This window comes from Drosophila bipectinata, chromosome XR, assembly GCF_030179905.1.
Source record: "Drosophila bipectinata strain 14024-0381.07 chromosome XR, DbipHiC1v2, whole genome shotgun sequence".
Lineage (NCBI taxonomy): Eukaryota > Metazoa > Arthropoda > Insecta > Diptera > Drosophilidae > Drosophila > Drosophila bipectinata.
The window spans coordinates 23,515,083-23,658,376 of NC_091735.1; the positions used below are offsets into that span (position 1 = coordinate 23,515,083).

Consider the following 143,294-nt stretch of genomic DNA (forward strand, 5'->3'; position numbering starts at 1 on the left):
TTCGTTCGCGCTCAGGCTCGGTGGCAAACAATTTAATTAAAATATGTCAGGCTCCTCCACCCTCGCAGGACGACACCCACCCACCAACAAAAACCCACCCAAAATAACCATCCCGAACAAAACAACAATTGTCGCTGGGATAAAATGGCAAATTGAAACATTTTGCAGCCGTGACAGAAAACGGGTGACAATTTTGCAAGCTGGACAGAAGGACGAGAAGAAGCCTCCTTTTGGGTGATGGTGGTGTTGCCATAAAACTTTGCCAGCCACTTGCTCTACATTTCAGTAGAAATGCCATCCTCCCCGTAGCCCTTGCTTTTTCGCTTTGTTTTTGCGTTTTTAATTTTGCTTTGTGACAATCGCTCGCTGTTACTTCTCTGGCTCCTGGCTTTGGCTCTGGCTATGGCTCACCATACTGCTACGGATCTTCTTTATTTTTTCGCAATTGTCAACTGCCTGTCGCACCATCCCATCCGCCATAGCACCCCTCACCTCGTTCAAGGAGCCACCCCGTTTTTGGGCCACCACCCACCGGGTTGTCGTCATTTGTGCAATCTTTTCTTTTTACTTCGCGTCGCCATTTGATAAGTTTGACAGCGGCTACTTCGAGGCCCCACTTTGCCGGGGCTTTACCTACCCACCTCGCCACTCTCTTCCCATTCTGTCCACCATAGCAGGCACTGAGAGAAAATATTTATACATCAATTTAACGATGGGCTAGAATTAGACTATTTAGAACTACTACCCACTATGGGAATAATTTATTATTAATTAATTTAATTAAATAAATTTATTTTTTCTTTTATTTATTTAATTTATTTATTTTATTTTTTATTGTTGTCTATTTTTAAGCTCTCATTTTCATAACTTTTTTGGAAAAAACAAACATTTATAAATATAAACAATTTTCTATCCTCTCAAAATCCAAAAATATTAGCTTCAAAAAATCTTTAAAAAAAATCCCTCAACAACGAAATCCTAAATAAATTCCAACCAATAATTAGGGTCAATTTTTTTAAGTGCATTTCTCACTTCACTCTCCTCCACTCTATCTACGGTGTATTGTTGTGCAAATAAGCAGCGCTCAGGCGTCAAACTGAAAATAAATGAGCCAAAAGTGGTAAGCAGCTAAGGGCCAAACGAAAGTGGGCTAAAAACCAGGGATGCAAAGGGAGAGGTGGGCGGTGAAAGTGCCAAGCAAAAAAGTGGGCATTGTAGATGATATTCTTGTTGCTGAAGTGAAAACAAATTAACTATCTCACGCTGAGTTTTTGTTGCCAGCCAGGGGAGGGGAAGGGTGGCGCCTCAGAAAGAAACAGAAAGGACTCGAGACAAGGACGAGAAGGGGCCAGGGGGTTGGGGCAGGGAAGACAAAGACGCAATCGCTAGGCTCAGGCAAACACTCGCCAAAATGGCTCCAAGGATTGTCCAAGTTGACAGCTCTGTTGATTCAGCATTATGGTATGCCCAGTTGGTGCAAAAAAATCCAGGAGCCCAGGAGCCAGTAGCCAGGATAAATGAAATGTAAGGATTATGATGAGGCGGCTCATGGCCAGGAACTTTAATTGTTCTGACACCTAACATCTGAGGTTGGGAATTATATTTTATTTGTATATAGATATTAATAGCTGGGATGTTCAGTAGGAATAGAAACTTATGTTTTTATTGATGGCTTTGATTTTAATTTCTTAAAGAGGGGGCTCTTCTTTCTTTGATATTTTTATATACCTTTCATTTAATTGATTTCTTTGTTAGTTTGCTTTTGTATTTCATAAAAAATTCAAGAAATCTTTATAATTCTTTGTTTAAGAGCACTAACATCTATTGAATTTATTTTTAAATAATTTTTAAACGTTTCTTAGTTTTTATACATCGTCTGTTTTTCTTCAAGTCTTTTTTAGATTTTTCTGTGTTTTTTTAAGTCTTATTTATTTTAATTAGGCTTCTAACTAAATTAAAAGAAAATACTTTTAAATAAACTAAAAAATTACTTTATTATTATTCAAATATAAAAAAATATAAATAAATATAAAATTTAATATAAATGTACAACTGTTTATCTTATATACTTTTGTTTATTCTTTATGTATTGGATATTTCTTTTTTTTATATCAAAAGTAGACGTTTTGGTTCAACAAAAAATACTTTAGTGGTGAAAAAAATATAATAAAAATGTGTAGCATTTGATAAAATAAAAATATATAATATTAAATATATATTTAAGGTCCCAATTTATTGAATTTTTATAAAAAATATGCTTTTTTCTTTTATAAAAAAGATTTATTTTGTTCTAAAACCATCCTAAGTACTTTTAAGGTGCATTTTTTTAAGTAACTGTTTAAAGTATCTTTTTATTTAATGAACCTAAATTTCTTTGTTTCTTCCCTATATTTTTTTATTTGTTTTCCAATTGCTTTGTTTGTTTCTCCTCTTTTTTTTTTTATTTGTTTTATTTTTTTCATTTTTTCTAGAGTGGACCTACTACTACACCTGTTGATTAGCTGCAAATGAGATTTGGCAAACAAAGAATTGAGGGCCCCGAGCCAGATCATGATGATGATTGAGGGGAAGATGTGAGAAAACGGAAGAGAAAAACGGAAAAGCGGAAAAAGGATAGGGAAAGCGGAGAAGGAAATGGCAGTGGAAAGTGAAAAACGGAGGCTGACGCTGAGAAGTGGCGTTTTATGTGAACAATTTTATGCTAATGCCTTGCCATGGAATTAGCAAACAAATCCACGCACAACTTTAAGCCAGTTGCCACACACACACACATTTTCCGGAGGCGGGAGGTGAAGAGGACAGAACTACGGGGGGATATATACTAAGATACGCACAAATAGAAAATATGCAAGATAGACAGAGGGAAATATTAGGGATTTAAAAACAAAATTAAGAAGCTTAAATTTAAAAAAATAAAAATTTATAAAAAAAAATTATAAATATTAAGTAAAGAAATCTTAGAAAAGACAGAACAACAAAAGTAATCAAAAAATTGTTTTAAAAATATCGAAAAAGAAATAAATTTAAATAAATTTTAAAAAGTTTTTAAAAAATATTTAAAATAATTTAATTAAATAAAAAATTTTATCTTAAACCCCCTTTAATTTTCTCTCAGTGCAATCACTCTACAAAGGACGACAAACCAACGACTATCCTTAAAACCCCTGGCTTTGACAAAAACTGAGGGGCAGAGGGCCTTCAAAAGTGGGTGTTGGATGGTTGGCCAGAAGAGGAAGAGGGCAGAGGGTACTAGAGAGTTGGCCACGGGGGAAGGAAAGACCAGAGGGAAGCTGCCCGAAAAGACAAAGTCGAGTCGCTAAGCCAGTTCCCACCAGTAACAATAACTTAACAGCCAGCCCAGCAAGGAAAAGCTGCTGACGAGCCAGACCTTCCCCCACACCTTCCCTTATGGTGTGTGGCCGGGCCACGCCTCCTACCGAGTACCCTCCCCCCCCAAACTGGAATGTTACATTTCAATTGAAAGGATTTACATTTTGTTGTTATGTTTTCAGCATTTTTGTTTTACAGATAAGGTCGCTTGTTCCTCCAGACAGCCAAGACAAGTCATAATTGTGTGGTGTGTGTGCTATTTCTGTTCGGCTCCCTCTATATATAGAAGCACATAGAAAGAGGACATGGCAGGATATGGATTGAATCCGAAATCCGGCAGGGTGTGAGTGGCTTGTCAACGAGTTGCTTTTGGCTTATGGTGTGCGGTTAGTCACTCCGTTGATAGTTGGCGGCAGTAAAATTATTCTAAAGGCTATTTTTATAACGTTTATTAAAAATCTGTAAAAAATTAGTTTATTTTTTTTTTTAATTGAAAAAGATTTTAAATATAAGCTTTATAAGTAAACTTTAAGAAGAATCGCCTGTCAAAGATATGGTATTCAAAGGGTGTATGTATGTCCTCCATGGGGTTTTGCCTTATAGGGCCCACGGTGATGGCTATATCTTCCCCAATTCTTATCCGATTCTCAAGCGGAGTACCTTAAATGATTTCTGTATCGATTTGCCACCATTCTGCATCAAAATCCTGAGACAAAATATTTTTTAGATTTTTTGTCCATTTTCCTGATGGGATCCCTTGAAAATGGGGTTTTGCCCTATGGGGCTAACGGTGATGGCTATATCTTCCCCAATTCTTGTTCGATTCTCAAGCGGAGTACCTTAAACGATTTCTGTATTGATTTGCCACCATTCTGCATCAAAATCCTGAGACAAAATATTTTTTAGATTTTTTGTCCATTTTCCTGATGGGATCCCTTGAAAATGTGGTTTTTTCCTATAGGGCCCACGGTGATCGCTATATCTTCCCCAATTCTCAACCGATTCTCAAGCGGAGTACCTTAAACGATTTCTTGACCGATTCTGCACCATTTAACGGTGGGGCTAACGGTGATGGCTATATCTTCCCCAATTCTTGTTCGATTCTCAAGCGGAGTACCTTAAACGATTTCTGTATCGATTTGCCACCATTCTGCATTAAAATCCTGAGACAAAATATTTTTTAGATTTTTTGTCCATTTTCCTGATGGGATCCCTTGAAAATGTGGTTTTTTCCTATAGGGCCCACGGTGATGGCTATATCTTCCCCAATTCTCAACCGATTCTCAAGCGGAGTACCTTAAACGATTTCTGTATCGATTTGCCACCATTCTGCATCAAAATCCTGAGACAAAATATTTTTTAGATTTTTTGTCCATTTTCCTGATGGGATCCCTTGAAAATGTGTTTTTTTCCTATAGGGCCCACGGTGATGGCTATATCTTCCCCAATTCTCAACCGATTCTCAAGCGGAGTACCTTAAACGATTTCTGTATCGATTTGCCACCATTCTGCATCAAAATCCTGAGACAAAATATTTTTTAGATTTTTTGTCCATTTTCCTGATGGGATCCCTTCAAAATGGGGTTTTGCCCTACAGGGCCCATGGTGATGGCTATATCTTCCCCAATTCTTATCCGATTCTCAAGCGGAGTACCTTAAACGATTTCTGTATCGATTTGCCACCATTCTGCATCAAAATCCTGAGTCAAAATATTTTTTAGATTTTTTGTCCATTTTCCTGATGGGATCCCTTCAAAATGGGGTTTTGCCCTACAGGGCCCTTGACTCCTTCTTTAAAAAATCCCAAAAAAAATATTTTTTTTCAATATTTTGATGCAGATGATGAAGAATGGCTCCACAATTCGTTTGGGATATCCAACTTAAGAATCGCTTAAAAATCGGCCAAGATATATAACTATTTCCCGAAAGCCTTTAAAATGCCCAAGTCTTAAAGTGACTTTGTGTTTGGCTTTCTACCAAAACGTGTTTATTTTTATTTTTTGCCGGCTTCCCTCCACGGTCGGCTGTCATTTGCACTTTATTCGGAATTGGGAATGATGCCGTCGAATTCGTAGCAATTTTTGTGACAGCTTCCACGCTCCGATGGCCATTAATTTGGCTCAAAACTGAATTCGAGTCGAAAAGCCCAGCCCAGCCATCCCGGCCCCGACCTGGCCCGGAGTGATTCACTTTGCTCACTTATTTATGCAGTTGCCTGTCTAATGGCATTTTAATTGTCTCATGTGAGTTCTCTCATCATCATCGTCATTATCATGATGATTATTATTATGAAGCGCCACCTAGCGGCAAAGAGAGAAGAGAGCTCACAAAACTCCCACAAGTTCGAAACCAGAAGTTTTTATTTCGAAAATAAACTCATTTTAAATACTTTTGCCAACAATTTGCCATAATTTGGCTCATTTCCTACAACACACGACGTTTCCAGCTTTGTCACTTTGGCGGTTGCAGAGGGCTAAGGGATGAGTAAGGGGAGGGGTAGTGGGGTAAAAACTTTGGCGTGTGCCTTGGGGTGAGGGGTGTCAGTGTAGCAAGTTGCTCTGCCAAGCTCCCGTTCTTAATTTTCTGTTGCTTGCACATTTTGGCATTGTGTGTTAAGTTCTTAAGCGCTGCCAAAAACTTGAGCCTTCCGCCGAGGCGGCAACCCTAAGGCGGCAACCCCAAAAATGCAGCCGCCTCCCCTATGAGTTGCACACCCCCTTCTCCTTTTGCGGGGAGTCACACACATAAAATAGTTAAAATGTGACAGTTGTTGAAAATGTTGGGGAAAAGACTGCAAAGTTACTCTTTATTTCTTGCGTTTTTTTATTTCTTTAAAAATTCTAACAAATAAAATATTTTTTACCTGCTCTTGGTTACATGATATGTTAATATTATATGGATTATTTTTTACATTTATTTAAGAAGCAATACGTTGCCGAAAGCCCATAGCTAGTACTGCTTTCCTTATTATTTATTTTTATTTATTTTAATCATAATACTTATGCTTAGTACTAAAAATAAATACTTTTTTTTAATTATTTATGGAATATTAATATTGAAGCCCTTTTTTACTCAATTTTTTTTGACTATATGATACCCAATACTTCTTTAATCTTCTTTCGCTTTAATCTTTTATCATAAAATAGATATGCTCTAGACCCTTTATTTATTTTAAAATAAACCTACCATAAGGTCAAATGAAAAGGTCTTTCTTAATCAAATTAAAACAACTCCTCACAAGAATACAATTTAATCTCTTAACTTTATTTGTTTTCGCTCTAAATAAATAGTTTATTATAAACACAAAAACAAATAAAAGGAAATCCCAGTTGAAGAAACAAAACTGCCAATGCATTGGCCTTTTATTTACTTTCAATTAGAAACTCTGATGAAATAAAGCCACCAATTCCAGGGTATGTCCTTACCAACAAGGTGAGAGGTGAATGGTTTTTTGGGGTTATTTTTTTTTTGGGTGGTGCAGTGGCTCTACTTTATTACAGGTCCGAAGGAACAGGAGGACATCTCATTCTTGTCTTTTTTTTATTTTTTGCCTGTTTGCATAATTTTCCAAAGAAGAGAAGCAACAAATAAGGGGAGGTGGAGGGGTGGTGGATAGTGTTAAGAAAGTCTGGCTTATATAGGAGGAAGATGGAGGGGGAAGGAGTAAAGTATTATATTGAACCATCTATCCGGCAGACACAATTCCGGCACAAGGGTTCACTTTCGGAAGAAGTTAGAGGATCCGGGCGACCAAAGTTGAAAGGCAAAAAGGCAGGAAATAGTGACGCAGAGGGAGTGATAAAGGGGGCAGAGGGTAGCCTAGTGAAAGGTTACACACAATGGACTCCCTTATGTCTTCAAAAATTACATTTTAAGTTCTGAAATTACAATACAAAATTGAAATATCTTATTTCAGTGTTGCAGTTGGAAGTAATTTTTCATGCGTATAAAAATGAAGGTACAGAGGGGTTACAGGGGGGGTGTTGAATGGGGGCTACAGTGAAGCCACATCATGGATGAAAAGTGGTGTGAGTATTGTGGCAAGAACTGGAAAAGAGACAGTGGCAGCTAACGAGCCGCATGGCAGACAAAACTTTACAAAATTTATCAACGAGTGTGTGTCTGTGTGTGTGTGTGTGTATCTTTCTTGGTGAGTATCTGGCAGTATGTGTATCTGTATCTTTTGCATTTATGAAAATGTAATAATAACAAAAGACGCAATGCAGACGCGGCAAAAGTAAACTGAAAACAAAACGCCAACCCAACAACAAGCTTCCAAAGAACAAGAAGAAACTCAACCGAAAGGAAACATATGTGTATGTTTCACTATGTCTGTGTGTGTGCGTGGCAACCCTAGACAACCCTAGACAAACATATGGCTCACTGAATGCACAATGTATCTGCATCCGCATCCGCATCTGCATCTGCAACTGCCAGTGTAGCTCGGTAGCTGTTGTTGTTGTATCTGTGAGTCTGGCAGTCAGGCAGGCAGACAGCGAAGGAAACTTTTTCGGGCCAACCATATTTGCAACTTAAAAAATTTGTCAAAACAAATTATCATAAAATGCTCATCATCCAGTTGAATATCAAATTTTTTAGCGAAAATTTGCAAAAGTAATTCCAAGAGGTTTACAAAGATAAAAATATGTGTACATATAACTGGAAAGTCTTTTGAGAAAGTATGGTTTTGAAGGAAGAAAATTTTGAGAACTTTACTATTTGAAGCTTGGAAAAATATTAAAGGGCTTAAAGAATTAGAGATATATAACAACTGTTAAATATTTATTTAATTAATATTAAGTTAATAGGAGAAATAAATAATATATGTTTTTATGGAGTATTTTATAGGTATTTATGTGTCTGTTTTTTTTTTTTAATAAATATTGATCTTGATTGATCTTTTATAAGTTTTTTATGAAGCATATTTTAGCTACATTTAATAGCATTTTTTTAAGTTAATTTTATATAATAATTTATAGTATATTTCAAAGTATTCTAATATTTCAAACAGTATATTTTATTGTATGTTTTATACTCCATTTTTTAGCCTATAACTATCTTAAAGTATATTTTTTACGTATACTATAGTATTTTTTTTATAAAAGTTTTGATTTATTTTATTCAAAGCTCTCCTAAAACCTTAAACCCTCAAACCTTAACTTTTAAATTTAAAACCTTACAACCCTATTATCCCACTTGCCAGCTACCCCTATTAGAAAACCCCTCCAAACACTTAACCCCCAACACATTTGTAAGATCTCCCTCTAAAGTCAAGAGTCTAAACTGAATATTCACTTGGCGAAATTCCTGTACTTTATGGCATCAGAATCGGAATGTAATTAAGAACTTGCCCTGGAAAAGCCAACCGAAATCAAATAAACTAGTTTAAGAAGTTTTTGTTCACCTACTCTACTCTATACACACATATATGTATATATATATAGAGCCTTGCTTCCAGCTCCTCTTAAGCAAATGAAACTCCAATTAGCAGCACAAATCAAAGTCAGACAGTTTCGTTTTTGGAGGACAAGTGGCATCAAAAAAGAAAATTTTTACCAGAAGAGCAGAAAAGTTAAAGCCGCGTGTCCAGAAAAGTTGTGGGCATTAAATTGATAAAAAAAAAAAAAAACCAAATTTGTAACTAGCAAGGGCAGAGTATAGGGGGTGGTGTAATGGTTGAGAGTTTGCTGCGATATTTTGCCTTTGATAGAAAAACAATTTTTCTACTCCATTTCACGCGTTCAAGGCAGGAACCATAAAAGCTGACCAGTGAAAGAGTCGGCAAGTGAGGGGGAAAATCACTTAGAAAGAGACAGAAAATACAAGAGTCATACAGAGAGGGGGGTGAGAGGTGAGGAGGTACATAGGTCCAATCGAACATCCAACAGAATCGTCAGCGTAAAGATGCCGCCAGACCGATAAACGCTAGAAATGAAATAACAATAAAAACCAATTTTTTATATCGAACTGAAGTTGATATACCTATCTCTCTTTCACTATCATATACCTCACTCTTTCTCACTTTTGGCGAAAGTTTCTACTACGCGTGTTTATTTTTTTTGTAGTTCCTAGCCCCCCCATTGACCCAATTTTGTTTATTTTTTGTTGGCCTTGTTTATCGTTTACCCTTCAATAGCTACTATTTCTTTTGCAGTGTATACTAAATGTACTTAAAAAATAAAAAGAAGGAATCAAATTTGTAAACAAAACACCTAATCATTAGCCCGACAATGATTTGGATTTTTCAAGACATTTATTTTGTTTGTTTAGAAACTCAATTAATTCACAAAGGGAACCATCTGGCTATCCGAAAGATACAACATCTACAAGTTCATTAGTTCGAACCTGATTTTTGCCTAATTTTATGCCACACGGGTGGTTTTTTTTTTGTTTAAAGAATAAATAAAAAAATTCTCTACTCTTCCCTCCAAAAAGAAAAAAAACATCTAAAAACTTTGGTCAATAAAGAGAATCAAGCCAAGACTGGTTTCCCATTTTTGTTTGTCTGTTTGCTGACCAAATGTGGATGCTGTTTATATTTTTTTTTATTTATTTTTTTACTATTTCTTCTCTTTAAGGCGGGAGGCACATGCCTCCCATTTGATTTCCGACTGACCTACAGCCCGTGCATTGACGTCGAACGTTTTGAACTTCAAAAACTTGACCCTGAACGGAGTCATAAAGATCCACCACAAAATCTACGGAAATCAGAAATCTTTAGCTTCCAAGATGATTCCAAATAATGTCCACTCGAGACTCGAGTTAAGGTCGTATGGCGGGAGTTACCCAGAATTATTAGCATCAATTAGGGGACTTTTGTTGGAGGAATAGTAGTACAAAAAATATAGACAAAGTCATTGTATTAATAAAGACAAACAATAAAATATATGTATTGGATTAGTTAGTCATGGTGGGATTTTAATTCTATTTAAAAAATTATACTCACACTTATAATTTCCAAAAAAGTCTATTATAATATTAATGCCTAACTCCTTCCAAAAATGAAAATCGAAATTAATTTAAACTTTTCAAGTTTCTTATCTGGCTTTCTCTTCTTAAATCTTTCGAAATTGAAATTCAAATTCGAGTTTATTTTTCAAAGCCTTTCTCTCCGTGCTAAAAATCCCCGAAAGAAACAAAGCCCTAACCTCTAAAAAACCGAAACAAAAGTAAAAGAAATTTTATATATTAGCTATTCAAACTTGTGATTGGAACAGGAAAGAAAATCAACAAAAAAACACCATCATCGATAAGTGATCCACCAAATGGTCATTTTTTTTCTGTCTATTCCAAACGAGTTAAACGAGAATTTTTTTTCGACTCTGTCGATATCGAACAATAGGCATATTGACGGCTGGACGTCAAGTCGGGCGTTAATTATTGATTAGTTTAAAGCCCGATTACCAAACCGGCAGCGGGTTTAGAACGCCACGGAACGTCCGACGCCGAACAACTTTGTTACCGCTCTCCCAGAACGCGAATAAAATCCCCAAAAAAAACATATACTCACATCAAGAGAGGTACACGGAGAAAAAGAGTTATAGTCTAGACTCTAGAGTGTTTCTATATGAAAAATGTGTTTGTTTTTTTATGGTGTCTAAGATATAATTAAAGGATGGAAGAAAAAGCTATTAATGGTGTTAGATGATTAAGAAAACTAAGTAGGTTTTGAATACTACTAGTTCAGTGAATGGCTTAAAATAATTGAAATAAATTAAATAAATGTTTATAAAAGGAATTTATGACATATTAGATAATTATTTTTTAATTCTTATTGAAAACTTTGAAAAGGAAATATTAAAATAAGAAAAAAGAATATAATCATAAAAGCTTAATAAGAAGAACATATCTGATTCTTTATTCCTTTTCTAAATTCTTTTCTATATTCTAAATTCTTTATATGCTAGATTCTTTATCTAAATTTATATTTATAAAATAAAACTATTTTATGAATTACTGTTTTTTTTTTGTCAAATTTAATTTAATTTAGAAGCAATACAATTTAAAGTAAATATCAAATAAAAAAAACGTGTCCATTTAACTTCCTGCGTAATTTATATTTTATTTAAAAGAAAAAAATGCTTTGGAAAGTATCTTCTTAAAATTCAAAATTACATTCAAATATTTTTACATAGTTAATACTTAGCTTTTTAAATTTTTTAAATTTCATTCATTTTAAAACCCTAAAAAAGAAGTTTGAAAAGTATAATGCATTCTACCTTATGTTTTTTTTTTTTATAATATTCTTTTTTGTGTTAAAAAAATCTGTTTTTGTTAAAATAAATAATTTTTTTTTAATTTGTGTTTTACAAAATAAATAAAACCTTAAGCTTTTAGCGACAAATAAAAGAAAAAATAGCAAATAATTTCTTTTGAAACTAAATCTTCAAAACCAAGCCCTACCGAGTGAGAAAATCCTAGAAATCACCAACTATTTTTTTTTTTCTGTGTAACATGATAGAGAAGAACTGGAGGAACAACAACCGCAGCAGCAGCAGCAGCAACACCAGCACCAGCAGCAGCAGCAGCAGCAGAAGCAGCAACAACGACACCGCAAAAATACACGACCGGAGAGACAATAAAAGTCGGCCAGCGGCCAAAAACGCGCTCATTGCGTGCGCTGTTTTCGCAACGGCAACGGAAAATTAGCCCCGGAGAAAGAAAGAGAAAGGGAATAAAAAGAGAGTGAGAGAGAGATAGATAGGTAGTAGACTGTACGGCAACAGAATACGGATTGCGGAATATACACGGAAGAGGAGTCAGGATGCGACACGCATTTGTTGGATTAATTGTGTGCTGGCTGGCAGTTTGTCAACCGCAAGGTAAATATTTTTGGAATACGGCCCATATAGACGGTATAATGACAGGATACAGGCTGTACGTTGTACAGCCTACGCCTTCGACACCGCCCCCGCTTCCAAAACCACTCACTCCCCCCATTCCCCAACCCATTCTGATACACGCACAACACATTGACATGCTCGGGGCTTTGTTATTACAGCAATAATTGCAAAATTATCGCTGGATTTTGCGCCTACGTGCGATGCATTGTCAACTCTGGAACAAAAAACAACAAAAACATCCCAAAAAGTGTTCAGTGTATGAGAGAGTGAGTGAGATAGAAAGCAGGCAGAGTGAAATGGGGCTACAAAAGGCTTTTTTGAAAAAATACAATATAAGGATATTCATATTTTAAATTAATTTTTTTATAATGATTCTTCTTTTTCAATTCCTTTAAAAAAAATTAATTTAAATACCTGTTCTTATAAGAACCTGTTGGATATCTAATTAATCTAAAAACTCCTCCCAAAACCCACTCTATAGCCCATCTCACAGTTCTGAAGCTGAAAACCAGCCTCTTTTTTTTATCTCTTTCTTTTTTGTGTGTTTTTGTGCTTAAAAAAATGTGTTAAAAAAGAATAACAAATAAACTCGAAATATAATACAAATACGATAAACAACGCGTGTGAAACAAGTTTTGTTTAAAGGCTATAATCTATTCTATTCTTTTTTTCTTTTTTTTTTTTTATTAATTTTTGCTGCTAAAGCCACAAAACTTTCCGCTTATTTGAGTTTTTATACTAAAATGCTAAGAAGTTGGAAAAAAAAATTAGATACAAAAAAAATAAATTTCAAAAGAAAAAAAATAAAAAAAGAACTAACGAAATTAAAATTTATTTAAGGTTTAAAGTATGAATATTGCAAGAAAAGAAAGTACTTCAAAATATCACTCATACGCAATGTCTGACGCAGTTCTGGTTAAGAATAAGCTATGGCTTTTTGTCATTTCTTCAAAATGATCACAAAATTACCACAATTTGTATAATACTATAATTTTATTTAATTTTTGTGTTCAATTTTCTTTAAAAACAATTATTTTACTTAAGAACCACATGGCGTATACGTAATATAATGATGAAATTATCCTACATCTAATTTTTATTAATTTTTTCCTAAATATTATTATTTTAATAATTTTATTGATAAATTTCAGCTGAGGCGCAGTTTGGAGGCTTCGGATTCCAGCCGCAGTTCCAGCAGCCCTTCCAGCAGCCCTTCCAGCAACAGGTATACTACCGACCCCAAACCCAATACCAGCCAGCGGTGGCTTATCGCCAGCAGCAACCTGTGGCGTATCAGCAACCACTGGCTTACCAGCAACCTATAGCTTACCAGCAACCCATAGCTTATCAGCAACCCGTGGTTTACCAACAGCAACCCCAGCGTCGCCAGGGATCCGTCTCCAAGGCCAACACGAATGCCTACGAACGGCAGGTGGACTTTGGCAACAACCTGGAGTACACCCAGGGTCTATCCAACTCCCGGGCGGTGACCAAACAGAACGGCAATCGTGTGGTGACCAACAGTCAGGCCCAGACCCGTGACGTTGATCTTGGTGGCCTCCAGTTGGGCAACACCCTCACCCGCACTAGGACGAATGCCAACGGAGCTGTTTCTCAGGGTATCGCCGATCAGTTTAGGATCGGAAATGTTGGCCTGGGCGCTTCTCTGTCGCCCCAGAATCTGCAGAACGGCTTTGGTCTGCAGCGCGGTGCCGATGGCGATCTGCGACTGGGTCTCGGTTTCCTCAACCTCGACCTGGACAGGAATGTCCAGAACTCGAACACCCTGTCGCAGGCCCAGGTGAATGCCCAGGGCAAGGGTGCCAAGGCGGGATCCTCAAGCAACAGCCAGTCGAACACCCAGCAATACGGCGGAGTCACCGTCACGGACACGCGCTCCAACTCGAATGCCTTCGGCAAGGCACGCCGCGGCCAGACCTCGGCCAGCACCGGCGGCTTCGGCGGCACTGCAGCCACCAATGGCCAGAGCTTCGGGGGACCCTTCCAGCGGGTGGTGCGTCAGCAGCCGGTGGCTCGCAGGCGACCCAAGCGGCGGGCACAGTTCGTGCCGTTCGGCTATCCGGGCAGGCCCTTCGCCCCTGGACCCTTCGCCCCCCGACCCCTAGAATGGGACAGACCTCGCCGGCAGTTCGGCGGTTTCGGAGGCTTCGGAGGAGGACCTGGATTTGGTGGTAAGTTTTTAATACTAAATTAAAGAGAACTATTTGGAATTATTTAGTATTTTCTTAGTATATTTTTATTGTAGTATTTTGTAGTATTATTGTAGTAATTTTTAGGAACATAGGCCCCTCTCATATTATCTTGAGAGAACATTTAAAACTTAAAAAATATATAAAAATAGAAATAATAATAAAATAAATAATAATTTATAATATTGATTCAGACTTACCCAAGAATAATATTGACGTTTGAGCCTTGTTGAGAAAAACAAAATTGTCCTTTTCAAAGAAGAATCTTTTTATACTTTATTATTTAACTTCTTACTTTTTCGTAAACAAAAATTCCGACAGAGGGCTATAATAGAAGCCTTGAATTCTTTATTTTAACACATTTAATACATGAATAAAATAATAACAATTTTACACCGAACTAAAGTAAAAACAAAAAACAGACGGAAGGCTATCCAGGGTGCCTTGTCTTATTTCTGTTTTTATTTTTTCTTACATTTTTTTTCACATTAAACCAAAAAAAATTAAAAAAATAAATAGACTGTAGGCTATCCAGGGTGCCTTGTCTTGACATATAATTTTTTTTTATTTTTCTTATTTTATTCATAAATACAAAAAAAAAATAAGGTAAAAAGAACTCCGACTGCAGGCTATCCAGGGCGCCTTGTCTTAATTCTTATATACCTTTATTTTTATTTTATTTTTTATTTTGACGGAAGGCTATCCACAGTGCCTTTTTTTATTTATTTATTTATATTGAATTATTACGGTTACCGATGTACCCCCACTACCTATTTTATTTTATTTTATTTGGTATGTAACTATTCATTTTAATTTTAATTTCTATCCATCTTTCTCATATCCTACCCTTTTATTTCCCAATTCCTCCCCACTTTTTCCCCCTTTTTCCACCCCATTTTCACCCCTGCCTCCCCCAGTTTCCCCCTAAAACTTTCTTCCTGATCTTTTATCTTTGTATTCTAATTTTTTTCTTCCATAACATCGATTTCCGTTTCATGCACTGAAAAAGAAGAAAATAAATTTCAATTAGGTTATATTAGTTTTTCAATATCTATAGAATTTTAAAAACATTTTTTAAAAAATATTAAAAGCCCTATAAAAAGCATAGATAACAAATTAGAGTCGAAATTTGTAAGACACTATGATATCCGGTACTATTAAAAATCCTCGTTTGCCGAATAAATCTTTAGAAATGCTACTTTGATATTTAAAATGCTTTAAGGATTTTTTATTAGTACCGGGTATTAAAATAAATATTATTTGTAAAAACAATTTAAAAAACAATAATAATTATAGAAGCAATGGCTGATATTTTCTCTGAAAAGTAAAAAAATAATTTTAATTTTAAGATTAGCGTTAAGTAGATTTTTTTTTTTAATTATACAATAATTTTTCGAACAATACCTTATATTTTAAAATTGTTAAAAAAATTTTTAAAAATATTAAAATGACATTATTTTTTAGGACCGGGATTCGGTGAACCTGAGTACGGCCCTGAAAACCCCGAATACTTCGGAGGTGGCCCAGGCTTCGAGAACTTCCAGCAACAGCAGCCGGGCCGGAAGAAGGGCCACAAGAACCAGCAGCAGGCCCATGGTAATGCCCATGCCCAGGGTGGACCCGGATTCAACCAGCAGGCCTCGACCAATAACCATGCCGGCAACGGCGACACCGGCAGCAGCAGCATCAGCTCGAACCTGGCCCAAGACGGTACCAGCGGACAGGTGAGCTCGGCGAACACGAACACCCACCAGGGCCAGACGGCCAACGGTGGCTACGAGAGCAACCAGAACTCCCAGAGCCAGGCTCTGAACTTCAAGCCCGGCCAGCAGCAGGCCTCCAGCGCCAATGCCAATACCCAGCACACCCAGCAGGGCAACACGGACACCTACTCCTCGAACAGTGGCTCCACCTCGACGAACAATAACCAGTTCGGATCATCGACCAACACGGCCAATACCAACTCGCAGGTGGTCAGGGACGGAAACCGTCAGGACGCCACCAGTGATGCCAACAGCCAGAGCATCTACCAGGGCAACAACGGCCAGGGCGATGCCACGGCCCAAACGAACGCCCAGACGAGCTCCCAGCAGGGACCCGGCGGTTTCGTGACGAACTCCGCCTCCAGCAGCGCCACAGCCACCGCCCAAAATGGTCAGTCCGCCAACGCCAATGCTGATGCCAATGCTGGCGGCGGCGGCTTCGGCCAATTCGGTGGCCAGGGCGGTGCCGGCGCCAGTGCCAATGGCGGTGGCTTTGGAGGCTTCGGTGGCGGCGGTAATGCCAATGCCAACAGTGGTGCGGGCGGTGCGGGCGCCAATGCCGGCGCTAATGGGGGTGGTTTTGGAGGCTTCGGCGGCGGCGGTAACGCGAATGCCAACAGTAATGCCGGTGGCTTCGGCAACTACGGCGGCTTTGGATTCTTCGGACGTTAGTAGTCACGAGGTCACTCCACCCACACCACCACCGTCAGTCACACACCTTACCACCTACTCAAAAATTTTTTTTATGTCACCCACTTGAGCACAAGAATAAAAGGCATTTTGTTAATTTAAAAAATAAATTGAAGCACTTATTGGTAATAATATTAAGTTATTACTCACTTGGCACGGGTTTCACAATATTTTATATTTTAGATTAAGGTTTAATGTTTATAATTTAAAGATTTTAAATTTGGATATATTTTTCTTAAATAATTTCTTAAACTTTAAAATTTTTTTAAATTTTTGTTTCACTTTTTTTCAAAACGTCAATAATTATTTTTCACAGTGTATGAAAAATTTACGTAAAACATTTAACACTTAGTTAAAAAAAAAAAAATTTTATTTTTTTCCTTCTTATACATAATATTTTGTTTTTTTTAAATTTTTTTAATGTTTAATCAATTTTTTTTAAACAATTTTTTACTTAATATTTACAAAAATTTTTTTATTTACTACTTTTTTTTAAAATATTTTCCTAAATTTGCTTTTTTTCTTAAATTTCTACATTTTTTTTAAAGTTTGTCATTTTTTTTCCATATAAAATTTTTTAAAATCATTTTTAATTTTTTATATTTTTAAAACCAGAAGCACTTAATTTTGATTAAATTTTTAATTTTATTCTCAATTATTATATTTCGATGTTGTTTAAATTTTTTATTTTTTTCAGTGTCGTATATCCCAAAAATTTATGTTGCCTGCTTTTAGGCTTTTCTGTAAAACGCTTTTAGTTTTTTTTTTTCTCAAACTTTTCTTTAACCCTTAGATCGCCACCGTGCCCAGCAGCAGGTGAGACTGCAGCGCTGGAAGCCACGCCCACCAAATAGCACGTCCACCGCCCCCACCGCAACGACAAGGACTTCGATAAACGATAACTTTGAATATGTCTATTTTAATCGATCATCGAATTTGGAAGATTTTCAAACAACCCCAAGGGAGGAGATTGGAGGGGCATCAGGATCTACGTCCTTTAACAACTCGGTAGATGCCTTTGGTCCTTATGACGTCACCCAGCGACAGGGCAGGACCTTCGGCTTGATCTACGACTGGATCAGTGGACTCTTCAACTCCTGTGTCTCGCCCTGCACCTTGGAGGCCTTTCAAAAGCAAACATGCTGCGAAACGTACGTGGTCGATCCTTCGTATCCTGTACCACCGCCCCCGCCTCCTCCGCCGCCGCCACAGACGTGTTGTGCTGGGGCTGGGCGGCCGCCCTACCTGCCACCCCGCCCACTGCCACCGCCACCGCCGCCGGCTTATCCGCCACCCGCCTACCCTTCCGCCTATCCGAGCTATCCGGTGAACAACAAGACGCCCGTTGTGGTGGTGGCCACGCCCATCAACTGTTGCACGGTCTGCACTTACTCCTACTATGGTCCGCCGCCGTGTGGGCGCTTCTACAACAACAACAACAGTGGGGATAATAAAAAAGTCACCATATACGTGCCACCGCCGTACTATGGTTAAAGAAATAAAAATATTTTACTTTAAAAATTAAATAAAAAAAAATAGAGTTTAAAAAAAAGGAAACGGATTTTTTTTTAATTTAAAAAATTAAAATTATTTTAAGTTTTTTTTTATAATAAAAAAGTTTTTTTTTTAGTTTAAATATTTTTTTCTTTGATAGCTTATTAAATATTATTTTTTTTAATATACTTTAAAATAAATTTTATTGTTAAAATAGAGTTTTTTAACTAATTTCTTAAATTTTCTTTAAGAGTTTTTATATTTTAATATTTGTCGTAGTGTATGAAATGATATTTTTTTAAAAATATTGCTAATAGTTATTTAGTTGTTTTTAAAAAAAATAAAAAAAAAATAATAAAAAATTGTTAGTAGTTATACCTATTGTTTTCAAATTCTAATTGGGAAAAAATTACTAGAAAAATTTAAAAAAAAATGTAATTTGATTTATATTTTTAAAAGTATTTTTAATAAAATTTACATTATAGCTTCTTATTATTTATTATTATTATTATTTTTTCGATTTTTTATTAATAAATATAAATTTATTATTATTCTCTTTCGTATTTCATTTTATCTTTATTTTAATTTGTTTAATTTACATTTAAGAATATATTTTGTATAGGTCTAGTTTAAAAAAAAAGGCAATGTCCACTGTAAGACTTCAAAAACAATCATATTTCATACGCTGCTACTGTACTTTTCAACATCCACACTTCCATGGCTATTCGTAGGCACCAACGCCAAATATCTTTCGTCGCGAAAAGCGATGGAATGAAAGATGCAACAAAATCAGAAGTACAGCCATCGGGAGCAGAAAACTAAGCGTTCTGCCACCTCCTTCGATCTTGCTTGCCATCTTGCCTCCCACCGCTTTTCGCTGCCACTTCGCTGCCGCACAAAATGGCCGGCGATTTTGACGCCCGATATGGATATGGAATTATATATTAAAAGCCTAACAACGAGGTATTCTTTTAATTAATTATAGTCTTAGTATTTTAGTAGTTTAGTCTTAGTTTTATATATAAATTTAAAGTTCTATGTACTTACGATTAAAAGTATATTTGAATGTAATTGGGAAACTCCTTTATTCAAATTTTCTTAACGCGCCGCTTATATACCCGACGCGGTTTATATATTTCCTAAAAAAATCACTTTATTTCACTTACTTTCAGCACAATATTTAATAATTACACAATAATATCTTAATTTCAAGCACTGATTATTACAAAAATATTAGAAAAAGACTAAAAATTGGGACTAAAAAGCGGGACGACTTACGGGCACGGAGGATCAATAGGAACTGATCGACAGGCGGCTAGAGTCAGAGTACAGTGAGTGGGCGAACTGAGGAAGAGGCTGATAAAGAGAGCGAACGAAAGGATCTGGAGGAGAGCGCACTCTCTTAGAAGGACAACTGCTTGTTTTCCTAAACAACTATTTTCAAGCAGTGTTTTTATTATTCTAGTATTTTAAACTCAAAAGTATTTAATTATTAAAATTAAAAAAAAAAAAATAGAAATAATTTAAAAATAAATTGGTATTTTTTTTAAGGTTCTATATACATTTAGACCATAATTATAAATAAAACCCCTCAAATAACTTGGAAACTAACCCAAAAATCACTAAACAATGGCCACTTTCTTAAGAATGGATGAAGTCAACAGTTTTATTTTTTTTTTATATATAGATAAATAGGCCAAAGTTGAAAAGTTTGGAGCAGCAGGAAAGTTTTTGGGGGGCAGTAGTGGTAATATGTAGTATGGCCACTGTATGTGGAATAATGTCCTTTTGTTTGTTTGTTCTTCGCCTGGCTAATTCCGAAAAAGCTTGCATAATCTACAAAATAGATAGGGGAGCATGGTGCTGAGAGGCCTAGATAGAGGGCAGGCAGGCAGGGGGGCGTGGCACCTCGGGGGAGGCCTGTCAAAACTGCGGCAAATAAGACACACGACAAAGCAAAAGTGCGGGGCCTGAGATCCAGGAAGGGGGGAGGGGGTCTAGGTAGTTGCACTAGAAAAGAAATATAGTTGTGGATACTCTTATTGAAAAAAAGTTGTTAGGCTTATTGTTTAACATGAATATTAATAAAAACAATGTATATATATATATTTTTAATGATTTAATTAAATTATGGAAATTAAATCTATATCTTTTCCAGAATTACACCAAAAATGAAGAAGATATTCTGGCTAATACAATCATTTTTTTCTAAAAATGTTACTAAAAAGGCTTATTTTTCTTATCCATAATTAAGTTTACTCCAAGCTTTTTGTTTCATAAAATTGTACTTGAAATTACATCAAAAAAATTTATTAAAATATAATCTCCAAATATTAAACTATTTGTTTTTTGCAGGATTCTTGTAATTTATTATTTTCTTTCTTAAAATTTAATAAAAACAAAATTTTAATACAAAAATATACCTTAGAAACACTCCTAATTCAAGGTCTTATTTTGTAAGAAAAACTTCTACAAATTAAAAATATTAAAAGAGTATTAAACAGACAACTTTCGTCAGAAACTGCAGCAGGTTAACGTGCCCCATCTTTGGTCGCTTTTGTTGTGCGGCTGCTTTTCTTTTGGGAAACTCTAGTGCCGTTGACTTTTGCGCCTAAGCCAAATTTGTGGCATGTGTTTTGTTTGTTGGCTAGAAATTTGTTGGCAGGCTGCCACACACGACAACCCAGAGAAGGATCCCGGGGACAACAGCCACTGAGACTGAAACTGAAACTGAGACTGAGGCACAGGCAGGACATGTCACGTCAGCGGCACAAAGCCCGGACACAAAGGCCTGATAACTGCAGTCGCCTGATAAGCAGGCAATCCCCTAACCTACCAGCCTACCAATCCAAAAAACAGGACCAGGACACCCACTTCAAAGGCACTTGAAGAAAATATTGACAAGAATTTATAGAAAATTTAAAGCACTATTGGAAATTAGACCCTTTTTGGAATAAAAACTAAAGAAAATAAAAAAAATATTAGCTTGTCTTGTAATCCCTCAGAATTATAACTATCGACTCTTTAGGTGTATTTTGAAATTTTTAAGCACAAGTTCCTCTTCAAAAAAATCTGTTTTTCAACTTAAAAAATATTCTTTGATTTGAAAATGTGTTTCTGACGTTTTTAAAAACTTTTTCAAACAATTTAAATTTAAATAAATATAAATAATAATAAGAGTATAAGAATATGATATTTTTCAATATTTTTATTCGTCTTCCTTGCTAAAATTTTCTTTCAGAAAAGCTCATATTTCGAAAACCATTCCTTTTTTTTAATTTTTCAAAAGAAAGTAGTATATTTTCGAGGTTTCAAAAAATGATTTCAAAACTCAAAATACTTTCCAAACCACTAAAAGTTATCCCACAAAACACAAAATATATTTATCAAAAAGAATAAATATTTCTTACAGTGCATTTTAGCTTTGAAAACTGCACCACCACCCCATTAGCCCCACCCGGAAGCAAATGTCGTCTCCTTTGTCATTTCGCTCATAACGTTAATTTATATTCAGTTCAGTCTAAAGTAAAAAAAAAAAAATAAATACATAGCACGAGAGGGGGTGGGAGGAGGTACAGTGAAGCCCGTGTGTGACAGCCATCTAAGTAGGTTGAAAGGGTTGAAGTGTGTAGAGGATGAGAAGAGAAGGATTCCGAAGGGGACTTAGTTGTAGAAGTGCTGGCGACGCCTCTTGGCGGGCGTGGCGGCCACAAAACGACGTCCGGCAACGGAACCGGAACCGGACACGGAAACGGAACCATCGTTGGCCGAGTACAGAAGCAAGGGGATCTCCTCCACGCTAGTCTGCTGCTGCTGAGCCGAGTTCCTCACTCCAGAGCGGAGCAACTCATCGGCGGAGAGGCGACGCAGACCGGGTCCGGCAGCGGGGGCAGCAGCAACAGGGGCAGCGGCAGCAACGGGGGCGGGAGCTCCACCATCCAGCAGCTGATCCTCATCGTTCTCCGGCTGGTCGAGGACAATATCCTCGGGCTGGGCCACAGCAATGGTATTGCCGACAGGAGCACCGCCCTCGGCCTCGTTGTCGGCCGCCGAAATGGAGCTGCTCTGGAGGAGAGCCTCGATGTTCTCCAGGTTGGAGAGTCCATTAATCTGCAGCTGATCGTGCAGCTCGGTGGGAATGGCTATGGCCTGGACATCCTTGTGGCCGGAAATGCCGTTCGGGGTGGGAATGAACTGGACATTCTCGGGAATCTGATCCGTGGGATAGACGGGCACCAGCTCGGCCTCATTTTCGTTGCTGGACTTCAGGAGGATGAGGGAGATGGGCACGATCTTCTTGAACTTCAGCAGGACCAGCTTCTTGATGGCCACGGCACCGGGGAAGACACGTCCCTGGGGTCCGGAATGGGGCTTGGCGATGAGGGCGCGCTCCTGGAAGTGTCCGCGCTGGTGGTAACGGTGTCCAGACACGTGGCGGGCTAGAAAATTGAAAAAGGGGGTTATAGTTAATGAAGGAATATTATCGAAAAATAGGTATAGATCTTTAAAATTCATTATATCGATTTTAATCGATATTTTGGGTTAAAAATTTTGAGTGGAATATAGTTTTTAGAGGAATATTATCGAATAATAGGGATAGATCTCTTAAAAGGATATATATCTATTTCTTATTGATTTTTCTTTAATATATTAAACAATTATATTACTGGCCTAATGTTTTAGCAGTTCTTTGCGCAGCAGTCTTAAAAAATTGATATTTAATAGTATTATTTCTTTAAAAAAGTACTAATATCGATTCTTATCGATTTCTTCAATATTTCTTAATAAAAATTTTGTTTAATGTATTTTTCTACTACTCTAATATTTTATTTGATATCAATATTTAAAGAATCCTTTATTAAAAAACTGAAAACTAACAAATATCTTTCATAAATCCTTAATCGATTCTTTACGATTATAAACCAATTAATCGAAACATAGATAAAAAATCAAAAAAATCTATCTTAATGATTGATTAAATAAAATCCTTTGATTTATTAAACAAGAAAACAATAATCATTTGTAGAAATTAGAAAAAACGCGATATAAAAAAAAAAAACAAAACAAAAATTAGTAAAAAGATTAGTAAAGAAAAGATAATGGGAGGAGACGATGCCCCGGAGATAGGGCCACAACGATTCTCGATACGAAACTCACCTTCGCTAATGGCCAAAACGGCCAGGCCAATGGCCAAAAGGGCGACCAACTTAATTGCCATAATGATTATAGATTTTAGAACTGAGGACTTGAAACTTCTTGGGACCGGAACCTGGGCAACCTGGTGGGCTCTGGTGTGTCGCTGGGCGAGTGACTCTATTAAATGGTTCAACAAGTATCCGGCAAAGACATTTTATACATGGCAGGAGGAATGCCAGAGACACATAAAAATCACCACAAAAACAAGAAAAATATACAAAAGAAATTGGCAAGCGGGTCAGAACACGAGACAATACCAAATGAGATTGGATTTTCGAAAGGGGCAAGATGAAAAAAAAAAAATTTGAAAAATATAAGAAGAATGGTTTTAGAGACCCTGTCTGCAGGCCGATTGGCAAATTATTAAACTATGCAAATGTCGAAATGGTCGGGCCAGTTCAGTCGCCAACTGATTTATGCACAAATTTCAAATGGGCGAAAACCAGAAAGTCACAAAACCCCAAAAAGTGGTAGAGAAAATCCATAAACCAAGCCAAGAACGTTGACTTTTTTTCTCCTTTTCTTGGTAACCAATTTCCAATTCCATTTCCAGTTGCATCTCGCACGAAAGTTTGTGATGCTCTTCCAACGGGTGTTCTGGTTATCATATTAGGGTAAAGTCTAAATCTTAAAGATATAACAAGATTTTTTAACTATAGCATACAGATAGGGATAGTAAGGTTTACAAAAGGTTGGGAAGCCGTTTGTCCGCGTGTCCGTTAATTTTTTTCTAGACGATCCTGTTCCATCGGTTTATAAAATATTATATTGAAATTTGGTATACGGACTTATATGCATATATGCATTATATATATCAAATAAAACTAGTCAATTATAGAGACTATATCCTTAACATCCCATTTATATGAATATCTTTGTTTAATCCACAAGAGCATTCAAACTTCATCTTAATACAAAATATGCTTTCCTTTCTAGTTCTGAGCTAATTTGCTTTTTGCCTACAACAACAAAAATATATATAAAAAAAATCAAAGTTAAAAAAATTTGCATTTTGGGTCGTTGTTTGGATATTTCTCGAGCAAATTTTTGAGGTCAAAAGTGAGATTTTCAATAAGCCAGACAGACATTTGTCAATGTCGAAAGTGTGCGAGTTTCCACTGTGCTTCCCCCAACATGTCAAAGTTCACATACAAATATATACCACTTTATGGATAAATATACAGATATATATAGATGGCATGTGTTCCCAATTTTATTCAACCGACATTTAAATCAATCAAAGACATTGACTTTATAGTGCGAAATTTATTCTGTCCTCACAAAGCGTTCTCTGTTTTTTTCCTCTTGGCTTTAAAGATTAAATGCTTAACCCATTGGATACCAAAAAAAAAAAAGAGGCAAAAGGGGCTTTGTAATTTTTAAGCTACGAATGTATCTTTCTTTGTCAGCCCACGACGATAATCTTTTGTTTGGCATTTATTATTGTTTATAAACAAAGCTAATGGTTCTTTTCTGAGGGAAAATAAAGATTATTGATTTTATGTGATTTATTAAAAATAAAAAGAAGCATAAAGGGAGGCGCTCATAAAATCGTTGATTGATTTTGAACAATATAAGCCATTATAGATATTTCTATGGATTATAAAACAAAAAAAATAATGGTATTTGAGTTCATAATAAATATTTAAAACTGACTTTTATTGAATGTTTGAATGTTTTGTTTTTAAAGTTTAAACTAATCTTAAATACAAAGAATACTTCTCAAACTACAAATATATAAAAATATAATAAGAAATCTTGGAGACAATACAAAAAAAAGTATACATATATAAAATGTATTTCATAAAACAGGGATAAGTCCTAAAATTGTATTTAATATTTTTAGTTTAAATTACAGGTTCAATAAAAGGCGCTTCCGCATTTTGTACGGCTCAAATCAGGGAAGTAAATCTAGAGAAAGAGTAAAGCTCCACATAATAATTTCTTATTTCTAACATAATACTAAAGTTTGCAGAAAACTGTATACTAAAATATATTTATATATATTTATGTATATATATTTTCTAATTAGTTCCTAAAATGTGAATGAAAAACTAACAGAAAATCCTAAAAAAAAATACTCTAAACTTAATTCAACACTTTAAAATATAAATATTTATAAGTCTTAGAATAAAACTCGTATATTTTAGAAACTTAGTTTATAAAAATATAATATTATAATATTGGGTAATACATATTTTTTAAGCTTTCCATAAACCTAAAAATATTTTTAAAAAATAAGCATATATTCAATAAACTTAAGACTTCTATGTGTATAAATTTTGTGGAAATTAATATAACTTAAACACCTTAATTTATTTTCTTTTTATAATCTTTAATAAATAAAAAACAAACCTAGTTATGCATCCCTGAATAGCTTTATAATTTCGAAACGTACGTTTATTTGATTTTTAACGATTCTCTGGTATGGTTTTTAAAACTTTCCTATGGCTAATCAAAGACAAAACGATTCTGTCTACCGTGTGGAGTGTGGTTGCTGATCGGCGTCCCCCGGGGAGAATATTAATTAAATGCTGTAATTACACCTCTTATATATCTTTACAGCTAGAACAGTGGTTCGATCGATTTTTAAATTTGGCTTTATTTTTTTTCTCTTTTTTTGCAGACCACAGGTGGTGTGATTAATTTATGTGCTATATTTTCTTTTTTTTGTCCATTCTGGTTTGTATTTGAGCTACTTTTTAATTTTATATTTTTTGCGTGGCCGCCCTTTTGATGGTTTATCTAATTTATGTTATTGCTGTGGCAATTATTTAAATTTCCCACAGCTACCGTGTTGGCATTTCTGTAATGACAAGCTGGGCAGGGAATATAAAAAAAAAAAATTTGATACCCGGAAAAAAAAGAAACCGCATCTCTTCAGGGCGTTATTTTGTGTCGTTATTTTTTTTTTGGCGGCCCATTATGGGCGACATAAACAAATGTTTTAATAACCAAATTATGCGAAGAGCAAAGCAGACCGCCTGCTAAAAAATAAAACCAAAAAAAAATCACAAGAAAGGAAAGCTCACTTTTAAATGAGACGATGTTTAAATACTCTTGGAGGTTATATATTTAAATCATCGTTTAATGAGGTGCTTATTTTAATGAAGAATTTATTTTTATTAAATAGGATATAGTTTTTCACTTCTTAAATAAATCTTTGAGATAATTTTTCCCTATAATCTGCTTTTAACTCCAAAAAAGACCCAATTTATAGTATTACCCATTATTCATTTATATGACAGCTATGGGATATAGCTGTCTTCCGGTCCTTATTATTTATAAATATATACTGAAATCCAAAAACCATAATACCTTTAAGAAAGTGTATTAAAAAATCATAAAGAGAAAAGAACGCAATGTATTCATTAGCTTTTCGGGAGGACTGGACACCAAAAATAGAAAAAAATGCGAAAAAGATCCACGCCGAGTATCTCATGCTAATGGAAATGCATAAAAAAAGCATAAATACTCATTAGCCACCTGGATGTGTGTGTGTGTGTTGTTTTTTTTTTATCTATGTATTTATGTGTGTCTGCGAAGAAAGTTCGAAGGCCCTCGGAGGTCAAAACATCATCTCATTTTACCTGGGAATGTTGGGGTCACACTATTGGAAAGTTAATAGGGAAAGTTCTATTTACTATTTTTGGAACAATATCTCAGAAATAATCCCTCAGAAATTGGCACACTGATCCACATTCCGCCAAAAAGAAATCTAATCAATGGACCAGCGGGAAATTATTCGGAATTTTGTGCCAACAAAAAAAAATATCGGAAATCTAATTTATTTCTAGGAAAATTGTGGGGGCTCTTCGAGATGAATCAATCGATTGGGGTTATCTTTTAGTTTAATGATCTCAATGGGGTATATCATTCCGTCATGAGTCACTAGAGAATCTTACAGGAAATTAATGTTAAAGTTTAATTCAAAGAGTATTTTTTATGCTATTTTTAATGAGTAAAATAATTAGTACTAATAAATTTTATAATAATTTTATAATAATAATTTTAGTTAAAAATAGTCAGTGTTACAAATATGAGAAGAAAATAAGCTTTCAAAAATCACATTCCGCTTTATCTTTTAATTTTATTTATCTTTATCTTTTAAAACTTAATATTGAGGTGGTTGATTTAATTAAAGAATAACTTAAGATTAAGCTGTAAAACTATCACACAAATATTTTAAAAAAGAACACATTTTAAATCTTAAATATTCTTAGGCCAGAATTCGACAATTTTTCGAAGATTTTTAAGAAATTCTTCTTAAAAAAATGAAGAAAAAATTCCAAAACTTATGTTAGTTAATGTAAAAAGAACATAATAATTTTTTTTTTATAAATATAACGTCATTGTACAGGAAAAAAAATCTTAAACTATGATTAGTTTGAATATTTGAATAAACTCTTATAATCCTAATCGTATTCAACTAGAAATAGTTCTTTTTCCAGTTTTCAAAAACCCCAAAAACACGAAAATGAAACCCTAAAAGATATTAAAAATTAATTAAATATAATTATAATAATAAACTTCGTTAAAAGCTTCGTTCTTTTTAACAAAAAATGGCTATTAAATATTTTAAAAAGCAATAAGAATTTGAATATTTTTTGTTTTGTAAATAAAAGTAAGCTCCAAGGCATCAAGTTTTAAAAAATGTATCTAAATTGAAACCTAAATCCTCTTTAGGCATTATACAAAATTTTAACTGCTTCGCGGCTTATAAAAACCGCAATTTAAAAATCTTTAAAAATTCATCTGAGTATTACAAGGCCATAAAAAAAGAAATGGGTCTACCATTTAAGTTCAGGTCATAACTTTAGACAAAAATTCTTTAAATCCACGCCCGAACTAGTTTTCGAAAAAAAACCGAATTTCTAGCGCCAAAAAAGCGTGGCTCCAACGACCCGACGACCCGAAAACTTGGCCAATTGATTTACGGTCAGAACAGCAAGAGAGTTTGGCCAAAAAAAGAAGAAAGACAAAGAGAGGTAGAGCTGGGCGAAGCTTTCGGAGACTCTTTCTTCTCTCGGGCTAGAAGAATTCGTACTCTTTTCGAACGAATTGGGGGCCCATAGAGATGGCCAGTAGCGTTTTGGCCAAAACCGTTTTGTAGAAGGCACATAAAAAGCTTGGGACTCGGCGCTCGCTTAAACAGTTTGGCAACAGAAACGTTTGTCTGTAGACCGACTACTACGAACTAGGTCTAAATACACGCAAAAAAAAAATTTATTAAATTATAAACCACAAATAGAAAAAGATAGTTTACTCAAAACCATGACCAAGTTCGTGGTGGCTGTGAGCCTGGTGGCCCTATTTCTATGCCAGGTCCAGGCCGTGACCGAGGCTCCCGAATTGGAACAATCCACGGAATCCCCCATCGCGGATATGGCCCTCATTGGTAGGATTTCACATCAAAGAAACAAGTTCTTAACCCAACAAACCCCTTGAATAATATTATTCCTTCTTTTTTCTGTTCTTTTTTTTTTCATGTGAACCGTGTACTTGATTTTTTTTTTAAATATTTTTTTATTGTGTACTGTGCTGGATGTGTGTGCGTTTGTGTGTGTGTGTGTCTAAATAGGTGATTCGGTAATGGCACCCAAAACTCCTACGGAGAAGCCCCCAGTGGCACCGGCCATGGCGGAGAAATCCGCACCGGTGGAGGCCCTGGAGAAGTCAGCTCAAGCCGTTCCGGCCGTTCAGCCACATACGGTGGCCGATTTTATTATTCATCCACTGATCGCCTTCAAGCCCCGCCAGGCCTCCCTCGATGAGATCCAGGGTAAGCAGGCACAGGCACCCGCCACTGGAGCACCCGCCACGTCCGGCACCTGGCTGTTCGGCATGAATCCTGCCCAGCAATTGGGTTCGTCCTTCTCGACGCTGGCTGGTTCGGTTTCCGGCTGGTTCAACGATCGTCTGGCTGCCGCTGGACAGCAAATTCCCCAGAGCTTCGTAGAGACTCCGGTGAGGGAGTCCTCCACAAGCTCCACCACCAGCACCACAACCACTCAGCGTCCCGACATTGTGGTGCGAGTCCAGCAAAGGCCACAGAGGAATGGCAACAGGAAGGGCAATGGAAATGGAAACGGCAACCTCAACAATAACTTCAATGGAAACGGAAACGGAAATGGTAACCGTCGTCGCCAGCGTCCCAACCGTTACAACAACCGATTGGACTCTCTGGAGGATGAGTACTACGATGAGGAGGATGACTACTTCCAGGGCAACCGTTTCGACGAAGAGTTCGATGACGAGGACGAGGATGATCTCTCCCTTGAACAGTTTGAGGATGAGGACTCCTTGGAGGCTGTCCGTCCCCAAAAGAAGCGCAAGCAGTCCCAGGTCCAAGTTCAGAACCAGAGGCGTAAGTTCGGCCAACAGAACCAGGAGGCACCGATCAGCCAGAAGCGTCGTCCCGCCACCCAGAACAAGAAGACCCAGAAGACCACCCAGCAGAAGAAGCAGCCCGTCCAGGTGGCCGAAGACTCCGAGGATGAGGAGGAGCTGGACGACGATGAGAACATCAACAACGACGACGATGTCGAGGATGAGGAAGAAATTGTCGATGATGACAGCCAGGAGCAGGACTTTGCCCCGGAGCCGTCGGTCTTTGGTTCCTCGTCGACGTCCACACGCCGCAGCCAGAACCAGCCCAACTTCATCCAGCGCGGCCAGCAGAGCATCATCAGCCAGATCCGTCAGTTCACCCGCGGCCAGACCCCCGGCGAGCTGGGCAACACCTTTCGTCGCAGCCAGGTTGGCGGCGGAAACTCCGGCAAGACCCGCGGCCGTCCTCAGCAGGCCACTCTCGTCGTGAACCGCAACGGCCAGACCGTTTATGTGGCCCCCGAGCTGGCCAATGGGTATCCTTATGCCTACCAGGGCAAGAAGCAGAGGGTTCCCGTCTCCGGATCCTTCCCCCAGCCACCTCTGACCGTGCCCATTCGCCGTCAGGGACGCCCCACCCAGTACATCACCATTCCGTGGAGTCAGTTGGGTCTCTCGCCCCCCGAGACCCAGTCGGTCGTCTCCCTCGCCGAAGGAATTCAGGCTCAGCCCCTGATCCTCAACATTCCCCAGAGCGCCATTAACCCAGTGAGGACCGGATCCACCACCAATGGCCAGAAGAAGAAGAAGCGTCCTCAGCTGACCGCCGCCGCTGTGCCCCTCTTGGCCGATGCCTCCCTGATGGACATCTTCCAGCCCCCCCAGATCCCACCATCCCGCACCGGATCCACCTCCACCGCCGCCATCAAGCCCATCACCGCCCAGCCCGTCCTGATCGCCGCCAAGCCCGTCAAGGCCGGCGGTTCGGGTCTGCTGCCCACCAGGATTCGCCCCGGAACCATTGTCGAGAAGGCTCCCGCCATGGAGACTGTCGAGAAGATGCCCGTCATGGAAGTGGCCGAGATGAAGCCCGAACAGGAGATGCTTATGGCCTCCACGGAGGCGACTCCCCAGCAGGCAGCCAACGGAGAGCAGCAGGAGTTCATTATTGTGGGAGAGGACGATGAGCCCGGTCTGTCCCGGCATGTCCAGCCAGCCTATGGTGATGCTCGCTATGTGTCCTACGGAGACTTCCATCCCTACTTTGATCTGCTCTCCCAAAACAGGAGGTTTGCTTTGAGGAAGAGCGGTAGGTCGCTGGAGAGTCCCGAGGAGGCACAGAAGGAGGAGGTTGAGAAGAAGGAGGTCCAGAAGGAGGAGGTTGAGAAGAAGGAGGTCCAGAATGAGGAGGTTGAGAAGAAGGAGGTCCAGAAGGTGGAGGTTCCCAAAGAGGAGGTTGAAAAGAAGGAGGAAACCCTGAAGGAGGAGGTCCCCAAAGAGGAGGTTGGCAAGAAAGAAGCCCCCAAGAAGGAGGTTGCCCAGGAGGAATCCAAAAAAGAAGAACTCCCCAAGGAGGTCGAGACCCCCAAAGAGGATCAGCCCCAGTCTAAGCTTCTGTAAAAACCACAAAATAATAATACGAAACCCAAAACGAAAAAAAACTGATTACTGAAATATTCCGATAAACAAAAAAAAATAATCAAAAAAAAAAAAACAACCAAACCAAAAACCAATGATTTTCAATATCTCCCCCCCCACCCCAAAAAAGTGACGAAAAAACAAAACCACAAAAGAAATAAATTTTTTTTACCTTTTTTTTTGCGTGTGTTAATGCCTAAACCAAAAGTATGAATTGAAAAGCCAGAAAACCTATCCAAGAGAGTCGAAAAAAATACCAGTTGGTAGTCTGGCCAGTTGAAAGTTCAAGCCGAGCTCGCGGTGGCAGAGCATTGACCCTTGAAACCAGAAAGATGGCTTACTAATGAGGCTCGTGCTTCTTGACCGATTTAAATTATGTATCTATCATCTTTTGAATTTTTTTTCCATAAATTGATTTTTTCTTTTTTTTTTTGTAGACTTTCTGGGGTCAAGCTTAATTTATTCTTTCAAAGAAAAAAAATGGAAGCTGCGTATAGAATTTTATGATAATTAATCGACATTACGGTTAGACTTTTGACCGATTAACGGCATTTGGTGTATTAACAGTTGATTGACCGTTAGATCAACTTAAATAATTTATCGGAAAACAACTCTGATTTGTGAGTGACATAGTTGTGAGCTTTTGAAGGTGTTTCATAGTCCTGAAATGATATAAGTTTCATAGCAAAGAGTTTCTTTTTTTTAGATTTTTCTTAAAAGTTTTTATTTTTTGTTTAATAATTTAAAGCTAAGGATTTTTAAGAGCTTTCAAATAGCTTCTGGGAGTATTAGAAGAATTATATGAAATACCTAAACAATTAATTTTTTTTTTTGTAAAGCTTCTAAGGAATATAAAGTTTTTTTGTAGTTTAGGGTTTTTTAAAAGCTGGGATTTTTCAGAAGCTTTTTTATGGAACTTTTTTGGTTTTAAATAGTAAAAAAAAGCTTAGAATATGTAGAATTTTTTACAAAATCATTATAAGGCTTCACTCCACAAGTACCGGGTATAATTATACATATGTATGTACATAGAAACTTAGATGTACCAGGTATTAATATAATTCCCATATTTAAAGTATTTTTTTAGAAAAAAATTTTAGAAATAACGATCTCTCAAAGGCTTTATCAATCTTTCATACTTTATTTTTTGGTTTAGGCATCAAATACACAAAGAAAAATATAAAAGAATTCTCTTCCAGCTTTTACAGAAGACGTGATGATGAGCCGCCTGGGGGAAACGTTTATCAAATCAACCGGAACGATTGAAAATCAAACAAAAGATAAATCTACGTACGGCCAACACAATTATGGCCAAGTTGGTTCAAATTTGCATAATCATGCCAAGAGACCAAAGCAAATTGTTAAGAAAAAAATAACGCCATAATATTCAATGGGACATTATTAGGCCAACATGCGAGCACTTCAAGTGGCTCAGAAAAAAAAAAAAAAGAATACCCGTTGACAACATTATTTTCGGTCAGATTCGTTAATTATTCTTGGCTTGGAAAGTCAGAGAAAAAAATTCTAACAACGGGGTGAATGTTCCAGCAAGAGGTCTATGGTATGTTGGGAAGACAATGGCATCAAAATTCTATGATTTCGAGACATGTGTAGAGGTCACCACCTGCTAAATTAGTTGCTTTTCTATCTCTATACGTTATATACCTTTTTAAACCAATAATTAATGTCCAAGAAAAAAAAAAAAAAGCCAATGAACTTTCAACTCGATTTCGCAGATGCCCTGCCCAAAATGGAAAAAAAAGAAGCTCCATAATTCGTGGCTCAAATCAATTTATTAGACATCTGCCAAAAAAAAATAAATAGCTGGACAGCAGCTTTCTTTATGCCGTTTTGCATTTGTTGACCCCTTTGAACTTGGAATTCTTATGGAAATTAGCCAGCAAAAATATTAGAGGTTTCTTTTTAAGCTTTTCTTCACCTTTTCGGTTGCCAAGCGGATTTTTGTAAGCAAATTTCTTTTTTTTTCTGATCAAATCATAAAATAAATATTTAAAATTTATAAACTTGACCCAAGTGCGATTTCTTTTTTTGGGGAGAAAAGGGGTTTCAAGATTTTTAAGAAAATTTAAATGAAAGTTGAAATTTTTCGTAAAAAAAATGTATAAATACAAATTGCCTTTGACCTATTTTTTTTTTTTGTAAATCTATTTAGCAATTTAACAACTTTATTTCTTGGGAATAAAATTCATCGTAATTTCCAGTTCAATATGGTTTCGTCATCCTTTGGTTTATAGTCATTTTATAGGCATTTTATAACCTTTATCATTCACTATGAATATTTATAATATCAGTAGTCGATTCCATGAATATGATATGAAAATACTACACAAATTCCTTGTTCGCCTGATATTCTAAAAATATATGTGACATCGGTCGAGCGCCCCTTTGAAGAAATCAGAAGCCGACTGTGGAGTTCTTGGTTCGCGATGACTTTTGACTCTTTTTTTTTTTTCATTTTTGAATTAAAAAAGGTTGCGAAAGAATAAGCTGGAAATTAAAGAGCTATAAATTGATTGCAAGAATGAGGTAGGAATGTTTAGTTTGTAAAAATGAAAAAGATACCTTTCAGTTAACTTTTCGAAAATTATGAAAAGGACTGAATGCTTTTTAAAATTTAAATTAAATATTATGAAGTGATTACTTATTTTTGTTTTTAGTACTTTATATAAAAATACTATACATACATATAGAAATACTGTATAACATAACCCATATTTTGGAAAATTAATTATGTATTTACTTTAAACTTTGTTTAAATTCAATAAAAAAAAAATCAAATTCTTAAGCCTAATCATACAAGAAATCAATTTTTTTTATGTATTTCGTGCAATAAAAGTATTAAAAAACGTAAAATAAAATATTTTACAATATTCTTTTAGGAATTAAAGCCATTTAAATAGGATTTCTTAGCCAAAGATAAAATTTTCTTTGAAAACCATTTAAAATCGAATTTGTTTTTAATAATCTTAAATAATTACCTTTAAAATCTTCTAAATTTCAATCCTTTGTCGGAGACTTTTTGGGGACACTTCCTCCTTAGGTACTACATTCGTAAAAGATTTCAAATTAATTATTCTAATTATTTAGAACAATCATAAAATCATAAGAAAGGATATTTATGGATTTCATAGTTGAGGTATTCTTATTAAATACATAAATAAATATTTTTTTTTCTATACCATTTACTAAAAAGTTAAATCATAATCTGCTAGGACTTGAAAAGGACTCGATATTGCAGACCTATTATTCCTTAGTTGTTGACCAAGATAATGTTTTAAGGGTATTTTGTTCGGACTACAAAAATGGGTTTTATTGCTTAATTTTAAGAGATAACCTTCTTCATCTTTTGATACTATAATTTCTATTTGAAACCTTTTATCTTTTAGCTTTGATCCTCTATTCTAATCTTTCTTTCTGATTCTCCTCCTGAGAGCTGTAGGATATGTAGAAAGTGGGCTTTACATAGGAATCCAAACAGCATAGAGCAAAATATCAAAATAAATAAAAGTATACACCTTTAGTCGATTTACCTAATAAAAAAATACATCAAATATACAAACTATTCTAGTATATAGTCCTCTATAGAACTCTACCTAAATCTAAACCAAATCCCTACAAAAAAATGGTTAACGAGACGAAGGTGGAAGCGCACTTTGTAAACGAGTTCGTGTGGCCGTTTTTTGTGCCCCTCATGACGACGGTTAGCTGCACGATAGCCCTCGAGTTGCTGGCCCATTTTCTGATGTCTCTGGTCACTATTGTGGTGGTGAAGAAGTGCCTCCGCCTGGATCTGATCGGGACGGCCGATCATGCCTGTCACTGCACTCTCGGGCTGTTCCTGTGCGTGGGCGAGGCCCTTCTGATGACGGACGCCTGGTGGCTGCCGCGGATCTTCACCCACCAAAGCCTTGTCCGCATTCACATGGGCCTGGGAATGTTGTGTCTCTGGCCCGGCTTCATCGGCATCCTGACGAAATGCATCAGCAAGGCCCGTATCAATGCCATGGAGGAGGATCATTATAAATCGCATTGCACCTCCAAGCACAGTTTGTGCGGCCTTCTCGGTTACTTTCTGCTGTTGGGCGCTCTGGGTACGGGCCTGGGGCTGGTCTTGTACTCCATAAGGGCCCTTCATTTGACCCATCGGCTGATGGGCCTATTTGGATTCGTCACCGTCGCCTGCAGCGTCTGGTTTTCGTTCAATACGGGATTTGCCAGACGGGAGTGGTCCTCGCGGATGGTCGTTTGCCTGAAAATGGCGGTCCTGAGCGGCACCTTCGCGGCCTGCAGTTCCGAGATGTGGATTATTGCCGGAGAGACATTCCGGCTGCTGCCACCTTCGTTCACTAAGGCGGTCGATCTTTCAATTTCTGAGGAACATTGGGGTCCTGTTAAGGATTAGTAGACATTAGATTTCTAGTAAATGGTTTTAAATTACAATTTATGATATTTGGAAGCTTAAAATTAAAAACTTAGCTTATTTTATAAAATAAAATAATAAATAATATTACTAATAATAGCTTCTCGAAAACAAGTAATTTTTTTAAAATATATTTGTGTACATTTCTATAAATATATAAAATAAAATAAAATATATAAGCTTTTTTATTTTTTTGGCGATCATTTAATAAAACATATTTCTTTTTATTTTAGAACCAAAAACCATTTATAGTCTTTTATAGAAAATTGATGTCTTTAGGCCAAAAATCATAAAAAGAAATATGCTTTCGCTTAGAAAACAAATTTAAAGTGATTTTTCTTAGAAACTAGTTAGTCAGAAACCCGGAGAAAGGCTTTAATCTGACTTTAATTGATTAAAAAAATTCCCTAAAAAGATGGTTCTTTTTTTTCTAAAAAATTGATAAATAAACTAGAACGAGTTTTAGAAGCTATATTTTGAAAGAGATTATAAAGAGAAAAGGAGAGAAGGAGAAAGAATAAAGAAATTAAATAGAATAATAGATAGACTTCTGCCTAAAAAAGAAAAGAAAAATAATATTATCAGAATGTACGGAATGTATATGTATATACACATGTATACAAAATATCTAGAAATTACAAATAAGACTTACTAAAGGATAAAGGATATTACAATACGATACGACATTATTAGTACTAAAATGTAGTATTATCTAGAATTGATTTTAGTTATTGATAGATAATATTTTATTTATTTCTTTTATAAAGTTTTCAACGATGGGATACTAAAACAACTACCACAAGCCATCTCTCTGAAAAGAGAAACTAAAAACTACTAGCTATTACAGCAAGGGTTTAAAGCTCGTTATTATTTGCGAAATTTCAAAATATCATGTCTTGGCATATCGTATGTTAATTTTTTTAAATTGATTTTTAAAATAGAGATTTATATACCACTATATTTTAAAATAATATATTATAATACAAACAATTATTATACCTTAATGCGCTATAGTTTCATTACTTTTCTAATAAACTTTTGCCGATACACGTCGATATGTAGTTCCCAATGTAATGGTATGATGTATTTACTTTTAAAAATTTCAAGATAGATTTATGTAGAATGGAGAGAGATAATCATTGGATGAGGAAAGTGCCTTCCTTGGTGTTAAATAGAGTGGCTACCTTCAAATATAGCATATGGCCTATTTAAATAATGAATAGAATATCTTCTACACAAAAGATATAGAAACCACAAAGCTACTGTATCTTACTCATAACTGTACTAACAATTTTTTTTAAATTTAATTTCAAACCTAAAGACTCCCATTAAAAAGATAGTCTACTTCCCCTGTCCCAAAGTCCAAATTAAAAACAATTTCGGACCTCCGCCAATTGGATAATGTTTTAATTTTGGAGGCTTTAAAGGTAATTGGACCTGAAGTGCCTGAGATCTGAGACCACAGAGCCTCCCCAGACTCCAGAGAACATTGACCAAGCCAGAGAATAGAAAAAAAAACCTTGTAATAATAAATAATTTGGTTTTGTGGTGGCTTTTGGTCAAAGAAAATATGGATTTGGATTTGGAATTCTTTTTCGCCAATAAATCAGACGAGAAGTGTGCGTTACCTGTTTTTCATAACTCTGGGCTGTTGGACTTGTGGGGATTGTGGATTGAAGGGCTATCAATCAGAAGACGAGGCCCCCCTCCATACCCCACCGAAAAAAAGCTAAAACCATTTTTGTATATTATTCGATGGCCTGGGATAAAATTCAACCACTTCGCATGCGTCGTTGACTCGGAAAGCAGTCCGGCAGTCCACCAGCCAGGCAGGCAGGCCGGCCGGCAGGTCGGTCGGCAGGGTCCATGACTTTGCGGGCCGAACTTCTTCAGAAGAATTCTTCTGCGGGTGCCAAAGGTGCGTGTCTCTGATTGTTTTGTCATTAGCATGACCGTTGAGAAATCTTAGACGTCTATATATATATATGTATATATATTTTTGCTGATTAATTCAAGAGTTCAGGTCACTGAACCACCTGAACCTCTAGAACATTTTGCGAGACCTTCTTTTTAGAATATATCTACTTTTTTTTTTTTTGGTTTTTGTATTTTTGTGTTGTCTTCTGTTTGTGGTAAAAATTTCGCCACTTGAAAATTATGCCGACATCGACCGCAATTATGGACATCGTTAGCTCTCTCTTTTCTATTTCTTTTTTTTGATTTTTTTAAGAAATTCTGAGTAGAACTTTTTCGCATAAAAACCTAATGCCAGCTCTGAAAATCGTACAGTTCGCTGGAACTTTTCTTACAATTAGGATCGCATTGATATAATATTTTTTTACTTTATCAATTGCACACCCAAAAAAAAATATTATATTTGAAAAAAATAATTAAAATACTAAAATAAAAAATATTCTCCCAAAAGATGTCGAACCTGGGAGCTGTCTTGTTTGTGGGCTGCCTGCTGATGGCCATGGCCCTCGCCGAGCCACGCCTTCAGAGGCAACAGCAGCAGCAACGCCTTCAGCGTAAAATCAATTCCGCCGGACAGCAGCATCCGTACTTGTTCCTAACCGTGCCCAAGGGACGTGCCAATGCCGGTGCTGTTGTTAAAGGATTCGAAATTGTCGAGGAGGAGGACTCCCAGGAACTGGATCATCTGATCGATAATGATAACGATGATGACGACAACCAGGACGATGACGCTGACGAGGAGGAGGACGAACTGGAACATCAGTTGGGTCTGAAATTTGCCCGCAATAACTTTGCATTCCGCAACCAAAAGAAGAATCTCGACTCTCTGGAGGAGGACGACGACGACGATGATGATCAGGTTGAGGTGCAGGAATCCTTTTTGAGGAACGCTAAGCCCCAGGCTGTCGGCCAGGGTGCCCAGCAAATGGTGGTGGCTAGGGATCAGGCTGGTGCCATTATGGTGCCCGATGGCATTATCGAGATCGAGGGACAGAGCGTCCTCGACGAGAAGACCGGAAAGGCGGCGCTTTTGGTGCCTCGGGCCGCTCTGGACGCCATTCCTGATGGCGCTGTTGTGGCCCTGATGGAGCGCTCTGCCAACTCGGCTGGCATTTCCGGCGACGAGATCGAGGAGGAGCGCGCCAACCGCGTTGTCGTCCGCCGCAGGAAGAACAGCGGCCGCCGCAACATCCGCCGCCGGGGCACCAACGTCCAGCGACGTCGCCGTCGCCCCTCCTCCCAGCGTCGCCGTCGCGGCGGCAACCGTCGTCGCAACGTCCGTGTCGTCCGCCCCAACAACCGGAGGCGTGGCAACCAGCGTCGACGCGGCCAGGTCGTCTACCAGGGCTAAAGGTCACCCACCCATCCCCTCAGATTCTATATAGTATTATAGTTAAGCACCAGCGATCCAGGACACGAACTATGCAAACTATTGACAAACGATTCGAATTCAAATAAATGTGATATAAAAAAAAATTATATTTCTTGGTTTGTTAATGGGAGGACATTCTTTATAAACAGGGCTCTCCATTACGATGAGAATTGGGAAAGAAATAGCCATCCCCAGAAAGATATAGCCATCTCTCTGAGCCCTATATAGCAAAACCCCATTTTCAGGGGATCCGTCAGGAAAAATGGACAAAAAATCTAAAAAATATTTTGTATCAGGATTTTGATGCAGAATGGTAGCAAATCGATGTACAAATCGATAAAGGTACTCCGCTTGAGAATCGGATAAGAATTGGGGAAGATATAGCCATCCCCGTGGGCCCTATAGGGCGAAACCCCTTTTTTTAAGGGGTCCCATCAGGAAAAATGGACAAAAAATCTAAAAAATATTTTGTCTCAGGATTTTGATGCAGAATGGTGGAGAATCGGTCCAGAAATCGTTTAAGGTACTCCGCTTGAGAATCGAATAAGAATTGGGGAAGATATAGCCATCTCTCTCAGCCCTAGAGGGCAAAACCCCATTTTCAAGAGATCCCATCAGGAAAATGGACAAAAAATCTAAAAAATATTTTGTCTCAGGATTTTGATGCAGAATGGTGGAGAATCGATCCAGAAATCGTTTAAGGTACTTCGCTTGAGAATCTGATGAGAATTGGGGAAGATATAGCCATCACCGTGGGCCCTACAGGGGAAAACCGCACTTCCAAGGGGTCCCATCAGGAAAAATGGACAAAAAACCTAAAAAATATTTTGTCTCGGGATTTTGATGCAGAATGGTGGAGAATCGATCCAGAAATCGTTTAAAATACTCCGCTTGAGAATCGGATATGAATTGGGGAAGATATAGCTATCACCGTGGGCCCCATAGGGCGAAACCCCTTTTCCAAGGGGTCCCATCAGGAAAAATGGACAAAAAATCTAAAAAATATTTTGTCTCAGGATTTTGATGCAGAATGGTAGCAAATCGATGTACAAATCGATAAAGGTACTCCGCTTGAGAATCGGATAAGAATTGGGGAAGATATAGCCATCCCCGTGGGCTCTATAGGGCGAAACCCCTTTTTCAAGGGGTCCCATCAGGAAAATGGACAAAAAATCTAAAAAATATTTTGTATCAGGATTTTGATGTAGAATGGTGGAGAATCGATCCAGGAATCGTTAAAGGTACTCCGCTTGAGAATCGGGTGAGAATTGGGGAAGATATAGCCATCACCGTGGGCCCTACATGGAAAAACCGCATTTCCAAGGGTTTCCGCATTTTCTCATCAGGAAAAATGGAGAAAAATCAAAAAAATATTTTGTTTCGGGATTTTGATGCAAAATGGTGGAGAATCGATCCAGATATCGTTTGAGGTACTCCGCTTGAGAATCGGATGAGAATTGGAGAAGTTATGGCCATTGCGGTGGGCTCTATAGGGCGAAACCCCATTTTCAGGGGATGTGCCAGGAAAAATTTACCAAAAACTGAATCTGAAACCTATCTTAACGTTTTAATTAGATTCTTTTTTATAATTAGATTCTTTAAAATAAAATAAAACTTCTATTTAAATTTTAATATAAATGTCCACCATTTAAGTGTTGTAATCACTTTAATTAAGGTAATATTAATAATAATTTTCATGACATTTTTTCACACATTTTTAATGTTTTTTTTTTTGTGATTCCTGTATCTAATGATATTAAGCCCTTAAAGCCAATTTTTTTTTCTTTAGTTCTTGACCATAAACCTAATGGCTTTTTAAAATTAGCCATATACCAGATTTCTTTTTTTTTTTTCTTTTCGTTTTTCTTACATCCTCTTACATTGTAAAATCTGTAAGGTTCTAATTTGGGTTCTAATCACACCAAAATATAACTGACGGGCCAGAACTTCTGTTTTTTCAGGCCGAAGAAACCAAAAGGTCAATTTGCAGTCTCTTGCTGTTTTCATATTTTGGCAAAAAAAAAAAATGAGGGGATTTGACGTTAATCAATCATCGGCTAGTCAGAGTGATGGAAAGAAGAATGTTTTTGGCGAAAGAGTGGGGAAAATTAGCATAAAATTCGTACGCCTCTCAACCGACGACCCGGTTCACTTTGACCCCCGGCGAACTTGGCTAATAGAGTTGGCTTCGCAAAATGAAAAAAAAAATTAAAAGAACAATTTTTGGTGGAAATCTGGGAGGAGGGTGAATGGAGGGGCCCCAGGAGGATGACAGCCATCGATCAGCTGGCCAAGTCATTCAATCTTGGCTATAAAATCCCAAGTTCAGCCATCAGTTGTCAGTCAGTTGCGAGTTCGAACTCGAAGGCAACAAGTAATAGAACCAGGAGTCCATTTATTTAAAAAAAAAAGGATCACATCTACACTGAGCGAAATCGTGTCAGCGAATCGTCAGCAGTATGAATTGCCTGCTTCAGTTGTGTTTGGTTGTGGCGCTTTGCGCTTTATTGACCCCCTCTGCCATTTCTGGTAAGTCCTCTTAACGGTTTTTGTTGTTTTTTTTTTTTCAAAAATTTCAAAAGAAACTTTTGAATTAAAGTGAAAAAAGTGAAAAAATTTAAAAAATATTAACACTCTTTAGAGTAAACGCTTTAAAGTAAATCTTAGAAATAATTAACTGTTTTTTTAAAAAATAACTGAAAATGCAAAAAAATTAACAGATTCTTTTAAAAAATAAAAGTAATAAAATATATTCCAACTTGAACTTTTTTTAAGTGTACATAAAAAAGAACCATCCCAAAAAAATTATTTTAAAAGTATTTTCAAATTCCGAAGTTGGCAAAAAAAAATATACTGGATATGGGTCAGAAGTATTTATACCCGGTACTCGTACACTTCAAAAAAAATATTTCTTAAGTTTGAAAAGTTCTTATATATGCTTTTAAGGAAGTATAACGATTTTGACAAATATTTTTTACCAAATTAAAAATATTGCATATTGTAGACAATAATGTTAAAAAGATATTTCGAAAAACTATGGAATACAAGGATATATAATAGAATATTTTATTAAAGCATTTTAAAGGATTACTTTAAGACATTTTCAAAACTAAAAATTCCGCAAAATATAATCATAAAACCTTAAACTTAAAAGTACTCCCAAATACATCAAATTTCTTATAAAAAAATCCATAAAAAATTTAAAAGTATAGATAACTATTTGAAAAACTATTTTAATGATCTAATTTTACTAATTTTAGTGATCATTATAGTACCTTCCCTGTATGCAATTTTAATAATTTCTTAATTTATTTTTTAATTCACAGGTGAACGTCGTAATGGCTACCGTCTTGGTCAGCGTCTATCGGATCCTCAGGCGGAGGCCCGCTTCACCTCCTCGATCGCCAACAAGCTTTCCTCGCTGAAGGGCTCTACCACCACAACCACCGTCGCCAGCCCTACCGGCACTACCAGCCCATCCTCCTCCACGCCAACTACGGAGACTGTAACGACCTCCCCCACAGCGCCCACCACCTCCACGGGCACCTCGACCTCGACCACCACACCCACGACCACCTCCGGCACCGGCACCCGTCGTTTCTTCCCTGATGGCGAACTCAACGATGACGAGGAGGAGGACCTCGGTCTGCCACGCTCCTTTGCCGAGGAGGAGGACGAGGACGACGAGGAGAACCTGTTGGACGAGGAAGACAGGGAGGATGACGACGATGATGGCTTCTACATGGTCTCGCCGGCTGGCGGAAATGGAGGCGGAAACGGCAACGGCAACAGCGTCCAGGCCGCGGAACAGTCCTCGGGAGTGGTCCGTCCGTCGGACAATCAGTGGCGTCAGTTCCAGGTGGAGCAGCGCAACCGCCGACGCATCCAGCGGCTGCAGCGCGAACATAACCAGCGCATTCGCGCCCTGCTGCGCCGCCAGCGCCGCTCCGAGAAGCGCAGCCAGCAGCGACTGCGCCGCGTCCGCCAGCAGAACCGACGCCGCCGCTCGCAGCGCCAGCGCCGCAACCGCAATCGCAACCGCGCCCAACGTCAACGTCATCGTCGCAACAAGGCCGGCATGCGTCGCCGCCAGCAGAGCCAGCGTCAGCGCCGTCACCGTCAGCAGCAGCGTCGCCGTCTGATGCGTCTTCTGCGTCGTCGTCGTCGTAACCGTCGCGGTCGCAGCCTGGAGTAAGGACCTGCCCCCCCGCCCCCGCAAACCCTTGGACGTACTTCTTCCAAGCGATACGATCCGATACACTGAAATAAAATGAATTTTGTATGCAAAACAACAAAAAAATATACGAGTCTTTTTTTTTACTTTTTTTCTAGGGGGGTTTTTCAGGTGAATTTTTTTTAATTTAAAAAAAAACTCTCTTTAAAAGCTTAAAGTTTTAGTTGAAAAAAAATGTTAAATTGAAAAAAAAAATTGAAGTTTAGCTTCCAATCAATGCTGATAAATATTTTAAAAAATTGAAAAGTAGACTAACAAAACACTAAGATATTTTAAAAATTGAATAGAATTTAACAACATAAATATTTAAGTGTATAAAGTGTTAAATTAAACCACTTAAACTCTTCTTAGACTGCCTATAAAGTGAAGGTAGAACAAGTTAAAAGCTTAAAGTGTTTATATATTTTAAAAATCTTATAAAAACATAATAAAAAATATTTTAAAAATAATTAAAAAATTATTTAAAAAGGAAACGTATTTAAAAAAAAAATTAAAAAAGTTGCAAAAATTATTAGGTTGAAGTTTTAATCTCTTAATTTACAAATAAATCTCTAAACTAACTTTTCTTGAAATGAGATAGGCAGGCAGTAAAGCAGTTATTTTTTTATGGCAATCTAGACCCTATTTAAAATATAGGAAATATTTTTTTTTTATAAAAAAACGAATATTCCATCAAATAAAAGAAGGTATTTTTTTTTTAATTTTTTACCCAAAAGTTAAAAGTTAAATCAAAATAATAAAATTATAAGAATAAAGATAGTAAAATATTAGCTTAAATATCTTACATCATTCGTATTTTGTTTATTAATATTAGTAAGTCTGAAAGATCCAAAGAAATAGCTTTCTTAAACTTAAAACTAAAAACAATTTACTTTAAAAATAGGTAAATAAATTTTAAAAATACTTTTAAGTCAAGATTTTATTACATCTTTGAATCAATTTTAAGCTCTCAGCTCTGAAGAACTTGTGATCTCGCAGAAATCTGCGACTTAAAGAAGAATTCTCCCGCGTGGGGTCAAGACCTGTCCAGTTCAATGACATCTCTCTCTCTCGCAGCTCCACTTTCGCCCTTCGATTTGGAAGAATTTCTTCGTCGCCAAGACCATTGCCGAAGAATCGCCAAATATGAATATGCAAAATAGAGTGTCTCCAGCGAATATGCAAATTATTTTGGTTTGATCTTTCGGGGTTACGGGTCATGTTGGGATTATTTATGGCATTATGCAAAAAAGTTTACAATTTCAGGCCCTTTCAGCTGTTGTTCTCTCACTCTGGCCAATGGCAAAAGGATAGCCATCTCTTTCTGTAGGCCTTAACAAAGTTGGGAGGCCCTTTGGAGCTCTTGTAACTTTTGTAACATATAAATATCGAGGGTCGAGGCCTAAGAAGTCAGTCACATCGGCCCAGCCATCCAAGCCTAGTTACAAAGCCACTTCAGCCAAAAGGATATTACGAATATATTTCAAAAGATTCAAAAAAATATATTTGAAAAATGCATCTGATGAAGGGATTACTTGTGATTGCCTGCCTGGCTGTGTTTGCCAATGGTATTATAATTGAGTTATAATTTTAAGAATTATATAATAATTATTATATCATTTTCGTAGCCAAGCCCCAGAACTTCCAGGTCTTTGGCCGTCAGCGGGATGAGCCCGTCGCCCAGGGACGCCTCAGCTCCACTCAGCTCACCGATCTGATCAACAGCCTGAAGGGCAGCAGCAGCAGCACCACCGCCGCCCCCACCACAACCACCACCGTTCCCACCACCACCACCGTCACGACCTCTCCCACCGCTCCCACCACCTCCACCGGCACCTCGACCTCGACCACCACCCCCACCACCACCGGCTCGGGAAGCGGCACCTCCCGCGGCTTCAACGACGACGATGTTGAGGACGACGACGACGAGCAGGAGCACCAGGTGGCCGCCAACTTCCAGGAGGACGACGATGATCAGGAGCAGGATGTGCAGGAAGCCGTCTACCAGCAGGCCGCCCGCTCCCAGTCCAACCGCCGCCGTCAGCTGGTGAAGGCTCGCCGTCAGCGCCAGCGCATGCAGCAGCGATTCCGTCGCCGCCAGCAACAGCAGAAGCGTCGCCGCCAGCAGCAGCAGCAGAAGCGCCGCCAGCAGCAGAAGCGTCGCCAGCAGCAGCGCCGCCGCCGCCAGCAGCAGCAGAAGCGTCGCCAGCGCCGCAACCGTCGCCAGAACATGCGCCTTGTCCGCCGTTTCCGCCAGGCCACGCCCAACAGGAACCGCTCCATCCGCATTGCCGCCTAAGAAGGACTCGAGGATAACCTCGCAGAGGATCGAATCAGGACCATATACTCGAATGAATAATAAACATATTTAAAAAAAAAATTATTTTAAAAGTTTTAATTGAGGGAGGAAAAGTAGGGGAGGGGGAAGTTTTAGATTAAAAATTAGAAAATTTTAAAAATAAAAATTAAAGACCCAAGACAACTTAAACCTTGACCTTGGATTGAGTTTCCTTTAAGATCGCGTTGAAATATTATTTAAAATAATATTTGATATTTAATCATATAATTAATTTTTCTGGATTTTTCCAAGTTTTCCCAAGTTGAGTGCTTACACTTTTTTAAATTACATCAAGAATAGACTAATAATAGAGTAATATGGTGTTTTTTTAAAAAAAGGTATTCATATAACCAGCATTTAGCTGAAAATTATATTAAACCAAAGTTTTTGATCATATTGTATTTCATAAATAATAGGTAAAACATACACATACGAGGACTTTTAGGAGGATCGAAGACTAAAGATAATAAAATTATAATAATCGATAAAATCTAGAAATTAAATCCGAAAATATTACACGCAATATTTTATTTTTTCTTCTTACCTGTTTTTATTGTTTCTTGTATGCAAGAAATACAATTACCTACTAGTTTCTTTTATTTAATAATTGGTATTTTAAAGTTTTTGAAAAAAATTACTTAGTTATTAGTTTTAAACAAAAGATTTGGGTTTTAAAGATTTTATTAATTTGTATGTACTTAGTATTTTAAAATGTACACGAAAATTTTATTTTATGCTAATAATTTTATATATGTATATTAAATTATACTAATATATTATACTAATTATAATAAAAACCCTAAAAACCAGGCCGCTTAGTTTTTATTCAGTTTTGGCGACACTTGGCGACCTGAACTTTGGCAGCGATATCGTTTTGGGTCACCAACAGTTCAACGATCGCTGAATAGCTTTTGCCAAAATTTATGGAAAAATCTGTGCAATAAAATAAAAAATTTGTTGCAATTTTGCTGCTTTGTAAGAATATGGAAATTTTAATGAGAATTATATAGAGATAAGAATCGGATTATAAAAGTCGGACTATGATAATATGGTTAACGTTGGGTATATAACCCCAATCGATGGCAAGATCACAGTTCCCCGGCGATCTTCCCTCCAGACAGTGCCTCTTAGGTCGAGGCCTAAGAAGTCAGTCACATCGGCCCAGCCATCAAAGAGTTACAGAGTTTCTTTAGCCAAAAGGATATAACGAATAAATTTGAAAAATGCATCTGATGAAGGGATTACTTGCGATTGCCTGCCTGGCTGTGTTTGTCAATGGTATAATTGTTATAATAGAGTTATAATTTCAAGAATAATATAATAATTATTATATTATTTTTGTAGCCAAAACCCAGAACTTCCAGGTCCTAGGCCGCCAGCGGGAAGAGTCCGGCTCCCATGTACGACTCAGCTCCGCGCAAATCAGCGATCTTATTAACAGCCTTCAGGGCAGGACAAGGAGCACCCCCACCGCAACTGCCACCGACGTTCCCTCCACCACCACCACGAGTACTCCCGTCGGTCGCACCACCTACACGGGCACCCCGATCTCGACCACCACCCCCTCAGCCACAAGCGAGAGATACCGCAACAAGAACATCAACGACGATCTTGAGGAGGACGACGATGATGAGGAGCAGGATGTGCAGGAAGCCGTCTACCAGCTGGCCGCCCACTCGCAGTCCAGCCGCCGCCGTCAGTTGGCGAAGGCCCGCGGTCAGCGCCAGAGCATGCAGCAGCGATTCCGTCGCCGCCAGCCACAGCAGAAGCGTCGCCGCCAACAGAAGCAGCAGAAGCGCCGCCAGCAGCAGAAGCGTTCCCAGCAGCAGAAGCTTCGCCAGCGCCGCAACCGCCGCCAAAACATGAGCCCTGTCCGCCGTTCACAAGCCACGCCGAACAGGAACCGATCCATCCGCATTGGCGGAGGAAGAACCTAAGAAGGAATCGAGGATTACCTCGCAGAAAATATAACCAGGAACATATACTCTAATAAATAAATTGAAAATTTAATAAAAAAAATTACTTCAACATGTTTTAATAAAGGGAAAGGGGAATCTTTTTAAATTTGGATTTAAAAAGATTTACATATTAGAAAATTTTTTAAAATAAAAATTAAACCTAAGGCCCAAGAAGACTTGAAATTCCACCTTGGCTTGAGTTTCTTTTTAGATCAGAGCCATTAAATACAATTATATTATATATTGGTTTGAAATATTATATAATTTAGTATTTAATATTAAAACATTCATAATTTCATAATAAATTTTTTTTCAGGATATGTAATTCGAAGCTGTTTTCGTTTTTTTAAAGACACAAAAAATAGTCTTCCAAACATATAATTATTTTTGTCTTTCAGAATTTGGAAATGGCTTGTGCATCAATTATATCAGGAAAAAAAAAATTAAATTAATCTGTGGATTATATAAAATTGTATTTTATAATTAATAAGCAAAGAGCACATACACATATTTTGTAGTTAAACAGAAACGAGGTTTGGTAGTTCCAAACGAGGAATAAAGATATTAAAACGATCAGAATCTATAAATTTCTAGTGGCATGATCCAACAACTTTGTTTATTACAGCAAATGATAAATGTAAGAAACTGATTGAAAAAAATTTTTTTCCTATAATTATCATCAAAATAATTGATTGCAAATTTTAATTTTTTGAGTTATCGATAGTTATTGAAGATTGAAGATTAAGTTATTGAATATCGTAATATAAATAATAGACAAATACAACATATGATACCTATTAATCTTATGTTTAACCAATTGCTTTAAACCAATAAATATTTACTTAAATACAAAGAATATAAATTATTTTTGAAAATAGAATGATAATTATCAATAACAGCTATGGGTTTTAGTCCTAAGACTACAGGTTATCTAAAACATGAAAATACGATTAGGCCACACATATTATAATTTGTTTTATTTATTTTTTCTTTATAATATATTTTAAAAATTCCCTTTTAAACTTATTTATGACAATTACGTTTTTATATTCCTATAAACATTCAATATAATAAAAGATTATTTATTATATTTATCGATAATTACCTGGGATTATGATCTATTTTGATTATTAGGATTATAAAGCAATGATATTATAGTTTGACTAAAACCTATCAAAAACAAAGTGGAAAAATGCCTTTTCTTCCTTGTTTTAAAATTATATTTTATTATTTATTAAAATGCGGAATTAAAAACATTACAAAGACCCGAATCAAAAGTAGTAAACCTACATAGTTTTCAAGAAAAGAGATTATTTTCAGATTAAAAATGTGTTAATAAATAATTTAATTAAAATTAGACTTTCTCAAAATCCTTTTTTCACAAAGATCAAAGTAATAACTGTTTACTTGCTTATATTATTTCCATTATTCAATAAATACTTTATTAAATTAAATATTTTAATTAAAAAGCTGATAAAAAATTGAAATTTTTTGTAGTTTCTTTTTAAATTTTTGGATAAGATTAAGAGATTAACATGTTTAAAAATAATTCAATGGAACTAAAGTTTATATTTAGTATCACTAAATATAAACCTATGACTATTCAACAAGTGAAACTAATTAATAAAAAAATAAAAACCTAATAGTCAGGCCGCTTAGTTTTCATTCAGTTTTGGCGACACTTGGCGACCTGTCGAACTTTGGCAGCGATATCGTTTTGGGTCAAAACTAGTTCAACGATCGCCGAATAGCGTTTGTCGAAAATTTATGCAAAAATTTTTTGCAAAAAAAAAAGATAAAGAAAAATTGGCAAATTTGTTGCTATTTTACGTATTTTGTTTGGTTCTTTTTTTTTCGTTTGGCAAAAAATATGGAAATGTTAATGAGAATTATTAGCAAAGAATCGGACTATGATAGTATGGTGGAGTCGTAACTGGAGCGTTGGGTATATAACCCCGGTTCGCCGATGGCAAGATCACAGTTCACCGGCGATCTTCCCTCCAGGCAGCGCACAGTGCCTTCGCATAGCCTTCGAATTAATTCGATTGAATATCACATCCAGTATCCAGCATCCAGCTAGATAATAGTATCTTTCTTCCTGGAAATCCATTTTCCTTAAAAGAAAAACGACGATGAAGTTCATATACGGCGCCCTGCTCGTCCTGGGCTTAGCGATTTTTGTTCAGGCCTCTGGTGAGTTTCCATTTAAAAAAAGGTGTTTTATTTTTTTAAATATACAATAATTTGTAAAATAAAAATTTTCCAAATAATAATTAATACCTTAAAAGCTAGGCTCTTTCAATGAAATATTAAAATGATATACACGATAAATGAATATTAAAAATATTAAAAATATCAAATAGTACATAACTTTAATACTTTCGAAATATTTTCATATTTTCCATATTCAAATATTTATTTTAAAGAAATTTTAGTACTTTTCTAACTAAAAATATATTTAAAAAAATTTTAAAATATTTTATATAACTTTTTGAATAAATATTATTATCTTCTCCTTCTAGGGGCCCGCTCCAGGGACAATGACAAGAACTCGGCCGCCGAAGAAACCCCCCAGCAGACAAAGCTGCGTCTTTTACGCCAGCCCGTCCAGATTGAGGCCCGGAACCTTCAGCAGCTTTTGGCCCTGAAGCAGTCCCCCTGCCCGCCTCCCGACTCCCCAACGGGAACCACCACAGCCCCCACCACAGACACGACAACAGTTACCACCTCTCCTACGGGGCCGACAACCGCCACTGGCACCACCACCACTACCACCACCCCAACCACCCCCACAGGTACTACGACTTCGAAACGTTCAGGAAGTCGCCATTTAAATGACTTGGACGAGGACCTTGAGAACGAAGAGGAGGAGCAGGTGCAGGAGAAGTACTTCCACGACGAGAACGAGGATAACGATGTGGAGCAGAACGACGACGATGATGATGAGGACAACAGCTATGGTCTGGTGCTGGGATCGAAGCGTTCCGAATCCTCTGGCCTTCGTCGCGGTAGCTCCAGCTCCAGCCGCAATCCCGACAATCTCTCCAACAGCGAACTGATGCGCGAATGGGAGCTGCGCCGGCAGAAGGACATCAACGATCGTCTGCGCCAGCAGCTGAAGGCCACCCGCCGCCGCAAGAACGTCAACCGTCGCCGTGCCGCCAACAAGCGTCGCCAGCAACGCCGCCGCCTGCAGGCCAAGCGTCGTCGTGCCAACCGCCGCAGCACTGCCGCCCGCCGTCGCTCCAACCAGCGTCATCGCAACCAGCGTCGCCGTCTGCGCCGCAACAGCCGCATCAACCGTCTGCGTCAGCGTCGCCGTCTCAACCGTCGTCGCAACTAGGCCTTCGATCCTTTGAACTTTGACCTGTAATGGCTAAAAAAAAACGATAATAAAGCAAATATATATATAAAAAAAAAAAACTACTTGGTATTTTTTGTCTCATACGGGGGTAATTTTAACTTCTCTAGTCAAGTAACTAACTAAGTTAAAAATTTTACTGGAATATACATACCATGTTAAAAATATGGTAGATATATAAAACTGCTTTACTTTTCTAACCTAAAAGCTTAGAAACCATCATTTTGTATTTTAACTTGTTTTTAATTCCCTTATACTATACCTATAAAATATATATTTTTATTTCCCTTTTTTTTATTAATAATTCCTAATATAATTTCCTAATATAATTATAATATAAATTTATTTTCCGCCAGCCCTAGGAAAAATACCAAAAAACACTGCTTACAAAAAAAAACAAGCAGTTTTCCTTATTGAGAGAAGAACTATCAGCTGCAACTGCGCTCTCCAGCTCTCTCTCACTCGCTGCCTCTGCCACTCGCTGCTTCGTTCTCAAGTTTTCCCAGTTACTTCTTCTTCATTTTCATTTACAAGCGTTTCAAGTCAAGAGTGTTTCGAATATTTCTTAAATAATTCCTTGAATAAAATATGGAAGTAATTGCATTATTAAATACATAACAACTGGAGGATTCTACGTCTGTGAGAGCCGTGGCATCGCTCAACAAAATACATAAATAGAAAAGCCAGAAATTATCTTCATTTTCTCTCCAAGGTCAGGTAAGTATGAAACTAGTATCGTAAATCAGTAGAATTAACTATTTTAATGGAAATCAGTAGTTAATCTTCGAAATATGGAGGATCTCTTCACTGGATCTTAACTTTCCAGGTTCTCTCTTGTGTGTGTGTGTATTGATGTGAGTTCCATGCCCCAAAACGACGCAATTGTGGAATACAGTTAGAACGGAATACGTTTTCTCAAATGGAATAAGGTGGGAGGCAAGGAAGCAAAAAGATGCAACATATACGCGAAGAATACAAAATGGATCCGTAAGCTACACTGAAAACTATGCCATGAAATAAAATTTAATATTTTTCAGATTTTTTGAATTTTTGGAATATTTGCTTTCAAATACGGATGATGATATAAATATAGATCAACTAAGATACTACATAGATACAAGGATGAACTAAATATGGTCTAATATTTTAAAAATTTATGGCATTTAAGAAGGACATACATATAAGGAGGAAAAATATATAATTACTTATGCATATAAATATTTAAAACTTGAAGTATCGAAGGATCATCGAAGGAAGTTCAGTTGCATGTGAGTTTGATTTTTAAAATATTTTTAAAAAGATTTTAATTGTTTTCCTTAAATACCCATGATCTTCAAAGCATTTTAGTCGGAATATGCCGACTATACTCCATAGCCCCTCTCTATAGAGCTAGGGAAATTGCCATGAAAATTATTAATATAATATCATTTATATATATGTATAATTTTAAATTTTAGTCGGAAAAAGCAGGCTATACCCCATAGAACTTCCTCATAAAATCAATGGAATAACAGTTTCTAAAGTTTTTATACATAGTTTTGGGGAAAATAGTTATACATTTTAGTCAAATAAGGAAAATAAGATCCTCTTCATGGAACTAAAAGATATAAGACTAGTAAAGAAGGTATAACTAGTATAGATAGTAGACTACTATAGAAGGTTATACAAGTCTTATATTTATTGGGGATTGGCCGATACCCCATAGTAACCTTTCTATATGATAAGCTGATTTATTATTTCGAATATTAAATTTTAAAATATAAATATCCATCTTAAAACACCTATCTTAAAACCATTACCATTACTATCTAACGTTCTTTTTAAGTCTCATTGAAGTATTTATAGTTGAAGGGTTTAAACTCAATACTTACTTAAAAATTATTTAAAAAAAAAAGCATATACTTAAAATACATATATAATAAATATATATAATATATGCTTATGTATGTTTCTTTTCCCACCTGAACTGTTGCTTCTCTTACCTGTTTTTGGGTCACTTTCGCAGGAGAGCCGTAGGCCCATCACCTTCGACCCTCTGGGTTCAATTAGAAATCACTTTGAATGCCACACACCAGTACACCAGTGAGGTATTTTCACTTTTTTTTTTTTTTAACCAAATACACTTAGAAAGCCAACAAAATCGGAGAAAAAAAAATCGTTACGCTTGGGGAAGAAAACCGAAAAAAGCCAGAAGAAATCTCCGAAATCGATGATCGGCAGAACAAAGTTTTGGACGATGACTATGAAAGAATAGTAGTATTATTTGAATATAGCTGCAAGCGATATTTGCCACCGAAACTCAATTGAATTTCAATTGCTTTTGGCTTTGGCTTCAGACTCATAAGACTGTGTACATAGTATAATTTTTGTTCATCTCTCTCTCTCTTTCCCATCTCAGTATATATAGTTCTATATATATATTTTGTTGGTATATTTTCACCGATTTACCGTTTGTAAAGGTCTTTTGGATATACCCTAAGGGTTTATGCCCCGTTGGGACTATAAAAACCCTCGCACTTTGCCGATAATGTATCAAAGCCTGATTGTCCAGTCAACGGCAAGCATCCTTAAAAAAATATATATTAATTTTTTATTATATATTTTTTTTACTCTATCCGGTTAAAAGTTCTCTCTTAAAGTAGAGTAGTTTATCCGGTAAAAGAAGAGAGATCCTTCCAAAAATGAAATTATTTGCAATTATTTTTGTGACCGCCTGTCTTCTGGTGACAATCATCGATGCAGCTCCGGAAAAGACGCGTATTGGCCAGAAATCTCGTGCCAAGAACCAGGATGCTCTGGTCGATGTTGTCGCCAAACAGGATCAGGATGTGAAAGTTGGAAATAGCCAGAGTGTTGGAGCTGCCGGAGCTGGTGCTGGTGTCAAGGATCCATCCAGTGGCCGACTCTTCCTCAAGAAATTCCTCACCTTCAAGAATCTGTTCAGTAGCAATAATCAGCCCGTGATTCCGATCATTATTACGGGAGCTGGTACGGGAACCACGACAGGAACCGCAAGCCCCACCAGCCCCACGGTGACTGTGACCTCGACGGGCACCATTCCCACGGCCACCGGTACGATCACCACCTCACCCACTTCGCCGACATCACCCACTACGGCCTCCAGCCGTCAGCAGCAGTCGTATGGAAATGATGATGACAACCAGGATGCCGATCAGGAGCAACAGGAACAGGCTGTACAGCAGCCGGCTGCCGCCTATCCCTCCGATCTGATGGACGAACAAGCACTGCAGGCCGCTCTGGCCGCCGGTGCTCAAGAATACGAAGTAGTGACCGGGGAAGAGGTCCAGGGCACAGGACCGGTGAACGGAGCTGGCGAGAGCAAGGCCACCAGCAGCCATATCAACCTGCGCCGCAAGGGTGCACGCCGTGGTCAGGTGATCAGTGTGAGGATTCCGCCCAGGTATCGTCGCTACTTCAAGAACGGCCAGAAGGTGATGCTCAACACCGGCAGCCGTCCCGGTGGCAACAAGAGGCGTGTGGTGCGCAAGCGCGTTCCAGCCAAGAAGCTCAACAATCGTCGTCGCGGCGGCAACAAGAAGAATCGCAAGAATCGCAACAAGAACAGGCGTACCCGCATCATTCCCGCCTAAAGGCCAAGAAATCGACCAGGAATCCTCAAGGATTCGCACGGGCTTCCTTAGGGTATCCTATCCTTCAGCAACGACCGCTTTCTAGCAGAAGTAATATATTTTTTTTTTCTAATTTATTGTAGCTTAACTTGAAATTGCAAAACGAATAAATGAAGTCTTTTGAAAACTAAATTAAAAATGGGCTTTTTTTAATTTTATTTTTACAAATAAAAAATATGAACAAAGATAAAAAGTTAGATTTAGGGCCAGAAAAATTAAAGTGGCATTTAAATCTAAAAAGTGTACACATGTACAATTATTTTTATTTTATATTTAAAATTAGTTTTATTCATTTTTTTCTTCAATAAAATTCGAACTCGAGTTTCCAAATTTTAGAAAAAAGTGAAAACTTACTAGAAAAAGTAGGAAAAAAAATTGAAAACTTATTCTTTATAGTCTTTCCAAAATATCAAAACTCCTTTTGAAAAAAAATAATTAATTTTCCTTTAAAAAAAGTTAAGAGTTTCTATTTAACGTTGGATCTTGGATTTAATCTCTTAACAAAAAAAGAGTATATTTTTTAAATTTTAAAATAAAATAAAATTATAAGTAGCATTCCTACTCATAAAAAAACCCAAAACCCTCAGAAAAAATGTCAAAAAACTTCAAAAACCAACAAAAAACTTTAAAAAAAAAATTGAAAAAAAAAAAGTACCCCATCGAGATCATTGATCCCCACATCGTAATGTGAGAATAGAATCAATGGAGTATCCATACCCATGTACATATACATATATTCATGTGTTTTTTTCAAAGTACGCACTTGACCCAATTTTTAAGTATTAAAGCCAAAAAAGATGGATTGAATCGTGACGGAATGATGCTGCAAAATTTTACTCTCCGGGTCCCGGAGTATTTAAGCCCGATGGTGGCCCGAGGCAGAAGTCAGAAGACAATAAGATGGAGGGCCTGCCATTGTTAATGCTGATCGTTTACTCGATTCTGGCCTATACCACGCCGCACACTTGGGCCAGAAGCTGCAGTCGTCCAGCCGTTGGGTTAAAGTCCAACAATATCGCTGATATCGAAGAAACCCAAATCGATCTCAGTCAGTTAAGTGAAAAGCAATTGAAACAATTGGTCCAACAACTGGCCAAGTTTCAGACCCAAAAGGATATAGAAGAGGATGATGAGGATGGCGAGGAGGAAGAACAGTCTTTGGAGGAGGATTACGAGGATCACAGAGGTAGCAGTCGTCCTTGGAACAAGGTCCAGAGGATTATACGAAGACAGTTGGTGAAAATACCAAAAAGATATTTGAAGAAGCTACTGCGGCAGTTCGGTTTGGCAAGATCGAGTGGAGTTGGAATTGGTAGTGTTCGGAGTGGAGGTAATTTGAGGATACCATTGGAGGAGTATTATCTTATACCATTGGAGTAAAAAATATAAAATTTTGTTTAAATAATTTTTAGGGAATATATGTAATTTATTGTAAAGGGTGTAGGTTTTGGTATAAAATTAATTTGAATAAAATAATGTATTTTATAATAAAAAGACTCCTTTAAGGAAAACGCTCTTCCAATAAAAAAAAAAATAAAATTAGGTAAAATAAAATTAAGCCTAAATATAATTATAGCCACTTTTTTTTTTTTTTTACTCTGGTAGTCTAGTGTACAAAAACAGCTCTTCAATTCTTTTTTTTTTTACTTAAATTTCACTATTTTACTTAATTCTAAATCTATTATTTTTGTAAATCTTCAAAAATATCTTTAAATATATATTAAAACACAGAAGAAAACCGGAAAAATCTGAAATTTTTGTAGCCTAATTTTAGGCACAATTGCAAATTCTAAACAAAGCTTTTAAAATTTTATCTTTATTTTTGCTTTATATGAGTTCTAGTCTAGTTCAGAAAAACAAAATCTATTATCTATAGTTATAGTTATCCAAATCTATAGTTATCTATTTAATATTTTTAACACTTTCATTTGAAAATACAAATATTAAGATAAATGAAATATTACTTCCCCAAGTGATACAGACTAACTAACAAATTTAGTGAAAAAAATATTTCTAAAGCTTTTAAACATTTTTATGGAGGAAGGGAGTGACTCCTATTGATTTTATCATTATTTTCATATTCTTATTTTTCCTATAGAAGTACAAATATTCTAATAAATATAACTTTCCATAAAAATACAAAAAAAGGTAAAATCTATTTTAAAAATACATATATCTAAAGCATCAAGATGCTAGGGATCTAGTGATCAGCTCTGTATATTTGTATATAAAAATGTATCCCCATAAAAATTATTTCCCAAAATAATACTGAAAATGGTAAACATTTTTCAAAAAATATTAGTTAAGCTTTTGAATAATTTTTATAAAAAGAGAAACTTCGAACCGATCATGCCACAAAAGCTTTCGATTATGTTTATCTGGCGGATTGAGCTTTCGAACAGCTGTTTCTTATTTTTTAGCGATAGCTTCTAATGATTATATTGTGTCACACGTCGAAAAATAAGCATTAGAACGAATCAGTTAGTTGGGTGGATTAGTTTGCAAAAGAAGCATGTCGACGGGAATACTTGCCGGGAAAGTGGCTCTCGTAACGGGTAAGTGTATTGATATTTACACTTCAACACAAAACAGATATCAGCTTCGAGTATTAAATTACAATTTAATCTGAAAAAAACAGGTGCTGGATCTGGAATTGGGCGTGCCACTTGCCGACTTTTGGCCCGTGATGGTGCAAAAGTGATAGCCGCCGATTGCAATATCCAGGCTGCCCAGGAAACGGCCAAGGAGTTGGGTGCCGAAAACTCGGCCGCCTTAGAAGTGAACGTCGCCTCGTCCCAGAGCGTCCAATCAGCTGTGGCCGAGGCCCTGAAGAAATTCCAACAGGCCCCCAGCATTGTGGTTAACTCGGCTGGCATAACCCGGGATGGTTATCTCTTGAAAATGCCTGAAAAGGACTATGACGATGTGTACAGTGTGAATTTGAAGGGAACGTTTCTGATAACCCAGTACTTTGCCAAGGCCATGATTGAACAGAATGTGAAAAACGGTAGCATCGTTAATCTATCGAGTATTGTGGCCAAAATGAATAATATTGGCCAGGCCAATTATGCGGCCACCAAGGCGGGTGTGATCTCCTTCACCGAAGTCGCCTCCAAAGAGTTTGGCAAGTTTGGTATTCGTGTCAATTGCATCCTCCCGGGATATATCGATACACCGATGGTGGCCGTGGTGCCGGCGGCCATCAAGGAGCAGGTCATGCAAAAGTGTCCTTTGGGCAGGCTGGGTCAGCCGGAGGAAATAGCCGAGGTCATTGCCTTTTTGGCTTCTTCCAAGTCCTCGTACATTAATGGTGCTGCCATCGATGTCACCGGGGGACTAACATAAGAAGTTCCTATCCCCCTTTTTTTTTTTGGGAAAATTTACCTTTTTTTTTTTGTAGCCAGGACATTGCATTTATTCGTGAAACTATCCTGTGAAAATATGTATATTTTTTTGTATAAATAATAAATATTTTATAAATGACTAATTAAAAGCTGATTTTTTATTCTTAATCTTAAGATTTTATAGAAATTTTATAAATTGTATTTCTATATATTCCTAATACCTATATATTTTTTATATTTATTATATAATATATATTTATTATTTATTATTTTAAGTTAAGATTTTTAACTAATACCAGTACGATCGTGTGGCGCCATCTAGCTAAGACTAATGCGACCAACACAGATCTTCTTCACATATTTGCCTATCGATAACCATATACTTGCTAGTCTTTAATCCAATAATTTAAATGGTGATTTTGAAATGAATTTTTTAATTTTGTCACCATTATTTCTATATTTATTTATTATTATTGATATTTTCTTATTTTTATATATATATATTTGATGGGCAGCACTGGCATGTTGTATATGCAGCCCAAAACTATGCTGCAAAAAATTAAAAAAAAAAATTTTATAAAAAATTTGTCGACCCAGGTCGGAGGCCATATCTTCGCCGATTTCCATACGATCTTCAAAAGGAATGTCTCAAAGGATTCGTCGAACGATTCTCTACTAATCTGCATCAAAATCCTGGAACAAAATATTTTTTCGATTTTTTGTCAAATTTTCTGGGGGCTCCCCTTCGAATTTTAAAGAATCCACGGAAAGCCCCTTAGGGCACCGGTCGGAGGCCATATCTTGGCCGATTTTCATCCGATACTCAAAAGGGATACCTTTAGGGATTCGTGGAAGGATTCTCTACTAATCTGCATCAAAATCCTGGAACAAGTATTTTTCTCGATTTTCTGTCAAATTTTCTGGGGGGTCTCCTTCGAATTTTAAAGAATCCACGGAAAGCCCCTTAAGGCACCGGTCGGAGGCCATATCTTGGACGGTTTCCATCCGATCCTCAAAAGGGATACCTTAATGGATTCGTAGGACGATTCTTTACTAATCTGCATCAAAATCTGAGAACGAAATATTTTTTCGATTTTTTGTCAAATTTTCTAGGGGATCTCCTTCGAATTTTGAAAAATGCACTAAATCCCTATAGGACACCGGTCAGAGGCTATAACTTCGCTGATTTCCATCCGATCCTCAAGAGGGATACCTTAATGGATTCGTAGGACGATTCTCTACTAATCTGCATCAAAATCTTAGAACGAAATATTTTTTCGATTTTTTGTCAAATTTTCTAGGGGGTCTCCTTCAAATTTTGAAGAATCTATGGAAAGCCCCATACGCCCCAGGTCGGAGGCCATATCTTGGCCGATTTCCATCCGATCGTCAAAAGGGATACCTTAATGGATTCGTAGGACGATTTTCTACTAATCTGCATCAAAATCTGAGAACGAAATATTTTTTCGATTTTTTGTCAAATTTTCTTTGGCGATCTTTCCAAAATCCTGAAATATGTATGGGATTACCGCGAGGGCCTTGTCATTTTCAATTTTCGTTCGATTCTAGAGCGGGTTATCTTATTGTAAAACGTTAGTAAGTTTATTTTTAACTAATTAATTATATATATAATTAAGTTTAATGGATATATATGTTTTTTTTTAGTTTTTGTTGTAATGCCTTTGAGCTGAAATCAGTTTCCTCCTTGAAAACGTCCACTTGGAAGTCCTCGCACCACTTTCAATGGCAAGCATTCAGCCACAAAAGGCCATCGAAGTGGGAAAATGGAATGTGTGACACGGCTTGTTGTGGTCACGGGTGGGGTGATTGGGTGACTTGGTCGCTGGATGGGTGGATGGGTGGGTGTGTGGTTGGTGCCCAATGTGGGTAAAATCATTGAAAGGCAGGGGTCAGGGGCCCTGGATCGGGCCCAGAGCCACCGAAATGTACAATATTAATATATTTCACAATTCCCCAGCTGCTAATTAACTCAGAAACAAACACACACTCGCACACATGTGTGTGTATATTTATATAGAAAGAGGGAGATATATGCATGTCAACCCGACCCACATATGTTTGAGTGGTGGGTCAAAAGGGTCCTGTGGCCGTGCGTGCAATTTAAATAATGAAGACATTTTATTAATTCAAGAAATTCAACTCGCCACGCACACACACACTAATACACTAAAACCCAAACACACACACACAGACATGGAGGAGCAATTACAGTGGCAACCCGACATTAAGCAACCACCCCAACCACCATCCCAACAAAACCGAAAAACCACCCATCCCCACCCAAAAACAATCCACCAAAAAGACTCGCACAAAAACTTGCCAAGCATTTTGGGGTTAGGGTCAGGAGCGGTATGAAAGACACCCCCCAACCCCATCCATCCGACCACCCACTCTACTCTATTCTTTGCACCACCAGCTGTTAGCTGGTGCGTTTCCCATTTCCTCGTTGCCCATTTTCCTCAGTTTCCTGGCTTGGTTTTTAGTGCATAGTGAAAAACAAAACATTTGCTAATCATATGAAGCTACCCTAAGCCGGCTCTTTGTATCAACACTGAGAGAAAGGGGGACTTAAAAGGTTAAAAATATGATTTTTTGAAAATAGTTTGTTAATTATATATTTAAGTGATTTTTATAAATTTTACCTTTAAAGAAATTCAGTTTAAATTTAAATATAGATGAAAATTTTATGAAAACTTATAAATTGTGGTATTAAAACTACAGTGACGAATGTAAAGCAAAGTTTAAAAAAATCTTAAAAGTAAAAAAATATATTTATCTAGAAATTGGTTAATTTGTTGAATATGGAAGTGCTTTTAATAATCCGAAACGTGCGGGAAAATTAGTTGGTATTTTAATTGTAAATTATAATTATACATTATTTGATAAACGTTAAAGTTTCAGTGACGGATGTAATTCTAATTCTATTTTGTATATTAAAATATAAGATATAGTTTTCTGTAAAGTATGTGTTTAATTTTAAAATTATTAGTAGCATTTTAAGTTTTAAAAGACTCCAATAGACTAAATAAAAGCATTTTGATTAGATAAAATAGCACTGACTAATAAACATTAAAATCGACAAAGATTTTATGGATTTGGGAACGAAAAAAAAAATTGTTTAGCCTAAAAGCTGCAAGCCTACAATTTATAGGGAAAAAACAATATAAAACTCAACAAATTTCTTTGAACTATCAAAATTTATTTTGTTTTAGTGACGAAAAAAATTTAAAGAGATAATTGGTTACCTTTTTCAATAATTTACAAACTTTAAAAATCCACTAAGTCATATAAAGCCTTTAAATTCTTTAAAAAAAGCTTCCAAAATTGTAAGAAAGAAGCCTTTTCTCAAAAAAAATATAAAAACTATAGAGAATTTGTTGCAGTGTAAGCATCCACCTTTCAGCAATTAACAACGCAGTGCGACACAGGCGGCGACGACAAGCCAACACTTGAGCCATAAAGCAGCCCAACACGACCCCCGTAACGACCCCGAAGAACCCGAGAACCCATCCACCCCACTCTCTCCCACTCCCCCCAAAAAAAGAAGAAGAAATCCGGAAGCAGAAAGGGCTCAGGGAAGTGGACGGACGCCACAGCCTTTTCAGAGAGCGACCAGCGCTTTGGCACTTCCCATATCTCATGTTAATGAAATCGTAACTCTTCGTGCGCCTCGTGTCCGTTTTTTGTGTTCTGTCCTCCTGTCCTGCTCCTGGTCCTGGTCCTGGTCCTGCTCCTGGTTCTGTGTACTATGTGTCCTTTCATTCCACCAAACAAAATAATAAAAATACAAGAAACAAAAAAAAAAAGGAAAAGGCACACTGGGAACCCCCAAAAAGGAGCCGAAAGGATGTTGGATCACATAGTCGAGTGATTAACGCTCTGGGAGAACTCCGCACGACTTCACGGACAATGGGAATTGGAATTTGAGAGGAGGACCTGACCTGCTCAGGATGTGAAGAAAAAGAATAAATAAAATAAGTCCAAAGCTAGAGACTAAAATATAGAAGAAGATTAAAAAAGAAACCACTAGTCATCGATTAACTAAAATAGAGTTGCAAAAGTTAAGAAAACTTAATCAGAAAATATTTAGAAAATAAATAAGTACATTATCTTATAGAAAATTTTAAAAAATGTGTATAATTTTAATAGATTTTTGGAAGAGCTTATTTTTAAGATTTATTGTAAAATAATTAGCTATAATTTTGGAAAATTAAGTAAAATTTTTGATAATATTTTACTATTTTGATGTTTTGGGATATCTTATCTTCTGTAAAGTACCTATACCCGGTACTCTTATATTATCAATAATTATTCCCTCTTTTTTTTTTGAAAGATTTCAAACATTTATATGTTTTAATCATAGCTCTAAGACCTAACTTATTCTTTTTAATGAACATATTTATTGAAATCTAAGCAAAATATTCTTTAAGACAATGAAAGTTACTGAAAAAAAAATATAACAATACCGGGTATCAAATTATTTATCAGTACCTCTTTTCTTACTTTAGTTTCTTCTACTTCATAATAGTACCGGGTATCATAGTATTATTTAGTACCTTTCTTCTTACTTTAGTTTCTTTCAGATACTCATAAATTTAAGAGCTTGATACTTAAATTTATGTTAAAACCTTTAAAAAACCAGAAAATATTATAGAGGATAAATATTTTAACTACAAATAATTAAATATATATAATTTTTTTTTATTTCGTCCTAATTTTTTTTTAAATTTCTTTAAAGTTCTCCAAATGAACTCTGTCTAGTAATATAGAGGGAAAAAAATGCTAATTAATACAGTCAACCGCAATTGCAACTTCCTTCTGGCCAAGTGCACGTATGTTTAAGCCACCATTCACCCAGTCCCCCTTTTTGGTAGTCATACCCCCTTCGGGCATCCTGGAGTCACGTGTGACAGCGAGGGTCGTTCGGTGACAAAGGGCAACTAATTTAGTTTAATGGGCGTCGTGCGCGACTTTGTTGCCCACCAGCCGCAGAATTTCTTGCGGCCAACACTTGTCCCTTTTCCCCCGCCCCCCTGGGTTGGCCTTCAGGCAAGGGGGGTGTGTTGCTATGTGGGTGGTGGGGTTATGGGTGGGTGAGGGTGCTGGTACTGGTGCTGGTCCACCCTTACGCATTCTCATTAAGCATTTTTAGTCGAGCTTAGCGAGCCGTTTGTTTGCACTGTCAACTCTCCAACTTCGGTTCGAAGCACTGAAAGAAAAATGCTTAAACTTGAAAGCATTGTTAATAAAAATAATAATATATTAAAGATAAAGTCTTTATTTAAAACCAGACTATTTTACATCAAAATAAATAATAACTATTATAACTATTGAATTAAATACCTATTTTATATAATAATGTACATATTTATAATATAAGAAATTAGTATTTTGATTCTTTATTTAAAAACACATTTTTATTTTTTTTAATACAATTAATTTGCAAAAAAAAAAAATAAAAAAATGCAAATTCATAATAGTAATTTTTTTTGTTTTTATTAATTTTAGTTCTAACAACTGTTTTAATTTATTGATCATAATTTAGAACTTAGAAATATTAGTTTTTAATCATCAAAAGTTCTAAAATTATATTTTAAATCATAATACCGAGAATTTAAGGTTTTGTTTTTATTGAAAGTTCTAACTATTTTGAGTTTGAAATTTATTAAATTATTTTTAAAAAGTTTTTATTTTTACTTTATCATTCAATGATAAATCAATGATAAAAGTCTTTATAATTTTTATATATTCGTAGTTGTTCAAATTTAGATATTTTTAAGGACTATAAATTATATTAATTCAATTCTCTATATTTATTAACTTCTTTTTTTTTTTTTCATTAAAAAAAATATATATTTTTGGAGCAAAATTGTAAAAATTTGAAAAGACTTGCAATTTTTTATACATTTTAACGAATTGTTTAAAAATAATCACCTTCTATTTAATTAAAAAAACTGCTCAAATTACATCCCCTTTATTTTTTTTCAGTGTAAAACCGTGACAACTCCGGTAGCGACTTGCCATAAATTAACACACACGAGTGGTGGTGGTGATGGTGGAGGTGTAGGTGGAGCGGGGGGTCGTTCTACCGTGCGGTGGTGGTGCAAGTCGAGTGGCGAATAGCGGTACTTTGGTGGGGCGGGGGTGGGGTGCTGGCCAACTGGAACTCAGAACTGGAAACATTTTCATTTCACTTTTGTTTGTTTGATTTTTGGCTTTTTGCAGTTGGCTGACAGTTGTTCCGGTTTTCCTTTTTTGGTCTCTGGTCTATGGTGCTGGTCCTGGTCCTGTCCCTGGTCCTTGTTCCAGGACTCGGCAAGCAGGTCCTGGTCAAATTAAAAATGTTTTTGCCCGCTTATTTGTATTTGTCTTTCGACTTTGATGTCAAAAAAGAAAACTCTTGTTTTTTTTTATTTTTCAATACATTTTTATTAATTTTTTTTGTTGTTTGTTTTTTGTGTTTAACTTTGTGTGTGTGTGTATGTGTTTTTGTTTGTTTTTTGCATTTAATTGCTCAAACTATTAAAAATATCCACAGCTAATAAATATAGCGAAAAAAAAACAAAAAAAAATAATAATAATTAAGAGAGAAATACATTTAAAAGTAGAATTTACACACACAATTTTGTTGTTTTTTTTTTCTTAAAAGATGTATGTTTGTTTATCAAAATATAATGCTTAATTCTATGAAAAAAAATGCATGTATACATATATATGTATATATATTTATTTTTAATTTTTTTTTTCTGGTATATAACTAAAGCTATTTCTATATATTAATTAAATATGTATGCGTATCTTTAGTTAGGCTACCAACTAGGATAATTAGACCGTTATACACTTAGAAGTACACTTAGCACAATTGAACTGACGAATTGAATACAATTTTTTTCCCATTTCTTTAAGCAGAATATTCGATTTTTAATTAAAATTCCCCCAAAAGAGCATATGTATGTAGGTTCTCTTAAGCGCCAAAGAAACACCTGAAAGAGCATTTGCCAAAAATATGCTCTCCCACCGCCCGCTGCACGTGCGCTGCTTGCACTTTTTTTGCACTCTCTCTCCCCCACACTCTGTCGCCTACGCTTGCCCGGATCGGTTCAGTTTTTTTCAACCCTTGCCGTCCGCCGTTTACCGTTTGTTTTGTTAATCAGTGATTAAAATCAAGTTTTAAAGTTAGTTTTGATTAAAAATAGTGGTGTTTAAGTTTGAAATTTAGTGAAATATGCTTATAGAAGTGTTTGTGTGTGTTTGTGGTGAAAAAAAAATGAAAAAGTTGGCAAAAAAAGTGAAAAATCTTTCAGAAATAGAAGCATCTTCTTCTTAATTAGTTAATATTATTAATTTATTGTTTAAATCGTGTTTTATTAAGTTAATTCATGACGGTTTCGCGTACCGCGTGTTCGTTCGCGTACCCAAGCGTAGGCGGCGCAAAGAACAGTTAGAATTTGCTTCCAAGAGCGAAAGGTAGTGGGAGGTCAGAATGCGTGGAGCAAGGAGAGCATAAAACGGCACTGCTCCTCCCTTTCCATTGATGCTTGGCCCTCTACATGACATGTAAAAAACGTGTACTTGGCATGTAAGTTACATTGTTTTTTACACTCTTGGGATTAGGTTTTTAAAAAAATTAAATCAAATATATCTGCCAGGACATTTAATATATATGTATGTACTTCTTATTTCATAATTCTTTTTTTCTGGCATATGGGCGTTTTGAGATGTGTGGGCGTGTCATAAGTTAAGGCGACTGTCAAATTCTAGCTTCTATTTTTAATATTTTTGTTTTTTTGTTTAACTCTCTATTAAAATTAGCTTCAGCTTTAAATTAGCTTATATAATTACTAATTAATAAAAAAAAAAAAATTTAAGAGAAATCGATTAATTTTTTTTTTTTTTTGGCGATTTCTCGACTTAAATACTATCAGGTACTTTGGCATATTTTCGTTTTTTTTTTCTTCTCTTATTTTTTTTTTGCTTAAAATTAATAAAAATCATTCAACTGAATGTCTTTACGGCTGTATACATATAAATATATGATTTTTTTTTTTAACATTTAGCAAATATACTATATATCCATGTATACATAATTGAATTTTTTGTTGTTTATTTTTCTTTATTTTTTTTGATGGTTTTTATGGTTAAAGTTTAAAGGGAAAAATAAAGAAAAAGTTGATTACTGAGTAAGCAAAAAAGTATTGCATGAAAGAATGCATGAAAATACTGATTACAAAGTAAGCAGCTTAAAATTTTTAAGTTTTTAAAAGAAAAAAAAATGCAAGAAAATTCTGAAAATTGAAATATTAAAAGAATATTATTTTTCTCTAAAAACTCTCCATAAAAACTCTCTTTTTCTTATTTTTTTTTAAGGCGGTTCTCTTAACAAGCAGCAAACTGTCTAATATTTTTGTTGTTTTTTTTTTTTTAATTGTTTTGTTGTAAATACTTAACACTCATTCTTTGAAGCTTAGTCTCTTTTTCTAAAAACTCGTAATTAGCCTAAAAAAAAAATATATCTAAATCTAAAGACTGACGATGAAAAATTTAAAAATAAATCGTTGCTAAGTTTTTTTTTCTTAAAACTAATTTTTTTTTAAATTTATTTTTTTTTAATCAGATGTGTGAGCTAAAATCCTAAACTTAAGCAATTCTATCTTCGATTTTTTGGTAGCAGAAAGAAGTGTTTTATTTTTTTAAGTGTATTTTTGCACCAACCCCCAGCCTTCAAGTGATATCCAAGCCTTCGAGTCCTTTGAGATCAGTCTTAGAGTGGCTTTTTTTTTTTTTTTTAGAAACTCCCAAGGGGGTGGTGCAAATAGGAGCGGGGGTGGGGGGGTGGTTTAAACGGCAGTGGGTGGTGGCAACAGGGAGGAGTTGGATGACCTCAGATATGGATTACCATAGATGGCGCTATAGCGGGGATCCACACTCAGAGCCATGGAACTGGGCACCACGACATGGGTGGTGGTGGCGGTGGTGCTCTGATTGCTGCAACTGCCATTCGGCGAGGAGCTAACCACCGAGGCGGTGGTGGACTGGAGGCTGGGCAGGCCGTTCTCCTGCCGGATCTCCCGCGAGCCGATGATGCTGCCGGTTAAACTGCCGCCACTGCTGTTCGTGAGGAAGGTCATCGGCAAGGTCTGGGTGTGGTGCTGATGTTGTTGCTGTTGCTGTTGTTGTTGCACCACCAACTGGTTCTGGTGGTTGTTCTGCAGGATGGTGGAGCTGCCATTGGATTTCGTCGAGCAGGTCGTCAAGTATTGGGGTGGGGGACTGTAGTGGGTGCTATAGTCCCCATAGGGCACATATCCCCCCGATATGTCCACCTTCAAGTCACTGTAGTTGGAGGTCCGATCGCCGGGCTCCAGCTTGCAGCTGACGCCTCCGTTCTTGGTGATCTGGTGCTCGCTGATGACGTCGGCAGGTGGCAGCTTGGTGCGCTTCTTGCAGCGGATGTAGACCACGATGAGGATGGTGAGGACGAGGAGCAGAGCCACCACCGAAACGCCGCCCACGATGGTCATTAGCAGGGAGACGCTCTCTGGAAGAATTGAGAAAAATTGCAGGAAGAATAGGGTTATTAAGGGAAGTTTTTAAAAAAATAATCAAGGAAATTGGTGTTTTTTAGTGAAAAAAATTATCAAAAAAAAGTTTAGAGAAAATTTTTCGAGAATTTCTTGAAAGAAATTGAAAAAATGGGGTTATTGGGGAAAGTCTTAGGAAAAAGAATCAATAAAATCAGTTAAAGTTAGTAGTTATAGGTATAATACAGTTAAAAAATGTGTTATAATACATTTCAGCAAGTTCTATAGAGAATTTCTGGATAGAGATTGGAAGTTTGGGGTTTTCAAGAGAATTTTTCGAGGAATAATCTGAACCATCAGTAGTGCCGGGTATTGTATAGTCAAAAAATGTATCTAACATATTTTTAGGAAAATTTATCGAGAATTTAAAGATATAGTAAGGAAGATTGGGGTTAATAGGAGAAGTATTTTAAAAATTATTGGTAGAATCAGTTAAAATCGTAGTACCGGGTCTAATACAGTTAAAAAATCTATTATAACAAATTTAAAAAAAAATTCATTGAGAAGTTCTAGATAGAACTTGAATGATTGGGGTTATATAGCGAAGTCTTTGAGATATATTAGGGAAAATCATTAAAAATCAGTAGAAACGGGCACTATAGAGTGAAAAAATATATCAGAAAAAATTTTTACAAGATTAATAGAGGATTACTATATAAAGATTAAATAATTGCGGTTATTAGGACAAGTCTTTGATCAATAATCAGTAAAATCAGTAGTACCAAGTATTATATAGTGAAAAAATATACCAAAAAAAAATTTAAGCAAGATTTATAGAGAATTTCTAGATATAGGATGGTCCTAAAAGAGTTTTAAGATTCATATCTTATAGGAATATCATATATTTGATATTTATATCCTATCCTTTCTAAAAAAAATAATAAAAAATATATATAAAAAATAGTTGAAGACTCACTTTTAGCTTGAAGTTGAATTTCCGCCACATCGTTGCCATAGTCATTGACCACTGTACAGTTGTACTTGCCATAGTGGTACGCCTGACTGTCCCTGATGATGAGAGTGCTCTTGACACCCCCCGGCACAGCATCCACCAGTATGGAATAGTCATGACCCGATTCTGAGCTTATCTCCTGACCATTAAATGTCCACGAGACATGCCTAGCTCTGGGCACACTGCTAGCGAAACACTCGATCCTGGCGGTATCCCCCACCAGACCGTACTGGGATCTGGATGAACTGATGGCGGGAGAGCCCTTCAGATAGACATAGGCATCGGCTGATATTTCGGCATAACCGGCCACATTGGCTTTGCAATAATAGCGGCCAGCTGTCTCGTTGCTGACACTGAAGGTGAGATTGGTGCTGGTGCCGACGACCCGGTCACTGGGATGTTGGATCCAAACGATCTCGGCGGGGGGATTGCTGTCCACCTCACAGTTGAGGGAGACGACAGAGCCGACATCGGCTTCCATGGACTGAGGACGTTGCCGGAAACTGGGGGCATCTAGAAAGTGGGGTGGGGGTTTTTGGGAAGAGAAAATAATAATTGTATTAAATAATATAATGGTAGGTTACTTTTTTTTTATTATTATTTATTTTATTTATTTAAAAATTTAATATTCTTGAAACTCACAGCTTATATCCAAAGTCTCGCTATCCTCGCTCTTGCCCACGGAATTCTGTACCTCGCACTTGACAATGGCATCATGGAATTTTCGCGTTACATTGCGTATCACCTGTGGTACAGATACAAAGATACTCAGATACAGATACAAATAGAGGTAAGATAAATAGAAATATAGAGATAATTGTGGGAACGCTTGGCCTTTCCGGTGGCCAAGCTAACTGGTTCCCAATAATTGCAAACATTATACAACATCCCAGTAGTAATAGTTGCTCTAATTATGCGCCAAGTTGGAATGTGGACCAGTTTTCCAAGATAGAGTAGAGAGTATAGTGGAGGGGGGGTACTCACCATTTCAGTCTTTTGGCCGCCATTGATCGGTTCGTCGTTGATGAACCAACGGTAACGTACATCACCGGGATTCGCATCTGCCCGGCACTCTAAACGCACCTGCGAATGCTCCACAATCCGAGATCCCCCCATGGTGGTGGAGGAGGATGTGGTACTGGTACTGGTACTGGTGGAAGAGACACCTGCTCCTCCGGGATGCAAGCCAATAACATTAACCTTTACCTTGGGGGCATATTTAACCTAAAAATAAAATAGAAAAAATATTTAAAAAATATATTTCCAAGATAGATCCTTAAAAAAAGGTCCTTAGAAGGTCCTTAAGTTCTTAACCCTTAAAAATGCATAATTCTTAGACCCCCTTTGGGGGAATGCATTCCTTTTTCCCTCCTAAGGGATTTGTCCTTGTCCTGTTCCTCATCGAAACTAAGCCAATGACAGGTCCTTGGTTGTAGGTCCTTGGTCCTTGGGTTCTTCTCTCTTCACTTTCACACCAAAACCAAAAAAAATAAAAAAACCAACTTCAGCCGGGCCTTCCTTTATGTCGAAGCTTGAATTAGCCCGTCAGTGTCATGCCATGTCCGGCACAAAAGTCCATTCACTAAAATCCCTGCCCTGCCCATCGTCCCTGGGCAGCGCCACTGGGACGCCAGCGCCACTCTTCACCCCCCCCTTATCCCTCAATGGACTTCCGCATCACGTAAAATTGATAGTAGGCTCTCTCTTTCATGCATACGTTAGATAAGGCAGCCGCAGGACAAGCCATGCACTCAAAGAAATTTATATCTATTTTTTCTTAAAGGGGGATATTTTTTAGGAAAACAATTTAAGCTTTCCATGTTGAGGTTCTAGTTCGATCTAGAGCTAATATATATATTTTTTTAAGAAAATTTTTATTTTTTCTAACTATAATTTAGATGCAATGAAATCACAAGAATAAACTTTAAAAATAAAAAAAAAATCCAAGTATGAGTTTAAGTTTAAAATTTATGAAAAATTCCAATTTTTTTGTTTCTTAGATTTGTATTTTATTTATTTTTATTTAATTTTTTTTATTTACTTTTTTTCATAATTTTTAAACATATATTTTTTTTTTTTAATTAAATTTTTTTTAACAATTTTTTTTATTTTTTTTTAATTTTAGTTCTTTTATTTAATTTTTTTTTTATATTTATTGTTTTATAGTTCTTTTATTTAATTTTATTTATGGTTGTTTTTTTATATTTATTTATTTTTTTCTATAAAGGCATAAGTAATATAATTTTTCTCAGTGTGACAATGCAGAATGCGCATTGATAGAAAGAAGAAAGGGTTAGCCATAGCCCTAGGGGGTAGGCTCTAGCTAGGCTTCCCCTCCCCTCTGAACTACATACATATGAACTATAAAAGGGGGGGCCAACACTCACCTCGACACGTATTTTCACAGAGCGGTAAGTGCGGTCCGCCGTATTCTGTGCCTGGCACGTAAAGTTGGTGTTGTGATGCTCCTTTTTGGGGGTCAACCGTAGAACGGACTTGGCCGTATAGCGACGCAGATCCGGAAGCGGAATCACCGTATACTCAATGTTATCCGTGAGAACGTTGCCGAGGCCATCAATCCAGGTAATCTGATGGATGAGAGATGGTTGAGAGTTGAGTGAGGGGGAGTTAGTGGGGGGGCTTTAGTATGCAGAGTATGAGATGTCTGGTTACGGCGGATTGCGGTTCATTGTTTGTTCGATTAGCCGGGCTAACAGGCTAACTGGTTTTTGGCCAACAGACTGGCGGGGATTTTTCCAAAAAAAAAAGGAGTATTCTTTCGAAAAAGTATATTTTTTTTTGAGGAGATACAAGAGAAGTACACTGCGAAGAATTTTTTTAAAGGTTCTCTATGAAAAATAGTACTTTTTCAAAGAAGTAAACTTCAAATATATTTTTTTTTAATTTTAAATATATTTTTTTAAGTGTAGTTTATGTAAACTCACCTCGGCAGCTGGCTTTCCGCCCACCGAAACACATTCGATCTCCACTTTCCGATCCTCCGTAGCATAAATGACATCTCCCTGGGTGATTTTCGGTGCTTCCGGCGGAACTAGAACCGTTAGAACGGCAAAGGTCGAACGGATGGGTGGCTGACCCTCTGGTCCGGGACTGACCTGGCACTGGTACCGGGCATCATCGTCCAACATCACCGGATAGATGTCCAGCGAGTAGTCGCCCTCCTCATCGCTGCCCACCATGGCGTATCGTTCGAAACCGCTCAGATCCCGGGAGGTGCCCAGTCCGAAGTCGTCCTTGGTCCACTGGAGGGTGCCCTGTTTGTTGATCACCCGGCAGGGTAGTGTGACCCTGGCACCGACCACGGCGGTCTGGTCCTGGGGCTGCATGGCGAACCTCTGGTTTTGGTAGCTGGTGTAGGGTGAGGTCTTGGCGAAGCTGACAACTGTGGCCAGCAGCAGAAGCTGTGGCAACACTTCCCCCAAACCCATCATAATGGATCTGCAAAAAAAAAGAAGAAATATTTTAAAGTTAATGCTTAAAAGCCAATGAAGCTAAAAAAAAATAAAAAAAAATTAGCGGAACAACCCTGATTAGATATCTTGGTTTTCGATTTTTTCGAAAACCTTGAGCAGGCGCCAAAAATATACAAAGACATCACCAAAAAAATTGTCTTTTCTTTATGCTCACATATGTTTCTATTTATTTATTTATTTGTTTCTTGTTTCTTCTGTCTGTCTGTCTTTTTTTATATTTTTTTTTATACCCTTTTGTTAAGCTTTGTTGCATTATTATTTTTTTTTTTTTGTATCGTTTTGTTGAACAAATTTTATTTGTAAGGAGGGTTTGGCTGCAAAGGCAACAATTGTATTTAGCTTCAGGGTCTTATTACTTATTATTGTTCGTATTATTGTATGTTTTTTGTATTTTGCTGTTAGCGCGCTTGTCTTGTTTTATTTTTTTTCTTGTGTTTTTTTATTCGCATTTTTTTTACGGTTTTATTCATGTTTTTCCAAGTGCAGACAGTCCCAAAAAAAATGAGAAAAAAGAGTACGTGAGCTTTAAAAATGAGTTATATTAAAATTAGTCAAAGGGGGAGAGCCACAAAATAAAGCCAAAAATATTTTTAAAAAAATTTAAAAGGCTTGAAAAATATAAGCAAGAAAATGCATTAAAAAAATTGCATAAAAAACGTTTAAAAAAAATCTCATATCTTATTACATAGTTTCTTTAATATACCCCCTTATCACCTTTTTTTTTTTTTTAGAATTTCCTTAATAAATTCTCTTCTCTAAGTACCTAAGCTACCTCTTTCGATTTTTCTTATTTTCTTCGGATTTTCCACCTCGTTTTACAGGTGCCTTGTGTCTTGGAATTTTCTCACGCATTTTTTTTTTTCTCCTCCTCTCTATAATAGTATAGTACTCTACAAAGTTTAGGGTTTTCTTTGGGTTTTCAAGACAGACTTCCGTCTGTCTAATTTCGTTTTCTTGTATTTCTAGTTACTTGTCGCTATTATTTGTTTTTATTGCATTTATACGGAAATTGGCGCCTTTCTCATACACACACACACTTGGAACCCCAAAATGATATAATATAATAGTAGAGAAGAAGAAATCCATAAAAGAAAAAAAATGAAATGAAAATAACCCCAAAAAGATGCAAACGGAGGCAAAAGATTAGCGAGCTTCCGTTGAAAACGAAAAAAAAAAACCGGAAGGGTCGAAAATTACTCAAAATTAGTGTTGAAATCTCTGGGAGTCTGTGGGAGAAACGAAAAATCTGAAAAATCTCGAAATCTTTAAATAAAATCATAGGTTACTTCCATTCCAACTTCCAATCTCAAAGACGATAATTTGAAATGCTGCGTTTGCCAAGCCAATTAAAACCGATTTTTGGACACGCTCATCGACCAAAAAAAAAAGGGTTTCCTCTTTATGGTCCATAAAGATTGGGTTTCAACAGTTTTTAGTATTTTTGTTTTTTTTTTAGAAGTGTTGATTACTTTTACCTATCAATAGCAGAACTTTTTGGGTTTAATGGGGTTTTGGGCATAGGATTTATGGTGGAACTTGATTTTATGACTAAAGTCAGAGAGAAGAGGGCTGATTAATTGGATTAGATACAAATGGATTTGAGTATTGGACATATTTAAGTTTTCGAACTTCATTTAAAGGTGATTAGAAAAGAAAAAGTGAAAAAAGGGAAGAGAAATGGTTGTAAGGAGGGGTTTGAAATAGTAGTTTTTTGTTGGGAAGTGAATATTAAATAAATATATATAAAAAAATATAAGAAAAAAATTAGAGAAAAAAAATAGTTTTAGGAGTTTTGAACTCAAGGATCTTTGGAGGATCTTTAAGTCTTTTTTCTTTTAAAAAAAAAGTTTAAAAAAAAAGGTAATTAAAGGGTTTCAAATAGTATTTGTTGTTAGGATATAAATATTTAATTATTGTATGAAAATATATAAATTAAAAAGAGAAAAAAAAACAAATATTAATTTTTTCCTTGTTTCCTTCGGAGTTTCGAACTCGAAGCTGTAGGCTCAAAAAATGCTAAAAATACTTATTCTTTCTAAAAAAAAAACCTCCTTTCTTTTTGGTTTCTTTTTTTTTTTTTTCTTTTTTATTTAATTTATTATCTCTCCCCTTATTACCTTGTCAGTGTCTGCCTATCGAGGACATGTCTGTCATATATGGAAATTTGTGGGAGAAGAAGTTGGCTTACTTTTTTTTTCCTTTTTTTTTTTGAACAATACAAATCACTTCACTCATTGGCCATGTCCAAGACTTAACAGTAGCAGCTGCAACTTTGGCTAGAAAGTCAAGTTGGGGCCCTCTCTCTCCTACTCTCCTATTCTCTGGCTATTTTCTGTTTCCTTCTTGGCCGGAAAAACTAAAGCTCAAGTTGCCCCACCTGCCCCAAAAACGAAGAAAGAAAAAAAACTTTTTCGCAAAGCCAGAGTGTTCAATATAAATTTTTCAAAGTTATTTGTACCAGGTGGGCCTTTCTTTATTGATTTATGAGAGCCACTTCAACGTGCTTAGAAGGAGCTAAAAGGCACTGAGAAAAATCAGTAGTAGACTTGAAGACTTTGAAAATTAATTTTAAAAGAAATGCTTTAAGTTGATAAAGTTTCTTCTATTTTTTTTTTAATTTTTTAATTTTTTTTTTGTGTATAAAAGGGGAGTGGCTGGGTAGGCAGTTAAACTGTAAATGACAAAAGTCTCGTCTTGCGAAGGAAGCCGCACATCCGCTGCAGCTTGCATCTAATAACCGAAGCGAACCAAACACTGGCCCGGCCCGGCGATAATAATGCGATCGGGGGAAACTGGTTTACCTTTATAGAGTAGAAGTACACTGGCCAGCAGGTAAATAATTAATGCTGTCAGTGATGAGAATTGATTTTGAAAGAAGGAGATACTATAAAAAATAAAAGAAACTACTAGTTTTCTTATATTTTAAAAACTATACTATGCTCTCAAAAGATATAGATAGTTTTTAGATATATAGATATATGTACATATTCTCTTTACTTCTCAAACTATACGATCAAAGGTTATAGATAGTTTTAATCGATATTATAGTAGATTTATTATATGAAGATATACAGATATCTTTAAGATTTAGGATCTATTATAGAAAAGTGCATAAAAATCTCTGATATTTTATTGAATTTTAGGCCTTTCTTTTTTAAATCCTTTATGAAAAACAATATTTTTTTTATTAGATTTAATTATTTTATTCATTTTTTATTTTCTTTATTTATTTTAATTTTTAAATCTGTTTCCCTTTTCGTGACACGAGCTTTTTTTTTGTGGCAATGAAGACAACTTGATCTCGGGCGTTGCCTTAGCACCTGTTTCCCCGATTCCAGTTGCACTATAAATATCACAACAGATGCTCGGTTTGTGGCATTAAAGGATGCTGCTCGATGTGGCATATTGGATGCTGGGGATAAATGCAGCTGCATCTTGTGGTCAACAAAACAGGGGCGTAGGCCAAGAAGAGGAAGGAGGGGGCCTCTCTTAAAGAAAAAAATAAAAGGCAGCTGCAGAAAGGAAGCCCGTTGGCTGGGGGAAGTGACTGCCAACTACCAACTTTGCAACTTGCAACTGACTGACAAAACAGGCCACAATATCCCCTTCGATAGAAAGCCCCCCAACCATACTCCTCTACCCTACCTCTACCCTTCCTGCCCCAATGATACCCCAATATGTAGTAACCCCTGTATCGAATGGATTGGTTTGGAGTCGAGTGTGTTCAGAGAGTGCCCCAAGACGAGATTTATGTGTGATAAGCGTCGCCTGAAAATAATTACTGCATCTGAGTATCTGAGTATCGTGGTATGGGTGTATCTGAGGAGTATCTTTGTATCTGAGAGTATAAAAATTGAAAACTGGAGCGGAAAACGTTAGCAGCGGAAATGTTTTGCTGACATGGATTGGCAGCATGGGGTTAAGAGATGAGAAGAGGATCAAGTAGAGGGTTAAGATTGAGAAGACTTCCATATCCTTTAGAAAAAACTATCAGGATATAAAATAAAAATCAAATAAAATCCCTCGAATCACCCAAAACTTTCACTTTAAGTGAAAAAGGTGTCCCCGTTGATCTGGAAGTTTTTTTCTGAAGAAAAACAAGTCGGGACTGGGAAAAACTCAACTTGAACTGTCAGTTAAAGTGTCGAGACTGTACTTGAAAGCCGCACTGAGGCCATCTCTCTCGCACACTTACACACACTCCTTACACACTCATATGGAAGTGCCCTTAGGGACCGGTTAACCCTTTACCAAAAATCCAAAAAAATAAAGAGAAAGTCGTAAGAAGAAAAAAAAAAGCTTTGGCCAAAAAGGATGGCTACTTAAAGGACTTTTGCTGACAAAATGGAAAAGGCAACAAACAGAAAGAGACAGAGAGAGAGAGAGGGAGAGTGAGATGGGTAGCTGAAAAAAAGGCCTAAAGGATATTGGTCGAAGGTCCAGAGTTCAGCAAAGATTAGGACAATTAAAAAAAGGGAATGCTTAACAATTAAAATCAATTTGTGCGTGTGTCCTGTTTCCTCTCAGTCTTCCTCTCTCTTTCTCTCATACTATAGCCATCTCTTTCGAAATCCTGTTGACAATTTGTTTGCTCGAACAAATCAAGTAAAAGCAGCAACGGCTAAGTGGCAAAAGGAGCCGAAACCCAGGACCAAAGTCAAAGTCAAAAGGATGAGGTCTGGCCTGGCTATTCAATTTGCTATTCTCTTCTCTCTCTTTCTAGTCCTTTGTCTGACCATCTCTGATTAGGAGACAAATGTGTGTCCTGGGGACACAAAAAGAAATCCCAAAATGGAGCACCAGAGCACCATCTCTCTCCGGGTCCCATTTCCAGTGTCAATAAAAAAAAAGGCAACGGACAAAAAATAAACTTAAATCGCCTATTAATGGCCCACACAAACACACACACACACATTCACATTTAAGGACTCTTATGGCCAGTTCCCGTATCGGCCAAGTCAGCAAAAGTTAAGGGAACAGTTAACTGAAAGCCAAAAGGGTCATCTTTCATTCTTAAAAAGGGAGATTTGATAATTATCGAAATGGTTAGGAATTGGATTTGGAAGAAAAGTAAAGGTGGAACAGTTTTTCAAAAAGGGTTTCTGATTTAATAAAGGGTATTGGGAATCTTGTAATGAGGTGGTTTTATAATAAATATCGACTTTATCGATATATTATCGATTATTTAGATTAATTTTTATAGAAAACAACCTAAAAACTGGCAAAGAAATTTAATTTCTTATGAACAGAGTTTTAGGAGTTTCTTGACAACTTTATTTATTTATTATAAAATAGATAAAACCTCGTATTTTTATTAAAATAATCGAACTTTTATCGGAATATTATTAAAAATTTTAAAGAAATTTTCTTTTAAAAAATTAGAAGATGTTATACTCTTCTGATACTTATTTTCTACAAACTGGGAGGCCTTAGAGATAAACACAAAAAAACATTCTCATTAATATTCATTAAACTTATAGCTTAATTAAAGCTACAGAGTTTTTTTCTTATAAGAATCGTTTATAAAAAAAAAAACGAGCCCCGACACACTCTAATGAAATAAAGCCTCTCTCTCTCCTTTGGGATTTCATAACTTTAATCGAATCAGGCATGGCTCGGAACTCAACAAGTCCGGCTTTAATATGAATATAAAGCAAAACTGCAAGCTCTGCCCGGGCCGAAAGAACGTAGAACGGGTTAAGTTATTCATCAATTCTGCAGGCTCCGAAAGCAAACTTGTTAGCCGTGTATAATCACAGAGCATCTGGGATCGATATCTACCTCTCATTAGCATAATTCTAACATAATTCCTGACATGGGCCGTTCGGGCATAAAATTATGAAACGAAATCATCCAGAGACTCTAGATAACTTTTTAAAATAATAAGAGAAGAAGTATACAAAGTATATATGTAGATATAGATATATATATGTATATATAGCAGATCGAATGAAAGTTGCTTGGCCACATCGAAGCAGAATTTCAATCAGTAAATTGAACACCTGAAACTTAACTGATTTCGTGGTTGGTTTTTTTTTGGTAGAAGACCATCAGCGGCAGCAAAACAAGTTAAAGTCGAGCAGCAGGAAATTAAGCCAGGCCGACAAAAAAAAAAAAATAAGAAAAAGAAAAAGAAACACAAGACAGTGCAACAATGACAAGACGATGGGGAGCCCAAAAATCGAAAAAAAAAAAACAAAATAAAATTTCGATTGGAAGATCGAGAGACCAGAGACCAGCTAGCTTCTCCACTTTACGTTTTAGCATTTTTTTCAAATTCATGTTTATGGTTTTGTATTACAAGCTCGATCGACGACGACGATGGCGACCAGGTTAGGCTGGTGGGGGATTTGGCTTTGTGGTGTATAACTTTAAGCCTTATTAACATATTTTATGCTCCATTCGAGTTCCATTCGAGCCAAGTTCGCCCACACACCGACATTTCTTGTCTGTCTCCTCTTTTATTATTATTTTTTTCGTGTGGGCCGGCCACATTGACATAGATCGATCCAATCCCCACAGAAAACCCACAAAACCCCCGAAGTCTATTGCGAGAGAGAAATATGATTTCGAAAGAGTATACTTGACCAACTTCTCTATATTTATTTTCAAAACTCTACAAATTGAATTTATATATTAACCTCAAATTTCTATTTTTAGTTATTTTTTGTAAGTACTTTCAACTGTACTAACTAATCAGGAAAACACGACCAAGCCTCTAAGTTTCCCATAGAGTGGTGTTTTCATTTCGAATTATCATCCACAATGACAATTGGCTGCCCAAAAAGGGCTCCCTTTAGGCCTGACAGCTGTCACTGGTTACCTCTACCTCTACCTGAACCTCAACCTGAACCCCCAAAAAACACACAATCTCCACTGGCTACCTTTCAGACCTCAGCCCTCAGACCTCAGCTTATATTCTTTTGTCCGAATTGTCAGTTTATATATTCCCCCATTTCCTTCTCCCCATGCGGCTAATTGAGTTATATCCCACTGCAGTCGATTGCAGCAGGTCCCCCCCTTGACAAACAAAAAATAAATAAATCGGAATAATAAAAGAAAAAACGAAAAAGGAGAAGAAACCTATTTTAAATCGCCAGAAGAGAAGAGACTCCACAATTCAATAAATGAAATCGGGAGACCTTTCCCAGACAGGTTTTTATTTGTTTTTATACCCTTGCAGAGGGTATTATAATTTTGTCCAAAAGTGTGCAACGCAGTGAAGGAGACATCTCCGACCCTATAAAGTATATATATTCTTGATCAGGATCACCTCCTGAGTTGATATGAGCATGTCCGTCTGTCCGTCTGTCTGTCTGTCTGTCCGTTTCTACGCGAACTAGTCTCTCAGTTTTGAAGCTATCGTCTTGAAACTTTGCACACACCCTTCTTTCTTTTGCACGCAGTATATAAGTCGGAACGGCCCGGATCGGCCGACTATATCCTATAGCTGCCATATAACTGATTGATCGGAAATGGTATAACTTTGACGTTTTTAAAGTTAGAGAGTTCAAATTTGACATGAGAGCATTTTTTGGCAAAACATTACGACATGCCAAATTTCATAAGGATCGGCCGACTATATCCTATAGCTGCCATATAACTGAACGATCGGAAATGACCCAACTTTCGTGTTTTTGAAGATAGAAAGGTGGAATTTAGTACAGATTCTATTTTTGGTCAGTTGATCCAACCTACTAAATTTCATAAGGATCGGCCGACTATATCCTATAGCTGCCATATAACTGAACGATCGGAAATTACCCAACTTTTGTGTTTTTGAAGATAGAAGTTTGGGATATTTTTAGGTTTGGTTTTTGTATTATATTAAATTGGGTTATATTATCATATTTTCATAAGGATCGGCCAACTATATCCGATGTTTGCGATATATATCCGGTTTTAACTGCAAGGGTATATAAACTTCGGCTCCGCCCGAAGTTAGCTTTCCTTTCTTGTTTTTTTTTGAAACTGCACTGAAAACGTGTTAGAAAAGAGCAATAATACACAGAGAGAAATATTTAAAAAAGACATTTTAAACCCCCCAAAACTAATAAAATAGTTAAAGAGACTTATTTAGTCTTGTTCTAAAAAAAAAAATTATTATATAATATAGTTTAGTCTAGTCTGGATTATAGTTTCTTCTAGTTACTTAACATACTCAAGATACAAAAAAAAAACTCACTTTCGAAATACACTTTGCAGATACTTTGCTTTTCAAAGCCCACTCCCAAGATTTTCTTTCTTTTTTTTTTTTTGGACTTGGCTTTTTCCATTTTGATTGCCTTTGTGGTCTCGACCGTTACACGGGTGGGTGTTATATCTCAGTATCTCATGTATCTTTGTATCTTTGTATCCATCCGAGTGCGGTCACAATACAATAAAAAAAAAAAAAAAACTAGAAACAACAACCACCTGGCGACACCTTCACCTTCCTCTAACTAAATCCGATTATAACTAATTATTATGGACTCTCCGACCGAACCCGAGACGATGGCAAATAGATAAAATAAAGGCTAAGAGGGCAACCCACCAGGGTTGTCGTGTAGCCAAGGGCTTGGCGTGGGCCATTCTTTGAGGCTTGAGGTTGAGATTTCTAATCAAATTTTTAATCTTTTTTTTTTTTGAAAATATTTTTAAAAACTTACCTTAAAAACCCTTTTATTAGAAAGTGAGCTGTAGCTTCTCCTCTTCGAGTGTCTTTTTCTGATTTTCCCTCTTGGCCCTTAGATCTGAAAAAAAAAAAAAATAAAAAATGTAAAAATAAAGCCAGACAAGTCAGGATTATTAATTGAATTCTATGTTCCTGTGATGTTCCATTTGTTTATTATTTTGTCGTAGTTGCCTTTGGGTTATGTACTATATGTATTAATTGTTTTCGCTAATGCTTCTTGTGTTTTCAATACCCTAACCCAAAGGGGTATATATCTTTAAGTAAGGATTTTGAAAGATATATATAGTGTTCTTGTGAAATATTTAAGATTTTGGAGAATACTTTTTCTCCTAGTATTATTTAGTATTTACTAGTCTTGTAGGGTATCTAATATTCGTTTTATTTCTTTTATTTATTTTATTATTATTATTATTCTCCTTTTTGTTTACCGGCTCTGGCTCTGGTTCTGGCCATGTTCGTCTTCATCTTGGTAATAAACACGCACAGGCCGTGTTCGCCGGAGACGGGCTTCCGCATTCATTGCTCTTTTTATAGGGCACAAAATGTTTATTAGACATTATGTGCCCGCAGACCCCCCCTTTTTTTTTGAGAGAGAGAGAGAGCCTGATATCCTGGCGAACAGGGAAACTTACAAGTAATCACGCATATTTCGCATAAAAACTCAACCATCGACATTTTTATGCAAGTTCCTTTATGAAGGAGCTACTAGTCCTTTTTCTAGTTCATTTCCTATTATGATCTAATTTTTTTCGCTTTTTTCTTTTTTTTTTGGTAATTGTTGCAATGAAAATTTATTAAACATAAATATTTCAAGGGTCCAGTAATTTATTAATGATTGAAGTTTTGAAGAAAGTTTGGAAAAAGGGAAACTGATGGAGAGGGGTTTAGAGGGAGGTTATGATAAATGTAGGGATGTGTGGTATGGGTAATAAAGTTTATATATTTATTTAGAGATATTAAAAATATTTAATATGATATAGAGATATATGTTTCTGAAGTAAAGGAAAAAAAAAGTGCCCTATTAGTGCTGGTAAAACACACAGGTTCTTCTAACATTAAAATAATATAATAAAAGAAGAGAATCGCAGAAGCCCTTCATGGTGGATTTTGTGCATCCATAACCACAGCAAGTGAAGAAGTCTTGGATTTGGAAAAAGATAAATTATAAAAAAAAGTATAATATTAAAATAAAAATACTTAAAGTGGCAGGACAAGAGTAAGACCTTTCTAGATCACAAAAAAAAAACACAAATCAAACAAAGAATATTGTAGAGAATATATTATAGAATATATATAGAATAATATATTAAATGATAGAGAGGATATTATAGAGAATTATAGAATATTATTAAAAGAATATTATATTTCATTATAGAGAGTATATCTTAAGAATAATATTATTTTTAATTGAATAGACAAAACTCTTTCTAAAAACAAACTCCAATAACCTTAAAAACAAATCTTGTTATTTTTGTCGATTAAATTAATTTCCCGATTGAAAGCCTATTAGTTTAGATCAGAAATTGTTTCTCTAATGGCCTTGTCTGAGAAATCATATATATATGTTTTTATTCAGCCGAACATGGCATGCAAAGTGAAGCCAAAAAACAAATTGAAAAATTGATGCCTGCATTAGAGGGAATAGGAGGTTAGTTGTCCTAGCCCCCCTCTCAAAAGGGAGGGTTGTAAATGTAACCGCAGTTGGTTTGTATTGGGGTACACACCCTCCCCCCCTATATTTTTTTATAGCCAGCTAGGCTCCCCCCCCCCGAATGCAGTTTTTGATAAAGCGGCGGACATGATTCATGTAAGGTTCTGGGTTGGCTATGCTCTCGATTATATCCTTGCATGCCTAAGGTCCTGCACAACGAGAGAGGGGTGGTGGAGGGGGAGAGGAGGTCTAGGTAGATATACAAATACACAGACAAGACATGCAACACACACACAAAATACAAATAAAATACACGGAAAAGGTACAAAACGTGTGTGGCACGAAAGCCGAATCAGGCGATTGTCTCTGCTTTTTTTTTTTTTTATTTATTCCTTTTTTGGTTAAGGAGTGAGGGGTTTGTGGGGGTGGATAGGTGGTGGATAGGTGGTGCTTTTTCTTTTTTTTTTTTTTGTTGAACGCACTCTTCAGGACAATAACAGGACAGCTGGAACGGAGCTCTGAATGTGGCAACAAGCGTTAAGTGGTTGCCTGTTTGTCGCTCGTGTACTTGGAAATGTTTTACAAATTCAGCAGCAGCGTGGATATAAAAAAAAAAGAATTGAAAATACAAAAAAAAGGGGGGGCTATACTATGGTAAGCCACCCCCCTGGGCGTTTGTCATGTCAGCTGTTTTCCTCGAAAGTCAGCTGCTAATTTAATGACGACGAAAAAAAAAAGAAATAGAAAGAAATCCACAGCGGGGGTGTCCCTGTCAGATGGATGGATGACTCATAGCTTAGAAGGGGGTGGCAGGATAACAAAATCGAAACTTAAACTAGAACAGCCTGCTGAGCAGACGAGGGGGAGGAGGAGGAGTATGCTTTGATATCCAAAATACCCAAAAAAAAAAGTAAGGGTGGTTGCATAATGAGTCATAGGCCAGATGAATTATTTATTAGAGAAGCTCAGTCCAAGCTCAGGGACTACAAAATTTATGTTTTAGTGTCAAGTAGAGGTGTACTTAAAGAAGGGCTTAACTATAAATATTAATTTTTTTTTTTTTTAGGATTCAACCATCAAGAACCTTAAACATTCTCCCATATCTAGCCACCACACAAACCACAAATATTCCATATGGCCTATGAGACTTTATCTAAATGCCATTTTATTTCAGACTCTCAGGGTTCTTAACTTGTTCTTGTTCCTGTTTATCTAGCAGATACATCTCTCTTCTCCCCCCGACCCATCCTCAAAGTGGGGGAAAATTCTGCGGTCAGAAAAGTTGTCAGTTGATAAAAATGCCAGAGCCCAGAGCCCAGAGCCCAGAGCCCTGAGACCAGAGCCTGAGCCAAAGTCAACGATAGCCCGAAATCCACTTTGGCTAAATGTAAATATTAAATTTGCGCATAAAAATAATACGAGAGCAGGATACCGACTACTGTTGAAACTAAAGTGAATCCACAAAGGTCCTGGCAAAAAAAAGGCAAGACATGAGCTCGTCGAGCCATAAAAAGCTGACTGCGGCAGGACCATGAAGTGCTAGTCAAGGTCCCGGACTCGAATTCGCAATTGACGCGCCACGTTCCTGAAACTCTAAGATACATATACCCAGCCAAAGATACAGATAGAAAAGGAAGCTGTAGCTGGGAAGAGAGTGAGGGAACTCCATAATAATTTTATGCGCTTCCAAAAAACTTCCGTTCAGTCATTGCGTTGTGTTTCCGCCCAAAAAAAAATAAAAAGTTACTTTACTTTTAGAGACAAGATCGTGATTAAGTCAGAAAGAAGTGTCAGAGGGGTATATGTCAGAAAGTTTATTATTTAAATTATGAATAAATGATAGGAATATCATTTATTTTGGAATTAAATTTGAGAGTAAAATGGCTTGAATTTAATTCAAAAACTTAAAAAAGAGTCTAAGAATCAAGAGCTTACAACACGCTCTCATCTCTAAACGGTTTCTCCTCCTATTTTTTTTTATTTTCTAAGCTGTCCCTCGTCTTGGCCAAATTGCCATAGAAATTTTGTAGGCTCTATTTTTTTTAAAGATTTTTTTTTATTTTTTTTCTTGCAAGTGGCAAGATTTTCCTTTATGGTTCCTGTGTTTGCTGGGCTGCCTTGGCTTGATTTTTCGACTTCCGCGGGTGGTATGGGTGTCTGAATGAATGAATGAATGAACCACCCAACCAGCCAGCCAAGGGGTGAGTGGGTGAGTGAATGAATGAATGAATGAATGAATGAATGTTCAACTGTCACTTCCGTCAGACGGGCCAAACGGAGTTTGGGGAAACCCACACACATTGGGTGGGTGGATAGATGGTTGGGTGGCTTAGCGACAACGCGTCAACATTGTTGCTCTGCAAAAAAAAAAGGGGAGAAAATCACTAGAAGGGAGCCTCGCTCCCCTGCCTCGGAAAAGCGTTTGGAAAAGCGAGGGCCAAACGAGTAATGACATATTCAAACGCAGCGCGAACTTGACGACGCCCCAAAGGAGTGAAGATGTTACACACCAGAAAAAAAAAAACAGAAAAAATAAGGGGGGAAAGCTGCTGAACAGAAGAAGAAGCGTTGCCAGACATTTCTGACAAAGCTGGCGACAAGGACGTACACTTGTAATAACACGAAAAGGATATTGTAAAACATTTTCATAAGTTCTCCCAATTTCCAAGCTCGTTTTTGCTTTTTTTCTTGTGTCCTTTAGAGCTAAAAAGTATGCAGCTTGTGTTCAATTGCTGATGAAAGAAATTGGGTTTTTTTCTTTATTATGGGAGAAAGAAAGAAAGAAAGTGTTTAAGATATTTTAGAGAAGGAACTATATAGGTCTTTAGTTGGGTTTATGATATAAAGGGATTTTAGAAATTTATTTTAGAGATTTATTAAGAAAATTAATTGAATTTTGGAAGAAATCTTAAGATTTTGATAAGAGGTAAGGGCTTAGATGGATAAGGCTTAGGAACTCTATTCAGAAGCTCAGCTAATATCATACTCATATACTCATCATCATATATGATATAATATTATACTATATTACAAGACCTACGATGGTATACAATGCATATTATATTATATCTTAAGCCTAAAGAACGTATGGAATTAAAGATATTTTATACCATATGTTATCATTTTGTACAATATTATACTATAATCTTTATAAGATTATATAAGATTTCTTCTAATATTATACTATAATCTCTAAGATATAATATTATTTTTCCAGTTCTTTGTGGGCTATTTAGGGTTCAGACTTATAGGAATTTGTTATCATCACAAGATAAAACATAATATTATATCATAAGCCTTGAGGTACTGTAATAGATGATATATATTATATCAGAATAATTATATCATATAATATTATATCCTAATCCTTAAGAAACTCTGAAAAGAACCTTTTAATTTTCCATAATTTTCAAATTATTTTGAACCTCAGATCTAAACCCTTAAGATTTCTTAATTAATTGAATCAATTACTTGGAAGAATAAAGTCATATCCTTTTCTGCTAATCTCATCCCTTGGAAAAAGTACCCCCCTTTTGTAGATTTATATTCTCCTTCTATATCTTCTTGGATTTCTTTTCTAGAGAATTGAATTCCGTGTGGGCCATATGGCGTAAATTTTTGACTTGGACTTTTTTTTGTTTGGCATTTTCGAGTGACTATTGTGTGCGGCATTCAATGTCCGACAATAAGGAAATTTTATGCCCATTTTTAGTTGGCTTTTAGCCCCATCCCTCAACCCCACCCCCCGGGGACTGCAACCTCTTCCGTTCTTCCGCTCTTCCGTTTTAGACTAATTTGATGTTTGTCCCCATTTCTTGATTTTTTTTTTTCAGATTCTGATTCTGATGCTGATTGCCAGAGCCAACCCCCGAAAAAGTCAATCCACACATGGCCTGGCCCCTTCTCCCCCCCCCCCCCCCCCCCCCTTATTTTGGGTATATACCCGCCCCTGACATACCCTCTTCAAGGCGATGGCACACTTCCATTTTGGCTCTTACACTCGTTCTCTCTCTCTCATTTCGGGATTCAACTTTTCCCATCAATGACTATTAATTGGCATTTTCAATGGGTGGTGGTGGGTGGAGGCCAGGGCACTTGCATTAAGGCGGCATCGGAGGCGCCATTAAAGCTCATCAAAAATGCAGGCTAAAGTGGAGCATAGATCTTTGAAAGGAGAGGGGGGCCAGTGGGGGACCAAGTGCACTTTTAAAATGCCGCCGCCTCTCATAGATTTTCATTTTCCAAGCCACCCACTGCCGCCCACCCTCCAGAGTCTTTTTGGGGTCACCATACCCATACTGTCCTCCTCCTCCTCCTACCTAATGATGATGGCTTGACAAATATTTATTGCTTAAGCATTTGAGTGCAAATATTTTAATTAGTCTGGCGACAAGACAACAAGCCCCACCACCACCACCATCACCACCACAACAATATCTTCACAACGGAGGCGGAAGACGGAATCTTTTAGCTTTATAGGAGGGATGGATGGATATAGACCAGATGATTGGAGCTTGAAGCTTGGAACTTGTGGAGCTCTACTGATGAGCCTTAATGAACTGCAAAGCGGCTTTCAATTGTCTTCAATTAACCAAATTAACCAAGGGATAAATTGTTTGCCTTTTCAATGCCCTTACCACTCACTCGTATATATCTTTTTTTATTAGCATTTTATTTCTCGAATGAGATGGGAAATTAGATGCAAGATGCAAACAAGTTGGATGAACAAATTATGAGGTTTTTGGATTAAAACTTTGAGATGTGTGTAGTTGGAGGTTTTAAGATGTTCTACTAGAATAACAGGCTAGTTTCTTAAGGGTTATAGGTTCTATAGGGTTTTTAATATACCTATTATGATCTTAAGTTCTTGAAACAGAACCCTGGAAGAGCTTGTTAAGTTATATAGGTTCTATTATAACTATAATACGCCTCTTATGATCTGAAGTATTTCAAGGTTTCAAGACCCCAACTCCTTTCAACCCTAACTCCTTTTGAATAAAAATTTCTAAACATCCTTCAAATAGAAAGCAAGCCAATAAATACCTTGACAACTCATTAAATCTAAAAAACAGAAATAAAAAAAAAAAAACAGCCTTAAGAAAAATATGAAAGGAAGGCCCCCCCACAACAGGCACAAAACTGTCAAAAGTCTGACAGCTCGACTCTCAAGGTGAGTCGAGACCGAGTCTCACAAAGCACTCATAGCACTCATAGGGGGGTTAAGGGTGGCGGTGCTGCTATATACCCCCGACAACCCCAAAAAGGGGTTAAACAGACTGCAGAACATAATTTGTGGCATGCAAAGAACTAACAAAGGGGGGGTCGAAAAAATTGAAAAAAAGGAAAAACTAGTTTCGACATGCTGACGAGGACGCGTCAAAACGATCCAACAAATCGATATACAAAAAAAAAATATATATATATACAGAAACTGCAACTTGCGACATGAGCATGTTGCACTTCCTGCCACACCTACTGCCCTGGTGGCTCTCAAGACTCCTGGTTTTCGGTCGTCCCTTTTTTCTTTCCAGCCTGTCGATTGTTTCGAGACGTTTTTAGCAATTTGCAATGCCAGCAAATTGGGCCAAATTATAAAATCAAAAAAAAAATCATACATACACACACTCTCAAGAGGAGGGAGTAGGCTAAGTAAAAAGTTAGCAAGCACTGGCAGAAATTGGGGGAAGATATTAAAGAAAGGTATGGAAATATTTCCAAAAAAAAATTATACTTGGTTTGAGGCTTGGAAAATATTTATAAAAAGGTCTTTAATACTTTAAAAGGTCTTAGGAATAATAAAGATACTCGGTACTTTATATCCAGTAGAGTAGAGTTCAATAATATAGATACCCGGTACTTCATACCCAATAGAGTTCATAGCTATACTTTGTTTTTATCGGATTTAATTATTAAAATACCTTTGAAAAAACCTTCCTATAAGGGGAAGTAAGGAACTAGCCTAATGTTATTCGACTCTAAAAGGTCTTAGAAATAACATAGATACCCGGTACTTCTAGAGTTCACACTTATGTATATTTTGTTCTTATAGGATTATTTTATTAAGATATAACCTTAATAAAAATACAGTGGTAGGAAGATACCATACAGGTTATCACATATCCAGTCCCTAAGTCGAAGCATAGGTCTTAGAATTAACATAGATACCCGGTACTACCAAACTACAAAATTATTTATTTATTTTTAAAGATTTCAAGCATCAGTCTTTATAAGAAAATGTGCCATATGAACGATTATCATATCTTCAGATACCACATATTTATTTCTTCAAGTGTTCTCCAAAAAAACCAAAAAAGCAGAAGCACAAGCATCAGAAAGCAGATTGAAACTTTGCTTGCTTTTTTAATGACAAGGGACAGGTGCGTGAGCTCGGCCATGTATGCGTGTTGGTTTTTGTATCTGTGTGTATCGGTTTGTATCTGTGTGCAGTGCCCTAAAAGTATCGGAAGAGCTTCTGGTGGGCCCCTGCAGCTTCCACAAAGTAAGTAACTCAAGCCGCGAGCTAAACATTTTGTTTCACAGCTAAAGGCAAAGGTTTGAGAGATGTTTTTTTTTTTATTTTAAGAAATTAAGGTAATTTTTGTCTTAAATTTATTATCTTTCTCTTGTTCGATTTATCTTTCATTTATTTCCTTTTTTTTAATAAATAATAAACCGGTTAAGTTGGTAGTTTTTTTTTTTAAGTAAAAGCCTAAGAAATGCTAATCGTTATCTGACTTGTAATTTCTTGTCTTGAAAATTAAATCATAAATCATGCAAAAGTAACAAAGAAAAGATAAAATCAGTTAAGCAGAGCACTTTTTTTTTTTTGGAAGATGCTTTAGGGTGGAAGGGAAAAATCTAACCAAAAAATAAGCCAAAAAGAAGTTAATTAGAAGACTTGGAGATCATTAAGATTAAAAGACTAAAATGTTAAAATCTTTAGTTGAAAGTTTTTCCATTTTTCTATTATTTTCGAATAAAATCCAGTAGTATTTCGAGGATTTAAGGCACACTCACACACACTCAAAAATAAATACAAATACTAACAGAAAACAGCAAACACACCAACGCCAAACAAAAAAAAAAAATTTGAAAAATAAAAAAACAGGCAAAATGTCAAAGTGCCTAAAGTGAGCCAACTTCAAAGGCAAAAGCACATTTTTTTTTTTGTTTTTTGGGAGGGGAATAAGCCAGGCAGCCAGCCAGCCAGTCAGCCAACTGTATTTTATAAACAAAATCAAACGAAAAGGTCAACATAAGGGAGCAGCAGCAGCAGTGCACTTTTTCCTTTTTTTTAGCCACACAATTAAAATTTTAAATAAAATTTATAAAAAAAACTGTCTCAGAATATTGAGTTTCAAAAACACTACTTTTTTTACTCACACTTTATTCTCTTTCTCTTTTAAACTCCAACAAATTTTTTGAAAAAGTATTCAAGTTTAAATATTTTTTTATATATATATTTTAAAATATATATATTTTTTTTTAAATCAATAATCACAAGCACTTCATCATGTTAATTTTTGTAATTTTTGTTGTTGTTTTTTGTTTAGATCTTGTAGTTAATCCATTTTTGGTAATCACTTTTCCAGGCACTGGTAATCCACACCAAAAGAGATATATATATATGTTTTAATATTTTCACACAAAAAAAATAATTCGAATTTTGTAATTTTTTGTTATTTTTTTTATAAATTTTTGTATTGTTGTGTCTTCGTATGGGACGCGTTGAATTTTTTCGTCATTTGTGAAAAGTCGCTAAACCGCTCGTTGAGAGTTGTATCTGCGAGATACTTCGGAGCCCACGAGATACTTTTTCGAGCGAACGAAACGGAATGCGAGTCCCAGCCGAAGATACAATTTTCTTTGGCCCGCGCCGGTTGCCATCGAACATAACAAAGCGAGCCAACATGTTCGCAGCGGTTCGATGCGGCTCACGCGACGTTAACAGAAAGCAACAGGGTTAACAGAGGCGGTTCGACTCAAACACTGTTATTGCCTTGGGTTCAAGGATATGGGGGTTTGTTTTTAATAAAATAAAGTAGAAATATTAACTATTAGACAGAGAAATAAAAATATTTACAAAAAATTCCAAGTAATTAAATAAAATATAAAATGAATGATATTAAATTTTTTTTTGTTTTTGGAAGGTTTTTTATTTGTAAAATGAGAAAAAAAGGAAAAAAAAACTTAATTTTAATTTGAAAAAAAAAATTTTTTTCAAAGGTATCATTCCTCTAATAAGAATGGTATGTATATTTATTTAAAGAAAACCCTATAAGAGTTTTAAATAAAATGTAATAATATTAAAAACTATATTACCTAAAAACAATATTTTTAATTTTTAAAGAAATGATAAATTTTGAATCTTCAGATTTTTTTATTTATTTCTTATATTTTTATAACTTTTTAAAGTTATAGGTTCTTCTGAGTACCTTTTAGCCAATCTTGGCTTTGATTTTTTCTCACCCCAATTTCATTACTTTTTTTTTTTTTGGCTTGTTTTTTTTTTTTGCAAAGACCGTACTTTACTTTGGACCATCTGCCATGAAATGGCCTTAATTGCCAACTGATTTGCTGTTAGCAGCGCCACCTTCCGCCAAAAGTGTGGACCACCAACTGTTGCCTTAAAAAAAAGATTTAAAAAAAGGGGGAAAATGGGAAAAAATTTAAAAAAAAAAGCTGTAGATTGAGATGAGTACGTGAAATTGGCCGCCGAGAGGTCAATGCTGTCCAAATGGCAGCTGTTCTCCAACTCTCTTCTCGCCCACTACTCTGGTCTTCCGGCCCTTTCTTCGGCCTGAGGTCTGACCCGAAGACTGCTGTAGCCTGTAGCCAGAAGAATTGCACATATGGTCGCACTTTTGATCGCATTTTATAGAGTAATTTGAATAAAAAAAAAAGAAACTGAGATTCTGGGGAATTCCATGGGAACTTTTCAAAGCTTTAAGAAGCTAAGAGTTGGTTCTACTACTTGATTAAAAATTCTAGGTTGGGTTTGGGTGCGACTTGTTAATCAGACAACTGCATGATAAGTCGATTCGGAGATGGCCCATAATTGAATCGATACACAGGCAGCTGCTTCATGCGATCCATGAGATACAAAGATACACACAAACACATACACACAGACACTGACACTAAGAAAGTGTGATACAGAGATACAAGAGATTGACTGCTAGATGGGAAGATTTCGGCACTACGACGGAGACATGCGAAGACATTTCCCGTTGGGCAGACCAAAAATAAACAACTTCTTTTCGGTTTTCCGAAGGGGTCGACGGGGGTAGTGGAGGCGGGAAATTTATGGCACGATTGCTGCAAACGCAATTTAAACTACGCGTGTGAGGGAGGCACCGCCGGAAAATTCAAGGGGAGTGTGGTGGAGGCCAAGGTTGGTGGTGGGGCGGAGGTGGGGGCGTGATGGAGTGTCGCGGCGGTAGCGTTGCGTTTTTCTCCAATTTTCCGCTCTCTTCGCGCCTCTTTCTTTTTTTCGGGTAATGTTTTTCTAGTTTGTACACTGAAAGAAATTATAATTTCTAATTCTAATTTAATTTCTTCTAATTTATTATAGAAATAGTCTTCTGTAGTTTAAAAAAGTATTCCAAAAAGTGCTAGTTTTGATACATTTTTAATAGTTTCTAGATCATATCTTGGCTATTTTTAAACCGGTTTAGAAACAAAATAGCATTAATGATACTGTATTTCACTATCTTTCAAATAGTATCAAAAATTTGAGAAATTTGATAAAAAAAATTTCATGTCAATTTTTTTTAACACATCCTTTTAAAAATTTTTCAAAAAAGGCTTAAAATTTTCGAATAAAAGATTTTAATAGAAAACGATAGTACTTGAAAAAACAAGATCGGGAAGGTATCACATTTATTTTTTGGACAAATATTTCTCAAGTTATGAATAGTTAGGACCTTGACCTAAAGATAGAACCTTGGAACGAAGGTTTTCAGGCCATAACTTGGCCATTTTTGATTCGATTTGAAAAAGAAATGAAATTTATGAACCAGGGCTTGAATGTCCTTCAAAGTGCATTTAAATATTTAAACAATTTAAGAACAAAAATGTTTATAAAATTTGGACAAAATTTATGAGGGTACCCCTATGAAAAATATCAAAAATTTGGTCAAAATTTTTATTGAAATTTTTTTTAAAGAAGATAATACTTCTCAAAAAAACAAAACCAGATATGTATAACATTTACCGATCAGACAAATATTAGCCAAGATATGATAATAATAATATTCACCCCCCCTAAGAACACATCCCATAATTTCTCTCAGTGCCTAGCCGCTTCTGTTGGCCTCTGGCTGTAATTGTCGTGTAATTTATGGCCGTCGTATGGGAATATCAATGCATTCTGCTCTAAAATTACACAAAAAAAAAAAGAAAATGAAACCAAAAGATAAGGGAAAACGAGAAAAAGGCAGAAATACTGATATTGCAGACCTCTACCCCGATTTCAGTTTCAATCACGGCTTTGACTTTTAGTTCTAAAAATTGTTTATAAACAATTCTTTTCTTTTTTTTTTTAACCATAACAAGTCAGGCAGTCTGTTAGGGGTTCTATACTCCATTCGATAAGAAAGATCGATCCCCCCATAAATTCTAGTTCTATCCGATAGGGTTTCGAGAATTTTAATCTTACAGTTTTAATAGTCTTTTATTATTATAAGTATAAAATCATAAATATTTTTCTTGTGGGGGTTTATCTGGAAATTCTATTTTTAATTAAGTTTTTAATGGTTTTCTTTATCTTTAAATTGTTTAAATTACTTTAAAATATAATAAGAAATACTAAGAACCCTGTTTAAGTTCTATAAAATTCCCCCGTTTAGTTCTTAAGTATTTGAAAGTGTTTCCCTTGAAAATCCTTCCCAAAAGACTTGCCTTTGAACTCCATTTTCGGGAAAATTCGAATCAATTTTCTATGCTTTCCAATCAAATTTAATCAGAACTTTCAGTTACTCCAAAGGAGCATTCGTATTAAAACCCACCCCCCTCCCACTTCTTTACATCCCCCACTTCCATTTATAGTTGACAGTTTTGGATGCTCATTAAGGTGAGGGGGTGAGGAGGGTGAGGGGGAGAGAAGGAAGGAAAACTCGTCATGGCAACTGCATGGAAAGATGCAGACATTTTCCGTCGAGGCGGCGTCGGCGGCGGCTGGATTTTCTTTTCCATCACATTGGTGTGTTGTGTTGCCAGGCTGCTAAATATAAGCACTCAGACGTGTAAGTTACACAGTTTCTCTCCAGCCTCCCCCCCCTCTCTCCACCTCCATCATCATAGCATCCTGATCCCCTCCATATAACCATCCCCCCACACCTCCAATACACTCCCCAAAAATACCATTTCCAGACGATTCTTACATCTCCCGGACAGCTGTACTTTGGCACGCTTCTGCGTTTCTCCTTCTTCTCACTCCTCTCGCTCTTCTCTCTCCTTTTCTCCGATTCTCCATTCTAAAATCTCGATTCTCTAGAGAGAAGGAGGTGATTTGGGAGGCTTGGGGCAGCGGCGAGCGGTATTCAAGGGCAAAAGATACCGCCAATCTCCAGGAGCGGAAAATCCGTTGCCATGCTGCCTGCCTGCCTCCATGCCCTTTTTCCTCTCGAGACTCTTCGAACTATTTTTGAACGTCCGGTTCCTTTTTTTTTTTTGCATTGCGACGTTGTATTCCCCTGAAAAATTCCAGTTTCTATTTTTTCCAAGGGGTGGGATAGGATATACCTTGAAATGATACCCTGGATATTTGATAATTTGGAATTGGGATTAATTAGGACTAGAGGGTTTCTTTCAAATATTCAGGTAGTTAGATAGATAAAATATTATATACAATAGTATATATGGGATATATCAAATAAAAAATATTTAATAAATGTGAACACGATTTTAGGGAGATTATTTGAAATATTTTTATGAGAAACTTCATCAATATATTATTATAACAATACAAAATAATTTTAATTAAAAATAACAATAATTTTTTATTATAATTTTATTCAATTCGTTGTATGAAGATATCTTCGTAATTAATATGAATACTAAGTTTAAACAATACTCGAGGCTTTTATTTAAAATACTTCAAAAGGAATATTAGAAAAATGTATTAAAGTAATAAAGGTTTTAAAGGAATACTAGAGAAAGCTACAATGCTAGAGAACCTTTCTCTAATAGTTCTTTAATGTTTTTCTTTAATATATAAAAGACACGAATACTATTACAAATTTGAATAATTTATGTTATATTTCTAACATTTTTGTCCTTATACCATGTTACACAATATCTTTAGTATTATTTTATTTAAAAAATTCATATTTTTTATACTATTATTTAATTATTATTATTTTTTAAACCCAAATTCCCCCCAAAAATATGAAAAACTCTTCCCAAAACCCTTTAAAAACGCCATCATATAGGTCATTACCAAAACGACTTATAGACAATCAAATGGACTAGAACTTTATAGTCACTTCCCCCCCCTTAAATTTTTTTTATCCTGCTCTCACTTTACCCCTGATCCGAACCCCCCACCCCCGTGACATCGCTGAGGCCAATGCCAGCGTCTGCTTTTATGTGTGTTTACTGTGAAATTTATTTTTAATTTCAACGACTGCGACCTGATCCCCCCCTTTGCTCTATTTTTTTTCTTTTTCGTCTCTCTGGCTGCTGCCAAAGTAACTGTAAAAAAAGGGAAAACATTTAAACAGGATGCAGCAGTGGGAAGCCTGGAAAAAGGGGTGCCCTCCAAGGGGGTGGGGGTAGGGGGGCGAGGGTCAAAATGTCCCACCCAAGTCATGCTGAAATTGCTTAAAAATTGCCAGACAGTGCAAATATGTTCCAGAGCCGAAAAGGCCAGGCTGGAGGAAGGGAGGAAAGGGGGATGCTGACTCAACCCCCTCCGAAAATAGCTGCAGCTAGCATCGCTTCCCCCCCTTAAGCCACCGCCCATGGCGAGTTGACAGCAGCGGCAGCAACAAATAGTTTTCAGTCTGCAAGGCTTAAAAAAAAAAAAAAAAAAGGAAATCAAGAAAAAATCCATGGAAATAAATAAATAAAAATATAACGAAATGCAAAGCGAAAGAGATCAAGTCGGGTAGAGCCTGCCACCGGGCCGCCCCCTTCTCTGTAGCGACGCCTCTGGCAACTGTCAGTCTGGGGGGCGCATTAAAATGCAGAATGAGGAGCATTTCATTTGCCGCCGCCGCCATCGCCATCGCCATAGCCGTTGCTGGGGCGAGCGAATTTCAAAATCAGCAAATTACGTGCTGGGGCCCCCAGAATGTAACTAACACTTTGCCAGTCACCCTTTCATCCTCCCCTCCCCGTTAGGGTCGGTGCGCCCCGGTGCGTCTAAGACGACATGTAATTATCGCTCAAAGCGGCAAAAAAAAAAAAAAAGAAAAGAGAAAGCCAAATGGGGGGGGACAAAAAAAAAACAGGGAGGGGGGGTGGCCCTATGGAGAAATAAGTGCATCCGAATTGAGGGCCAAAAGTAAATAAGTCAAAGGTCAAACCGTGATGGTGAAAAAGTCACTGTGATTGAGAAAGAAAAAAAATCGAAAAATAATAAAGAACTTGAGTTTCTTGAGAGGTGGCTTGGGGAATAGATTTTTAGAATCTTTTAAAGCTTAGGATTTTTTAAGAAAAGGTAAGCAGCTATATAAAAAATGAGAATAAAAAGAAATAAGAATAAAAAGGTAAGAAATTATATAAAAATTATTATTTTTTTCTTCAATAATATCTAAATAATTAATATTTATATTTAAAAAGATATGTATTTATTTTTTAAAAGCCAAAATCGCAAACTAAAGATATTATCTTTTCGATTTCTAAATCGATTCTCCACCTTTCTGCATCAAAATCCTGAGAAAAAATATTTTTTAGATTTTTTGTCCATTTTTCCTGATGGGACCCCTTGAAAATGGGGTTTCGCCCTATAGGGCCCACGGTGATGGCTATATCTTCCCCAATTCTTGTCCGATTCTTAAGCGGAGTACCTTAAACGATTTCTAGATCGATTTGCTACTATTCTGCATCAAAATCCTGTGACAGAATATTTTTAAGATTTTTTGTCCATTTTTCCTGATAGGCCCCTTGAAAATGGGGTTTCGCCCTATAGGGCCCACGGTGATGGCTATATCTTCCCCAATTCTTGTCCGATTCTTAAGCGGAGTACCTTAAACGATTTCTAGATCGATTTGCTACTATTCTGCATCAAAATCCTGAGACAGAATATTTTTTGGATTTTTTGTCAATTTTTCCTGATGGGGTCCTTTGAAAATGGGGTTCTCCCCTATGGGGCCCACGGTGATAACTCTTTTTCAGCTTCTGAATTTCTTTTTTTTATTTTACAAAAAAAAAAAAATGTTATCTTTTGTTTGAGTTTTGAACCTGTTACTCAAGTAGGGTTTTTAAAAGCCAGCACCCTCTTACCCCCCTTTAAATCAGCCATTTTTAAGGACACCCCCGTGGCAGGATCTCTTAAGAAAATGGAGCTTAATAAGCTTGAGTGAAAAGCGACTTCTTCGATTTCTGGAGGCAATTGGCAACATCTGTTGAAGACCCCCCCTCACCCCTATATTTGCACCACCAAAAATAAACTGGCTAGTCAGGCCTTCCCGCCTTAAACCCCCCCCTCTCGATTTTCATCCCTCCTTAATGAAGTCTTAGTGCTTCCCCCACAACCAAAAAATAAAAAAAATAGTAGTCCCGTGAAAGTAAGGAGTTTTTCCCCCTCTGATGGGGTCCATTGGCCTCGTGTACGTGTGGGCTTTTATTATGTCTGTCTCTTTCTCAGCGAAATATATCGCACTCTTTCCGCAAAACCGTAAAGTTCATTTAAAATTTTTGCACCGCCTGTCCATTTGCTCGAGAGCCTCCAATAACAACTCGTTGCCGATTACTTTCACTGTCTAAATTATTTTCACAAAAAAATAAAAGATAGAGTGTAAGAAAAGAGTCAAAGAAATAATAAACCGAAGACTAAGATACCCAGTAATATTTAAAAAAAAATATATTTTTATTTAAAAATAATATTTTATAATTAAATTTTAATTTTTTAAAGAGGTATTTTAATTCTAGAAATAGACATACATACATGTTTTCCAAAACAAACTAAGCCTCTAATCAGGTTAGAGTATGTGGGGGTTGGGATGGTGGGGGGGTGGAAAAGTCTGGGGACTGGAAAATACGGTTTTGGGTGTTGGGAGCGACAGGCGGCGGTGAGCGACTCAAGGTGAATGGCGCAACGGTAATTAGTTAAAAAGCCGTTGCCTGTGACTGAAAATGCGACTAAAACTGCGACTCGATGAATCGTGAAGGCACTGAGAGAAATATATAGTAATTTAATAAAATTATGCAAAATAGAAGAGGTGATATACTATTTTTGATATAATTTTTGGTCAATAAATTGATAAATTTTACATAAAATATAATATAAATTATTTTTTTTTAGATATAATTAAGATATTTAAAAAAGTTTAATTTATTTCGATATTTTTCGAAATTTTAAAGGACTTTTTCGCGTTTTAGGTAACTTTTAATGTGACCTTTTCTGCATTTTACAAATAATACCATCAAAGCTTATAGGAAATATACCAAAAGTATATTTCTAATCCTAAATAGCACTATAATACTACTAAATCTTAAATACTAAATTTTTTTAGAACCTCAAAAATCTATTGAAAAATCAAAATACTCTCTTTATTAATTAATTTTCTCTCAGTGTAGTAACGAGGCTCTTGCTCTTTAGAGGATTCCAATGGCAGAGGGGCGGGCGAGCGTGCACCGGTTTATAGCACGTTTGGGAGTGGAAAAAGGGGCGTGGCTGGTAGGAGGGGGGTGGACGGTGGAGGGCGAGGAGGCAGGTAGAGTGGGTGGCTGGGTGGCGACGGCGGTGGCGGTGCACTTGACCGGCTGCCGTTCGCTTGACAAAAGTGAAATGTAAGTAATTAAAATTGCCAACAATTTGGGCTCCGCTTCATTTGTAATTCGAGACTTGGCAGGTATTTGTCTCTCTGGGGGGGATATCTCACCTCTCACTCCAACTAAAATTAAATATTAAAAAATATATATATATATAAAAATGTAAGACTTTGAAAGCCCTCTTCCAACAATCCAATATTTTTCTGTTCTCAATTATTTTTATCTCATCGGAGCTGAAGAGTCGACCCCCTTCGAGTGATCGCCTCGCACTTTGGGTAATGAGGATGGAAAGTGGTGGTGCTGGGGGTGGGGTGCTGTGCTGTGTGATTATCAGCAATTTTCATAAAGAAATGGGGGGGAGTGGGGAAAAATCCAAGTGGGGGGAGTGCTTGGAGAGTCCAAAATAAAAATGAAAGCCCAAGTGTCAGGCGGCAACGTGGTGAAGTGGCTCGACCCTGTCTCAGTCGCCCAGTCCTACTTCTCCTCCTCCTTCAGCCACCCCACTTGGTTTTCGTTTTTCGATATATTTTTTTTTTAAAGCATCTTCAGAATTTCCAGAATCATATTCCCCATTTTCCATTTCATCAATGAGCTACGTGCCTGTTGAGCGATTTTGCAGCCTCTTCTGCTCGTTCTGCCTTTCCAAAATAATAATAATAATGAAAAGCAAAAACAAAAACAAAAACAAAACCCAGAAGCAAAACAAACAAATTCCCTTAAAAAAATATGTCTAAAATAATAAAAATTAATACAAGCAGAAGCCTCTAGATTTTAAAGATGAAATTTTATTAAGAAATCCTTTTACTTTTCGATTTAAATACTTGGATTTATCTAATTTAGTCCTACCGCTTAAACAATCATTTGTTTTTGATTGAAATGAATGATTGATCATATTAATAGATAACTCAATCGGGCATTCATTAAATCGGGCATTCGCCAAGCAATTTCTTCATCATTTTTCTTCTGGAAGACTTTCAGCTTCATCTTCAGCTGGGGACTTGAAATGCAGATGCATTTTTCACCCTTCTCTCCTGCCGAAGGATACATGTACATATATTTATATATATATATATATATGTATTCAGCCATTGTGACACTCGCTGCGTAAAAATCATGTTAAATAAATGAAATTGTCATACTCGATGAGTTCTGATGGGGTAGCTGAGAGCGAAAAATGGGGACCAAGACAAAGGTGCACTGAGAGAAATGGGGGTTTACTTAAAGAAGATATAAGAAAAGGGGTTTTCAATCAAAAAGAAGGCTAGAAAATATATTTGAAATAAATATTAGACAAAAAAAGGTAAAAAAAAATATTAAGACTGATTTTTATTAAAAAATATAATAATTGAAGAATAGTTTCTTTGGGAACTTATTATTTAAAATTAATAAAACTTAAAAATAACAAGTATTTTACCATAAAAGTAAATTTTTATAATTTTAAACATTGATTTTTTTTTATTAAAACTTTATATTTTTTGAAAAATAAGTAAAAATAAATAGATATTTTTATTTTTAAATCCTTTTCTTAATAAATTTCTTTATAATTAACCCCTTAAATTATTCTCAGTGCATAAAACAAAGATTGCAGACTCAGAACCAGACGGCCCAGAGGATGATGATGATGTTGATGGGACCTGGGACTCAAAACTGGGGACTGGGGACTCGGGGACTCGGGTACTCGGTGCTGGGAGGATGGGTTCCAGATGCAGATGGATTGGAGATGGGTTGCCAATGGATTTCTCCGGATAAATCGGAGGGGGTGGGAGGCGGTATGGCGGTGGAGCGATGGTGACTATATGGTAGTGCCATAGTATCCGAGTGGTTGAGTGGATGCTGCAGGCTGCTGCAAGCTGACAATGACGTTGACGTTGTCGCCCTGATGACTTTCAATGAGTCAACCCATTCCCCTTCAGAACCCCCCTCCCTCCAATATTGCAGCATCCCTCCCCCTCCTTTAAATCTGGTATCCCCCCTTTTGGTTCCTTGGAAAAGTCGTTCATAATTATTACCAGGCATTATCAGTCCAGACTGATAAAAAATATAATAATCTTGCACTCTTTTTTTAAACAAAAAAAGTTTTCATTATTTTAATACTCTTACTAAGGGTCTCTTAGAGAAGGGTTATTCCTACTATATCTTAGTCTTACTCTTTAAAAAAAGTAAGAATTTTAAACTCTAAGTATCATGAGAACATTTTTTTAAAGAAGAATTTCGAACTTTTGAAGTTCCCGATCTACTTATTCCTGGTTTTCAAGACGTACATTGTGTGACAGCGTCGCTTGGCAGTGATAGCCTTGCTTTTTAAACATATTTCTTAAATAAATAGAAAAGTTGGAGATATCTATTTTATAAAAAATATTCTTAAATATTTCTCAATATTAGAGTATCCAAGTTATCGGTTTAAAAACTCCAGCTTTTTTATTTTTGGTGATTTTGAGCTCCTCGCTGGCGTTGTCATTCCATTTTCGTTTTCATTTTCATTGAATTGCTTTATGCATGAAATTTATTGTTATTATTAAGCGAGAGCAAAGGGGGCGATTGATAGGGGAATTGTATATGAAGAGATACACTCCAGGAATATATATATATATATATATTTGTATGTATTTATGTTTTTTGGGATGGAGTACAAAATTTATGTGAAAATTCATAATTGGATTATGGCATTTTGGAGCTCACTCGCTAAGCGGTCGTCGTCGACGTTGCTGTCTTCATTGCTGTCTTTGAGGGGGTCTCTCGTCTCTTTCGTTTGGTGATAGCTCTTACTCTTTCACTGACAAAGCGACAAGTGACAATGAACTTGAAAATGTGGAAAAGCGCTTTGGGGGAAAGAAAGAAAAAAAAAACCCATCCATGACACAGCACTTGGACTTTGTCTTGTGGTTTTTCTTTTAGATTTTCATCATATTTTCTTCAATTAAGTTTAGAGGGGCGGGGGATTTATTAGCCAAGTGACGACTATATTTTTCAAAGAAATCTAAAATGTTGAAGCCTAATTTTAAAGCAGTGTGTGGCCACACCCCTTTCATTTACTGCTGACCTGTCACAAAATCCTGTTTTTTCTGCAAATCTCTCAAAAGAGCGAAATCGAAACCCATCATCGATTTCAACTCAAAACAACCCACCCAGCAGCCTCACAGCCATTTTTTTTTTTTTTTTGGTTTTGGAGATGAAATATGCATGTATTTAAATGCGTTACAATAAATTTTTGATTTATTTGCGACGCCATTGACTGAATTTTAAATGACAACCATTTATTTCAGATTTATTATATAAAAAAAAATATATATATAAAAAAATTAAAAACAGCTGGCATGCAAATTGTGAGGATTTCTGCCAGAAATGTAGGGGAGGATGAAAGCACTCTTTTGATATAGATACGACTCTTTTTTTTTGTAGATAGTTATATATCTCTTTATTCATCAGATTTTATAATAATAAGAGATGAGGAATATATGTATGTATATTGCATAAAAAATTGCTTAACATTTTTCACATGTTTGTGACTGTTTCAGACTTTTGTTTTCGTTAGATTTAATTCGATTCGATTTTATTTATTTTGCATCGTTAGTAAGCGAACTATTATGGCTTATTTTGCCAACAGAATTCAAATGAAAATCAATGAGGAATTTTTTTTTCCTGAATTTTCTGAATTCATAAAAGTGCCACGCAACATGCGTGTGCTGTTGGGGATTTTAATTCAATTTTAAGCTTCACTTTTTTGGTTAAGTTAGTGCTGAACTGACTTAATTAAACACTGAAGCCGTAAACACAAGACAACTCTAAGCTTGGCTTTTACTTTTTTTTTTTTTGTTTTTGTCGGCCTGGGAAATTCACTTTTCGTCGTGCACTTTGGCGCAAGTTTCAATGAAAACAACAAATTACGAGTTACTGAGACAAAAAGCGTAGTTTTCCCGCCTTTTCCGGCGTTTTCCCCTCCAAAGCCCACAAGGCGAAAAGGTGATGGAATAAAAAAGTGTTGTAGTAGCGACTGCCTAGTAATTAAGACGTTGGTTTGGGTTGCAGTTTAACTAATGTTGGTAGGTAGGTAGCTTAACTTGGTAGTTTTTCTCAGTGTGTGAGTCAGGTTGCCGACAAAAAGAAAGGTGGTTTGTAGAGAAAGAAAATCATTTAAAGTCATATATCATTTTTTTTTGAATTTTGAAGAATTATTAAAAATTTAAGAAAAAAATATTAAAAACATTAAAAAAAAAAATTTAAAATTTAAAAACATTTTCATTAAAAATACTCTCTAAAGCACATAATTTTATTATACCCTTGCAGAGGGTATTATAATTTTGGTCAAAAGTGTGCAACGCAGTGAAGGAGACATCTCCGACCCTATAAAGTATATATATTCTTGATCAGGATCACCTCCTGAGTTGATATGAGCATGTCCGTCTGTCCGTCTGTCCGTCTGTCTGTCCGTCTGTCTGTTTCTACGCGAACTAGTCTCTCAGTTTTAAAGCTATCGTCTTGAAACTTTGCACACACCCTTCTTTCCTTTGCACGCAGTATATAAGTCGGAACGGCCCGGATCGGCCGACTATATCCTATAGCTGCCATATAACTGATTGATCGGAAATGGTATAACTTTGGTGTTTTTAGAGTTAGAGAGTTCAAATTTGACATGTGAGCTATTTTTGGCAAAACATTACGTCATGCCAAATTTCATAAGGATCGGCCGACTATATCCTATAGCTGCCATATAACTGAACGATCGGAAATGACCCAACTTTCGTGTTTTTGAAGATAGAAAGCTGGAACTTAGTACAGATTTAATTCTTGGTCAGTTGATCCAACCTACCAAATTTCATTAGGATCGGCCGACTATATCCCATAGCTGCCATATAACTGAACGATCGGAAATGGTATTTGGTAGAAATATCAACTTTCGTATTTTTGAAGATAGAAGTTTGGGACTTTTTTTAGATTTTGTATTGTAATAAATTGGATTATATATTCCTATTTCCATAAGGATCGGCCAACTATATCCGATGTTTGCGATATATATCCGGTTTTAACTGCAAGGGTATATAAACTTCGGCTCCGCCCGAAGTTAGCTTTCCTTTCTTGTTTATTTATTTACATTATTTTTTTTTTACACCTTTACAGGGCTAACCTTTTGAATAATGATGGAAATTAAAGTTATAACTTCTTACTTTTCACAGGATTTTGATTTTAAACACTCTACTTATTTAAATTATCTAAAGGTAAGTGTTAATTTATATATTTTATTTATATATATTTTTAATACGATTATTAGAGACCTTTTTTAAAACTTAAGACGCATTTCATGGCGTCCCTTAATGTGCCTTTTTGAAACATTTCCCTTTTTGCAACAAAATACCATAAAAAGCCAGATCAAGCTTAAGACTAGCTTTATCACAAAATACCAAAAGTCTACCAAAATATGTTTCTAGTTTCTGATGTCTCTCCCTAATTTTCCTAATTTATATTGACAAAAATTGTAGGACTACCACCAGCCATGCTTTCTAATATCAAAAAAAAAAAAAGAAAAAGTCAGAGGAAGTATGATAATTAAATACAGAGATGGTCCCAGATCCCCCACAAAACGTTGAAGAAAATCTTAAGTGCTTTGTCCAAAAATAATGAAACGAAGCTGAGCTTGTCTGCACGCATAAATCCGGGAAAATCTTTGACTAGTTTATGGAGGGTCCTAAGACTCTCTACATATATGCTATGTTATATAAACCCCGACTTTTCCGCACTCACTCCCTCCATAAGAACCTAAAAATAACTGCAAATTGTCGAGAATTTACAGTGGTGGGTCTTAGAAACCAAAAACAACAAAAAGAAAAAGACAGAAATCTGTTAAAGGCAAACCGAAAAACTAGCCTGTTGAGTAATTCTACGAAATATCACTTTGGTTTTCCCAGTCTTTTCTTTAGCTAGCTGTCTCTGTCTCTGTCTCTGTCTGGGAAATTAGTTTTTCCCTATTTGATGAACCCTAAAGACATCTAATGAGCATCATTAGGTTGTCTGTATCTTTGTATCTGACTCTACGAGTATCTGAGGCAGGCAGACGTTTCAGATTTGTTTATAATGAAGTGGCTGGGAAGGCATGGGCCCCTGACTACGTGACTGACAGAGAAAGGTGTAGGATGTGCAAGCAAGGCAGGTAGTTTTTCGTAAAAAAAAGGATCAGATTTTTTCTTTAATTTTATGTATGTAGATTTTCTCACCAAAAAAAGAACAACAGCTGTGTGACTTTGATTGAAAGTATTTATGAATATGTCAATTGAAAGTTTATTTGGAAATAATGAATAATGATGGATGGTTCAGGGTTTTGAGGTTTTTGGTGATAAAAATCATTGGTACTCTTGTGTGGGAGTCTCTTCCTTTTCCTTCTTGTTATATACAAAGTTCAAAACTTTGCTTTATCTTTATCTCTAGTTTGTGGCTTGTTTTGGTCACCTTTGACCTCTGCCGCCGCCTCTGGAATTCGTAGTGTTCTTTTTCTTAAAGATTTGGGTTCTTTTTTTTTTGTTTTGGGATCTTCCGGCCTGGCCGCCTGACATTTTTACGATCGCCCTTTTCTTGTTTCTCTGGAATCTTTATTGTTTCTATCTCTTGCCCACACAATCCTTGATATTTTCATTAGTAATTAAATAAAATTTACAATAATTTCTGGTGCACCTCTGCACCTTAGTGCTGCTCTGCTATTTTCTGGAATTTTATTTTTCTCACACGCTTTTTCTAACTCTTGTGTCTCCGGGGGGCTATTAAATGCCATCTTCTTGTCCACTGACTGTCCCCCTTTTCATTTTATTGTTGGTTCTTTTTACATTTATTATTGTTATTACAACACACACATACACACACACCTAGCAAAAGAGAGGGAGCTATTTAGTGCGAAAGAGAAAGGGCGTACATTTGAAAACTCATTTTGGGTTCGACTCTGCCTCACTTTTTTTTTTCGTTTTGTTTTTTTTTTTTTTCGCCCAGCTTCCGTAGCTGTTAAAAATAATGACAATGGGAAATCTGGGAAATCCCCGGAAAATATGAGAAAAAGGGGGAAACAAGATCCCAGATCTGAGATCTGCTTAGGCATAATTTTGTTGAAATATTATTTCAAAATATTTTGCGGCGGTTGGGGTGAATGCACTTGAGATTTTCACTAGCCCTTGTAGAGAAAACTACAAATTCGATACATGCGGGATATAATAACTTAAGAGTGAAAGAGGGAGATAAAAAATAGAAGAAAGTATTACATAGGAAATATTTTTAAGTGTTGTATAATTATGAGGACTATATAGAGTTAGATAGGGGTATGGGGAATATTCCTTCAAGAATATATGGGGAGTATTTATATTTTTAAAAAAATTTAAAATTGTAAGAAAAAGTTCGATTCATTCATTAATTTATTTACGATTTCTCTTAAATTATCTTTTTGCTATTTCTTGACTATATGATACCCAGTACTTAGGGAGTTTATGAGTTATTATGATGATTCTTAAATAGTGTTAGATAGTCTCATGAATTCTATTTTTTGACTATTTGATATCTATTATTTAAGGGGACTTGCTAAAATATTTGAGGATTATTATGAGGAGAGCTTTGAGGATTATCCATCAATGACTATATGATACCCGGTATTTCAAAGAGTTTACTACTATATCTTTTAAATAAAAGTTAGTTTTAAGAGATTTCTCTTAAAGAGAGTTAGAAGGACAGTCATATTTCTTAAAATAAATAGAGTATTTTAATATCAAGTAAGTGTATTATACATATATGATACTTGAATATTTCTTATTATCTTCCTCCCTTCAATATTATATTTTCCTTTAGTATATCTCTGCCCATCTGGTAACGTTTTCCCTTGCCATCTATTTAAGCCATCTTAGTTCAGAGTCTTTAAAGAATGTGGTCCAGATTATCCATTTTCTCCTCCGGATTCTCCTCCAATTCTCTGGCTCTGTTCACAGTCAATTTGCAACCTTGTCCCGCTTGAGAATTGTTACAAACTTGCCACGCCCACGCCCAGCTTTTTACCTGTAACGCTATGCTCTCGCATTCGCACTCGCTCTGGTTTTTTGTATCTTTGTATCTTTGAGCACTCTGCCGCCCCTCCCCCCGTCCCGTGTTGGGAGCTGCAGCAGTAAAAGTTATAACATTTCTGCATAATTTGTAGGCCAGAAAAAGTGGCGCGAGGAGAATTCTCTCGATGGAAGGTGGCAGTCAGGCAGCCAGGCCACCGCAACCTTGGCCAAAAACCAAGTCAGTGGCGTGTGGGAAAAATACAAAAAAAAAAAAAAGAGATACTTTTGCAGATACACACACACACACACACAGGGTACAAGTATCTGCAAAATCCAAGTATCTGTGGGAGCGGTTGAGCTAATTGCAGTTGCAGATTTTGCCCAACACGCCGCCGTCGGCTGTCGGGGTGTCAATTAAATTCATTCGATGCCAGGAGGTGCAACACATCGATGGTGCTTTTGTTGTTGTTGTTGCAACAATGCAACAGTGCAACATCTGCAGCCCAGCTGCAGCAACAAATACAGCAAAGTTCGTCAGAGGTCACAGGGACATACTTGTATTATGAGTGCGACAAGTGCAACACCACTGGCATCCCGTCAATGCACTTTTTTTTTTTTCATTTTTTTATATTCCATTTAGTTTAGTTTTTCATTTTCCATTACAGCATTTTCTTTGACTGGCCAGGTCTGGGAAAAAATGTAGACCAGCCACAATTTGTAATGCGATTAATGCGGTTGATTAAGTTTCGGCTTTGAGAAAATAGTACCAGTCCCCAGGACTTGGCTTCTAAGCTATGCGAGAGATGTCGAAAAATTGACAACTGCCTGGGAACTGAACAGTGGCCTTGAAGCCACGTTTTCAAGAACCTTTTTTCTTTTTTTTTAGTATCGGGTTTAAAAAAAGGCTTCTAACAGGAGCTTAACTCTCGGATCTATCCCTACTATCCTTGGGAGCTTAACGCTCGTCGTACATTATGCGACAGCGCTCCTCTTAGATGCCAAAAAAAATAAAAATAAAAAAAATATTCATTTAAAACTGAAAACTGGATAATACATAAGGCAAAATAAACCATTGAAAAAAATAAATATACACAAAAATAAAAATAAAAAATACATAAAAAAAATAATTTTTAATTAAATATTTCAAGTTTATAAATACACTGAGGCTTTTCTATTAATTTTCTTAAACGAAACGAAGAAAAAATAACAGAACATGAGCCATAACATTTTCTTTTTTATAGTCTCACATTAAAGAAAAAAAAAACTGTAAATACAAAATAAAATTAAAAAAACTCAGTTATTTAAAAAAAAATAAATAAATAAATGAGAAAATCAGACCGCAAGGACAAAGAGCTGGTATACAATAGATTCCGTTGAATTTATAAAAAAAAAAATAACAAAAACTAATATAAAAAAAAGAAACAGCATAATAATATTTTTTTTGTCTTTTTTTTATATTTTAATTGTTAAAATATTGTTGGAATAAATACCATCTAGTTCAATTAATAGGGCATCGCTTGCATCTCAAGATATAAATATATTTAAAATAATACCAAAATAATAAATTAAATCAAGAAAATAAAAATAAGAAAATCAGACCTGAAGGACAAAGAACTGGTATACAATAGAGTCCATTGAATTTATAAAAAAAAAAAAAAAAAAACAAATAGTAGAAAAGAAAAAAAGAAACAAACAGTCCCAAGCATAATAATATTTTTATTGCTTTTTTTATATTTTAATTGTTAAAATATTGTTGGCACAAATACAATTTAGTAGGATTAACCAATAGGCGGCCATGGCTTGCATTTAAAATAATACCAAAATAATAAATTAAATCAAGAAAAATAAAAATAAAAATAAGAAAAGAAGGCGATTGAGTTCCTTACCAGCCCAAGGCTGGGTGGAGACTGAATGAAATTTTTGACACCCAACGATGAGCACAACTTTTTGGCGAAAAAAGCCCTAAAAAATCCGAAAGCTATGTCCTAAAAATGCCCTAAAAAACATACATCTTTCAGGGATGTATTATTTAGGACATTTTTTTTTTTGCCAGTGTATTATGAATTCCTTTGGCATCATCTTTAATGTCCCCCCACCACCACTACTCTTCTGTGGTGCAATGTGCTGCATTTCCGGTAGCTGCTCAGGATCGACAGCTAAGAAGTAAGAAGACCATAATGAGACCCGACTCTCTGTGCGTGTCTTGTGCTGGTGCGTGTGTCTCACAGTTTCCCCCCGCCTCACCTCACTTCTCCTACTTCTTTCTTCTCTCAATCGGAAAAAAAGAGATTCCCTCTACCCCCAACCCCATACGAAGTTTCTCAATAGTGTCCCTTTCGCTCGTGAAGACGTGCCTTTTGGGCCCTGCAATTGATTTCTTTGAATTTTTCGCTCGTTTGTATTGTGTTGCACCAACTTTTGCAGTTGCAGTTGCAGTTGGGGTTTTTCGGTCCTTATTTTCTGCTTCTGATGGTTATTAGGTACACTGTAAAAATATTCTTTGAGATCAGGCATACATAAATAATAAAGAAGAAAAGGGGAATTTTGTGAATTTTATTATAGAAATATAATAATATTTATTAAAATTTTTTCAAAGCTTATATCAGTGTGGCCATAGCACATGGTCATTTAAGGGCATTAATAAAGTGTGACCTTAGTCCAACCATACCATTAAAAGTATGGCCTTTCAAAACAGACTAGGACTAATATTTATAATAAATTCCTGCAAGCTTATCCTAGTGTGGCCATAGCACATGGCCATTAATGGCCATTTATAAAGTGTGACCTTAATCCAACCGTTTCATTAAAAGTGTTCCCATGCAAGACAGTCAAAGACTACTATTCATAATAAATTCCCGAAAATATTTGTAATTTAGAAAACATATGTTTTTTTATTTTATAAAAATTTTATTGTATATTTTTTAAATTTTTATAAGTTTTATTTTTTTTTTTACAATTTTAAATAAAGTTTTTTTCATAACTATATATTTTTATTAAAATTAGAACATTTTTTTTAATTAGAAATTTTATTTTTTTTATTTTAAATTATTTTTTGTGGCATTTTTTTAACTGTTTTGAACAGAGTTTTTTTCATAACTAAATTTTATTTTATTAAAATAGGAAAGATTTTTTTTATTGTAAGAAATTTTATTTTTTTATTTTTTTTTTATCAAAAATATAAAAATCCAGCTATGATCCTTTTCTTGCAGTGTCTTCCTTTCGGCTTCCTCCTGTCTAGTTTTGTGTGAAGTCATTTTGTACCTGTATTGAAACTACCTGTAGTACCTGTATAATTGTGTGTGTGTGTGTGTGTAGGTTTCAGGCCCTCCTGTGGTGTTTGAAAATATTTTTCGTCGCCGTCTCTGGTTTCTCAATCGGATTTTGATTCTATTTTTGGGCCACGGCGAGCAACACGGCTTCCTGTGTGAGCTAAACCTTCCGAATCGGAATGCGTCGTCGTCGTCTGATCCTGTGAAAAGTACACAAAAAACTGGAGTGCAATTAACAAACAGGAGTGAGGCTGCCGTTTTCGTTTTCGGATTAGACGGAATGCCAGACGTGCATCTTTTGGGATCTTTAGCGTGTCATTGTCGGCTGGATAAACTGATGGACATGCGGACACACGGACACACGGACAGACAGACAGTTGGTTGAATGAATGGATGCAATGCGATGGATGGGAATCATAATTTGCCTTGATCTATAATTTGTGAACCAGTCCAGGATCTACTGGATGTGTTTGCGTGTGCGACCTTCTGCCGGCAATTAAAGTGTCCACTTTTCAGAGCCGGAGTAGAGTTCTGCTTCGGATGGCCCCCGTCTCCTCATTCATAATTCTCACCTTTGGCAGGCTCGAACTCAACTCTTTGCGCCTCATTATGAAAACAAGCCAAGGCCACAAATAAGGAGGCAGCAGAAGAAAAAAAAAAACAGAAAAACGAAAAATTATAAATCAAAGGCATTTGCCGACAAGGGAACGTATTACAGAAATGGACGGATATTCGAAATTAATTTTGAATTTGTTTTAAAGGATAATAATATGATATTTAAATAAAATACGAGAAAATTAGAGAGGGGAGAACGAGGGAAGGTTAACAATAAAAAAAAAAGAAAGTAGGGTATAAGTGGATCAAAAAATATTAAAAATATTAATAAAAATATAATTAAATCCAATAAGTAGAGGAAGACGGATTAACAAAGGTTACAGATAAAAAAAAAAATAAAATAAAATTAAGATATAGATTAGCAACCCCAATTAAGACTCCAAGGTTAAGAAAATTAAATTTTATTAAAAAGAAATATAAAAATAATAAGGAGGATCATCAGAAGGAGATCAACAAGAGCCGAGGGTTATTAATAAATAAGAAAAATAATTAATCTAATAATAATAAAATAAATAAATCAGCGAACGAAGATGCCGATTGGTCAAATAACAGAAACCAAGGTTCCGAATAAAAATATTAAAAAAAATATAAAAATAATAAAGATGATAAAGTAGAGCTTAGCTTGGAGATCAGTGATTTGCCTAGCTTGCCAAAGAAATAGAACGTCTAAGATCTAGGATACAAATACGATATGAACAAAAAAAAAAATAAAATTATAAAATAAAATAAAATGCGGGGCTTTCGAAGAGCTGGCTCATATTCAGGAACACAGAACAAGGACCAGTACGATGACGAAGAAAGTCCACTGTGTTTTGGATGACAAAAAAATAAATAAAATATAAATCAAATAGCAAATCAGAAGAAGACAACGATGATGAGAACGAGTAAAGAATTCCATGGTAAAAAAATATTTAAATAAATAAAAAGAAAAAAAATAATAGAAAATAATAGGTGAGGTTGATGTTTCACCCAGTGAGTCCAAAACGAGACTGATTAAAATATGAGACTCGGGTGAGGGCACAAAATTTTGGGTGTCAGAAAATGGCCAAAGCTTACTTGTTAAGAAATCATTTTGGCCAAACATTAATGTTACCATATTTCAAGTGTTGAAAAGAAGGACTTTGACAAACACTAGTGCTTGTACAGTTGCTTTTGTAAACCAACACTTTATTTTTGAATATTTTGTTGAACCATTAATTCATTACTTGAATGACTATATATTTTGATGATCTGCATTCCATATATTCGTATAATTACCAATCATGAGTTTTTGTTCCTAATTCTCATATATTTTTTTTCCGGGTATGAGAGAGCCAGACTTTAGCCGAAAAACCATAAATTGAAAAGCACTCTACCTGGAAGTACATACAACTACATACATCCAATGCACAATAATGCCAATTCGATAAATTAATTTCGTATTTTGCAATTTTTCACCACGTATTTTTGGGCAACGGTTGTGGAACTCTGTTTGGTTGTTGTGTCATATTTTATTTAGTCCAAATGCCTCACTAGGATAATAATAATGCCGCAAAATACAATAATTTTTAACCCAAAATATGTATCATAAACAAATAATTTTTCCTGTTTTTTTTTTTGAATTGAATTGATGCTGTTTTTTTTGTCTATGCTTAATTAATTTTTTGTTTATGCTTAATCATTTGAAAACCAAACAGCAAAATATTCAACATTTTTATGCGAAATTCCCTGTAATGTGACAACGAGGTCAGAAATTGGTTTGCAAATTATTCGACACGATGCTGGATGGGGGGGAAACTATTTTGGGTTGTGGATTATGATTTTCCGCGAAATTTGTGCACAGTATTTGGTCAATAATTTCACAATTTGACGGTTTTCTAATTTGCAACATTGCCAATGGAGGTGGAAATTGTTTGCCATAAATTAAATCGACCAACCATTTATATTGTTCGGAGTATTTCAATTAATTGCACATATTTTCTGAGACTTAATAAATATATTTAAAATTAAAGTGATTACTCTTAATTATTTGCCAGGCATTTGATCTTTTTTCTAATTCAATTAGAGTGCTCTGACAGATACTGCTTTTGGTAGTTAGCTACCCTAGTTGCATAATTTTCTAAAAACCTTATCGCTATGTCTCGACATTTTCCGGTTGGTTGACTCACATAGCCTTTTTGGGTAAATAAAGAACAAAAAAAAAATATAAAAATATAAAATAAAGTCGCGTGCCCAGACGCAGGTGCACTGATTATCGTCTGACTCACGGCCACCCCAAAAAACCCCCACACCTTTTTCGAAAAAATACAAAAACCTGCTACCCCTGCAGACAGATCCCTTTTTCTGGGCTGTAGATTCCTAAGTCCTGAGTCCCGAGTCCTGGAGCTCTGAGGCATTTGTCAACGTCACAACGTCTCCTTGACTCCTCGGGGGTGGACTTTGTGTGTCCTTTGTGTTTGTTTTGCCTTTTTCTGCATCATTCACTTCCGGTCCGTGGCTGCAACGTGACTCATTTTGAGTGAGCCCAAAAGACGGGGGGAAACCCCTTTTTTTTCTATAAATATAAAGCTAGGCAGTGATACTCTATAGACGAAGTAGGGTATTTTTAATAAGCATTTTATTACAGGTTTTATATATATATTTTTGTTAGAAGGTTTTTAGATAACTTTATGAGTTAGTCACACTAATATAAGCTATAAAGTCAATTTGTTGAAGGATTTTACGTTATTTTCAAAGCTGGGCACTCTAATATAAGTTTTAAAGCCTATTCGCTGGAGGTTTTTAAAAATATTGTCAAAGTTAGGCACACTAATATCGTTTGTAAATTCTTTAAAAGGCTGTTTACTGCAGACTTTTAGACTACTTTCGAAGCTGGCCACACTATTTGCCGATTATAAACATATTTTTTGGATTTTCTTAGTTATTTTCAAGGTTAGGCACACTAATATCTGTTGTAAAGCCCATTTTTGCCTATTTTCAAAGCTTGTCACTCAAGTAAATGTTTTAAAATCTATTATATATCGAGATTTTGTCTTATTTTCAAAGCTGGTCACATTAATGTTATCGATTTATCGTGAAAGCTTTACCATCTCTAAAATATTTTTTGGTTTTGTTTATTAATTCATTTGTTAAGGCATTTCTTGTGTTTGCCAGTGCTTCTATACAATTTTTTTCGCTCTGCCCAGCTGTCGAATGTTCAAATGCTAATTGGCCACGCCTACTGCAACGCCTACTTTACAACGAAGGCGGGTGGACTCGGGAGGGAAAGTCTGCAAGTCAGTCAAGGCTCTTGAAAGTTCGAGCCGCATGTCACACGGGTTTGTTGCCCCAATCCTAGATGCACTGTACTACAGACGTTTTAACTGAAGGTGACTTAAAAAAGGACTATTAAAAAGGCCTTAATTATTTGGTGATTTATTTTTTGTTCCTTTTTTTATTATTATTAGAATATTTTTTTTTTTTTCATAATTTTATTTTTGTTGGCTAGTGTGGCAGGATGTGGAACTGCCTGCAGGATGCCAGGATGTGGCGGATTGCAAAAATGCAAAGTACGCTTGATTTACAGTCATTAAAAAAAAAAGGGGGGTTCTCCTGGCAGCAGATCCTTCGGTCTGGGGTCCCTACGCTGTACTTCTTCTACTCCCTCGTCATCTCGACATCGTCGTCGCGGCTGCTTTGGCAAATTGAGCTAGACAGGTTCTGTGGGTTGCCCTGCCACGCCCACTCCTTCTCCATAGGCGGGGTGTGTGTGGGTGGGGGGGCACTCACTCACATGTGCCTGGCGGTGGCATTTTAATTGGCAGCCCAGGACGAGAAAGAAAGAAAAGAAAAGAAAAAAAGTAGCACGACCCAGGAATACCCAAAGACGGAAGCGCATATCCTTATGCATACCGTTGCATGTCCTCGGGTTTGTTTTTCCTTCCCACCCACTCACTCAGCCCACTCACTTTTTTTTTTTTTTTTTTCTTTCTTAGTCGTAGTATTTAGCTAGAAAGCGAATGAATGAAATGCTGACTTCATTCATAAAATAAATCACAGCGAGAATTCTCTCAATGAAACGGATAAGTCACCAGGTGAAAGGAGTCCAACCTGGAATGAGGGGGGAGAAGTACTGGCTGAATGCAAAAAGGTGGAAAAAAAGGGGGGGAGTCTGCAGAGAACAAAAGCCAATTCCAGATGCCAAGCAGGAAGTTGTAGCCAGAACAAGGACAAGTCGGTTGGGCTCGGTTCGGTTCGGTTCCCGGAAGGTCCTTAGAAGAGCTCCAAGACCAAGACGTGGTCTCATTAGCGATGCCCCAGACTAGAGCTCCCTCCGCAGGTTCACCCCAAAGCCACCCCAACACAATCATTAACTGTGTTTGGAAATCACAGGAATCATAGCCTCAGGTGGGGTTTTTTTTTTAAAGAAATTTTGAGCTTTAATTGAAGAAGTTTCTTGGGAAATTATTTTTAAAATAATTAGCATTTTTTTGTTTTTAAAAAAATATTTGTCTAAAAATGATCAAAACTTAAAACAGACAGTTTTAAAAACAACTTTTTTCTTAATTTTTAAATAAAAATAGTATAAAATTTAGAAGATACATTTTTAGAATCTTAGGATAAAAGAAAGGCTTTCTTTTACAAAAACTATACAAAAATATAATAAATACATATATCTAAATATATAAAAATATATCTTCACATAAAAACAGGCTTTCTTTTACAAAATTATAAACATTTTTTCCTATAAACAACCATTCTTCCTATTCCTTCCTGTTAAATTAAATGATAATTAAATCTTTATTTTTTTTTACTATTAATACATAAATATTACTACTAGTATCACAAAAACTTTACAAAAATATAAATATTATTATTTTTTTTGTTGTTAAATATGAAGACTTTTTGTTTATAAAGCAATTTCTTTTTTCATTCAAATGAGAATAAAACATTTTGTAGTACACCTGTTCTATGAAGAGTAGTCTTTTCAATTCTTTTCGTTTTTTTTTTTTTGTAGGTATATTTATATAAAAAAAACTCTTTTTTTTGTACTGTCTGCTTCATCTACAATCGGATGGGGGCCAAAAGTAACAAAAACAAAAAAAAAGAGTTTCTTTTTATTTTTCTATTTGCCAGAGCGAAATGTTGGTACACTCTATTGACAGTTCACTGCACGACACTTGACTGTTTGAGTTGGCATTCAAAACAACTCACACATACACAGACAGACACAGATACAGACACGGATGCAGATACACGCAGCCAGATACAGATACAGATACATTGAAGCGAACTGAGCCCAACTGCAGAGCAACACTTTTTAAAACAAATACAAACAACAACTGACAGCTACCGCACTTTCTTCCTTAAAAAAAAAAAAAATACCGAACAAAAGTGTAGAAAAGGGGGGTCTACAGAGGAGAGGACTAACAGGGGGTGACAGCCAGCGACACGTCGCTTTGAACAATGCAAGTTAATTAAAGTGCAATTAAACACAGGCAGGCCGTCAGGGCAGATGGACAAAGTCAAGATGCAGATGCACCTAAAGAGATGAGGTCAGATGCGGATGCATCCCAAAGATAAACAACCCAAAGAAAGGGGGGATACAAAGCTCCCTCAAATTAAGATAAATTTTAAGAAGAACTTAATGAGGATAAGGCTTACAAGACCCACTAATCCAAATCTTAAAAGGGGCGAGGAGGGAGGCCCACTGGTCTGACAGGTGGATGCGTCATCATCGTTTTTTTATTATTTTTATACCCTTGCAGAGGGTATTATAATTTTGTCCAAAAGTGTGCAACGCAGTGAAGGAGACATCTCCGACCCTATAAAGTATATATATTCTTGATCAGGATCACCTCCTGAGTTGATATGAGCATGTCCGTCTGTCCGTCTGTCCGTCTGTCCGTCTGTCTGTCTGTCTGTTTCTACGCAAACTAGTCTCTCAGTTTTAAAGCTATCGTCTTGAAACTTTGCACACACCCTTCTTTCCTTTGCACGCAGTATATAAGTCGGAACGGCCCGGATCGGCCGACTATATCCTATAGCTGCCATATAACTGATTGATCGGAAATGGTATAACTTTGGTGTTTTTAAAGTTAGAGAGTTCAAATTTTAGGTGAGAGCTATTTTTGGCAAAATAATACGATATGCTAAATTTCGTAAGGATCGGCCGACTATATCCTATAGCTGCCATACAACTGAACGATCGGAAATGACCCAACTTTCGTGTTTTTGAAGATAGAAAGCTGGAACTTGGTACAGATTATATTTTTGGTCAGTTAATTCGACCTACAAAATTTCATTAGGATCGGCCGACTATATCCTATAGCTTCCATATAACTGAACGATCGGAAATGACCCAACTTTCGTGTTTTTGAAGATAGAAAGCTGGCACTTGGTACACATTCTATTTTTGGTCAGTCAATCCGATCTACCAAATTTCATAACGATCGGTTGACTATATCTTATAGCTGACATATAACTGAACGATCGGAAATGGTATTTGGTAGAAATATCAACTTTCGAATTTTTGAAGATAGAAGCTTGGGACTTTTATTTAGATTCTTTATTGTAATTAATTGGTTTTATTATGATGTAATCATAAGGATCGGCCAACTATATCCGATGTTTGCGATATATATCCGGTTATAGCTGCAAGGGTATATAAACTTCGGCTCCGCCCGAAGTTAGCTTTGCTTTCTTGTTATTTTTTATTATTTTTGTTTTTGTTTCGTAAAGGCCAAAGTGTGCTCAAAGTTGTAAATAATTTCGGGTTTGTCGGCAAAAAAGTTGCTCCCCAAAAAAACCAACCTGAGAGAAGGCCTCCTACCTACCTCCTTTCCAACAAAACCAAAAAAAAATATATCAAACGTGTTGGAAAATTCGAATACAAAATACAAATACAAATACGAATAGGAAAACCCGAAAAAAATGGAAAAACTGGGTAATTGGGAGTGGCAACACGCCCCCGTCGGCCAACTGCCATGGCAATTACACGTCTCCCGGCTGCCGCCGCCTCTGACAGGAGAGGTGCACACAAATTAGTTGTGGCAAGGTACACACAATGCAATATATATACAACAGCAACAGAAAACAAGAAAGGAAAGCTAACTTCGGGCGGAGCCGAAGTTTATATACCCTTGCAGTTAAAACCGGATATATATCGCAAACATCGGATATAGTTGGCCGATCCTTATGGGAATAGGAATATATAATCCAATTTATTTCAATACAAAATCTAAAAAAAGTCCCAAACTTCTATCTTCAAAAATACGAAAGTTGATATTTCTACCAAATACCATTTCCGATCGTTCAGTTATATGGCAGCTATGGGATATAGTCGGCCGATCCTAATGAAATTTGGTAGGTTGGATCAACTGACCAAAAATATAATCTGTATTCAGTTTTAGCTTTCTATCTTCAAAAACACGAAAGTTGGGTCATTTCCGATCGTTCAGTTATATGGCAGCTATAGGATATAGTCGGCCGATCCTTATGAAATTTGGCATGACGTAATGTTTTGCCAAAAATAGCTCACATGTCAGATTTGAACTCTCTAACTCTAAAAACACCAAAGTTATACCATTTCCGATCAATCAGTTATATGGCAGCTATAGGATATAGTCGGCCGATCCGGGCCGTTCCGACTTATATACTGCGTGCAAAGGAACGAAGGGTGTGTGCAAAGTTTCAAGACGATAGCTTTAAAACTGAGAGACTAGTTCGCGTAGAAACAGACAGACAGACGGACAGACAGACGGACAGACGGACAGACGGACAGACGGACAGACGGACAGACGGACATGCTCATATCAACTCAGGAGGTGATCCTGATCAAGAATATATATACTTTATAGGGTCGGAGATGTCTCCTTCACTGCGTTGCACACTTTTGACCAAAATTATAATACCCTCTGCAAGGGTATAAAAATAAAAAAAACTAAACCAAAAATGCCCAAAAGCCACGAAGACACCAATAGACGAGAAAAAAACTGTAGAATAAATTCGAATGCAAAAAAATAACAGCGATAACTGAAAAAACTGAAACCGTAAACCCAAAAATAAAACCAAAATCTTCGAACCGAAAGTTGGCCAAAAAGATCCTCCAAATGTGGAAATTTTTAAGGTTGGTCCAATGGCAGTGGGTTATAAATGATAGGATCTAGAAAATATATAATATTTTCAAGTACAAAATAATGAGATATGATACCAGGTACTTAAAAAAGAAAATAAGAATAGAATAATGATATTTAATAATCTTAATACCTAATCATGATATTTCCTTGGTTTATTTATTTCAATTTTTTTTAATATTTATTTTATTATTATATCTCATTATCTTAATATTTAAAATATATTTTTTTCTATTTCGAGTTTCGTACCACTGCCTTGCTTAGTTGCTTTAGTTGCAGTTGCTTGCAGTTAGCCGTTAGCTGCTGGCTTCTATTTTTGTTTTGGCCAAATAAACCAGTTTCGGCACCGCAACCAGCCCCAGCTAGCAGCCGCAAAAAAAAAAAAAAAACTAAAAAACTAAAAAAAACTTTCAATTTCGAAACGCCACCGAAAAAAAAGGTTAAATGTGAGAGACAATGCACCCGAGGGGCTGGGTTTCAAGGAGCCATGGTTTCGGTTTCGGTTTTTTCGGATAATGTTTTCGGCGGGCCTGACACTTGGCTGATAAGAAGGATTTCATGGGTTGGGTCCAGAGACGGTTACTTGCTTATATTTATACCCTTGCAGAGGGTATTATAATTTTGTCCAAAAGTGTGCAACGCAGTGAAGGAGACATCTCCGACCCTATAAAGTATATATATTCTTGATCAGGATCACCTCCTGAGTTGATATGAGCATGTCCGTCTGTCCGTCTGTCCGTCTGTCTGTTTCTACGCGAACTAGTCTCTCAGTTTTAAAGCTATCGTCTTGAAACTTTGCACACACTCTTCTTTCCTTTGCACGCAGTATATAAGTCGGAACGGCCTGGATCGGCCGACTATATCCTATAGCTGCCATATAACTGATTGATCGGAAATGGTATAACTTTGGTGTTTTTAGAGTTAGAGAGTTCAAATTTGACATGAGATTTTTGGCAAAACATTACGACATGCCAAATTTCATTAGGATCGGCCGACTATATCCTATAGCTGCCATATAACTGAACGATCGGAAATGACCCAACTTTCGTGTTTTTGAAGATAGAAAGCTGGAATTTAATACAGATTCTATTTTTGGTCAGTTGATCCAACCTTTTAAATTTCATTACGATCGGCCGACTATATCCCATAGCTGCCATATAACTGAACGATCGGAAATGGTATTTGGTAGAACTTTGGTATTTTTGAAGATAGAAGTTTGCGACTTCTTTTTGGAACGACTATATCCGATATTTGCGATATATATCCGGTTTTAACTGCAAGGGTATATCAACTTCGGCTCCGCCCGAAGTTAGGTTTCCTTTCTTGTTTTTGTATATTTTTCCGGGCTGTCTTCCGATAAGATTTGTCTTCAGGCTTTGAGCATAACTAATGATGGTGGTTGGGCAGTGTGAAAGGTGAGGCTATCTTAGGTGGAGGACTTTCAGGAAGCTTAACAAAATATATAGATTTTAGGCTTTAAAGTATGTGTATTTTTTTTTAAATCTAAAATTGTGACCCCATTTCTGTTGTGAGCTTTTCAATGCAATTTGTCAACTCTTTCGCCAGCGGATCTTCCATTATTATTGTCAGCTTAATTCCGGCACTGCCACACACACACATCATAAATTCAAATTCTCGACATTGCAATTATTCAAATCTCGTTTAAGCCGCCAGGGCACCCAAAAACTAACAACAAAAAGTGAAAAAAAAAAAAACTGAAAATAAAAACCCATTCGACCTTCAGACAAGACAATGCAAAATGCAAGAGATACCCCGCTGGTTTTTCAACCAAAAAAATATCAAAAATCTAAATATATAGACAAATAAAAACTGACAACGTTTCCCACACAAGTCGAGAGGCGGCGTAACAAATCGCTGTGCTACTTTAAATGGTCCACTAAAATATATCTTAAAGCCATCTTAAGGTGTCATATGAAATAAATGTCTCTAATATCGGATTTAAAATAAAAAAAGAAACAAAAAAAAAAACCTGTAATTTATAAGGTTTTTGCCGGAACTTCGTCACCTCGTTTATTATTTCAAAAATGATAATATGATGAAACACTGAGTCAGGAGGAATGTCTGCATTCTGGATTCGAATTCAGATAGGAAATCTAAATAAAAAAAAAAAAAAAACTTGGAAATGAAATCTGGTCTTTGGGTGTGATTTATGGAACTTGTGCCAAATTCGAACACTGACTAATTCCAGATGCTCATTGGGGTCTGGGGTCTCTGCCTTTTGTCTTTGATCTCAACTCGAAAAAATATAACAAATTGCCATCCGCCGCTAACTTGATTAATAAATTGTGTTAACATTTTTGTTCGACCCTTTTTCTTATATAGTATATATATATATATATTTTGGATCATAAATCGTTGGTGTCACAAATTATTTGCATTCAAATTGGAAAATTTTCAAATTAAATAAGTCAGCTAGTCAACGTTGATAAGCTAGCTAATTTTTGTCTCGAAAGATTTATTTGTATGACAGATAATAAAATGAATAAAATATATATAGTATATGTATATACGATATTGATTTGTGGATGACTGTAGCAATTAATAAATTGAAAATAAACTCCCTGGGAATTTGGGTCGACACATTTTTTGGTTTAATCATCAGTTTTTGTGATTTGAGACATCTTTTTGGACAATTTTGTTGCCCACACAACCGATTCGCATTCCGGATTCGGTCAACACACAATTCAAATTCGATTACAATTAGATAATTGATTTTCTTTAACACGTTCGCTGTTCTCTCTAAATATGCCAGCTAGCTAGCCCGGCAGCCCACCCACTCACTGCCCATGCAAATAATTTATTACAATTTTCAATTTAGCCGGCTAACCGACTATCCGACTATTCGACTATCCGACTGGCCATCGAGACTCCATTCAATGTCATAGAGAAACACACACATTTTGACCAAAAACGGCTGGCAGCCAACAAACACAGAAGTGCAATAAAAACTCAGTTAGTTAAATGACAAAGCCAGAGTTTCAAATTCGTATACGGATTCAAATCGAAATCTAAATCCAAATGAAATGCGCAAAAGAATAACTAAACAGCTTTTGGCCAAACAAAGCCACTGAAAATAAATAAATCGAAAAACAAAGATCATCAAGTCTCGGGCGACACAATAAAGTCTGTTTATAATTTTCAGATTAATATTAAGTATTTTTTTTTGTTGAAACCGCAAAAGTTGACACACATTTGGGTAGGAGTATTGAGACAACAGAGTCTTGAAAGGATGGGTCGGAAAAAGGTAAACTTTAGGAAATTTTAAGGCAACTTAAGGCTACTACTAGTAGTGGCAGTAGTACATAATAGTTTCTTGAATTTAAATTAAAAGTAAGTAACTTTTAACAAATATATTGATTGAAGAATATCTTAAAAGGGTAAGAGGTGCTACTTATGGTGTTTTAGGACCACCTTAGGTTATCTATTCTCAACCTTATAATAGTTAATTGAATTTCAAGCAAAATTTAATAGATTTGAAGATTTCTTTAATAGAAAAAGATTTAAGATTTCTAGCGACTTTAATAAAGACTCTGAAATTGACAACTACTTCAAGTTACATATGGAATATTCCTTTTTGTAGTTTCTTAAATTTGAATGATATAGATAATAACTTAGGTTATAATAATAGATAATTTTAGTATGTCTATAATTTAAAATATCTTATTTAAGTGTTTTGTATCGATATTAGGTAAATATATGAATATTAAACCAAGTAAGTCTCAAAAGAAAGTGTGGATGAACAATGAAATTTAAGAAGTAAGACCTTAAGACTTTAGTTAGACCTTAGACTAAGCTAGTTATGGTTTCTGGTATGGATATTATTGAAAAGGTATTTTATCAATTATGGTCGTTTCTGGCAGTAAAATAAAATGAGTTTATTATTAACAAACTAGTATTAACTATAGAAATTAAATAAATAAAAAGTCTTAAAAAGAAGTACCATAAAATAGCAAACTTTAAAAAATTTTAAGAAAAGACTACTACAAAATATTAAAAGTATCTTGAATTTAAACAAGATACTTTGAAGCAATTAAAATTTAACCTTTTTCCTAAAATTTATTTTATTTTTATTTCCATTTAAACTCGTTTGGATAAGGCCTCTTGTTGTTGCTATTTTTATTGTTGTTACTATTAGCATTTTTCGCCGTCATTTAATGTTATTACTTTTTTGTTGTTTTTGTTGTTATTTTAGGTGCTTTGTTAGCCCGAGTCAAAATATAAAAAAAAAAAATAAAAACAAAATGCAAAGTTATGGCCAAGACTTGTGCCACAGGTTTTCGGTTTTTATTTATTTATTTTTTTTTTGTCTGAAGACGCAACGCCCACGCGACCAACATTTTTTGACTTGTCTCTTTAAGACAACTGGTGGAACTGGACCCCCCCCTACCACCATGCCCACCTACCGACCACCCTTAGCCCCTTTAGTGCTTTTGTAGCGCATATGTCGCGTGGTCGCTCTGAAAACCCGTTGTTGCCACTAAACATACATAAATAAATAAAATGAAAAAATATTTCTTCTCGTTTGCCGAGATACATTTGTATCTGTATCTCACAGTCAACGTTTACGTTTCGGTTTCTATGAGACAGGTAACACAACAATAACAACAACAACAACAATAACAGCAACAGAAACTGAAAATAAAAAATAAAATCAAAGTGTTACACGACAATTCGTGCAGGTGTCATTGAGACTTGCGAATGATTTGGCGCCAGTTTATGGCGCTAAGTTTCCACTTGCGTATCTCAAAATTCTCTCCAAGACATATAGTATGTGTATATATATATATTTGTGTCTAGAGAATGCCCGAAGATAAGTCCAAGTTTATCCTGGCTGTGACACAAAGTTTTCGGTTTCGGTGACAGAACACAAATCTGGTGCCAGGCAAATATTTAAGTGACTCGAAAATGCCTCACTTGGATTCAGTTGGGATCCAGGCCAAAGATACTGCTGCTCGTATCTGTCGGTTAAGTATTTCAGAATTTGGTTTTAGGATTTTGAAAATATTTGGTGATTATGTTGGGATTCAAATAAAGAGAGGAAAATGGAAAATATTATAGATATTGAAATATACATTATTCTACTTTTAATATTCAACTTTTTATGAATCACATTATACCTTTTTCTAAAAAAAAACCCCATTTAATGAATGAAACCTAATATGTATTTTAATTATGAAACCCCCACTCCTGCCCAAGGTACAGAGCCTCGTCTACCCAATTATCGATAAAATATCAAATTCCAGTTAATAAAATCTAGACCATGAAATTAAATAAAAAAAGAATACAGTTCAGATTCAGTTCAGTTTCCAGTTTGAACTTCCGTTGCCATTTCCTGTTTAGAGCCAAGAGTCGAATAGAATAAGTTAAGAACCTTAAAGAGACCCCCATGGCTGGGCTCATCTTGATTATTATTATTATTTGCTTAACTTTTTGGGAGAAGTTCTTTAGAACTAACGGACACTGCAAAAGCGCAAATTAAAATTAAAATAAATAGCTGTCCAGACTAGCCTCGCCTTTATTATTATTTTTTTTTTTTTGTATTTTTATTTATTAACTGAGAAAGAGATGTCTTCTGGGAGATTCGAAAAAGCGCCAAAAAAAACAAAAAACTTCAAAACGGTCAGCAAACTTTTGACTTTTCTGGCCTTTCTGGCTTCTAATTAAGATGAATTAAGCAAAATCATTTCGATTAGAAAAACGGAGGAAGAAAAATAAAAAAAAAATATGACAAAAAATATGTAAAAAACAGACAACCATAAAGATGATGATGAAAAGGCAACGGCTAACTGTTCTTTGGGGCGTTTAATGATGAGCCGATGGGATGACCACCAAACTAAGCAAAAAAAAAAAAAAAAAGAAAAAAAATATTATTTATGTCTATAAAAAATAAATAAAATAAAATAAAAAGTTCAAAAGTCCATCCCCAGCAGCGTTGACAGATGCTGAGAGATGAGCGTAGCTGGGCTTTGTAATTGCTGTTAACTTGCCGCTTAATAACTTTATTAGGAAGTTCGTCATGATGGTCGCAATTGAGGGCAAATTTAAGTGCTTCCACCATAAAATAAAAAACGAAGTAAAAAAAATGGAGAGAGAGAGAGTATAGCCTAATGTGTGGCTAAGATAATGCCAGAAAATTGAGTGTTAAATTGGTGATTTGAATGGAAAATAATTTGGTTTGGAGTTGTTGGATATATGATAAGTCTATATACATTTTCAAGACCACAAACCTTTATACATTTCTTCAGAAAAATCCCAAAGAATCCTCCAAACTATAACAGATATTTATGCAGTTTTTTTTTGGCCACTTTTTGGCACTTAGGCCATGTAGTTTTTTGTTTTTTTTTTTGGAGGGGGCATGTAGTTCCCAAGTGTAGTATGGGAAACTTTCCATCTTGTCGAAGACGAAGAGTGAAATTCCCTGGCTTGCTCATTGTTGTGTGTATTTTAATTAATTAAGATTTATAAGCGGCGGCCGACAAACGAACGCAATTCAGCGGAAATTTAAATGCAAAGACCAAGACACCGCCTCTTGTCTTGCTGTCTTGCTGGTTTTTGGTCTTTTTAGTCTTTTGCGGCCTTTCCTCATCTTAGTTTAGTATGTTTTTTTTTTTTTTTCGCTGTTTTTGTGTTTCTGAGGCTGCTGTGCGAAACATCTCCACCCTTGGTGGGCTCCCCCCCCTCTGTACTGTTTTTACCCTCTAATATTACTGCCCTGCCACTACTGGCTGTTGCCATGTATTTAATTTAATTGAATTTGCGCCGCCATCAACGACCAACAAGCGATGACGATGACGATGACGACGGAACTTAACGAGCGAAACGTGGCCCTGAAAAACAACAACAAGAAAAGGGCCATCTAACGTTTGGTAAGACGACTATACGATACCTGGTACTATTTTAAAGGTTTCTAACGAAAACCGGTACTAAAATAGATCTAAAACGATATGATATCTGATACTATTAAAAACAGGTACTATTTTTCTTTACCTGGTTCTATATGATATCTGATACTATCCGAAATCCGGTACTTTGTACTAAACGATACCTTCCAATACAACAAACCTTTTAATATAGTACCTGGTACTATACAATACCTGGTACTTTACGATAGTCAGTATTCTCTACCAAACGATGCTCGTTACTCAGTACTATAAGATACTCGGTATACAATACCTGGTACTTTCTATGTATACAACTCCCAATAATTGGTACGAAGATACATGATACCCGATAGTAAATGATACTATACAATACCCGGTACTACACGAAATCTGCTACTACAATATATTTGGTTCTGTACAATACTTGGTATTATGAGATACTTTGTTCTATCTGATATCAGGGAACTATACGATACCCGGAACTATAAAATATTATACGATGCACGAAACTGTACGATACCAAGTACTACAAAACTAACTATACTATATAACTATCGAATATAGTTAATATATAATTATACGATACTTGACACTAGCTACTATACTATACTATACGAATCCCGGCAATCGGTACTAATACCCGATACTATATGATACCTTATATATGATATCTCGATCTCGATAATATTAAAAAAAAAACATTAAGCATACTTTTGAAAAAGCAACAAGCTCTAAAACTTCAAATTTAACTTCAAATTAAATAACCATTAAAATATGAAATAATCGCACAAAAGAAATAGATATAAACCATTCCTACCTTTTATACTATTTAAAAAATAATTCTACACCCAAAAAAGCCCAAACGCCTCTTGATATTAAAGGGTAACCAAAATAAAAGCAACAACTATGGCGAAATACTGGCCAACAGGCCAACAGTAGTAGACCCCGTCTACGGTTACCGGTTACTGGTTACGGTTTCGGATACGGTTACGGGATATGGGCGGAAAAAAGGGGGACACACCCCCCTCTCTAAAGGGGAGTGAGATCCACGGGTACGGGTAATATGATAAAATGATTACACATCCGCCTCGAGTTTTGCACTGAGACGACATTGCTCATACGACACGTTGTTGCCGACGCATGGACGCCCGGACCCCGAGGGCTGCTGGCCGAGAAACAGGAAATCGTGTTTAGTCTTAAGCCACGACCCCCGTCCCAAGACTTGGCCGTCATGACCCCGAAATAAACTCGCCGGGAAAAAGTACATATAAACCATTGCGAGATGTTGCGAGTGTCCAATGCAATTATGAAAATTTACGAGGTTTTTGTTTCAACCGACAAAGTGCGTGTGTTTTTCCTTCTCTCTTTGGAGTTGAAATGTTTCAAATTGTATATAACTCTCATATTAAAGAATTCATTTAATTTTTGAGCCAAAAACTATTTATATTTTCTTCTGAGATTGGCAGACAGCTGATATGTGTGGACTCTTAATAAATGATATAGTAACCCAAAATCTGGACAGTAGCCATCAATTGTCATTGCTTGTCCGTTCGTCTGGATATCGAAGATATAAAGCTTGCATGCCACAGACAATTTTCTCCTCCTCTTCCTTCCCGTCTGCAGTTAATAATTAATTATATAATTGCAAACAAAGACCCGAATAGGGGGCTGAGGAGCCGAGGAAGTGGGAAGAAAGAACCAAGTTCGAGACAGACAGACAGCTGAACAGGTAAAATTCTCACGCTTGTCTCGCTGTGAGGTTGTTTTGAAATATTTATTATAATTATGGGTCACTCGAGGTGGGCCCTTCTATTCATAGGATCTGTCTCTGCCAAAATAATCGATATATAGTAAGTGCGTGGCTTTAGGTTCTATTTTTGTATAAGGCGAGCCCTCCTCTAACATTTGAGATTTGAATACAAATCCCTTTTTGGAGGTCAACTAGGTGGACAAATGCAGGAAAATATACGGGAATCTATTTATAAATCTTTTAAGATATTCAGCTTCTAAATTAGTTGAAAATTGGCAAAGATATCGCCTCAGATTTGAGTCATAAGGTTCAACATTTTGAAGGGCAGCTTCCAGAAAATTTGACAAAAAATCTACAAAATATTGTGCTGCCAGATTTTGATGCAGATTAGTAGAGAATCGTCCTACGAATCGTTTAAGGTATCCCTTTTGAGGATCGGATGGAAATCGGCGAAGATATAGCCTCCCATCGGGGTCTAAGGGGGCCTATGGGGGCCTACGGTGTCCTATGGGGCTTTCCATAGCCCACATCAAAAAAAGAACACAAGAAACTGCATTACTAATTGATAAACCTGTCCATTATTGCAACAACTTGTTGGTCAAAAACTGGCAGCCATTAATCTGCGTAAAACTTTTGTGTAATAGGCCTGGAAAATTGTGAGGCGAAAAAATGGGTATTTTCCGGGCGGGGTTTCTTTTCAACGGATTCGGTTTTCGTTGTTTTTTTTCTGGCCGGCTCCTCGCCTTGCCGATGCTGATGGTGAAGCTTTCACCTGCTCACCTGCGTAATCGCACTGCATCCTGTTGCACAAATCGGAGGGGATTTATTCATTCACACATTGAAGGAGCTGCTAGCTGCTAGCTGTTAGCTGCTGTGCTGCTGTACTGCTGTGCTGGTCCAGGTGGGGCTCTCCAAATCTTCGGTTGCACTTCCTGTCCCACAATGAAAATCACAACGACTACGATGCTGGGTGTTGGGTGTTGTTGGTGTTGCGAGCTCTCAAATTTGAGTGGCGAATGCTGATGGCGAGTGTTGCACTTAATTTGCATGCAACATGCAGCACCACCACATCTGACCCCACTCTCTCTTGCTATCCCACTCTGTGGCTCTCTGTCTCTATATATCTATCTCTGTCTTTTATGGCCAAAACTCCCCCCCAGCCAAGATTTGCATACAATCAAAGTGAAACGAAATTGATTTGCCACTTTGTGTCTGACTGGGCATCATCATTATCATCACCATCACCAGCGATTCCACATCAGCTGCTGGTTTCAATTTAGCAAATGGTCCATCCATCCAACCAACCAACCATCCATCCATCCATCCATCCATCCATCCATCCATCTATCCATCCTGGCATGTATGATGCCCTCTCTCCAAGCCCCCTGTTGCTCAATTATTAATTTCTGTCGCGTGCCGAAAGCAACGATGCGAACTTGAAAAATGATTTCGCATAATTGAAATCGAAATGATGCCAAGTACTTATATTTCCCGAAAAATCCAAGGTCTCTCAACAAAAAAATGGTTGCTCTTTGAGGGTTTCTTTAAAGGTTTAGGAGCTTTAAAGACTAATTTTGGATGATTTTTTGAAGAAAAAGTACTAAATAAAATTAGGAATAATTTTTAAAATATTTTTTTATTGAAAATATGAGATTATTCTATTTTTTTGTAAGCTTCTTCTTTATTCTTTATTATTTTTGTAAGCGGAAAATCTTTATTCTTAAAAAAAGATGCCAAAAACGGCTGTATAAAAATAATTCTTTTAAAAATATAATTTTTAACAATTTTTAAACCATTTTTGGTAAAGCTTAGTTTTTGTTTAATTTTATTAATTCTTTTGCCTTTGGTTTAATTATTATTTTTAATAATATTATTATTTTTTTTTATTATTAGTTTTTCTATTTTTAAAACACTTATTATTGCGATTAATTAGAATACGATTATAAAAGTATGAAGCATTGAGTTCGAAACAAAAATGTATAATTTCTTTTGGTTTAAACATTCATTGAATTAATAGAAAGCTAATAAAATATATAAAAATTTTGTTGAAAAATATTATTATTTTTACCATAAAAAGCCATCTAATCAAAATTCTATGAAATTTCCACCAAAAATTTAAACTTCAAATACATAAAGCTTACCAACAAAAAATAAATCTCATAGATGAATTTCAATTATTTCAAATTAAAAATCAGCAAATTGCAATCATATTTAAAAACCACAATGCAACTCTCAAATCCAGTCAGATGAGCCATGAAACCAATTACACTTGTCCCCATAAATATTCGTACCGATTCTATGGTAAATTATATAAAACCCATAAAGAAAACAAGCGAAAAGAAGAACCTGAACAATTAAATCATAATTTTTGGCCCAAAACACAATACATACTCTCAAAAAAAAAAAAAAAACAAAAATGTCATTTTGAAAAATGATCAATGGGTCGAAACTTGTTGTGTCATTAATTGAGATGGGCGTTGGGGTGGAGGGGGGTCTGAGAAAACTCTAAGAGGGGTATGGTTGGGAGGGGAACTCAATGGGGGGAAAGTCAGGAAAATAAACAACGGGACGCATTTGCAAAAAGCCACACGAAAACCGCATGAAATCACATAAATTAAAATAACTCTATTAACCTGAACAAATTTATTATTTTGACCAACAGATGGAAGTACAAAAAAAAAAAAAAAAGAAAAAATAAAAGATAGGGTGAGGGGGAAAAGGCGTAGGGGGGGCTGCGACAATGCAACAGCAAGGGGAAGGGGGTACTGTGGCAAAAACACACAGAATTCTGTTCCATTTTCAGTTCTCGCTTTTGTTATAGTTTCCCCCCCTTTTCTATGTTTTTTTTTTTTTTTTTTTGGAAGGCAAAAGCAGTCAAATTTATTATCCTTGCCTCCTGCTGTGACACCTATAGCACAGCTGGAACCCAGCCGACGCCCCTAGAAAAAGGGGGGGGGGGGGGGGGGGGGGTACCGTCGATTTTCCGGAAGAGAGAAAACAACCTCACATGTCCATACATCATTGGGCCGCAAAATGTTTATGACCCTATGACCCCCCTTTATGCGGATGCATGAATTGGAAATAGCCCATTAACCGTTAGGATCCCCCTACCCCCCCCCTTTTCTAGCATTTTAAAGTTTTTATTTATTTTTAATCATGAAAATCAGGCATAAAATAGCTATAAGTTTTCATAATAATTGGAATTGAGTTAAACGTTGCTTTTTAGGTAATTTTTAAGATTATAGGAATAAGAGGAATGTCAATGGTATTTTTTAAGAGATTCTTATTAATGATTAAACCCATCGATATATATCGATGAGGTATATTAGACAGGGTGTGTATGTTCTTCTTAGGTTTCTATTAAAACTTGAAACTCGATGAGGTATATTATCCACCCTGCCTATGCAGATAAGGCTTTATCCGTTTAAGGACTACAGTTGGACATAAATGTAAAAGGGACTTCTTAGGTTTTTATTAAAACTATTTAAACCTATCGATATATATATCGATAAAGTATTAAATCCACCCTGCCTTTGTTAACCAAGCTTTTTTTGTTTTAAATAAACTCTCAAGAACATTTAGATGCCATTAATTCTCCATAAACCAGATGACTTCCGTTTGCTTTCATCCCAATCCCCAGTACCCAATCCCCAGTAGTATCTATCAAAAGTTTATATATCACATTGACTTAATTGAGATCAAATTGTTGCTCGACACACAACTTTCATTTGCCGATTGGCCGTCTGTGGCAGTTTGTGGGTATGGTATTATTAGACCAACTTCTTGGGGCCTCCGGGGACTCATCCGTCACTTCTTGACTCATGGTCGCATTTTATTTGATTGAGGAGTGAACCTGAATACATATGTATACCATATACCATCTTTCCAATTCTCTTCGAAGCGATTAAAAGAATGGGTAATGCCTTGAGCATTTTTTTTTTTCGTTTTGAAGGCCGTGTAATAATTAATACTGTTGTCGTTCTTGTTCTTGTTCATGGTGTTGGTGTTGGTGTTGTATTTAAATAGAAATTTCATAGGAGTGACCACTGTATCGTCTTGACGTTACCAGTCAGTCAATTAATCAATCATGTTTTTGAAAATCTTCAGTCCAGTCTTCAACTGGTCATTTCTTTTTGTTGGCCGCTCGCCTTAAGCACGAATATGTCATGTCTTGGCGCTTAAACGGATTGGATTGGTAAATGGGAAGAAAAAGCTTAACAAAAAAAAAAGAAAGAAAAAAATTAGCAAGCAATAACTGTTATTTAATTATTGGCCAACTTCTCAAAGACTAAGAACTTTTGAAAAGGGCAACGAATTGACATTTTAAATGGAAAATTGGAAAATAAGCAAAGAAAATGGCATATTGGCCCTCTGGGAAGCTGATTTCCCGATTTTACTAATGATGGGGGGCCAAGTTGATTTGTAATCCCGGAATATGAGTGGCTTCCGAAATCGGCTTAAATGGGCAACCTTTTTTTTTTTTTGCTTAAAGCCAGCTCGACGACACGTTGTCATAGCACCTTAAAAATAAAAAAAAAAAAAAAAAAGAGGAAGGTAGGTAGGGAGGTAGGCAGGTTGGTAGTAAAACCGTAACCGAAACCAAAAACCCATTTTCCGGCAAAAGCGCCGCCCCTTTTTGTCGCCATAGACACAGTTTTTGTATTTTTTGGTTCGAAACCCCCTTCGAAAAGTGACTTTAAATGCGCAGCAGCCCAGTTTTTTTTTTTTTTTAGTCATTTATGCTGTGATTTCCACACTTCCATTTGCCATTTTCTGGTTGCTTTTTGTTGTCTTTAGTTTTCTTTCTAATTAAGTATTTTTTTTGGTGGCAATTTCCCGCTTATGTGGAAAATTTTCAAGAGAGGGATATCTCTTACTTTAACAAATAAAATTTTCAATAATTTTTGAAGGTTTTATTTCTATTTGAAATAGTTTTATTTTTTCAACAACATGTCGGTTAGCTTTGATGAGGGATAAAAAATTAGTGGTCTTTGAAATAAAGTCTACACACTCGAACTTAATCACAACTTCCTGTATGAATTTATATTTTTGTCTTTGGCTTGTATTTCTTCTCTGTACGCTATTATTTTTAGCTTTATTTGGTGGGTGTTAAGAGACCGAGTTCTCAAAATAAATATGGAAGTTTCCCACGCTCGAAATAAATAAAAATTAAAAATATAAAAAAATATTAAAATAGAGAATTAATAAGTAGAGCATTTATTGAAATTCTCTCAGTGCTCGACGCTCAAATGGCTTCAAGGGGAATTAGTAAATTTTAGGAGATTATGCAAGACCCGAGAATCAATAGAAGCTTTAAGCGCATTTCGAATTTTAGAGCCAAGAGGCCCAGAGCCAAAGAGCCGCGACCGGGGGGCCCCTTGGCACGCATAATTCATGTAAATCGCTGAATGGCTCTTCGACAAGAGTTCCTGCGACTGTGGATGGGTATGGGTGGATGGTGGATGCATTTAAAAGCCATGTATGTATTCGCTTATGGCCAAAAGCAAAAAAATGATTAAATGGCCACCAAAAGAACAAAAACAATAAAAGCATAAACCCAAAAAACAATCAAAAACAAAAACACCTAATAGGCATAAATTAAAGCATCTTTATGCGCTTGACTGCTGTCGGCCGATTTTGGACTGTTGGGCTGCTGGGCGAACAAAACTAAACACTTTTAAGCCCATAAATTTTGCCGCCACAATGGTGGCCGAAAACACGAAGCAAATCAGAAATCAGAAACCAAACAAAACGGGCCAAAGCTCATTTGAATACTGATATGATTTTTTTCTTTAGTTTTTTTTTTGGTGTTAGTTTTGTTGGCAGATGAGTCTTCAAATTAAAAAGAACAACAAATAATTAAAAGATAGGTAAATAAAGAAAATAAGAATCAAGGTTTTGGAGTAATAGTATTAGTATAGATAAGGCAAGTAAGTAAGTACATTAAGGCAACCGTGTCTGAAAGTCTTCATTCTATTAGTATCCTTAGTACTATCTTCTTTTATTTTCTTTTTAAATCTATGACGCATCATGGATACTATCGATAGTAGCCCCTTCTCTTTATTAGTCTTCTATGTTCAGGGATGCTCTAAAAACAATCGATAGCTACTATCGATTTACTTCAAAGGCAACCATGACAAGAATATTCTTAAATAAGTCCATAATACAGAGACTCTATATGTACTCCTTTTTCGCACTATAATAAATAATCAAATTTTGTCACTTTTATTTAACCAATTTAACTCAAATAGCATTGTATGGCAAGTTGTTCTCGATTTTCTGCCAGGTTTTCATTCAACAATTCCCGAAATTCCCAAAAATTTTTTTGTTTTTGGTTCACAGAGCTTATGGAATAATCTAAGCTCACGCTTAGACTAGCTTTTAAATCGGAATATGCAGAAGGAGGTCGCATGGGGTCACAGAGCTTAGGGGGGTTTGGGGGGTTTTTTTGGGGTTATGATTTGATCGGATTTTGTGCATGTTGCCTGTCGGCTTTAAACATCAAATGGGTGGTGTGAAAACCGAGATAAAGATATTTCAGCAGCCGGGCACTGGACTGGTTGGCTAATAAATTGTTGGCTCAGTCAAGAGGGTTTACCCAAAAAAAAAAAAAAAAAAAAAAAAACTACAACCATTTAGGTATTTATTTACATTTTTTTTGTTGGGTGTTTTTGTGATTTTTATTTGACTTTTGCTGTCGCTGGCTAATGTTCATTAAACACTTCCGCCTTCTGATGCTTTGCATGCTTTGCCAACATCATTTTTTCGCCATTTAACACAATTTGGTAGAAAATGTAGTGAAGAACTTTTGAATACTCTATACTGCCTATTAAGAAGCGCCAGTCTTTAACCAAATGAGGCATACATTTCAGGCACAATTACCAGGCCAATCAACATAATTACTTTGAATAATTAAAGACACAGATGATGGAAATTTGTAAGCAGGGAACAGAAAAGCGATCTGTTCCTCCCAAAAAATGCAAGAATCTGTGAAAATGTAAACATTTGTGGGGGGCGTGACAGGCGGAAACAAAAAAAAAGACTCTTCTCTTCTTTGCTGGGGTCTGTAAAGATCAATGAATGCCAATGAATGAATTAATCTTTCTAGTGGGGTGGGATGAACTCTGAATGGGAGTTTAAACAACAAAAAAAATATACGAAAAATTAAAAAAAAAAATAATGGGGGAACTGGAGCTGCCTCCCTTCTTCTTTTTTTTTTTATTTTTGTGTAGAGTAGGCTGCCAATTTGCTTTATTGTTGATGGCTGATGGCTGTGTTGTATGCAAATGAAAAAGCAGCAGCAGCAGCACCAGCTTGATTCCGATTCCCATTCAAATAAAGAAGAAAAAGCCCCTAAAATACAACAATACAACAAAAAGAAAAAATGAATAAGAGGGGCAAACTCATTTAGCTAATAATTGCCAGGTTTATGTTCAATTTCTTTGCATGGGCGGTGCTCTCAACTCGAGGGTCGCTAAAATATTATATAGTTGAAAGTTCAATAGCCCAAAGACTGGAGACTAGAGAGCCTAGTGCTTAGTTATATATATTCTAATTCTGCTTGTCAAGCTACCTCTTGATGCGGATGATGAAAATCCACTGAAGATTCCAACAATTGTCAGTTGAAATGAAAATACCGGCGTTTTCCACGAATGATCAATGGCACTTACCATAAATCCCCGGTGATAATCACCGGCAATCTCAACGTAATTTCTATTGGTTTCCAACTCTACTACTCTCTTGGGTAAAAAAAGAAGCCAAAAGACCAAAGAAAAAAAGGAAAACAATCTCGGTAACAACAGTTACTCAACTTGGCTAACTGCCGGACTGGCAAAAAAAAAAAAAAAAGGCATTCATTCGGTCGGCCCACAAGTCGACTTTAGCTTCTCTGCCATTCAGTCAGTCAGCCATCCAGCCAGCCAGTCAGTCAGTCAGTCAATCAATCAGAGTTCAGCCCCCGAGTACAGCTGATTTTTCTCACAATAATTTGTAGTCCGCTAGGCTTTGTCAGAGACACCTGTGCTTTGCTTTGCTATGCTTCTTGGCCTTTTCCACTTTTCCAAATATGAGCCAACTCGAACGGAGTCTGTCTCTGCTCCATAAATCTAAGGAGCTACTTTTCAGTTGAGGCCGACTGACTACACGGCGAGAAAATTTGAGGGTTATTGAAACAAAAAGTCTCGGGTTCGACTTGTACCTGAGGACATAAGTAATTTTTTTTTTTTTTTTAATTTTTTTCTATTTATTTCTTAAATATTATCAATAGCTAGCTCGAGTTCAAGTCCTTCCTTAATTTAACCTTACCTTAATTATTTTTTTTTTACTTTGTATTCATTTTTTTTATTTTTTCAAGTTCAAGTTTTATTTTTTAGCTAATGTTCAAGCCCTAAAAATTCTTCAGTTCAAACCTTAGGCTATTTTTTTTTATTTTTCTTTTTTTTCTAAAATTTCTTCAAGTGCCCTGTGTCTTGAAATTTCAAAAAGGAGCCACACCTGAGAGCAAAGTTAAAGTTTGTGGCAATTCGAGTTGTGTATCCGATCTGAGAGTGCGACTATCTCTAAGTACGAGTATCTATCTGTATGCCATGGGAACGGCCTACGCGCTCCATATATGTACGTACGTACGACCACGTTAATGTGTAATAGTTCTATTAGTCGCCTGTTGGCGCGTCTCTCTGGTCTCTGGAACTCGTAATCTCCTTCCTTCGTTCAGTGCTACCAACTTTGGTCAATGTATCGGTCGTACCACACCCCCTCATAGCTCCCTCGAATAGCCACATACATATGTATGTGAGAACCAAGAACCGGATGGCGCTAGAAAAACGGTAATGAAAGATGTCTGCGGTCAGGTTTTTCGACTAGAAATTACCTACGATTTTAATTTGCCATTTATTCTTGCATTCGCCAGTTAAAAGTTAATTGCAATCAATTTTATTCGAATTGAGATTAGGATTAAAAGGAAGCAACTATTTTTCTAATTTTATTGATTTAAAATAGTAGTTGAGGCTTCTCTATCCTTTAACACCATATATACTCCCAATTGGTCTTCGATCACGAGGTACAATTAAAAGCTGGAAAGAAAAAAAAAATACTTATAGCCACAACAAATTAATCGTATCGTATGGAGTATTTTTTTTGGCCTGAATAGTTTATGGCTGGCGCCTCGGCGACGTTGCCCAATTTGGATTGGCAGGCGAACCGGTTCGACTTGAGATTTTAGCGTCTTATTTTTTTCTAATTTTTTTCGTTCCAATATATGGCCTACAAAGACAAGACGGGCCGTTTTCTAATTAAGAAAACAAAATAATTTCTATTAAAAATAAGATTATTAAGATTATTAATTTTTAAAAAATAAATACAATATAAAAGCAATCTATCTGATTCTATTTAGTATGCTTCAATATATTAATAAAGAAGAAAAAAAAGGATAAAATAACATTTATGGGATAATTAAAACCTCAATAAAAATGGTTATAAAATTAAGAAAGAAAAAAAAAGGGAAACCCTGTGTAGCAACTGCATTGATTGCATTCTTTTGAAACTAAAAATGATTTATGTGGTAATCAAAAAAATATTCCTAAAAAGGGATAGAAAACACTATAAAGTTGTCAGCTTTGTATTGCGCCAGTCTACACAGAATTCTTTTTGAAAAAGTTAATGATGATGTCCACTTTGGTATTAAGTTTAATGGCATTTTGCTTTACTCAAATAAAAAAATGTAAAAATTAAAAAATAAAATAAGAAAATGAGTTGAAATCAACGACTATGCCCCGGCATTTCAGAACTAAGGTTCACAGAAAAATTAATAAAATATAAAAAAAGAAAATTAGGAAAAAAGTAAACATAGCTATTTAGTCAATCTGACTATTGTCTTTTAAAATCAAAAAATTAAAAAAAAAAAATAAATAATTAAAAGAGTAGTCAAGTACCGGTCTACTCAGAATTCTTCATGATTTCTCATCACTGATGCTTAATGCTAACCCAATTTGAGGTACCATTTACTGGCATTCTGCATCATTCAAATAAAAACAAAATAAAAAAAATTACAAATTAATAAATAAAATAAGGAAATGAGTTGATACCAAAAGATTGTGTCCCGGGCTCTCAGAACAAAGGGTCAGAGAAAAAATAATTAATAAAATATAAAAAAAAGAAAATTAGAAAAAAAGGAAGTCGATTTGGAAAGTCGGAAGTAAGTCAGACTATTAAGTGTCTTTCAAAATCCCAATATTGAATATTTTATATCCAGTATAACTTACTGAAGCTTTATGGTCATTTTTTTTATTTAAAATTAATAAATAAAATAAGGAAATGAGTTGATACCAAAAGCAAAATGTTCCGGAATATTAGAACAAAGGGTCAGAGAAAAAATAATTAATCAAAGATAAAAAAAGAAAATGAGAAAAAAAGGAAGCCGATTTAGAAAATCGGAAGTAAGTCAGACTATTAAGTGTCTTTTAAAATCCCAAAATTAAATATTTTATATCCAGTATAACTTACTGAAGTTTTATGGTAATTTTTTTTTATTAAAAATTAATAAATAAAATAAGAAAATGAGTTGAAATCAACGGATATAACCCAGTATTTCAGAACAAAGGGTCACAGAAAAAAATAATTTTTAAAATATAAAAAAAGAAAATTAGGAAAAAATGGACACTGATCTTGTAAGCCGAAAGTAAGTCAGACTATTAAAAATATATTAAAAATTAATAAATAAAATAAGGAAATGAGTTAATACCAAAAGATTGTGTCCAGGGATATCAAAACAAAGGGTCAGAGAAAAAATAATTAATAAAATATAAAAAAAAGAAAATGAGAAAAAAAGGAAGCCGATTTGGAAAATCGGAAGTCGAAGTGTCTTTTAAAATTCCAAAATTAAATATTTTATATCCAGTACAACTTACTGAAGCTTTATGGTAATTTTTTTTTTAATTTATAAATAAAATAAGGAAATAAGGTTGAAATCAACGACTGTGTCCCGGGCTCTCAGAACAAAGGGTCAGAGAAAAAATAATTAATAAAATATAAAAAAAAGAAAATGAGAAAAAAAGGAAGCCGATTAGGAAAATCGAAAGTCGAAGTGTCTTTTAAAATTCCAAAATTAAATATTTTATATCCAGTACAACTTACTGAAGCTTTATGGTAATTTTTTTTTTAATTTATAAATAAAATAAGGAAATAAGGTTGAAATCAACGACTGTGTCCCGGGCTCTCAGAACAAAGGGTCAGAGAAAAAATAATTAATAAAATATAAAAAAAGAAAATGAGAAAAAAAGGAAGCCGATTTGGAAAGTCGGAAGTAAGTCAGACTATTAAGTGTCTTTCAAAATCCCAATATTAAATATTTTATATCCAGTATAACTTACTGAAGCTTTATGGTCATTTTTTTTATTTAAAATTAATAAATAAAATAAGGAAATGAGTTGATACCAAAAGCAAAATGTTCCGGAATATTAGAACAAAGGGTCAGAGAAAAAATAATTAATCAAAGATAAAAAAAGAAAATGAGAAAAAAAGGAAGCCGATATGGAAATTCGGAAGTAAGTCGAAGTGTCTTTCAAAATCCCAATATTAAATATTTTATATCCAGTATAACTTACTGAAGCTTTATAATAAGGCAAGATATAAATAAAAAAATCAAATAATAAAATAAGGAAATCAGAAAGATGGCACTCTCGCTTAATTATAATAAAAACCCATTTTTGGGAATATAAAAATAACAAAAATAAATAAAACGAAAAATAAAACGAAAAATAAAAAAAATAAATCAAAATAAATATCAGGAGCTATTAGGTCTGCTGACCTGTGAGTCCGAAACTGAACTGACTAGAAAATTGTGAGATGACTGATGACCTAGACTTTTATGTCGATTGCCGGTATTTCGATAGGTTTTTACTTACATATCGATAATTAAACTCGACAACTCTAAAGTGAAAAGTGGCAACTCTTAAAAGGAAATTTTAAATTCAAAAAGCCTACTAAGTTTATAACTCAGAAAATTCAACTTTGCTTTTTAATAGAAATCAAAAATTATAAATATAAATTAGTAATATGAAATTAATGATTTTTAAATATTTAACAATTTAAAGCAACTATGCTATCAATTACGTGCAAAGCCGATTCCATTAGCTTGACAATCCCAGCCCACATTTCATGTCAGCAATCAACTCATCACTTGGCCCACACACACACCAGCTACAGCTACAGATACAGATACATTCGCATCAACCGCATTCAGGCTACTGAGAGCGAGAGGGAGAGGGCATGACTAGGTGCGAAAGAGCAAGGGAGTGTAAGGGGTAACCGACTTGAGATGCTTTTGTGTCATCGGGGAAGGGTTAAACACACTTCTTCCATTCAAATTCCGTCTCCGTCCGGCCACTTCCACCTGGCTTGGGCCACCAACGCCAGCCACCACCGCCACATACTATCATACACAGATACTGAGATACACTCGGATATTCAGATACTTGGTTACTTTAGATACACCACCAGACCAGACCAGACCAGACCATGCCCAAAGTCTGCGGGTCTGTCTTTTAGGGTCTTTGTGCATTTTTAGGGCTACGCGCCGCAAAACCGCAAGAAATCAATTCCAAGAAATTGTTTGTCTTCCGCTGCCACATCGAGATCTATATAGATACGGATACATATGCGTGGCTACTAAGATACAGTACGTTATCCAAAATATAGGAAATAATATTTTTGATTTATAGATAAAATTTTTTATCTTCAACAAGTAGTCATTTGTTCTCTTCAAGAGATTTTATTTAAAATCTAAGAAAATACTTCCTATTAGAGTCTTCACTGTATCTACTGACACATTTGCTTTTTGTGGACTCTCTATGCCTCTAGATATATATAAAATAAATCGGTTGCATTTAGCACGCTTCATTATTTGATGGCTTCCAATCGAGTTTCAGATCGAACCGTGGTGGGTTCCCTTAGAGATTCAGAGAGATGTTTCAAAAGTGGGTTCTCGTACCATTTATTGAAATGGTCGGAATGGTCGATCGGCACGGCATGAGGTGTGGATGGGTCATCTTTGATTGTTTGGTCTTCTTTCAAAAAAAAAAAAGAAAAAAGAAAATGAAATAAAATAAAGCCAATGTGGAGAAAGGAAGTGAAAAGCGGACATTCATATATGTTGGTATAATTAGTAGAACGAAAAACGAAACCGAAACGAAAAGTTTATGGAGTGCGGAAATGTTAGGCCCCCTCTGACATTAGCCCCCTTATTGTTTTTTTTGCCGACACTTATGGATAATTTTTTGGAGAGAAACAAAGACATTAACCTAGAAAAGGTCTTCTTCAAAACTTTACACTATTTCTTTTCCATATTTTCCTCTAAAAATGTTCATCTCAAACCTCATATGTAGTCATTAAATTATGCTCGTTAAAAATGCTAGAAATTGCAAAAATATTTACCCTCTGATGACTAGAATTTTCGATTAAAATAGTTGAGCTTACACCCACACTCACCTATACACACACACACACTTAGTAGCTTCCTTTGGCATGAATCCTTGCATCCTGCCTCATCCTGCATCCTGCCCCCCCGGTATTCCTTCCTGGTCAGCGCAAACTAATTAAAAACAAGCGTTCGCTCCACTTGAGCATCATGTTAAAATACCTGGTACAGGTGAGAGATGCAGTAGATATACCAAAAGGCTACATACACACACCTACCATATATGTATGTATATAAAAGATATAGAGATATAGAGATTGGGCCGGGTAGGCCAAAGAGTCGGGTAACAAATGAGTCTGAGGGTACCCCAGTCAGCTATTTATAATTACCTTCAGACGAAAGACGCTCCAGGCATGTATACACTGTACTTGTACTACAGTACTACTACACACAACCTACAGGGGGGGGAAAAAAAAGGAAAAGGGGGCCAACTGGTGTGGTGTGGTGTACGGGGGGGGATGATGGTAAGGGAAGCTTAAAATTGGAAATGAAACCGCATTGCTCATACGTCACATTGACACCACCAGAAATTGGTCGGCAAGTGTCGGAAGTTGGTCAAGGTGAATGTAAATGGCCAAAATGGACGAAATGGTGGTGGTGGTGGTGGTTGGCTGGTTAGTTGGTTGGCATCGCACAAGAAAAGATGCGATGCTCTCCCGGAAAATGAATATTTAAAATTCAATTTAATAAATTGAAATAGTCCATTCTTGTGGGACCTAAGCTGATTAAGTGTAATGTTTAAATATTAATAGGGTCTTGGTCTAAGTTTTTCAATGGAAAAGGCAAAAGGATTTAATTAACTAAAAGTTTTCAATTTTCGGTTTTAAGGTTTAAAATAATCGAGATATATAAAAATATATATTCCATATAAATCGATGAATTCGATTAAGATTTATTAAACTAATCTATTGTTTCTTTAAATAACATATATATTTTATTTTATCTATATAAAATACATATATTATTTTATCTACATCATTCCCCTTAGATTCTGCCCACTATAGTCAACATTTTGTAGACCTATTTAAGCCACATACTTGTAGAATTAGTACTTGTATGTAAAATTAGTGCAAATATTTGCATGAAAAAAAAGAAACTAACGAGAAAAAACATTTAAAAGCAGCTTCATTTCCTAGTCAAGAGAGTGGTATACGTATATCTATTTACGTATGTCCGACTGCGGCTAATTCAGTCTGCTGTCGCTCACTACAAAAGTCAGTTGGGGTCATTCGTCACCCATACGGACGGCATTATGCCAACACCCACTCAACCACCAAACCATACCAAACAGCACACCACCCACCCATCTCTGAACTCATCTCCCTGTGGTGCAATTTTGTCTGACTCGGCTAAATGCTTGTACTTCATTTATTTTATGAATAAAAACCGAAACAACGGGGCCAACACGAGTGGCCTGAAACAAAGGACGAATATGAGCCCCGAGCTTCTGCTTTTCATACATATATATATATATTTTATTTTTTTTTTATTCGGGTTTTCACTGGGCTTACTTGGAGGATGCAGAAAGCTGCAAAGTATACCCCCTCCACACCACACACACATACATGGTTTGGAAAAAAGCCTGAAGTGTCGAGGAGGCAGGACTCCTGGACCCAGGACGACTTCCTGTTTATCTGTCAAGACTGCATCACTGTCTCGGGCCCCGGAATACGGAATATACGGTGTATACGGTATACGGAATACGGAAAATACGGATGGAGTTGCCCGAACCACGAATCTGAGATGCCAGACTGTGGGGAGTTAGGGGCTGAAGGGGCACTGAAAAAAATTTTAATTTTAGATTTTATTTTAGATTTAATTTTTAAATATTTTTTGAGAACTTTCGAAAAGAAGTGAGGGTTCTTCGTAGCCGTACACTATGTGCCAGCGTCTATAATTATTTTTAGGATAAAATTGGAACATTTTCTTAGAAAAAAACACTGTTTTTTACTGAATTTTAATATTTTTAAAATATTTTTATAAATGTTTTTTGGTTAAAAATTTTTCTAAATTTTTTTTTAAGTACTTTTTGAAAATGTTTTGCAAGTAGCGTCCGTGCATGCTGAAGCATCCACTTTGGTGCCATTCACATGGCGAGGCAAAGACGCCCTGAAGGGGTTATATCCCCCTGTGACAAGACCCCTTACTCTTACACTCCTCATACCCCGTTGGAACAACGGCTGTTGCGGTTAAGCGTTTTATATTCCCTGAACACAGAATCCAGAATTCAGAATCCCCGGGCAAGTCAACCAGGCTACCTCAACCTGAGCTGCGGCCAAGGCTTCTTGTGGCTTAGAAATTCCTTCGTTTATATATTTTTAATAAATTTTAATACTGAAATTGTAGACGTTACCCATACCACCATTCTACTCCATATACATATACCCCCTTCTTGCCTGTCACAGAAGCATTATGGGGTTTCTTCATCCTTCTTCTTCTGGTGGCTTCTTCTACTTGGCCGCAAAATTATAATTTTTATGCCATACACTTAAAGATAATATTACAAATAATTCATAATTGGGTTCAGGCACAACAGCAGCGTCCCATAGAAGAAGAAAGCCAACACCAAACACAATGGCCTGCACAGAGGCGTCCTTAGGTGGGGGTGTGGTGTGGAATGGTGTGGTGTATGGGGTTAAAGCTTTGTTAGTTGCCAACAGAATGGCTGCCAGGATATGGAGGCTACTACTCAATTATTAAACCAAGAAACAGTAACAACAGCGGTGGCATC

At 36.1% G+C, this 143,294-nt stretch overlaps 13 protein-coding genes across 14 annotated transcripts; 11 read left to right on the plus strand and 2 right to left on the minus strand.

Annotated features, from left to right (window-relative positions):
- The first annotated feature begins 10,746 nt into the window (after positions 1 to 10,746).
- On the plus strand, positions 10,747 to 16,924 carry LOC108120194 (glycine, alanine and asparagine-rich protein). Of its 2 annotated transcripts, XM_017233732.3 has the most exons (5): positions 10,748 to 10,850; positions 11,792 to 12,152; positions 13,325 to 13,398; positions 13,546 to 14,365; positions 15,848 to 16,924. In XM_017233732.3, exons 2-5 carry the CDS (start codon positions 12,095 to 12,097, stop codon positions 16,816 to 16,818), a joined length of 1,923 nt encoding a protein of 640 aa, XP_017089221.2. In that variant the 5' UTR covers positions 10,748 to 10,850; positions 11,792 to 12,094; the 3' UTR covers positions 16,819 to 16,924. The 2 variants fall into 2 exon arrangements, with proteins under 2 accessions (XP_017089219.2, XP_017089221.2); XM_017233730.3 differs by having other exon boundaries at positions 10,747 to 10,850; positions 13,325 to 14,365.
- Positions 16,925 to 21,993: 5,069 nt separating this feature from the next.
- LOC108120191 (uncharacterized) lies at positions 21,994 to 23,623 on the minus strand. The gene is made up of 2 exons (XM_017233728.2): positions 23,488 to 23,623; positions 21,994 to 22,769 (listed from the first exon to the last, which is right to left on the minus strand). The coding sequence occupies exons 1-2, from the start codon at positions 23,546 to 23,548 to the stop codon at positions 21,994 to 21,996; spliced, it is 837 nt and encodes a 278-aa protein (XP_017089217.1). The 5' UTR covers positions 23,549 to 23,623.
- A 5,145-nt stretch (positions 23,624 to 28,768) lies between these two features.
- On the plus strand, positions 28,769 to 31,476 carry LOC108120186 (probable serine/threonine-protein kinase kinX). The gene is made up of 2 exons (XM_017233723.3): positions 28,769 to 28,924; positions 29,108 to 31,476. Exons 1-2 carry the CDS (start codon positions 28,801 to 28,803, stop codon positions 31,474 to 31,476), a joined length of 2,493 nt encoding a protein of 830 aa, XP_017089212.2. The 5' UTR covers positions 28,769 to 28,800.
- A 3,536-nt stretch (positions 31,477 to 35,012) lies between these two features.
- On the plus strand, positions 35,013 to 35,971 carry LOC108120190 (uncharacterized). Its single transcript, XM_017233727.3, has one exon. The coding sequence runs from the start codon at positions 35,138 to 35,140 to the stop codon at positions 35,915 to 35,917; it is 780 nt and encodes a 259-aa protein (XP_017089216.3). The 5' UTR covers positions 35,013 to 35,137; the 3' UTR covers positions 35,918 to 35,971.
- Positions 35,972 to 38,360: 2,389 nt separating this feature from the next.
- On the plus strand, positions 38,361 to 39,316 carry LOC108120188 (uncharacterized). The gene has a single exon (XM_017233725.2). The coding sequence runs from the start codon at positions 38,361 to 38,363 to the stop codon at positions 39,258 to 39,260; it is 900 nt and encodes a 299-aa protein (XP_017089214.1). The 3' UTR covers positions 39,261 to 39,316.
- Positions 39,317 to 41,549: 2,233 nt separating this feature from the next.
- On the plus strand, positions 41,550 to 43,518 carry LOC108120183 (uncharacterized). Its single transcript, XM_043212926.1, has 2 exons — positions 41,550 to 41,619; positions 42,608 to 43,518. The coding sequence occupies exons 1-2, from the start codon at positions 41,550 to 41,552 to the stop codon at positions 43,474 to 43,476; spliced, it is 939 nt and encodes a 312-aa protein (XP_043068861.1). The 3' UTR covers positions 43,477 to 43,518.
- Positions 43,519 to 44,986: 1,468 nt separating this feature from the next.
- LOC108120189 (putative uncharacterized protein DDB_G0274435) lies at positions 44,987 to 45,826 on the plus strand. The gene is made up of 2 exons (XM_017233726.3): positions 44,987 to 45,062; positions 45,123 to 45,826. The coding sequence occupies exons 1-2, from the start codon at positions 45,008 to 45,010 to the stop codon at positions 45,791 to 45,793; spliced, it is 726 nt and encodes a 241-aa protein (XP_017089215.1). The 5' UTR covers positions 44,987 to 45,007; the 3' UTR covers positions 45,794 to 45,826.
- Positions 45,827 to 47,055: 1,229 nt separating this feature from the next.
- On the plus strand, positions 47,056 to 47,769 carry LOC108120184 (KIN17-like protein). The gene is made up of 2 exons (XM_017233720.2): positions 47,056 to 47,110; positions 47,177 to 47,769. Exons 1-2 carry the CDS (start codon positions 47,056 to 47,058, stop codon positions 47,767 to 47,769), a joined length of 648 nt encoding a protein of 215 aa, XP_017089209.2.
- Positions 47,770 to 49,922: 2,153 nt separating this feature from the next.
- Positions 49,923 to 51,133, plus strand: LOC108120192 (activating signal cointegrator 1 complex subunit 2 homolog). The gene is made up of 2 exons (XM_017233729.2): positions 49,923 to 49,983; positions 50,313 to 51,133. The coding sequence occupies exons 1-2, from the start codon at positions 49,923 to 49,925 to the stop codon at positions 51,131 to 51,133; spliced, it is 882 nt and encodes a 293-aa protein (XP_017089218.2).
- A 2,656-nt stretch (positions 51,134 to 53,789) lies between these two features.
- Positions 53,790 to 54,771, plus strand: LOC108120187 (uncharacterized). Its single transcript, XM_017233724.3, has one exon. It carries the CDS (start codon positions 53,833 to 53,835, stop codon positions 54,760 to 54,762), a length of 930 nt encoding a protein of 309 aa, XP_017089213.2. The 5' UTR covers positions 53,790 to 53,832; the 3' UTR covers positions 54,763 to 54,771.
- A 930-nt stretch (positions 54,772 to 55,701) lies between these two features.
- Positions 55,702 to 56,181, plus strand: LOC108120185 (uncharacterized). The gene has a single exon (XM_017233721.2). The coding sequence runs from the start codon at positions 55,702 to 55,704 to the stop codon at positions 56,179 to 56,181; it is 480 nt and encodes a 159-aa protein (XP_017089210.2).
- A 1,020-nt stretch (positions 56,182 to 57,201) lies between these two features.
- Positions 57,202 to 58,227, plus strand: LOC108134030 ((3R)-3-hydroxyacyl-CoA dehydrogenase). The gene is made up of 2 exons (XM_017254182.3): positions 57,202 to 57,356; positions 57,440 to 58,227. Exons 1-2 carry the CDS (start codon positions 57,314 to 57,316, stop codon positions 58,144 to 58,146), a joined length of 750 nt encoding a protein of 249 aa, XP_017109671.1. The 5' UTR covers positions 57,202 to 57,313; the 3' UTR covers positions 58,147 to 58,227.
- An 8,535-nt stretch (positions 58,228 to 66,762) lies between these two features.
- Positions 66,763 to 80,925, minus strand: rst (roughest). Its single transcript, XM_017254183.3, has 7 exons — positions 80,842 to 80,925; positions 71,645 to 72,158; positions 71,087 to 71,287; positions 69,684 to 69,923; positions 69,342 to 69,444; positions 68,664 to 69,212; positions 66,763 to 67,704 (listed from the first exon to the last, which is right to left on the minus strand). Exons 2-7 carry the CDS (start codon positions 72,149 to 72,151, stop codon positions 67,004 to 67,006), a joined length of 2,301 nt encoding a protein of 766 aa, XP_017109672.1. The 5' UTR covers positions 72,152 to 72,158; positions 80,842 to 80,925; the 3' UTR covers positions 66,763 to 67,003.
- Positions 80,926 to 143,294: the final 62,369 nt, after the last annotated feature.

Excerpts from the sequence above, each read along its gene's own strand:
- LOC108120194 (XM_017233730.3), top strand. The coding sequence starts at position 12,095 with ATGCGACACGCATTTGTTGGATTAATTGTGTGCTGGCTGGCAGTTTGT. Across the intron at positions 12,153-13,324 it reads GGCAGTTTGTCAACCGCAAG|CTGAGGCGCAGTTTGGAGGC; the intron begins GTAAATATTTTT and ends GATAAATTTCAG. Across the intron at positions 14,366-15,847 it reads AGGAGGACCTGGATTTGGTG|GACCGGGATTCGGTGAACCT; the intron begins GTAAGTTTTTAA and ends ATTATTTTTTAG.
- LOC108120191 (XM_017233728.2), bottom strand. The coding sequence starts at position 23,548 with ATGGCAATTAAGTTGGTCGCCCTTTTGGCCATTGGCCTGGCCGTTTTG. Across the intron at positions 22,770-23,487 it reads CGTTTTGGCCATTAGCGAAG|CCCGCCACGTGTCTGGACAC; the intron begins GTGAGTTTCGTA and ends TCAATTTTCTAG.
- LOC108120186 (XM_017233723.3), top strand. The coding sequence starts at position 28,801 with ATGACCAAGTTCGTGGTGGCTGTGAGCCTGGTGGCCCTATTTCTATGC. Across the intron at positions 28,925-29,107 it reads CGCGGATATGGCCCTCATTG|GTGATTCGGTAATGGCACCC; the intron begins GTAGGATTTCAC and ends GTGTCTAAATAG.
- LOC108120190 (XM_017233727.3), top strand. The coding sequence starts at position 35,138 with ATGGTTAACGAGACGAAGGTGGAAGCGCACTTTGTAAACGAGTTCGTG.
- LOC108120188 (XM_017233725.2), top strand. The coding sequence starts at position 38,361 with ATGTCGAACCTGGGAGCTGTCTTGTTTGTGGGCTGCCTGCTGATGGCC.
- LOC108120183 (XM_043212926.1), top strand. The coding sequence starts at position 41,550 with ATGACAGCCATCGATCAGCTGGCCAAGTCATTCAATCTTGGCTATAAA. Across the intron at positions 41,620-42,607 it reads CCCAAGTTCAGCCATCAGTT|GTGAACGTCGTAATGGCTAC; the intron begins GTCAGTCAGTTG and ends TTTAATTCACAG.
- LOC108120189 (XM_017233726.3), top strand. The coding sequence starts at position 45,008 with ATGCATCTGATGAAGGGATTACTTGTGATTGCCTGCCTGGCTGTGTTT. Across the intron at positions 45,063-45,122 it reads CCTGGCTGTGTTTGCCAATG|CCAAGCCCCAGAACTTCCAG; the intron begins GTATTATAATTG and ends TCATTTTCGTAG.
- LOC108120184 (XM_017233720.2), top strand. The coding sequence starts at position 47,056 with ATGCATCTGATGAAGGGATTACTTGCGATTGCCTGCCTGGCTGTGTTT. Across the intron at positions 47,111-47,176 it reads CCTGGCTGTGTTTGTCAATG|CCAAAACCCAGAACTTCCAG; the intron begins GTATAATTGTTA and ends TTATTTTTGTAG.
- LOC108120192 (XM_017233729.2), top strand. The coding sequence starts at position 49,923 with ATGAAGTTCATATACGGCGCCCTGCTCGTCCTGGGCTTAGCGATTTTT. Across the intron at positions 49,984-50,312 it reads GATTTTTGTTCAGGCCTCTG|GGGCCCGCTCCAGGGACAAT; the intron begins GTGAGTTTCCAT and ends TTCTCCTTCTAG.
- LOC108120187 (XM_017233724.3), top strand. The coding sequence starts at position 53,833 with ATGAAATTATTTGCAATTATTTTTGTGACCGCCTGTCTTCTGGTGACA.
- LOC108120185 (XM_017233721.2), top strand. The coding sequence starts at position 55,702 with ATGGAGGGCCTGCCATTGTTAATGCTGATCGTTTACTCGATTCTGGCC.
- LOC108134030 (XM_017254182.3), top strand. The coding sequence starts at position 57,314 with ATGTCGACGGGAATACTTGCCGGGAAAGTGGCTCTCGTAACGG. Across the intron at positions 57,357-57,439 it reads GAAAGTGGCTCTCGTAACGG|GTGCTGGATCTGGAATTGGG; the intron begins GTAAGTGTATTG and ends TGAAAAAAACAG.
- rst (XM_017254183.3), bottom strand. The coding sequence starts at position 72,151 with ATGATGGGTTTGGGGGAAGTGTTGCCACAGCTTCTGCTGCTGGCCACA. Across the intron at positions 69,924-71,086 it reads CTGTGAAAATACGTGTCGAG|GTTAAATATGCCCCCAAGGT; the intron begins GTGAGTGTTGGC and ends TTTTATTTTTAG. Across the intron at positions 69,445-69,683 it reads GCGGCCAAAAGACTGAAATG|GTGATACGCAATGTAACGCG; the intron begins GTGAGTACCCCC and ends TCTGTACCACAG.